This window comes from Phyllostomus discolor, chromosome 1 (assembly GCF_004126475.2).
Source record: "Phyllostomus discolor isolate MPI-MPIP mPhyDis1 chromosome 1, mPhyDis1.pri.v3, whole genome shotgun sequence".
In the NCBI taxonomy this organism is placed as follows: Eukaryota; Metazoa; Chordata; class Mammalia; order Chiroptera; family Phyllostomidae; genus Phyllostomus; species Phyllostomus discolor.
The window spans coordinates 81889335-82033513 of NC_040903.2; the positions used below are offsets into that span (position 1 = coordinate 81889335).

General features: G+C 37.7%; 1 protein-coding gene, 1 non-coding gene and 1 pseudogene across 9 annotated transcripts; 1 reads left to right on the top strand and 2 right to left on the bottom strand.

Moving 5' to 3' along the window:
- Positions 1–16456: 16456 nt before the first annotated feature.
- Positions 16457–107144, bottom strand: SEC24B (SEC24 homolog B, COPII coat complex component). 8 transcript variants are annotated; one of them, XM_036025427.1, is made up of 24 exons: positions 106794–107144; positions 86253–86996; positions 71884–72057; positions 59833–59937; positions 50038–50118; positions 47255–47478; positions 41308–41492; positions 38517–38619; positions 36486–36612; positions 35502–35611; positions 32966–33078; positions 29466–29584; positions 29065–29120; positions 28619–28825; positions 26274–26397; positions 25706–25864; positions 24899–25072; positions 24164–24274; positions 22668–22843; positions 21682–21819; positions 20816–20920; positions 19692–19784; positions 17576–17679; positions 16457–17328 (listed from the first exon to the last, which is right to left on the bottom strand). In XM_036025427.1, exons 1-24 carry the CDS (start codon positions 106918–106920, stop codon positions 17214–17216), a joined length of 3774 nt encoding a protein of 1257 aa, XP_035881320.1. In that variant the 5' UTR covers positions 106921–107144; the 3' UTR covers positions 16457–17213. The 8 variants fall into 8 exon arrangements, with proteins under 8 accessions (XP_035881320.1, XP_035881312.1, XP_028361815.2 ...); XM_036025419.1 differs by having other exon boundaries at positions 41308–41499; positions 47262–47478; positions 86247–86996; positions 106794–107143; XM_028506014.2 differs by having other exon boundaries at positions 41308–41489; positions 86247–86996; positions 106794–107143.
- LOC114493628 lies at positions 22413–22612 on the bottom strand. The gene has a single exon (XR_003684249.1). It is a non-coding gene; the product is annotated as a small nucleolar RNA SNORA73 family (small nucleolar RNA).
- Positions 107145–124851: 17707 nt separating the features above from the next.
- Positions 124852–139773, top strand: LOC114491966 (annotated as a pseudogene).
- Positions 139774–144179: the final 4406 nt, after the last annotated feature.

A 144179-nucleotide genomic window follows, 5' to 3' on the forward strand; every position in this document is an offset into this window, starting at 1 on the left:
TGTTCATTTCCATAGGTTAAGTGTAGGTTCTTTGGCTACTCCATTTCCTACATTGTACTTTACATCCCCATGACTATTCTGCAACTACCTATTTGTACGTCTTAGTCCCCTCACCTCTTCACCAGCCCCTCCCATCTGGCAACCATCAAAACGCTTTCCATATCCATGATTCTGTTTCTGTTCCTCTTGTTTCTTTAGACTGTTTTTTGATTCAATTGTTGATAGATGAGTATTTATTGCCATTTTATTCATAACTTTGATCTTCTTTTTCTTAAATTAGTCCCTTTAACATTACATATAGTAATGATTTGGTGATGATGAACTCCTTTAGTTTTTTCTTGTCTGGGAAGCACTTTATCTGCCCTTTGATTCTAAATGACAGCTTTGCTGCTTAGAGCAATCTTGGCTGTAGGCCCCTGCTTTTCATGACTTTGAGTACTTCTTGCCAGTCCCTTCCAGCCTGCAAAGTTTCTTTTGAGAAATCAGCTGACAGTCTTATGGGAATTCCCCTGTAGGTAACTAATTGCTTTTTTCTTGCTGACTTTAAGATTCTTTATCTTTAACCTTTGGCATTTTAATTATGAGGTGTCTTGGAGTAGGCTTCTTTGCATCCATTTGTTTGGGACTCTGTGGTTCCTGGACTTACATGTGTATTTTCTTCACCAAATTAGGGGAATTTTCTTTCATTATTTTTTCAAATAGTTTTCCAATTTCTTACTCTTTCTTCTCTCTTTCTGGTGCCCTACAGTGTGAATATTAGAAAGTTTGAAGTTGTCTCATAGGCTACTTACACTATCTTTGTTTTTTAGGATTCTTTTTTATTCTTGTTGTTCTGATTGGCTACTTTTTATTTCCTTATGTTCAAATCATTGATTTGATTCTAGGCTTCATCCACTATGTTGTTTCCCTGTAAATTGTTCTTTATTTCAGTTACTGTATCCTTCATTTCTGACTGGATCTTTTATATGCTGTTGAGGTCCTCACTAAGTTCCTTGAGCATCCTTATAACCAATGTTTTGAACTCTGCATCTGATAGATTGCTTATCTCCATTCTGTTTAGTTCTTTTTCTGAGTTTCTATCTATTCTTTCATTTCGGCCATGTTTCTTTGCTTGTTTTGGCAGCCTCCCTGTGTTTGTTTCTTTGTATTAGGTAGAGCTGTTATGACTCCCTGTCTTGGTATTGTGGCCTGATGTAGTAGGTGTCCTGTATGGTACAGTGGCATAGCCTCTCCTATCACCCAAGCTGGGCGCTTGAGGTATACCCTTCAGGTGGGCCAAGTACACACTCCTCTTATAGTTGAACCTTAGTTGCTGTTAGCAGGTCAATGGAAGGGATTTACCCAGGCTAGTCAGCTGCAAGGATTGGCCTCGACCACTGACCACCAAGTGCCACCTTCCATGGACGATCAGCAGTGTGGGGGCAGGGTGTTGGTACTCTGACATGGTGTGTAGCTGTCCACTGGGTGCGCAGACTCATGGGTTTCCTGGGTGGTGCAGGCTAAGGTCTGCTCCCACCTGTGTTTTGTCCAGGGCCACCCTGCCTGAGCTATAAAGCAATCTGAGATGGCTACTGCTGTGCTGGGCTTGGGGTTTCCCAGGCAAACCAAACTGTGAATCTAGGTTGGCTGCTGCTGGTGCCATGCCTGGGGCCACTTAGCAAGAGGTACAGGGGCTGGACACTCATTGAGGCCAGCTGTTGCTTGTTTGAGAAAATTTAGGTAGTTGTGAAAAATGAGCCAAGACCAGCCATCATATGGAAAAGCAGGTTGGGTGGGCCCATAAGTTGGGTAGGACAGAGTCTCTGGGGATCTCCAGCAAGGGGCAAAAAGTGTTAGCCAGGTTGATGGAGTCTCAGATATGGCACCAGCCTGCCAGCTCTGTAGTTCTGTCGGGGGAGGATTCAGAAAAGGGACAATGGCCTCTGCCTGCCTTTCTGACCCTCAGCTCTTGCCTTGATACTAGCCACTTCACTTCCTCCCTGTATGCCACTGGTGCCTTTCAAGTTGCTACCCTGGTGCTGGAGCTCAGAAGGAGTTAGTCTGAGTAAGTCTGTGAGTAGGTTCTTTAAGAGGAACTGCTTGGGACTCCAACAGTTTCTTCCACTGACTCAGCCCAGTTTTTTTTGCAGCTAGAAGTTATGCGGAGTTATCTTCCTGACACTGGAACTCTGGGTTGAGGGGCTTGGTGTGGGGCTGGGACTTTTTGCTCCTGAGACATCCGTCCTAAACTTTTATCTACCACATGTGAATGTGTGACCAGCCCATTCTACATCTCTGCCCCTCCTACCAGTATGGATGGATGTGGTTTCTTTGATTCCATAGTTGTCAGGCATCCATTTAACTCCATTTCCAATGGTTCTGAGTAATGGTTGTTCTATATTTTAGTTGTTCTATATTTTAATTTAATGTGGTTCTTTGAGGAGGCAAGTCATGTTTATCTATGCCTCCATTTTGACCTGAAGTCTCCCTACATAGAATTTTTAATATTGTTTTGGAAATCTTATAAGGTGTTTTTTTTTCAAATTAGGTACATTTTCACTACACTGAACATTTGTAGATATTAAAAGCAGTTCTACATCTCTTTAAAAACTCACTAATATTATATAATTAATAGCTTCATATGAAATAAACCAATTTCCAGTGGTGACCATATTCTCATAGAGCAAATAATCTAGCAAATAATATAGCTTATTAATTACTAACAACTAAGTTTAAAATTGTCATGATTAACACTATAATTTAATAAAATCACCAAGAAAAAAGATAATTATATCAACTGCCACTGAAAGCTAAGAAGACATTTTTAATAAAAACCATGCTCTTCAGTGGCTCTTTAACAGGGATAAGCCCATATATTGTTTCTGGTTTTAGTTGGTATAGTTTTTTGGATGGCGGGTGTGTGTGTTTTGCTTCTACACCAAGTACTAAGCTTTAAAAGGTAAAATACTGATGTGTTCTGAAGAGACACTTACACTAAAATTGTGCTTAAGACCTGGCTTTGAGCTTTTGAGATCTGCTTCCCTGCATATGTCATCAGTTTGGCTCAGATAAACTCCAAATTCTCAAAAGAAAAAAAAGAACTAGTTTACTTATAAAAGTTCTGCTGTGAGGCATTAGTAAGTAGGATATATGCAGCTCTGAACAGCACTGAAGTTCTCTGTGTGAGCAGCAAAAACTATCACCCCCTGAGCTCTGTGGCCAGCCCCTTGTTTGTTTGCCCGGATGACATTGTGCCCTTCAGTGGTGAAGTCTTCTAGTGACTGGCCCTTGTGGCCAGTGCCGCAAGAAAATGGGATGTGTTTTTCTACTTATTTTCTAAAAGTAAATATAATTATTGCATTAACTCTATGTTCCAAATGTTCATTAAAAGCCCATGCCAACCACTTTTCACTTTTAGTAAGGAGGAGTTTTTACATATTTTTGTAAGTGTGCATTATATGCACACTATCCTGAAAAGGAGATTCCTGTCCTAAACTAAATGAGAGAGTTGCACCAATCTTCTTTTCACTGGTCTCTGGATTTCCTTATATGATAGCATCATGGTCTTCCATGGTTCTATATCAAATGCCTCTTCCTGAATACATTTTTCATCCAATATTAAGAATATAGATAAAGCCCTGGCTGGTGTAGCTCAGTGGATTGAATGCTAGCCTTCCAACCAAAGGGTCACCAATTCAATTCCCAGCCAGGCACATGCTTGGGTTGCCCGCCAGGTCCCCAGTAGGGGGCATATGAGAGGCAACCTCACACTGATGTTTCTCTCCCTCTCTCTCCTTCTCCCTTACCCTCTCTAAAAAAAAAAAAAAAGAAAGAAAGAAAAGAAAAATATAGATAAAATTCCAAGTGTTAATGCAATACCACCAGTGAAACTGCCAATATCATATTTTCATCCTTTATTTTCTTTAAGATTTATAGTTGATGTGATTGTTACTGCTGAAGAAACAGATGTCACCATACTACTGTGGGTTGTGGTCATTGTGGATGTTGACATCTGGGCTGTGTTTTGTGAAATACTTGTTATTTTGGGTATAGACTTTAAGGTGGTGGAAATCATATTTGTTGAGACCCCTGGCGTTGTCATTTTAGATGTCGCTTTGGGTTTCACAGTGGTGACTGTCACATTTTGGGGCCGCGAGGAAGCTGGAGTTGTTGATGGTTTTGTTATGATGATTGTCATTAAGGAAACCAAATTGCATATGCTTCATGGTGCTTTGGAAAGATCCATTTGTATGGCTGAAAGGCACAGGTGGGGTATACTCAGTTGGTTTAACAGTGGTTCCAAGAAGCGAGGAAGGCTTTCTGTTTGAAGAATCAGAGGAGTCTTCGCAGGCCACAGGGCCTTCAGCAGCACTATTATCAGGAGCGTCCAGAGGGAGAGGGCTGCCCAGCCACCAGCTAAGTACCATTGCCTGAGGGCAGGACGCCACCTCTTAGGTTCCGGGCCCAGGGACGGGTGACGCTAGAGAGCAGCCCTTCTGTGCCCTCAAGGCCTTATTTAGGTCCCCTTCCACCTTCTGCCCAGCACACCTCCCCTGTTCTCCTCTCCCCGCCCCTCCTGCAACCTGCCTCCCGGCAACCAGGCGACCAAACAGGGCCCAGGAGCGAGGTCATGGAGCCCGGTGGCAGGACCTGGCGTAAGTCTTCTGTCGTCAGCTAACTACTTGCCCTTCCCATAGCCACAGCTAGGGTTTAGGGTAAAGGAGAAGTGAGGTGAGTCCTTGGTGTGCAGGGTAGGGTCAAGCTTTTTCTTTATTCAAAATTTTGATATTACATTTATTATAGATGTTTTGCACCAAAAAATTTGATTTTTAAAAGTATTCCATTAAAATATAGTATTTATCTTAATGACTGAGTTTTGGGAGCCCCTTTAAATTTTGTGCCAAGGGCACACTCGCCTCACGGTAGTTCTGGCCCTGTGTCACATCCTTAATTAGGATGCCAGCAGTCACATTTGAGCTTAGACTTCTAATAAAGGCTGTCTCCAGATTTCATCTATTGACTTCAAAGATGTTATTCACTTATGTCACATTGGTATTGCTGGCCTGCCACTGGCAAAGGGCTTTGCCTGGGCCAGGGCAGAACAACAGTTAATTTACAGAGTATAGTTATGTCACCTGGCATTACTCGTAAATTCATCTGAGCTGAGCAACCTCTCGTACACCCTCTGCAGAGGCCAGCAGCACTGGGGTCTAAGGGGCACAGGCAGACGCCTGAGGGCTCCCCTCAGGAATCTTATTTGGAGACCCCACTCCGAATTTTACTGGCAATCAGAGAAGGATATTCCTTTCCCCTGTTCTGCCTCCATGTCCTGGGCCTTCATTTTTAACAGAGTCATAAAGTAGTTTGTACCCAAATGAGAATACATATTATTTTCAAATACATATCTGTAAGATTCACAACATAATGGCCATATATATATTAGGCCTCTAAGGAAATCTCAATTTTTTTAAACTTACTAAGAACATATAAACTATATTCATAAAATTAGAAATTAACAAAAGGATAAAAGCCAACAGAATTTAAACCACACTTATAAATACTCATGGATTAAAGAGCAAATAAGTAGAAATGGAGGACTATCTTAACCTGAACAGCAATGAAAGCACTTACTACTAAAAACTTCATTACTCAAGAGAAAGCATTTATTAGAAAATAGGAAAGTTTGAAAACAAACTAAGTTTATAATCCAAGAAGCTAGAAAAACAGCAGCAAAAATCAACCCAAAGGCAACAGTGGGAAGGTAAAGGCAGAGAAAGAGCCGTGCTTCTTTGACACATCTTCTAGCAGGGGCGTCCACCCTTGGCATCGCTCTGGGCCACGCTGGGAGAGGGAGAGTTGTCTCGCACCACACAGTAAATATTTTGTGACAAGTAATCACAGAAACATCTCAAAAATTTTTTGAAACACCCTTGTACAGATTCACCCAAACAGAGTGAATCAATGAAACCAGAAGGTGTTTTTTTTTTTTTTTTTAAGCATAAAGACAGGCAAACCTGAAACAAGAATGATCAAGAAAAGGAATCCATAAGCATAACAGAAAGGATAGAAAAAGTTAGCCCTTGATAATAATTGCTTACATTAGTCTTTAAAATAGTAAAGGCCAAACTTGACCCAACAAAGGGAACCTGAATAGATCAGTAGTCAGAGACTGAAACAGTGGTTAGTGATGTACCTGGAAAAACATCTCAAGCCCTGAGGCTTAATGGGCCATTTCAACCAAAACTTCAAAATAGATAATACCTATTTTTTATACAAAAATTTTAGCTAGATTCTATCAATTGTTCCAAAGTATCAAAACAGATGGGAAGCTACCCAACTCATTTTATAGAACTAGCATAATGCTGATATCAAAATTAAGTAAACACTATAAAAGCAAATGACAGACCAGTCCTATAAAAGTTAGTAAAACAGATCCTAAATAAAATATTGACAAACGGAACTCAGCAGTATAGCAGAATGATCAAGTAGAATTATTCCACACTGCCAAGGTCAATTCCCAAATTTCCCATTCTCTTAATCCAAGCATGTCCTATTTGAACTATGCCCAGGGGCTGATTTCTTCATTAACTGTACACTGTCTCCACCCCACCTTTTTCAGCTGTCTACAGAAGGTTGGCCGGACTCCTGTTAGGGCAGATCACTTCCCTGCTCCTTTCAAAGCCCCTCAAAGGCTCTGTGCCACTTTCGTAGTGAAACCCGCAGGCCTCACCGTAGCCTGCAAAGGTCCTAAAAGCGGAGTTCAGCCACATTAACTCCTGCTCCCTGCCTGGAGTCCCCACGCTGTTTTATTTTTCTCTGCAAGCTGCAAGGAACCTTGTCTGGTTTATTCACTGCTCTGAAACCATCACCTAACAGTGCCAGTCACATAGTGGGACCTTGAATATTAGGTGAAATAATGAATTAAAGGATGAAAAATAAAACAGAACTTCTAATTTTAGAACTGTAACCACCTTTAAAAATAACACAAACACACGTGTGGAAGGGGGTGTGCCAGATATTGTTCAGGGCTCTAAGGACAGAGTGATGGTTTAAAAAGATGAGTTTCTTGACTGTCCAGAACACAGTGAAGAAGTTAGACAGAACAAGTAATTAAATCAGGTGGAATAAATGTTATAATAGGAAAGGTACCAGGGCTTATGGGTGATATAGCCGGGAGACCCCCCCAGGGTTGCAGATAGAAGGCAAGCTGCCATCAATACCCACTATTAACAGACTAAAGACAGGGAGCAAGCCAAGTGAACCGGTGAAGACGTGCTTGTAGCACAGAGAACAGCATGTTCAAAGGTCCAGAGGTATAAGAGTTCATAACTCTCTACTAATAGATTATCAGGTGGAAAGTTAAAACTTGGTATGAATAAAAAGTTAGCAAAACAATTGTAGCCCGCTGGTGGGCATCAAGTCTTGAAGTCTGATGGTGTGTGGATATCAAGGACTAAGACTGCTTGCTTCTGTATATCCAGCAGTGCCGGATGGTCTGATGCAAATGTAAGTGTGGTTAGCACTGGCCTGGTGGCTCAGCTGGCTGGAGCATCATCTGGTAAACTGAAAGGTCATGGATTCGGTTCCCAGTCAGGGCAAACATCTAGGTTGTGTGTTCAATCCCCGGTCAGGGTGCGCATGGGAGGCAACTAGTTGATGTTTCTCTCTCTCCCTTCTCTTTCTTTAAAAATCAATAAACATATTTTTAAAAATATAAGTGTGGTTAATAAATCAATCAGAGAAAAAGGGAGTTAAGATGGCAGTAGCCAGCATTAAAACCTTTAGTTCTTGCTCTCAAGCAGGGAAGAATTTCAGTGAAGGTAGAATCTGGCGGCTCAGAGGCAAACGAAAACTAGTGACTGCAGGGCAAAGGGCAGGGCACTATGGGAGGCTCACTGTGACTATTGCCGCTGTGCTGCATGACACCGTGACACTGCCTGCCGTTGCTGGGCACTTACCACATGCCAGAGGCTGCATTGAAACTTCACACTTTTGTTCCATTTAATTCTCACAAAACTCTCACCATGTAATCACTGTTGCAGGGGGGATGCTAAGGCTCGGAAGAGTTCAGGGCCCTGTCCCAGGCCACACAGCTAGCAGAGGAACCAGAACTCAAATTCTGTTCTGTTTGGCTCTGAAACTCATATTTTTTGTATTAGAGCTGGTCTAATAAAATGTGCCAGCCAGATCCAGGGCTAGAACTTTTTTTTTCTCCACGATTGAATTTCCTCACACTGTACCTCTCGGGTCATCTTCCAATTTCTGTTCAGCCCAGTACATGCTGGTTGTCTGTCATTCTTTACCTAGAGGGGGAGACAAAAATCTTAATTTTTAAAGAGTTTGAGACATCAGTGATCTCTTCTTTGACTGGGTTGCTATAATATTCCATTAACTTTTAGAATGGAATATAGAAGTATTAAGAGGCACTCCGGAAAATCCTGTAAGTCCCAGATATAGTCCGCCCTTCCTCCCTGCTGTTAACAATAGATAGCAGCAAATTAATGCCTTTTTACGATCAAAATCAATCCCCTTCTGGCTGTTGGTGTAAGGAGCCCCAAGGGGCCAGGAGGTAGTCACAACTTCCAAGTCAGCAGGAACATCACTGTGTCCCCTGGTGGAAGCGCCTCCCCTTTGGGAACCAAGACCCTGAAATTCGGTGAAGAGGTTGAGAAGGAACGCTCCCACTTCCACTCTGTTCTCAGGCCGGCGTGCTCTGGGGCAGACACATGCTGGGCACGGAGTCAAAGCGCAGACTTCACCCCAGAGGACACACGCCGACAGTCACCATGCCTGTCTCCACTAGAACTTCCCAACTCTCTGCCAGGCCAGCTGCTCTGTGTGGCAGTGTCCCCACCATGCCTTGCACATGGTAAGCACTCTCTAAACGTTTGTTGAATCAATTTTAAATTATTCTCAGTTGGAGATAAAATGAAGTTGTATAGATCTGTATGGTCCAGACAAATGTCTGGCTTGATGCATGAGGACTGCCTTGTGCCACCAGACCGTGTAAGCAGTCTAGGTGGTGCCAGCATTTTGTCTTAAAAGTAGGTACTGCTTTTCTTGCTTAGCTGACTGATCCCAGGGAAATGCCTCGTGAGGCCACAGACGTGGACTGAGGGAAAGGTGGCAACGCAGCAGGGGCAGGCGCCCTGAATCTGAGCTGTCCACTCATGCTACTCACCTGAGGATCAGCTGCGCCTGATACTTACTCTTTTCGTTTAATGATAGACGGCTACTGGGCACGCTCAACTTTACTGCCCGGTTCACACTGTCACTGGGGCACTGGAAAGCTTGTTGTGGGCACTTTGGAGCAATCTAGGAGCTGTTCTAAAAAATAAAGAGAGATTTTTGCAGAAGGGTAGGGCTATGCTCCAAAACCCTGGCTAGAGAGGTTTGTTTCAGCAATGAAAGAATAATCATTTTATTGCTACCCAAATATATTAAAAAATCTAATTATAAAAAATTAGACAATTTAAGTGTAAATATAAATATATTTATATCACTACCACTAATCAAGTTATCTACAATCTAAATGATTATTGAGCTAAAATAATAAGTACCTGAAAAGCAAACGCAGCAGCACAGCCCACGAACATCTCTGAGCGGTGATGATATACTCGTAAGAGCCTGGTTGAGCACTGATATTTGTCTAACAAATGTCTGTGAGACAGAACATACATTTGTATAGGCATTTTGGGGAGCTTTTGAAAAATTGTAAACCTTGCAGAGGAACCAGGTCTCTTAGGAGAATAGATGGACAACCCCAAATAAACTCTAATAAAGCAATGATTTTCATTTACGAATGCAAATATTTGTAATTCTTAAGAACTCATTTAGTGGGTTATTAGTAAGTAATACCTTTTAGTCTCCAAAATGATAATTGACAGAACTGTGCATTATTTACTAATGGTAACTGTAAGATAACAGAAAAAAAATATATATATAACGTCTCTGCTTCTGGTTCCCGCACAGAGCCCCTAAAACCTTGTAATTGCCAAAGTGATAAGAGCTCTAGCAGCATCTCTTGTTCCAATGAGACAACTCTGGGTGGGCTCCAGGGTGGGAGTGGTCCCCAGAAAGGCCAAGCCATGGTTACAAGCCTGGAATTTTCAGTCCTACCTGCCCCCATTCTCCAGAGAGGGCAAAGGGGAAGAAAACTGAGTTAATAATTGATTGTACCTATGTGAGGGGAAGCCTCTGTAAAAACAAAAAGCACAGGGTTCGGAGAGCTCCCAGGCTGGTGACCACATCCGCACCAGGAGGGTGACACAGTCCAGCTCCACAGGGGCAGAAGCTCCTGAGCTCAGGACTCTCCCAGACCTCACCCTGTGTGTCTCTTCACCTGGCTGTTCATATGTATCCTTTATCATGTCCTTTAATTAATATTCTAGTAAATTGATCCAGCCTGAGGTGGGGGGCCCTGAAACCTCTGATCTATAATGGTGGGCCAGAAGCATGGCTAACCAACAACCTGCTCTTGCAACTGGCACCTGAAGTGAGGGGCAGTCTTGTGAGATTGAGCCCTTGGCCTGTGGGACCTGATGTTGTTCAGGTGGTGTTGGAATTGAACTGTAAGACACCCACCTGGTGTCAAAGAGAATTGCTTAGTGTGGGGAAAACCCCCACATATGAGGGAGGATCCCCAAAACCTGCAATTATCTTCCTGGGGGTGGGTCCCTTGTAGTGCAGGCTTCTCCCACTAGGTAAGTGTGCTTGGAACGCATCTGTGTCAGTGTACCAGCTGGCATTGTTGTGAGAGGCTGGGTAAGACTCCAGTGAACTTTTTGAAGACTGCCCATTTCATGATGGGTGATTTATGAGTGCACCTACCCTACCATGCTGCGTGTTCAGCAGTTTTGACCCAAAATGTCATGACCCCTGTGCCCTACCCTCCCTATTCATCTGCTGTTACCCCAAGCAACCTTTTTTGTTTCCCCAGATAAAAAAGTCCTCAAAGGGAAACGTTTTGCTAAAGTGGAAGAGGTAAAACAAAAAATGGCAGAAGCACTAAAAGGCATCAAAATCGATGAGTCCAAAAACTGTTTTGAGCAGTGGAAAAACATCTCGATAGGTGTATTGCATCAAATGGAGGGTACTTTGAAGGTGACTGAAATTTAATCATGTAAGGATAAATACACAATTTTTAATAAATAAATTCCAGGTATTTGGGAGTCTCCCCTTTGAATCTGGTGTCTTAAGTGTTGTGTGGTACTAATGCGAGAATAAAGGAAAAAACAGGAGTAGACCAAACTGTTTTTCCCTTTTCTGTAATGAAAGAAAGGGCCTTCATTTTTTGATCAGCTTATGACACAGCAGAAGGCAATGCATTAAGGCCCTCTCGTGAGCCCTGGCCTTGACTGCCTTCCCTTCCAGCCAAAGAGACACACGCGTCCCACTCACTTGTTTCATGTGAAGTGCCAGTTCTCACAGGTATTGTAGGTAGGGAAGAGAGGAGGAAGATTCCCAATTTTCTGGCTGATATGGATTGTCTCTAAATTCAGAGACAAAAGATAAGTAAAGCATAAAATATCTACCACCATTTTTATTTTTCAGGTCTCTGTTTCATATGCCAAACCTTGTTTTTTTTTTTTTAAGTCTGTCTTCGTTCAGTTGTTAGTGCTTTCACCTAAACAATGCCTGCAGTATTTTTAGTGGGGTTTTTTTTGCCTTTAAAACTATTTTTAATGTCTTCAAAAGTTACTTTGAATAGGACTCATGGTTTTCTTAACACTTTGCTAATATATGTATTAGGAGGTTTTTGGATCACCAGGCATACTCTTTCAAAACACTTGTCTCTGGTCGGCCCCGTCCCCAGGTGGCGACTGTCAGATTTGAGGAGGAACAGCTGTGCCTCAGGAAGCTCTCCCAGGAAACGTCCGCCCATCCCCACAATGAACACTGAGACCCACTGACGAAGGATCTCTGGTCAAGATGGTGGCGTAGGTAAACCCGGTTCGCCTCCTGGAACAACCACATCAACATTACAACTAAACTATAGAACAACCATCATTCAGAACCATCAGAAATCGAGCTGAATGATGTCCACAACTACAGAATTAAAGAAACTACATCCAAATTGGTAAAGGGGCAGACACTGGAGTGATCTGGACCCACACCCAACTGGCAGACACAAAATCAAAGTGTACCTCAGGAGCGAAGGGATCCAGCCTCACACCAGGCGCCCCAGCCCAGGGCTCCAGTGCCAGGAAGGGAAGTCACCTATAACTTCTGGCTGTAAAAACCAGTGGGAATTGATGCTCTGGAAGACAGAGACTGCTGGACTCCCTGACAGTTCTTCTTAAAGGGCCCACACACAGATTTACTCAGACTCACTCCTCCTGTGCTCGTGTTGGGGCAGCAGCTTGAAAGGCACCAGAGACATGTAGGGAGAAACTGAATTTTCTGGCATCGGGGTGAGTGGAGACAGCTTTCTTCCAGACAGATGTGCTGGCAGAGGCCACTCTTCCTTTTCTGAGCCTTCCCCAGCAGAGCCACAGAGCTGGCAGGTGGGCACCATACCCGAGACCCCATCAACCTAGCTCACACTGTTTACCTCACCCTGGTGATTTCCTAAGACTCTGACTCACCCAACTTTCGGGCCCACTCAAGCTGTTTCCAGTGGCTTTTTCACATGAATGACTTGTCCTGGACCACGCTTCAGATTTTCCTAAATTCTCTCAAACAAGCAGCATCTGGCTTCAGTGAGCCCCATACTTTTCGAGAAATTGCCCCAGGACCGTCACTAGCAGCAGCCAGCTTTGGTTCACTGCTTGGCCTCACCTGGGCACCTCCAAGCCCAGCACAAGTAGCAGCCATCTGTAGGTCATTCTGTAATTAATGCTGTGTGACCCCAGAAAGAACACAGGTGGTGGCTGACCCTGGATGTGCCAACAGCAATCAAGACTCAACTACAAGAGAAGGGTGCACCTTGAGTACCCAGCTTGGTTGATAGGGGAGGCTATGCCACAACCCTACAGGATACCTACTATATTAGGCCACTTGATCAAGCCTGGGAGATGTAGCAGCTTGATCTAACACATAGAAACAAATGCAGGGAGCCTGCCAAAATGAGGAGACAAAGAAACATGATCCAAATGAAAGAATAGAACACTCCAGAAAAAGAGCTAAACAAAATAGAGACAAGCATTCTACTAGATGCAGAGTTCAAAACACTGCTTATAAGGATGCTCAAGAAACTTAGTGAGAACCTCAACAGTAAAGAAAAAAAAAAGATCCAGTCAGAAATGAAGGACACACTAATTAAAATAAAGAACAATTTACAGGGAATCAACAGTAGAGTAGATGAAGCCAAGAATCAAATCAGCAGTTTGGAATACAAGTAATCAAAAACCAACCAATCAGGACGAGAAGAAAAATAATCTAAAAAAACCAAAATAGTGTCAGGAGCCTCTGAGACAACTTCAAGCTCTCCAACATTTAAATCACGGGGGTGCTGGGAGGAGAAGAGAGAGAACAAGAAATTGGAAACCTATTTGAAAAAATAATTACAGAAAACTTCCCTAACTTGATGAAGGAAATAGACATACAAGTCCAGGAAGCACAGACAGTCCCAAATAAGATGGATGCGAAGAGGCCCACACCAAGACACATCATAATTAAAATGCCAAAGGTTAAAGATGAAGAGAGAATCTTAAAAGCAGCAAGAGAAAAGCAAAGAGTTACCTACAGGGAAGTTCCCATAAGACTGTTAGCAGATTTCTCAAAAGAAACTGCAGGCTAGAAGGGATTGGCAAGAAATATTCAAAGCGATTGAAAGCAAGGACTTACAACCAAGATTGCTCTATACAGCAAAGCTATCATTTAGAATCAAAGGGCAGATAAAAGCTTCCCTTTAGATAAGAAAAAACTGAAGGAGTTCATCATCACCAAACCATTACTATATGAAATGTTAAAGGGACTAGTTTAATAAAAAGATAAAAAATATGAATAAAATGGCAGTAAGTACATACCTATCAACAACTAACTCTAAAAAACAAACAAGCAGAACAGAAAAAGAATCATAGATACAGAGAACATTTTGATGGCTGCCAGATGGGAGGGGGGTTGAGGGGTAGGAGAAAAAAGGTGAAGGGATTAAGAAGTACAAACTGGAGAGTCATGGGGATGTATGGTACAGTACAGGAAGCAGAGTAGCCAAAGAACAAATACGCATGACCCGTGGACATGGACAATGGTGTGGGGATCGCCTGAGGGAGCGTGGGGGAAAAATTGGGACAACAGTATTAGCATGATAAAATATAATTAAAAAAAGAAAAAAGGAACCTGTGACTTTAATGACAATTTCAATTAGTTGAAAGCAGACTCATAGGACTCCTGGGAAGCATGCCCCTTCCTCGGGTCACTCTGTGCCACAAAGCAAATGACTGAAGTCTTGTCCCCAGAAGGAGGTAATGGGTGATTATCCATCACCCATCAGGGTTACTCTCATCATGCCCACGTTCCTGTTGATGTCAGTCTCCACATACTCTTCAACTTAGCTTTCTTCAACGAATGCTACCTCCCTTATAAACCTTTGAAGGGTGGCCGTTTTCGACCTTAGACCCGAGGCAGGAATCCCTCTGTTCCTCATTTGTAGACACCTAGACTATTTTATCCTTCCCTACCCCAGGTCCTCTGAATTCATACCATGGGATCACAGCATATCCCTAGCTTTTCCTTACATACAGTCCCCATTTCTCCATTACAACTCCAGTCATTTTTCTTGGCAATTTTAATGGTCAAAGAAATGATCCACCCTGGTTTTAATTTCTGACCTCCTCGCCTCCAATCATGTCTTAACACCACCTCAACTACCCACTCCCACAGACTCTAGACCCTAGATCTTGTCATCACCAGTATCTAAATTTCCCCCAAATCTCAATTTTGAGCATTCCATATCCTGACCTCCACTTCCTGAGCTCTTTGACCTCAACAGGACTACTACTATCTTTTCTCTATCCATCATTCATTCTGTGTTCCTTTCACTAAATGAGTCACTCCCTTGTATATGTCCTTAAGTCCCATGCTCCTCCATTCTTTGTACCAATGCTGTTTAAATCCAACTTTCCACCCAGCTGCCAGATGTGGCTGGAGGAAAGAGGCAGTTATGTTAACTGGTTTCACTTTTAAGTTCATGAGCCGCATCCTAAGATGGGCCCTCAGTGCTGCTTGACAATCCTAATATATGCCACCAGTTAGTTCAATGTCTCCCCCTCCTAGGGGACCACTTCACGAAACCTCTCGTGCTCTTCGCCCTTTCTCAGTGGATAGTTCGGCTTCTCTCACAGGGAAACGGGGGCAGTCAGAAGGTAACTACCACAAAGTTCCCCTACTCGGATGCCTCCTCGAGATGTCCACGTGGCTTTACTCTTTGCTCAACGGTCGCCTTCTCAGAAGGCCTTCTCTGGTTACCATCCCAACAGAGCGTTCTTAATTCCCTTACCCAGCTGCTTCTTCACAGCGTTCACCAGAGCTGACACACACAAAGGTACCGTCTTTCCCCCGGTCCTCCCACTCTCACTCTCAACTGCTAGCACTGTGGAAGCGGGGTTTGATCTGTTTATGCCTAGAACAATAGACAGGTGTTACGTGCTTATAAATATTTATTGAATGAAAAGTGAAATATAGAGAGACAAAGGACTTTTGTCTTTCTTAAAGTAGAAACATGATCCTTTTCATTATAAAGTCACAGTATGTAGTTGCCCTTAGAGTGCTGCAGTTCTTCCTAGTGTTCAGTAAGATTCCTCTTGCTAGAGGCAGCTCAGTGTAGGAACAAGTACAGTCCTGGGGGTGGGCGCCGCAGGCAGTGAGTGGGTAGAACATTTGGCTTTTACTCTTAGCTCTGCCACTAATTAGCAATGTCATTTGGGGTGAGTCATTTAACTTCTCGATTCTATCAGGGCATGTAAGAGAGTACTTCTATGTTTATCCAAAGAAAAGAGATGTACTACACAAAACCTGTAAAAGTCATACACACCAACAGCAATTTTCCTCCTGAAGTTCATCAATGGGACATTCACAGTGTATAAAATTCCATCCCACAATCTAATGGGTCCTTAACAGTTCTTAAAGTAAATCAACTATTAGTAAATTAGAGATTTTTTTTTCCATCAGAATAAAATCTCTCAAAATTCAAGATGGTAGTCTTAAAGTCAATTAACTTGGGTAGTCACATATGTTATGAAAAATTTTTTGATGTGAATATGCGGAAAATGCCTAATTGAGAAAGATGAATTAAGATTAGACTTAGTCGATAAATAATATGTATTTTGAGAGTAGCATTCCTTTTCGTAATATAAACGAGGTTTAAGTACTTGGTAAAGTCCACAACTAATAACTTATGGATTCAATATCATTGCATTTCACCCAAGTAGTGAATTCAGGACATTCTATGTGAAAATGGCAACAAACCAACCAACCCCCCCTAAAAACTCATCAATTCCCACCCCCCCTCCACACAAAAAAACACCAAACCATGCTGTCAAGCAAAATATTTTTAATTAGTAGGCTGATCATAAATAAATCCACATAAAAGATTTAACAGAATTACAAAGAGTTTTGTGTTTCTTCTGTGGACTCAATTCATAATACACATTAGTCAACCTTATTCTCTAACCGTGACAAAAAGAGTTGTCATCCAACAATGCAACACAGTTTAAGCAATTCATAGTCTGTAGTTACATTTTTACATTTTCTTTACAAATGTAACTTTTATGTACATTATATATATATTTTTCTATAGTTCATGTACTGAAATTCTATTGTTTTTACAGGGAAAATATTGAATTCATTTAATGAATACGAATCACTCCTTGTTAAAAAGTAATTCATATAAATAACACGGTACCCACTGCCTTTTGGCATCTCTTGTCAAAGCTCCAGCCCAGAAATGTCATGTCAACTATAAGAAAAAAGAATTTATCTAATTTTACATTACACATCATTCCACATTAGCTACATAAATTTGCTGGCTTGCACTGTACTGCTGCACTACTGGAAATGTGTCGAAACCAATTCAAAATATACTCGGTGAAACAGCATTGTCACCACCACCAATTTAGGCTGAAGAAAATCTGTCGGGTTCTTTCTCTTGTTTCCCTTCTGCCTCAGACAGGGGCGATGCTAGGCACCAATGTCTTGTGATGACAAATGCCTTCATTTCAAATGTCCAATGTGCTTCTCGGACAGATCATGCTTTACCTAGGTCTTTTTCTTAGATGCAACTTTATTCCACTTCACTTACAAATCTGTTGCTGAATGTGAAGCAAAAATTCATAGTAAGAGAATGCAGCTTCTGTCCGGTCTTCAATCAAATGTTGAAAAAATTCCGTTTTGGCAGGACTCTCATCTCTGAAAAAGAGAAAAAAGTATTTACCTAAAAATTCACATTATTAACAAGAATGATTTATACATTTTCAAAATGTATGATACATGGGGACTTTAGTAAAATGGCACATAGGGGATATTATTCAAATAGCAACATTCTACCACTAGAATATATTTTGATAATATTATTTTAAATTTGCCTTGAGGACAAACAATTTTACAGACTGCACAGGATGAGGAAATTTTCTAGTTAAGTTATAGAAGTACATACTTTACCACATGAAGAACTGGGCTCAACGGTCGGCTGTCTCTAAGCCAAGTTATAAAGGATCTGGTTCTTTCTGACGAAAGTGTATCTAGCTCTGGAAGATGTGTCTGGTAAAAGAAATATAATTAGGAAGTTATTTTCTTTCTCATAGACTTTAGTACTATTTTGAATCAAATCATAATTTCCACTATCACCAACTGCCAGTCCTCTATTCCCAGCCCCAATAGCAGCAACTAAACAAATAAAATGTAAATTCCTGAGAAGTCTGTTTATATTTTTCTGGGTAAGTCAACAAAACATATTTGATGGTAAGTACATCACTGACATTTTATGTGTATGCTAAGACTCCAAAAATCTATTTTTTTATATATACACACACACACATAATGAGTTTTTTTCCTGCCAGGGTCAATTTAATAGTCAACTAAGAAAATCAAAGTATATAGTTTGTAAAAAATTTAAATGAAAATGTTTGGGTTATATTTGTAATTTATGCCAACATTTAAAAAGTAAAAGATCAGAAAACATTTCTATGAACTGGTTGTTCAAATCCTTTGCCCATTTTTAAATTTTTCTTTTGCTTTTAGGAGATGGTTTTTTTCTTAAAGGACTGTAAGAGAACTTTATATACTAGAGAAATCACTCCTTTTTCAGTCATTTGAGGTACAGATAATTTTCCAATTTTGTTGTTTGTCTTTACTTATTTTGTCAGAGATGTTTTATTTTTATGCTTCAGATTTATTAATCTTTTCTCATCACTGACTTACAAAGGCCTTGCCCATTTTAATGTAATAAAGATTCTTTTTCTAATATTCCATTTTTGTCTATAGTGATTTGAAATGTAACCTTTACCACATTATTTTTCAGGAATTAGAACCATTTCTGAATTTTGTTCTGTTACACTGATATGTTTATTATGCAAGTATCAATACTGCCTAATAAACTACAGCTTTAAAATGAAGCTTACTATTTATTTAGGAGAATTTATTTTCCATATGCTTCTCCCTTCACTGTTACTATTTTTTAAAACTTTCCCTAATTATCTTCATTTGTGGAGTTAAACAACAACAGCAGAGCATGATAAAAATTACACTGACATTACATTAATTTCAGGAGAATGACATAATTATGATATCCAAAAATAAGGTAGACCTTTTACAATTAAATGTAGAGAACTGCTTTTGGAATATTTCTTTGCTACTGGTTAATACACATACAGTAAAGGCCAACTGAAAAAATTATATTTACTATCATCAAAATAATACTGAAAGTTCTTGTTTATTGATTGATTTTAGAGAGAAGAAAGGAGGGAGACAAAACCTCAATTTGTTTTTCTACTTATTCACGCATTCATCGGTTGCTTCTTGTATGTGCCCCGACTGGGGATTGAACCTGCAACCTTGGCGTATCAAGATGACACTCAAACCAACTGAACTACCTGGCCAGTGCATCAGCACAGTAATTTAAATTAGAAGGTAAAGTTCTTGGAAAACAGTGTGGCAGTTCCTCAAGAAGTTAAACATAGAGTGTACCATATGATCCAGCAATTCCAAGACCAGGTTATATACACCCAAGAGAACCAAAACATGTTCACACAAACACATGTACTATTCATGGTAGCACTACTTACAACAAGCCCCAAAGTGGAAACAACCCAATGTCCATGAACGAATGATTGGATACACAAAGTATGGTATATCCAAACAATAGCGTATTATTTAGTCATAAAAAGAATGAAATACTGATGCATGCTACAACATGGGTGAACCTTGAAACACTGCGAGAAGTGAAAGAAGTCAGACACAAAAGGCCACATACTGTGTGATTCTATTTATACGAAAGTCCGAAACTGGCAACCCCCCCCCCCCCTCCCCAGCTATGGAATGGAGGTCAGTGCTTGCTGGGGAAAGGAGGGGAAACCTGGGAGACACGGGTTTCTTTTTGGGGCTCTGAATTAGATGCTGGTGATGGTTGTACAACATTATGAATATCCTAAAAACTAATGAATCTTATGTGAATTTTGTGAAACTATGAATCTTATGTGTAGTTTATTTCAATGAACAAAAATTTAAAGCAAATAAGCACACAGAAAGTTAAAACTGTATAAAAACCCACTCACCATTTTCTGTGGAATTGATGCAAAATTAGGATACCCAAGCACTTCCTCTATGAAGCTGTTGTCACAGTTTTTCCCAACCCAAATATAAAAATCCTAAAAACAAAAATATATATATATATATTAAAATACCTCCTTAATTAGAAGCCACTATGGCTCATTTTCTCAAAATTATGAAGCATAAGAGAGGTAAAATATACTATTTCAAATAAAGTAGGAACATAAATGTAAAAAGGAAATGTAATTGGCACGTTTACAATCTACATCCATGAATCTACAATGCTTCTTATCTTCTTTGCTTAAATTTCAAGACTTCCCATAGAATGTGTTTTACCTTCTTCTTCCCCCCACAACAGGAATGTAATTGTTTTATTTTAACCAGGATAACTGACTCACAGTATCTCCTATCCACTATTTCAATGACTGTGTCCATTATTTTTCACTGATGTACTCCCCCTATGACTACTGGAATCCTTTTCCAGCTGATAAGGCATCACTTATGAAGCCACTGCGACCACTCTGACACCCCTCCCCACCACCTTGCCCAGTGACTTCCCCTGAACTTCTAATCATTAACAGCATCTCTGACAATGGATATAAGCTGAACTAGAAAAATTCGAGGTCCACTTGAATTTTATGATTCTAGATCAGGGGTGTCAAACTCATTTTTACTAGGGGCTATATCAGCCTCGTGGTTGCCTTCACAGGGCCAAATGCAGAACTCCTTGCCCCTAGTTAAGGGGCAGTTACATTTATACAGGCTTAAAATTACATTTGGCCCTGTGAAGGCAACCTCGAGGCTGATGTGGCCCCTACTGAAAATGAGTTTGACACCCCTGTCTAGATGATAAAATCCTTCAAGACAGGAACTTTTCTCTTTATCAAGTATACATAATCTAGGATAGTAAATAAACCATGTTAACAAAATTTATTAATCTGTGATAATAAAGTAATATCCAACTAGAAAAGTCTAAAATGAATTAACCCCTTGTGCCAGTTACCAATGTGCTGCCTCTCAGCTCCTAATCCACCTTTCACTGACTGATCTGTGAGAACAGAGCTGGACCCTGTAAGTGTTTCTCCTTTTGTTGGATCAGCATTAGGCTTTGTCAGTAGAGGGTGCTTACAGAGCCACAGTCCATAAGGAAAGCACCTTCTCTTGTCAGCTTCTCTGCAGACAGTTTTTGAAGAAGTGGCTGAGGCACGACCCTGTCATTAACATGTATTGCACCCTGAAACAGAAACAGAAGCAATGTGAATGCACGTACACTGCTATCATCATAGTTTGGAAGCTAATGGCCACTAGCTCTTTATAAAATAGTGAAAAATAACACCTGAGGATTTTGTAGGATGCAAATAATTACTGATAATACACTATGACTTTGCTGTTCAATCAAGACACTCAGATGTATTCAAATTGAAAAGATAAAAACACAAATATGTAAAACAATCTGTCCATTACTTCCTTTTGGAATCAGGGTATATTAAAAGTATGACTAATAAATCTGCTGTCAAGCAAGCTAATTTTTTATATTTCTCTATGAACATTACACTGAGCAGATTCCAAAAAAGTAAAGCTTCAATGTGAGGAGGAAAACGCACACTACATATGTGCATATTAAAAGCACTGACAAACACCAGATCCAGTTTACAATATCATCAAAACTGCACTGTGACCACATCAGAAGCCACCAGTATCTATAAAATAAAGATGGAAATGTCCACTCTACCACTTGGCTTTGTAATAAATATTATAAGCAAACCCACAAGGCAATTAATCCCCATATGAAACTTTTTTTTCAAACTCTGTAACCACAGATAGTTCGTAACCATGGATAGGACACTTGATAGTCCTAGTGTCCATATTTAATATATTAATAGGGAAAAGTGGGTTAAAAATTGTTAATTAATACACTACTACCTTACCTACAGAATCAAGACATTCAAGTACACTCAAATTTAAACATTTCAAATGCACTAAAAGAAACTGTACCTCATCTATCAATCTGTCTATCCTGTATAGGTTGGGGTGAACCATCTTCATCAGATGAACAAGTGGCTGACACTTTATCTGACACATGGCATATACACGGTCATCCAGGCGTGTGCTTGTGCCGGTTCTGAATGCTTTCTACATTAAAAAAAGACAAAAAAATTCACATAAAACATAAATACAGTGGACAATCATTAAAATAAATAGACAACATTATCATGGAAAAAGTACGGCCTTCAAATCAGACCTACCTAGATCTGACATTTAATAGATAAGTATGTGAGTGAGTGAGTGAGTTACCTTCTCAAAGCTATACTGTCACCATTAAAAAACAACCCCAACAAACAGGGAAAACAATACCCAACTCTCTAGCTGCTGTAAGAGTTAATTAAGGTGATGTGTATGTATGACACATATTATGGTGCCGGAGGCATGGAAAGATGTTCAGTGAATATTAATCCGTTCCTTAGTTTCTTCCCAGAAGCACATCCACAGTATGCTATAACTACCCCATCATGCAAGCAGCTCCCACATCTTAGAGAGTGAGGTCACAGGGTTTCACAACAGTCATCCTGTGTTTGTATACCTACATTTTCCACTCATCTTTGCCTGTTCTTCAAAACTTTTCCAATGCTAAATGGCATAATCCTCTAGTTAAATATATTATTTTTTAAATCTAGAAAAGCTAGATTTCATTTCTTCACCTATGTATCAAAATTTTACTATTTTTCAGATGTTCCCTTTATGGTTTGTCTCCTCAATCATTGTCCAGGACTCTGAGAAGCTACAGGAATATGCAGTCAGACTCAAGGCCTGGCGTTCTCTCCGACATTGTGGAAAGGGGCTGTGTATAACAGTCAGAGCCCCGTGCTCCCCTGTGGCGCCTGGACAGGGCCCAGGGAGAATGAGTGCTCAGGGATATCTACACTGGGTATGTATAGAGGACTTTAAAACTTTATTATATGTCACCGTGTACAGAGAGATACCTGTTTGAGAAGGGCCAGAACATAGAGAGGAAACAATTTGAGGGAACCGGGTGCAATCAGCCCAGAGTGCTGTAAATTTGAGACTGTGGAGCCATAAGCAGACAGTGAATCCACCACAGCATTCACTAAAGCATCTCTTGCATCTGACAGACTTGATGAAATGGATCGATCCACAGCTAGAGAGCAACCAAAAGAAAAAGGTACTTAACCATTAGATTCCAATGAATGTTGTCAGAAATAAGATTTACATCCATTATTTAAGAAACCATCAATTTCATTTCTAGGATAAAAAATACATTTCACCTGCATCCTCATTTTTAAAATATCTGCTTATTACATACTTTTTCTGTCCTAAATCTGACAGTAAGCACAAATTTAGGTTGTTTTGGACTTTTTGTTTTAATCTCTTTTATAAAAATACTTAACCAATAAGGGTATTAGAAAACATGTACCATCCATCAACTTTTAAGAAAGTTCTGGGGATATTTCCATTACTCAAATAAAGTCACATGTATATTTTGTTTTCCTGGCCAAACAATGTTAAACTTCAATTTAAAAAAAAAAACTGTAAAGAATAAACAATGTAAGTTCTGCAGTCTCAGTGACTTGCATCCTCTAACAGGCCTGTCAAAGCATCCCCAGTTCAACAAAGAAAGACCACTGGACATAAGTCCTCATGCAGATACTGAAAAGCCAGGTATTAGTGTGAAACTTCAAGTACATATTTTATTAAGATACAAATAACCTACACATAAGCCTAGGTATTAAAAATACTGTTCTATTCATGGGCAATAACCAGGTTCATTTCATGTCTAAATCCAGCTAAAAGATAAATTCATTAAAAACAAAACACTCAGTGTTATATTAATTCCCTAATGGACTTTTTTAAACTGACATACAATAAAACTTATATTCTCAAGTACAATTCCATGGTGGTGGTTTTATGTCGAGTGCAAAGCCATGTGATCACCACAAGGAAGACACACAACAGTGCCACCACCCCCACAGTGTCTCCTTGGGTTGCCCCTTTGTAGTAAAACGCTCTTTTACCCCAACCCTGATAATCACTGATCTACTCTTCATCCCTGTGATTATTTCTTTGCTAGGATGTCCTATAAATGGAATCCTATGTAGGTAGTGTTTTGCTTCTTCACTCAGCATAATGCCCATGAGAGTCATCCACATCTGTTCATGTACCAACAATCCTCTTTTTTTTGCAGAGTTGCAGTCCACTGCATGAATGTATCACAATTTGTGCATACATTCACCAGCTGAACGGAATCTGGGTTGTTACCAACTCTTAGTGATTATGAATCCCCCAGAAGATTTTTAACCCAAAGAAATAATGAGAAATATAAGAACAGTCCAGTTCACACTGATGTAAATGAAAATGTAAAACATACACTTTATAAATAAGGGATTTCTAGGGTTAAAAAAAATGCCCAAGCTTCAGTTTTTAGGATGGAAAAGTGCATCTCCCTTACTTTTTCACTCACCCATGTTTGCCAGAAGGCAGACGGCAGCCTGCACGTCCACTCCCGCATACACATCTGCCAGCGAACTCACCACAGGCAAACAGAGTGTGTGCACTCGAATTCTCCGCTCGCCTGAACAAAGTGATGGACATTGCAAAACATATTAGACCAGGAAACAAAGAAAACATGTCCAAATATTAACCAAGCTATTGTTCTGACTGGATTAAATCACCAACAGGATACTGTCATGTAAAAACAAAGTTCTGCAGTGAATATGTTTTAAAGAAAATTAAACATTCTCTAAATCTGAAGATATACTTGTACTATGGACACATACTATATTTGAATATAGTTGAGTATTAAATTTTAGTTTTTATTTTAATATACATATTCTAAATTATACCCAGCATAGTAAAATGTCAGAAAACTCATTAAGACCACCAATTAACAAATGTAGCCATAAGTGCTGGGATGAATTTTTTATTTTATGGAACAAGAAATACTGCTAAAAATGGCATGACTGAATTTAGCATGGACTGTTTACCAGACACACATGATCCTGGGAATACAAGTCTTCTACAAGTCATATAAGATATCATTTAAAGATTAAAAAAAGAACAGAACATATATCTGGTTAACTGATGGAAATCCCATTACTTCCCACTGTACGTTCATCCTTTCTCCCTACTCTCCCAAGCATGTGAAAGGGGGGAAGAATTACTGCTGCAAGTTCTATTTCATTTCTCTTAATATTACCTTTGCTTGATGTATATAACAGGGCTGTCTGAAAGCACACTAAGGAAGTATCTGTCAAACTTTCTTCAATTGACAGCTGTACTGCAAATCCAGCATCAGGATTGATGTTGGCAAGGGATAACAAATCAGTGGAACGAACAAAGAAGTTTCCATGAAAAGTGTGCATTGAAAGACCTAGAGAAGAAAAACTTGTTATAAAAGATGAAGTAATGGTAGTATCTTTATTTCAGGCTAAACCTACCTTGTAAAGTAAAAAAAAGTCTCTGATTTTGAATCAAAAGGATAACTAGGGGGTAGCATTGAAGTATTGGTAGAGTTCGAAAACACCAAAGAATCAATGTAGGTTATACAAAAGATTTAACGCACAAAATTTTAAAAGTGAGGGTCACTATAAAACTCATTTAGGAATTAAAATAAGGGATCAGAATCCCTCCTGCAAACATTCACAGAAAACCAAGGCAATGCAAGTTGAAGACTGTGTGAATGATCATGAAAGAAAGACCATGAATTTGACCACTTTCATTTAAGATCCTCCGTTTTTCTAGTTCTCCTTCTAAAATTACCCCAATACACGCTTTCTCTTAAGTTCTTCCTAATAAAGCAAAACATTACTTTTACCGACTTACTCAAATAATTTAAAAAATTGGGCAATGATTATTCAACAACTATATATAAAAAACATGGTACAACTAGCTGGATCAAACATGAAGTCTTTTATGATGAACAACCATTATAAGCAGTCATAACTAGTCAATATGTAAATGCTTATTAACTTAATAATAAAGCATAGTTTTTATAATTTCATACCTTTAGTACACCTTATTCTCATAACAGCTTCAAATCCAATTTTTCTTGTGAGATAACGTTTTAATTCTTTTTGTAACTTTTCTGCTTGTGAAGGATTGTGAGTACAATGGAAAGATGGATAATAATAGATGCACCCTGCTGAATACTTGGACATGCAAGCTTTAAAGAGAAATAGAAAAAGTGTTAACTACAGAAACAATAACATCTTAATTGTCCAATAGTAGTATAGATTCTATATTATCAAGGAATCTAAGTCATGATGAGAATATCAAAGCTGTCAAAATAAGGATAATGTACAAATCTGAGAAAACACAAACATTTGTAAAATGTAACATACATTTTATTTTTGAGCAGAATGATAAAGAAATCATATTTTAAGAACAAAATACTAACAGCATTTGATATTTGTATAGTGCTTTAAAGTTTACTGGTAATATTCATAGATATTGTCTATCTAATCCACATGTCTCTCTCTCCAAAATACTGAGAACTCTTACCGAAGACTTTGTATTAATTTATATGCTAAAACTGTTTATGTAAACAGATAAACATGATGATATCTCCTTACCTAGAGAAGACAGATCAGAATACTGTGAACTTAAAAGGAACAGATCCACCGCAGTCTGCTGCCCTGAGCAATCTAAAGCGAGTTTCTTATAAAAATCAGTTGCAGGGCCAAGATGCTGTACAACCTAAGTCAACATGTCATAAAGTAAGTGCTGGAAATCTTAAATTATGCACATATTTCTATGTCTTTCTTACAGTAAAGCAGAAAATATCCTTTCCCCAAATCCCCAGCAAACTAAAGAGTTTTTAACAAATGTCTATACAGTTAGCACAGATTTCCTGTGAGACTAATGATTGCTAACATTTATAAAGCATTTATATGCCAGCACCGCTCAAGATGGTTTATACAAATTATTTAACTCTTGTAATAACATATATTTCATGGGTTATCTACATTTTAGAGATGAAAAACTGAAACAAAAAAATTAAGTAACTTGACCAGTTACATAGTTATTGAGTAGCAGATGCTGGAATATAAACCCAAGAAGTCTGGGCTGCGGATTGAGTGCTGCTACTTTACACAGTGGTAAATCACAGTCAGACAGCCGTTAGATTAAGGAACGGTTTTCCTACTGGTAGGAGGATTCGAGCTGAGATGGCACTGGAGAAAGAGTTAAAAGTGCCAGAGCCAGGCTCCAAATTCTTAATTATTATGCTATACTGCTTGACCAAATGCTTCAATCCTCTCAGTCACATTATGTAGTATATGGTTATTACACTCAAATGTGAAGGAATATGTAAACCAGAACAGACATTTAAAGCTTTGCAGAGCTGGTGTGGTTTCAGTGTGGGAACTGAAAGGTCACCAGTTTGATTCCCAGACAGGACACAAGACTGGGCTGTGGGGTAGGTATCTGGCTGGGGGCCATGCGAGAGGTAACTGATTGATGTTTCTCTCCTTCTTTTGCTCTCCCTTCCCCTCTCTTTAAAAAAAATTATGAAGTTTTTGAGTCTTGAGAAAGTAGAGAATATTTCTGAAAGTTAAATGAGAAAAAACAAAACTATACCAAATAATTCAGTAAATACAAAACACCTTCCTCTGTTTAAAACACCTCAGTATTCTATAATAGGCTGCAATGGAACAATGAACTCAATGTTAGCTGCACCTGTTGGTGAGCTTAAACAATCTCTTTGCTTCAATTTATTTTAAAATTAGCTTCTTTCACAAAAGCAATTAAAAAACACAATTTCTTTAAAAAGTAAAATATGGGCCTTGGCCAGGCAGCTCATTTTGTTAGAGCATCATCTAGATATGCCAAGGTTGCAGGTTCGATTCCCAGTCAGGGCACATACAAGAAGCAACCAATCAATGCATAGATAAGTTGAACAACAAACTGATGTATATTTTTCTGTCTCTCTACCTCTAAAATCAATTTTAAAGAAGAGTAAAATATGTTGCTATTTTTCTCTAGCAAACTGGTGAAAACTAGAGAAGCAACAATAGTTAATAGTGGCTAGATGATAAGAGTCATGAAGAGTACAGGTTAATAAAAAGCCCAGTAAGTAGCCCCAACCAGTGTGGCTCAGTTGGTTGGGCATCATTTTGCAAAGTGAAAGGCTGACAATTTGATTCCCAGCCAGAGCAGCACATGTTTAGGCTGTGGATTTGGCCCTCTGGTCGGGGTGCACACAAGAGGCAAGGGTTTGATGTTCTCTCTTACATCAGTGTTTCTTTCCCTGTCTCCCTCCCTTCCTTTCTCTCTAAAAACAAACAAATAAACAAACAAACAAACAAAATCTTTGAACAACTAAATAAAAAACCCAATCACTAAAATACAATAATAATTTAAACAAAGTTATATGCTTTGACCAAACAATTTTACTTTTTAAAATTTATCCCAAGGAAAAACTGAACATAACACTAAATATTTATGACACTATTAAAAGTGTTTGGTTCATATCCAGAATTAGTTGTAATGGCATTTTCTCATATATAAGTTGAAGCCAGAAAAGACTTATGTACAGAACAAAAAGGACTATTACAGTCTCTGATTAAAAGGTCAGTTAAAAAATATAGTACATATATATGGTATTCACTTATGTTTATTTGTATGTGTTTGTATATCTTGATAATGAGATTATTGGCTTACATTTGTTTCTACTTTCCAAGTTTTATACCATGATTTGTGTTACCTTCATATTAAAAGTTTACTAGTATGAGCATGTTACATTATAACATATCAGATTTGGTAAGCATATCACTTGTGTAATAGAAAAGAGCACTGGAGTCAGAATATCAAGTCCCATTTCACCATTACTATTAATGAAGATAAATAAATAATTACACAGTCTCTAAAGGCAGAAAACAGCATCTTGAATACGACAGAGAAACAAAATATAAAATACCTTGGTGCTCGATCTCTGATTAGGATCTTCTCTGGACTGCAGAAGTCCTGCACCCAAGGAGGGTAACTGTGTCTGAAATACAGACACACGGCCACCTGTTGGAGACATTAATTTAAAGGCAGCCTGAAGCGCAGGACCAAGGGCACTGTGTGTTTCTCTTGTGTTGGTGAACATATTTGGCAATGCATTCAATAAGTCTTTTATAAGCTGGGAAAACAAAGATTAAAGTTAAATTACTGAGAGGGCAAGGCAATATTCTTCTTCAAAACATCGCAGAGTGTAGTATGTACCACTACATTCTGGGAGACTATAAGCTGAGGAGTGAATGGAAATGTTACCATGCTGTCTATTGAAATGTTAATATACCAAGTAAATGTGAAACATTTCAGTAAACAGTTGAAATAACAGAAATATTTTAATACTTTAAAGAGAAAAATCAATCTCACCTCTTTACTTTCATGTAGGTTCACAAGTAAGCTATCTGGAGTAGGCAGAAAAACATCTATAGGGAAAACATATTTTAATCAACAGATAAATCAAGTCTAAAGATTACAATATAAAAAATCTTAGTTTTCATCAGGCCATTCATGTAACGAGTACTATAATACTGCTTTATTAAATATATATTCTCTGTATATGTTATACACGTGTGTATACATGCAAAAATATACGTACATGGGTGTAAAAAACTTAGAATCAAGTATTTTATAGAAACAATTATTTTTAAACAAATATCTAAGTGCACCAAATTATCCTTACAGCATTATGATATAATGCATTGTCAAATAAAGTAGTATCAACTCCAAATTCTGTAGTTAAAAAGATTTTTATTTTATTCACTACTTACCATCGATATCAGACACAATCAACATCTGAGGCTGAGATAAACCTTCTTGCAAATTGTAGAAATGAATAGTGCTATCAAAAGTCACAAATCCTATTCTTGTTCTTGAATCTCCAGGAAGCCTAAAGATAAAAATGACAATTTTAAAGTTAAAGTGCTTGGTAACATATTTAAATGAATAATGAAATAATAAACTAAGTCTAAGAATAATTACTTAGGCTTTTTCATGGAGGATAGAAAAGCCATCCCTATCTAAATAATCAAAGAAGAGCAAAGATGAAACATTCCATCTTCAGATGAAACACTGACACATTTCGACACTTTGAATTCATAAGTCAGGAAACTGAACTATATTCAAATAATAAACCAAACCTAAGAATGACATGATTAAAAAAAAAAAAAGCCCTGGCTCATGTGACTCAGTGGATTGTGTACTGGCGTGAGAACTGAAGAGTTGCTGGTTCCATTCCCAATCCAGGGCACATGCCCAGGCTGCAAGCATGGTCCCCAGTAGGGGGTGTATGAGAGGCAACCACACACTGATGTTTCTATCCCTCTCTTTTTCCCTCCTTTCCTCCTCTCTAAAAGTAAATAAATAAAATAAAAAAAAAATAAAAAAAAGAATTTACGTTATTTAAAAAAAAACAAAGACTTCTTGCTAATTTTGCTTTGAAACACATTCTTTTCAAGTAAAAAATTACTCGTATTTTCCATTCCAATATTACAAAAAGTGTATCTTGTTTAAACATTTTAAGGGCAGAATGACAAGTACTTTCCTAGAAAAGACTGAATGTAATGCATATCAGATTTTAATGCATAAAGTTTTAAATAAAAACCACATTTAAGAAGATCGAGATATTTTATTTATCATCCATCTTTTAAAATTTTTCTGCCAGAACTCAGTATATTCAAGTCAATACCACAACTTAAAAGAATAAATTAACTCTCCATTACTCAAGCTTTTCTTATGAATAAAATAAATGCTGAATCGTACAGAAGTGTATTCCTAAGTACCACCAACTATGTTAACTATTGTTATGTAATTTGTTTTAGTAAAGCTTTTAAAATATTTTTGAATATTACAGAATGTCAAAACAGTATGCATGAAAGAAATAATTATCACCACTATGCATGATCCATCAGGTTACTAAGATATAGTCTGCAAACTATGTCTAAAAGTATTTCATAGAACAGAATGCAACAGGTTATGTGGGTGTTTGGATTACCAATACGGGTCAAGATTTATCATGTTTCTGCAGACCAATCTTCACCTCTCTGAGATTTCTAAAGTCATTAAACATATTAGGGTTGTTTGCTACCAATCAAAATGGAGACTTTACCTGCTCTGCCCCAAACTCAAAAAACACGGGGTTGATCTGGAACTGCTCCAGCATCAAATTCCCCTTTCTCAAAGTTACTTCCACAGCTCTTTCCAAAAACATATTACTATACTGTTGCTATTCTCTTACCTTTACTTTTTTAACTTTCCTAATGCTTCCATTTTTCCCTGTAATTATTTATGTATGTATAACTATTATATATAGTATATAAATAAAACTATTTATAAATAAACTAAATTTATTTTTATATAAATACAACTATTTTCCATTCCCAGTTTTATTCTTTTGGTTTTGCACGTTGCACTTGTTCCTATTCCTAGGGCTATATCCTCAATCTTTTCTAGTATGTTCACTCTTCAGTCTTAAAAACAATTTCTGTGTAGTGGGTCTTCCACTGCCACTCACAGCTAAAGCTGTATATGAAGTAAGCACTTGCAACTAAATATAGGGCAAATGCTTCAATCAAGGAGAAAAATACGAAAGCTCTAAGTTACTATGAAACTAAGCAAATAATTTAATATCTCTGGATTTTTTTTTGTCTTGCAGGTACCAATGTTATCAGTTTTATTCACAGGCCAAGATTAGTGATATGCAGACTATAATTACCAGAGTTAGCACTCATCAGAGCAAGGACTCTCAAATTCAATGGAAGACGGGGAAGAACCTTTTGGAATCACCAAGAGTACTTCTGACAAAGTATTTATACATAACCACCTACACTTTTGCACATATGAAAAACCAATGCAGTGTGAACCACCCTTACTAACAATCCTATGTCTTCTCTCTCATGTGTGTTGAAATGTACAAACAACTTTGTTTTCATGGGACTTGGAAGGTTCACTGTTAAAGCTAATTGAGGGTCTCCTTCATGACTACTATCTGCAGACACACAGAAAGGAATTAAAGCCAGGTAAAAGCAATCTATCCAATACTGGTTCTACTTTGACAATACGGTTTATTACTAATGTGCCAAAATGAAGAGCTCTGTTCCTGACTTCCTGCAAAATATGCAGCAGAAAATCAATTCCCTTTCCCCCTTTATTTGGCTCATCCTTTTATTAGCATATTTAAAACCATCTTATGAATCTCTGGCTGGGTAGCTCAGTTGGTTAGAGGGTTGTCCCAATACACCAAGGCTGTGGGTTTGATCCCCAGTCAGGGCACATGTAAGAAGCAACCAAGGAATGCATAAATAAGTGGAACAACAAATCAATGTTTCTCTCTCTCCCTCCTTCTCTAAAATCAATCAATAAAAACTACCTTATGAAAAACTCCATTTCTACAGCTACATTTGCCTCACCCAGATTCTTTACACCCTGACCAAGTTGAGTTCTCTGGTCAGATCTGCTAAGTCACAGAGATAGTTAGATGAGATCTAAATTCCTTTCTAAGTATTAAAATGTAGGAGACCACTCTGTGTGGCGTAGGCCCAGCTCCCAGTGGAAAGCAAGGTCCACTTGCTTTCAAGGTCCAATGCACAGGACCCACGCCCATGGACAGGTTCTCCTGTGGGGAAATGTCTCCTTTGTCCTAGACCTGCATTGTACCTAGGCCACTTTGAGACTTGCTTTTGCTAAAACCCCTTCACCCTGAATTGAGACAGCAAGTGCTTACTGTAACTTCCTAAAATCCATGCTAAACCTTCCAAGGATGAATGTAACCAGTTCAACCACTTTTCCCTTTTCATTTGCAAATATCCTTCTTCTGTGATGTGATTAGCAGCAGCATCTCCTTTGTTTTCTGTAAAAGGTAATCACCTAAAGCGAACCTGTGCATAGTAAATGAGGACCATCATGTAATGTGCCCAGAAAAGAAATAAAGGCCTGTCATGGTGGAGGCCACTGCTTTTGCTCCCCTTGAGAGAAAAGTCCACAGGACTCAGTAGTCTGTGTAAATTTGTCTTGTATCTCATCCATAATGTGGTAGACCCCATAAGCCGGGGTCTACATCATTACAACTTTTATGATTTTATGATTCAGACAACAATTCATAAGTTATAATAATCCAAGTAGTAGGATCCATATTCTAACGCGGACAGGAAGTACTCTTAGTGATAGATAAATAAAATCAAATTTATTAAAAACCAACACTATGAACTGCTAGTAAATCTTTCACATTTCTATATCTATATACACACATAATATGAATAAAAATAATTCTTACTTGTCTAGATTTTCTAACAGTGACTGGCACAAAACTGTCAAATACCCAGCTTCCACTGCATTATGAGACACATCTAAAACAAACAAGTAAACTGCAGGTTGAGGAGGACGAAGCTGAAAGAAATAAAAATGATGTAATTTATTTATTTAGTAGGTATGTAATCTTTTTATATCACCATAACTACTGGATACTTATGGAGTATATTATACAAAAAAATATACATAGAGGATGTTCTGTAAGATCTTATGAGCTCATGAAAATGACATTCCTCAGCCCAAACTGGTGTGGCTCAGTTGGTTGGAGTGTGGTTCTATAGACTGAAAGGTCGTGGGTCCGATACCCTGGTCAGGGTATATATCTAAGGTTGTGAGTTCGATCCCTACTCAGGGTGTGTATGAGAAGGCAACCCATCAATATTTCTCTATTTCTCTTTTCCTCTTTCTAAAAGCAATAACAAAAATGTACTGGGTAAGTTTAAAAAATAAAATGAAAAAAAAAAAATGACATTCCTTTAACTTTTTTCCTTATTTGAAAGTTCGTTGTGAATTAAGCTTAAGGCAGTAACCATCTATTTAACCATTACACAGTAATGGTTAAATAGATGGGCTAAATATTTTCCTGACAGAGTCTTGGATGAGATATCTTTCAAGTGAAAATTAAACTCATTTAATATCAACCTCTATATCCCTTTCTTACCCCTAAAAACACTTTTAAAATTTATTTTCTTTACCTCGATAACCATTATTAGTATTAGCTATTGGGTCACTTGGTGGTGGTCAAACCCCAAGGGTTAAGTGCGAAGTATAAAGTCCTTGTGACGGCATTCCAAGTACGTTTAATCATGCTCTGCTAGAGATATACCGCATACTGAAGTATTAATGGGTTAAATGTAGGTTTAGTGCCCTACCAGGTGGCTCAGTTGGTCGGAGCATTGTCCTGTACATCAAAAGGTTGTAGGTTTGATTCCAGGTCAGGGCACATACCTGGGCTATGAGTTTGGTCCCCAATAGGGGTATGTATGGGAAGCAACTGATCAACTGAAGTTTCTCTTTCACATCAATGTTTCTTTCTCTAAAATCAATAAAAAAACCCCAAAAAACCCCATGTCCTCAAGAAAGGATTAAATAGAATAAAATAAATGTAGGATTAGCATTTAATAAACTCCAGGGTGGGTGAGGGGAGAAGGGACTGGAGTAGACTGGGGATAGATGAAATATATACAGCACAATGTTAATAATTATTGAAGCTCTATGATGGGTAAATGATGGCTCATTATACTATTTTTTCTTCTTTAAAGTATGCTTGAAAACTACTGCTGTAGGAAGTTAAAATAAAAGGATATATAAAATCCTTTTTTTAAAAAAAAGGATCAAGCAGGGCCCTGACTAGTGTTGGCTCAGCTGGTTGGATGTCAGTTTGATTCCCAGGGCACATGTCTGGGTTATGGGTTTGGTTCCCGGTTGGGGCACTTACAAGAGGCAACTGACTGATGTTTCTCTCTCTCTCTCACACCAGTGTTTGTCTCCCTCTTTTTCTCCTTCCCTTCCCCTCTCTTTAAAAATAAATAAAAGCTTAAAAATAAAAAATAACAACAAAAAATCAACCAGGGATCATGTGGGCCATATGGCAAAAATTAAAGATTACTTTTTGCTGTACCACTCATTTAGACTGAAGTTCCTAAAGTGCCAGGGAAGAGTTGGGAACAAAATAAGTTGTAAAGGAGGTAAGAAGTTGAGAGTAATAGTGACCAGCTTTACTACAGTTACTATAAAAACAGACAAGAAAATAGTAGTTAAGTAGGCAGATGCTACATTGGACAAAAAGAATCATAAAAATTATAAAAACAAAGAAATGGGTCAAGCATTAGGAATAGAATACACATTAGCTGTTCCTCTTCACTTTATATTATTGTACTCAAAAAAGATAAAAATAAGGAAATAAGGGTATGGAAGAAACAAGTTATTATAAACATATTTAGAATGAATAGATATGATAATTAAGATGAGCACAATTTAGACAATTTAGGTCAAGAATTTGTTTTTGTAAGTAGAAAATTAGAATGAGAGATTAGAGTCAGTATAATTAAAGAGCAGGTAAAAGTTTAAGATGAACTGGTAACAAAGATTATAGTGAAGTCAGTATTCATTTATCTTGATATCTATAGTAGGTAAAGCAGCACGATTATATCTTCAAGAGCCTGAAAACTTCAGTTTTTGAGAAAAACATGAGTTTTTCTGTTGGAAGGTCTTACATATTAAATGATAAAAGAATATTTATATTCATTCCATGTAAGTAATATAATCAGAATGGCAACAAATTGTAGATGTTAGTGCTCATCATAAAACATTACTAACATGTCTTAATGATATAATTGTAACCCTTACAAAGAGTTTTCTATTTGTTAAGTATAAACTTTCTGCATTGTTTTTAAAAATGCATTTTTAAAATTTCAAAATTAGGTCAAGAATTCAATTAACAGCAAATTACAAATGACAAATACATATCTTGTGACTAGCTTTAACACTGAATAGTTTACCATGTAATCGGAAGAGGCAATGAACTCCACGGTTGAATTCAGAACTTCTGGTCGTTTATGAGGCTCTCCGTAAGATCGGGTAAGGGGGTTATACATAAATTCTTCAGGAACTGGATAAGAATTAGGAATCCAGTAAAAATTTAGTAACATAATTTGTAACTAAACACACATGTAAACTCCTAGGAAAGTGTTTATTTCTATCACTGGTATTTATATAAGGTTCACAAATAGTTCTGTGAGCATCTAATGATAAAAACTAATTCCTTAACTTTTCTTTAAAAATACATATATATATTAGAAAGATTAAAAAACTTTTTTTCTGAAATTAGGTTAGAAACCGGAACACGGGTGACTTTACTTTTTAGATTTGGGCTCTATTTATTACATCTCATGACATGAAAAAAAAAAAATCACACAGAAACACAAACTTGAAAGCTATCATACTAAGATGGCCTAAGAAATGACTAAAGGGGAAAACACACACACATGCACTGAGTTGAATGAACATAATGTATCAACAGAATACAATTTTAACTGGTCAGGGTCAAGCACAATTAGTTGGTGTGACCTTATCTGCACACCCTTCACTGCTTGTTTTATGAATACTTTTTAGTTTGACCTTGCTGTCAAACTAAATGAGGACTTCTCATTAGCAATGATCTCCTTAGCTAGCCAAAATGAAGTGTTGCTAGCCTATATTCTCTCCATTAAAAGTGGTACGAAAGTTTTGAAAACAGTGAGGAGACTAGATAATGACAAAAATGCCAAAATGTCAACAATAATATTAAACATACTTATTTTAAGTATCTTGCCCTGGCTGGGTAGGTCAGTTGGTTAGAACATTGTCCTGATACATTAAGGCTGATAAGATCCCCAGTAAGGCATATACAAAATCAATGAATGTATAAGTAGTGGAACAACAAATTGATGTTTTTCTTTCTGACTCTAAAACTCCATAAACTAAAAAAAAAATCTGAAACTCACCATCATTGACTCTATAGCACAAATTGCATTTCCATCGACGCTGATCGATGAAGGACACAAAAGGGTTGATATATGTCCGACAAGATCTGCACCTCACAATGGTATTTGATGTTATCACTGGTAATTGCTAGGAAGTAAAATTAAAGATGTTGCAGCAGAAAAACACCCCAGAAAAAATGGAACACATGCTGTTGTGCTCACATTCAGAACAAAACTGTAACTGTGTTTTCAAATAGAATCATTTTAATAAAATCCAGTGATGTGTTGATTAACACAAGCAACTATCAAGTTTTTTCCCTCTTGTGTCAAAAACTTCTGTAAAATAACACCAAAATAAAGTCAAACAAAATGCACTAAAAGTTACTGGGTGACAAAAAAGCCTGTTTGGTCAAAAAATAATATAACTCAAAGCTCATCAGCTAGATTCAAGAAATAACAGTGAGAATGAAACATATGCCATATAAAAACACCTTTGTCTTTGCATCTGGTGCTATCAGGCAATGCTCATTAATTAGACAGCCACAAAATTCCTGATGGGAACCAAGTCCGCAAGAAAACAAACACAATGTGCCTTTTAAAATATATATCTTTTCACGCTTAGTTTGAGAAAAGAATTTTATATTCAATTTAAGAAATTTAGAAAATATGAAAAGATTTTTAAAAAATCATATATTATTCTGTCTCCTTGAATTAATCCCAGATAACATCTTAGTATATTTCTTTGTTTTTATCTATATATAAATATTTGTATCTTTGTATTAATTTTTTCACATATACAAGTTTTATTATATAAACAACTATATGTCACTTGTGAATAAATTAGGAAATATAGTTAACAAAAATTAGAAAACTAAAAACTACTCAGAATTCTATATCCCAAAGGAAGCCACTATTGCCAATTTAGTGTATATAGTTCCAGAAAGTATTACATATAAACTCTGTATTTAGATAAAAATTCTCACCTGTGTATATGGGAAATTAACTATATTGGTTCAGAGATAAAAGCTGTAACAATATTACAGGTTATCAAATAGTATTTTCTGAACGAATTCAAGATCCTTTTTTACATAGCATAAGTATTTTATTTTCTATTCACTTTGCTCCTTTCTGTACATCTTAGTATAAAGTAAGCTCTGTGAAGAAGCTTACTGACCTTTGTATCCTCAGCACATAGCATGAATGGTAGGCAAATCCATATTGTATGGATGTGTAAGAGCAAAAGAAACTCAGTAGCAGTAAGAAAGCCACAGGAGTAAAAAAGTGTGAGGGAGAAATACAGCCTGTAAAGTATAAATAAAATGTATCTGGATAGATTTTAGTTCTGAAGTTTAGAAATTTTAGTTTAAATACAACATATTTCCATGAAATACCAGAAGTATGTGTAAAAATCCAGTAAGCTAGGTAGGTATTAAACCAGAAAGATTGTGGAAACTTAAACAAGCAGTGCTTTAAATTCAATAGACTAAAAGTGTTTGGACTTTATTTGTACGAAGGTTATTTATTTAATATAGTTAGAAACAATCACACAGTTTTCCTCCCTAACTGCACATTATTGCTGCTGCTTCCTTTATGTTTAGTAAAGGACTCATGAAGTTTATCCTCTATGGCCTTTCCTTTTCCAAAACTAATCTTTCAAAATCCAGCTCAGACCTTATCATTCATAGAAAACTTCTGCTACTGTATCCAGAGGAAGTTACTTCCCATACTGTACTCACTACCTAAATACCTTACACAATTTGCATTACTTATCTTGGATGTAATTATTTGCTCTTACATTTTTGTTCCCTGTTAGAGAAGAATTTCTTAGGGATGAGGCCAATGCCTTCATCACCTCTGTATTTCCCACTGCTTAGTTTAGGGCCTGTCACACAGCAGGTGCTCAGAGAATGTTTGCTGAATTGAATTTGACAGAAGATTACTTGTAACTTCAAATAAAAGATGAAAAAAGTATAAGAAAATATACAATCTAAATACTTCACACATAAAAACCCATGCCAGTAGCCACATATATTCTGAAACATGTTACTTTACCGTTAGGTCTCTGAAGGGATGTAACAACAATCCTAAAGGAAGCTTAGCTTTATTCAGTAAAACCTGTGTCTGTGGAATATTTGTCAAAGTGCACCGAAATGAACTGCAAAAAATATAAACAACAAGGATTACATTAGTTATCAGAAAAAAAAAACCCCATCGTGAAGTAGGTAGCTCCTTACTCCATTATGACTAGAATGTATGGCATGAATAGGAGGGAGCAGGAAACTTGAGTGAAAAGGCATACCTCTGCAACTTCAATAATGTTGTTCCTTTTTTACTCCCCATTTTTTACCTGTTGAATGCCTACTCTGAGACTCATCAAGTTATTGCTTCTTTTGAAACCACCCTCACCCTTGATCACCAGTTGGAAGGAATGACATCTCTCTCTGTGCTCTGGTATCTGGCAGGTGTCTAAGACTCTTTTTCACTGGGGGCCTTATCAACCTCATGGCTGCCTTCAAAGGGCCGGATGTAATTTTAGGACTGTATAAATGTAACTACTCCTTAACAGTCAATTAAGAGCTCAGTGCTGCCACTAGGTACAAACAAGGCACCAGGCCGGATAAAACAAGGTGGAGGGCCGGACTGGGCCCACTTGCCCTGTGTTTGCCACCTGTGTTCTATGGTATCAATTAGTCTGATCTGCCTAGCTGGTTGTGTACCTTGTCTGTCTTTTCTACCTGAGATCAGAGATCACTGTGTCTTGTGTCATCGTAGCACCATTTGTCTCATATAGTAAGTGCTTATAACTTATTAAGTTGTAAGTTAAGGTCAGCAGACACAGAACCAATAAGGTAAAAAGCAGACACACAGAAAACCAGGAAAGAAATTTTAATTCGAGTGGTTGATAGTATGTAGAGACAGCCAGATACATCCTGGTCCAGGCTTGTGGTGTTGCTTGAACACATCAAGCTGTTTCCCGCTCTGGGACATCTGTACTGCTGGTAAGGCAGCGTGGCACACCCTTTCAAGAGAGTGACACGGCTTGCTCTCTAACTTCATTCAGATCTCCACTCTACTGTCAAGTCTTTGAAAAAACCTGTCCCGACTCCTCAATTAAAAATCGTCACCCTCCACTTTTAGTATCCCCTTCTTCATAGTAATACTCTGACATTTTCACTACATACTTATTAGTTTGATGGTTCAAAGTGTGTCTTCCTTAATAGGATACAGGTTGCATGAGATTGGGAACTGTTCTGTTTACTGGTTCATTCCCAGCACCAGAAATAGTGCCTGGCACTTAACTTAGAAGGCATTCAGTATGTATTTACTGAATGAATGATTTATCTTAATATGTAGGCACAATTATTATTCTTGTTTTACAGTTCATAATACCAAGAATTTGAGAGGTTATATAACTGGCATAAAGTCTCACAGCTACTTATCTGTGGAGCCTGGTAAGAACCTAGGTATGTCCGATTACTCTGCTTTACTATTTTGATGAGAGGTATTTTCACAGAAAACATATAACTAAGTAGAAACATACATAGCATTCCTTACCTATGGACATTTTTATACATATACATGTATATATGCATGTACACACACATATATGTACACACATACATGTATACATACAGATACACATACTACATTCATCTACTTAGGGAATGCCTAACCATTCATAATACAAGGCCACAATCCACATATTTACAGACTCCATAGCAGCTTACACTCAGAAGGATGGGCAGCTATTTTCAACCTAGAATCAACGACTGAACATTTTTATAAAGATGGCCTTGGCACTGCCTTAGGCACTGATGGAGGGTTGGTAGTCGACTGTGACAGAAGAGGGGGAACCCTCAGAGCAGATCCATTTTCTGTTTTCTGTACTGGAAACTATGTAAGATTTTGGTTGAAAAAAGATAAGCTCATTATAGTTTTTTTTCTTTTAAGAGATAGAAACCTATTGCCTTAAAAAGGGAAAATATTGGCTCTAAGGAAGAATACTAGCTCTCTTAATACAAGAAGAAGGTAATGTTCTGTGAATCAAGAGTTTACTTTTTAAGGAGAGACTCTGGAAGCAGGAAGATGTCTTTTGGGTGTGGAGAAATAAATATCCTACAAAACACAAAAGTACTGAAAGCAGACAATACAAAAGTACTGAAAGTAGACAATAACAGAGAACTGTCTGTCTTGGAGGCACTGTGAGGTAAGTAACAGTTCACACACTCAGAGGCTACACCAGAGCTTGGCCACAAGAAGCAAAGCCAAACATCCCCACGAGGTGAGGAAATACTCCATAAAAGGAAATCCAAATCTAAACTCAGGCTGGATAAATAAGCCTGGGGGTACCAGTCTTCTGTTCTACACTAAGTGGGAAAAGAAAATTCAGAGATAAACCATTTATCTAAACCTGTTTTTAGGATTACATAACTTTTGTGTCCTTTTCAAGTAAAGATTAAAGGTCATAAAATTGTAAAGATTCCACCTTATTTAAAAGACATCAGAAATTATTACTGATGAAAAGTGAGGAAAAAAATTTAAGAAAACTAGAACATAGTTAGACTTGGGTTTCTGATACTCTTCACTCAAAAATAAAAAAAAAAATTCCCAGGCATTAGGTGATGGAAATGGAATTGGATGAAGACAGAGATGGAACAGGAACAGACAACCTAAACTCAATTTTACATCCAGAATGTCTATTCAAACTAAAAAAGAAGTGTTCACATTAACAAAACATCCAATCAAGGAATTAATATCACATTATTTTTGTTGTTTTTAAGAGACATGCAGTCTTTTTTGACAAAGTATATTACTTACTAAAGATTATGAAATAAATACTTACTCTGGGCTACAGTTTAATTTTTTGAGGTCTAAATTCAAGTTAGGTACAGGAGCCCATACAGGAGTCACGGGCAAAATATTCCTCTCTTGAGTGAGGTTCACAGGTCTTAGGCTCTCTGGTTGTACAGAACTCTGCAGACTCAGCCCTCCCAGACTGGCGGACAGCTGGTTCATACCAGGGTACTGTTGAGAGATCAGTTCAAAACAAAACACAGGAGCAATACAACAAACATGAGTAAAATGCATTATACTACAGAGAGGATTTTAATAGAAAGGGAAAAATTTAAACTTGTCTCAGTAATAGAATGACTTAATAGGGCAGTTCAATTTAAAGCATTCTTGAAAAAAAAAAGCCTCAAAGTACAAATACTAAATAAATTAAAATCTAATTAGTATGGTTAAACATCACAAAACAAAATTTTAGCAACAATGGTTTTCAACATCAAGAATTTGGTTTCTCTGAATACAGTTCCTACTGGGAAGGCAGCATAATGTGTATATTTTCAACTTTTTTCCATAACAGTTTTTCAGGATAATGAGGGTAATTGTCATAGAAATGTATAGTGATGTTCAATGAGATCTGCTTTGCTTATTTTTCTGTATTACTTTTGTCATATTTTTAAGTATATTTTATTGATTACACTATTACAGTTTTCCCAATTTTCTCCCTTTATCGCCCTTCTGCCCTGCACCCCCCAACCCTCCAAGATCCCCCCTTAGTTCATGTTCATGGGTTGTATATATAAGTTCTTTGACTTTTCTATTTCCTATACTATTCTTAACCTCTCCTCATCTTTTTTGTACCTACCAATTATGCTTCTTATTCCCTGTATCTATCCTCCCCCTACCTTCTTCCCCTCTCCCTCCCCATCGAAAACCCTCCATGTCCATTTCTCTGATTCTGTTCCTGTTCTAGTTGTTTGGTTAATATTTGTTTCCATTTTTTTTTTAGGTTCAGTTGTTGGTAGTTGTGAGTTTGTTGACATTTTACTCTTCATAGTTTTTGATCTTCAATTTCTTAGATAAGTCCGTTTAACATTTCATATAATAAGGGCTTGGTGTTGTATTTTTAGTACTATTATGAATTCATACCTTTTTATTAAGTCAAAGTGATTTAATGAATTTCAGCTATTCATTTTGATGCTCAAACTATCCAACTTTGGCAAGCGAGAGAGGGCCCCAGTGTCCTTTTGATATAGACCAATTAATCTTCCTTGCTTCCCTGCATAACAGTTTCTACTATTCCTCCTTCAGACTTCAAATTAATTGTTTATACAGAAAAGAGTCTTGGTTCTTTTTAAGTAGAGATGGCATCTGGAGAACGTAATCTAGGTAATAATGTTCAATGCTAGTATGCTGTTTATTCCTTCCAATTTTTAAAAATAGATTTTAGTGTTGACTTTATTTATTTATTTGTTTGTTTATTTAAAGCTTTGGTGAAGGAATCGAGAGATTCCATTTTTTTAAAGATTTTTAAAATTTGTTTTTATTTTTAGAGAGGGAAGGGAGGGAGAAAGAGAGAGAGAAACATCAATATGCGGTTGCTGGGGGCTGTGGCCTGCAACCCAGGCATGTGCCCTGACTGGGAATCGAACCTGCGATACTTTGGTTCGCAGCCCGCGCTCAATCCACTGAGCTATGCCAGCCAGGGCTATTCCTTCCAATTTTTACAATAGGTAGAGACACAAAACATACATTTTAAAATAGGGGTGAAAATAATAAGTTTACACTGAAATTTCCTATTCAAATTTAAGATGCTGACATTTTAATTTAAATTCTTTCAAAGAAAAAGAAAAAAATAAACTCATTCTATACCTTGTGTCTCTCTTCTTTTGCTGAAAATCTTTCTTAATGGTAAGAACATCATTACTTATTTGTTTTATCCTATAATATACTAAAATTGCCTCAAAATAACTATATTATTATAAATGTAAAGTTGTTAAATTAGATGAAGATTTCTTTGTAGTTCTTTCTTCCTTACATTATAGCTCACTGGGAACATATAACATACAGGGTTTTAAGATTAATTAAAACAAGCCCTGGCTGGCGTAGCTCAGTGGATTGAGCGCGGGCTGGGAACCAAAGCGTCCCAGGTTCGATTCCCAGCCAGGGTACATTCCTGGGTTGCAGGCCATAACCCCCAGCAACTGCACATTGATGTTTCCCTCTCTCTCTCTCCCTCCCTCTCTTTCTCTCTCTCCCTCCCTCTCCTCTCTAAAAATAAATAAATAAAATCTTTAAAAGAAAAAGATTAACTGAAAACAATGCTTTTATCAGTATCAGACTTTATCAACTTGATAAGCAAGGTCAGTTGTTTTTGTTTGCTTTTAATTATAAAGATTGCATTTTGTCTTTTTGACTTAAGGGTTTTTGAGTAAATATATCATTTCTGTAATTCTAATGTCAAAACTTTACAATAAGGTACATTCCAAAATATCTTGTTTCACCCGAATCCCTCCTCCTATAGTTAACTATTTTTATTATTTTTGGTTTCATCCTTCCATTGTTTCTATTTACAAATATAAACTAATACATACACTATTCTAAATATGACCCCATTTTTACCTTAAAAAAAAAAGTGGGGCAATAACTCTCTCTGTTTGTATACAGAGATCCTCCATATCCTTTTTTTTATGGTTACCAAGCACTCCATTATAGAATGTACCACAAAATTCCAGCCAAATGCAGAATAATAAATTCAGAAAAATCAGTATTTTAGAACTCATACTGAAATAAACAACTCAGGTAATGGTCATGAGGACTTGATGATAGACAGCAACAGATGGTAAAGCCACTAGGTAAAAGCTTAATGAGGAACTACATAATGAAGGGATCAGGCTGTCACAGTATGAATCCACTAATCAATCCTAGCACCACTGAAAGTGAGATAACCAGATATTACTATGAGGTAAGCAGAACCAAAATATATCATATTTTGGCTTAGGTAAATAGATAAATGAAGTAATAAACCCAAATGTAATCAAGCCAGTAGATCAAGTATCCAGTCTATAGAAAAAGGAACAGAGAAAGAGGTTAAATGACACCACTAAAGGTAATCAGCCGGATTCAGAACGTGGGGACATTCTATTCTAAAAAGCGGGAAAACAGACCCACATTTTTTAAAGGATCAAAGGCATAAAAAAATGAGGTAGAGGTTTAAAAATTTAAAAAAATTAAGAGACATAAACATATACAATTGGTAAATCTTGTTTGGATCTTAATTTGAACAAACCAACGAAAAAAATCAATTCTGAAACAAATCTCAAAGTGAACTGAATTTTAAATGACATGTAGAAACTATTGTTAATTTTGTTGAATATGATAGTGTGGTTATACAAGAAATGTTTTTTTCCCATCTCCCCCGCAACCCCTTCCCCAGAATTAGCTTTTAAATCCTCCACAAGAAAACGTGTGGGAGGAGGAGCTGGGGGTTTTGGGGTGGGGAGGGCTGGTGGTACTAAAAGAGGGGGGAAAAGTGTTTAATTCTGAATTGCAAGGGCTTTAGTATATTCAGGTTTAGTATACTAAACCTGGTCTTGGACAAATGATTTCACTTATCTGACTTTCCTTTTCTTCACGTAAATGATTGAAAGAAGGTAACTGTCTAATAAAAAACATCAAAATTCCAAGCGCTGCCAATGATGTGAAGTAACTGGAACTCACACACTGCTAATGAAGGCATAAATCGGAACCCCCACTTTGGAAAACCATTGGGTAGTAACCACTGAGTTTGAACATACAGACACCCCATTTCTAGATATACACATTTGCTGTAAAGATATGAAAAGAAATATTTACAATAGTATTACTAACAATAGCCTCCAACTGTAAATTTACCCTAATTCCCCTCAACTACAAAAAAGTTGTGGTATATTTATACAATGGAGTACTATACAATGATGAAATGAATGAACTTAAAGTGTGCAACAAGCATATTGTTGAGCAAAAAAGTGTAGCTAAGAGTATATACAGTATGATTCCACTTACACAAAATTTAAAAGCAAGTAAAACTAACCTGGTTATTAGAAGTCAAGACAGATGTCAATTCTTGTTTGGAGAGTCAGTGACTAGAAAAGGCACGAGGAACCTCTGGCTGTCAGTTACAGGAGTGTACAACTTGTAGAAATGTATCCAGCTGCATGCTGTCAACTTATGTACTTTTACATAATGGGGATTACATTTCAGTAAAAAGTTTAAAAAAATAAAAAACTGGGAGTAGGATGATCTCTAACTTTCTATTTCTAAAGCTTTGGCTTTTTAGCATGCTCATTTCAACTATGATTAATAACTCAAGTTATTTTTCAGCTTGTCTTTGTTCCCTTTATAAGCGTTTGTGATTACAGAGTAGAATGAGGCTATATTTTAAAATCTAGTATATTAAGTATTAATTTTTATTTTTAGTCTAAAGACAATCTCTTAACTTTTCCAAAATAACCGCCCAAAAACAATGGGACAAGAATGATATTTCCCATTCTCCTATGTCAAAGATTGGCAAACTTTTTCTGTTGAGGCTTAGATAATAGATATTTTAAAATTTAAGAGCCACATGGTCTCTTTGGCAACTACTCAACTCGAGCACTGCAGTACAAAAGCTGCCATAGGTAATACATAAAAAAAAATTATTTACCAAAGTAGGCAGCAGGCCAGATTTGGCTAAAGAACTTTTTCCTATGTCATTATGAAAGACCACTTTCTATTTCAGAACGGTATTTTTTCCCTTGTCCAACACTTCCTTCAAGAGCCAAATTCTTTTTTGTACTTAGTCTTCTTCTCATTACAATGTACAAATAAATGATATATTTTGACCCCAAATAGCAATTTGCCTAAGTGCACATGTCAGATGAGAATGGCTAAAAAAAATGCTTCATCTGGACCAATAAAGCCATAAAGAAAGCCATAAAGAAAATCTAAGAAAATGGTAGTCAGAGGAGTTCGTACTAATTATATTTCTCCAGTGCCTCTCCCAGTTTTCTTCTTCCTTCTGAGCCTTAATTCTATGGTTCAACTCCAGAAACAAATGATTTTACTATCTCTTTTTTATTTAAAGATCTTATTTATTTATTTTTAGAGAGAAAAGGAGGGAGAGAAGGAGAGAAACATCAATATGTGGTTGCCTCCCATGTGGCCCCCACTGGGGACCTGGCCTGCAACCCAGGCATATGCTCTGACTGGGAATCGAACTGGAGACCCTTTGGTTCCCAGGCCAGCACTCACTCCACCAAGCCATACCAGCCAGGGCTGATTTTAATATTTCTAATTTAGTCTTAGTTCACTTAAGATGGTATTTCTGTAAGGTTAATCTACTAAGAGCAGTTTGCAGTTTCTTAAAAATTGTAAGTAAAATACTTTTGCCATTTCAATCATTTCCTTATATTTTATTTTTTCTCAATAAATATAAATGTAAAATACTTACTGTTCTGTATTAAATTGAGATGGTACTTAAGAGATGAATCTAAACAAGGTGATGTCAGAATGGGTCACAGCAGTAGTTAACGAAGCACTTATGTATGGGGTGGCTTTCATCAGTTATATGTTAAACTAATAGGTGGAACCAAAATCCTAAACCATATTTACACCGTATCATTCTTTTTGAGGAGGGAACCAGCTTAGTGGTACAGATTTTCTAAAAAAAATTTAACGTTTAATTTCCTGATTATAAAATTAATATAATGCAACATTACTACAGACTCTGAAAAAAGTACAATGAAGAAAAATCACAGCTAATATCTTGATCCAAATTTAACCTCTTTAACAAGTTAATATTTATATTTCCTTTTATCTTTTTCTATTTATGCACACACATAAAAATTGGAGTCAAATTCTACCTGTTTGATCCAGGCATATCTGTATTATATCTATGATCCATTTGCATCGTCAGGGATTTGTTAGAATTGATAATAGCTTCACAGTTTTCATAAAGGCGGTGTCTTTCTATGACTAATACATACTTGAGCATACTGCTGGAACCCAGAATATGCTGGGCTACTGGGCTGTCCTCCAGAACTCAGTGGTGTGGCAGCATTCTGATAGCCAGGCTGAAGAATAGGATAGCCGTATCCAAATGGTTTAGCCATTTTTGAAGGCTGAGAGGCAGCGGGCACTTGAGCTGGAATAGGGTCAGGTTCCGGAGCAGGATCAGGAGCAGGACTGCTTGCTGATGAGGAAAGCATATCTAACAAAGGGAAAAACATGGTGTTAACACCTGAAAACATGACTACATAAGACCTGACTCCAAGGAGACCTGTTATCCTTAGCACTTCCCTTTAACTTTTTAGTATGAGAAATTTTGAACATATACAAAAGTAGAAAGAGTAGAATAATAAACCCCACATACTCATCACTCAGCCTTAGTAATCATCAATATTTTGCTAATCTTGTTTTATGTTCCCACCCCATCTTTTATTTCTTACAGAAGTTATTTATAAGTAAACCTCATTTTGTATCATTTTATCACAAATACTTCAGCTGTTATTTCTAATAAATAATGCCTTTATGTTTCATTATACATATAAAATACAATTGTTTTTCTTTTTATTTTCTCAGCAGGAATCGGGCTAAAAAACAGAAAACAAAGCAAAGCAATAAAAATGATGTCAACAACTTTTTACTAACTTGCCTATTTATTTGACCCTGCTATTTATAACAAAAAAAAAGTCCATGAAAAGAGTGGCGTATTTCTATAATCTCTAAAAATCTGCATTATTTGGAGAGGTAAAACTGAAAGTATGAAAGACAGGATCAGGAATAGTGTCCAGCTCCTAAACAATGGTGTGCAATAGATGGCCAGCAAAATTTAATGAATTAATTGAAATCGTGCCTTTATTTAAATTTAAAACAAAAATTTGGTTCTTGAATGTGCCCTGACTGCAGATGGAGCCTGCAACCTTGGTGTCTCAGGACAAAACACACTGATCAGCAGAGCTACGTGGCCAGGGCCTATTATTCTTTTTTCAAGTCAAATCTATAATACAGATATATTTAAATCTGTCTTTCATATACAAATTACATTCTTTACCAGTAATAAGACTCTGCCAATAATATGTTCTCAAAAACATCTGACTTAATAAAACTTATTTTTTAAAACTTTCTTGAGGAATCACATCTTTCTTCTGACTCTGTTGGCTCTAATTTTAAAGACCCATTCCTAGATGTTCTGCCATTTATCATCACGTGCAAATTGGCAAGGTTTGGCTCAGTGGCTTTGTAGTAACCTCCCGGATCACTTAAAAGGACATGAATGTCAATACAGTATCATCCTTAAATGTGCTGCTCATTTCTCCTCATGGTGATGGGAATGTAAGTAGCAAGGTCTCTTAACATGACATCAATATAAGAAATAAATAACTAGAGTCATAAACATGGAGGTCAAAAACTTTTCCTTCTTTTTAAGAACTGTACAATATTTTATACATTTCTACAGTTCTAAGATGTATCCTAGTACCTGACATATAGTAAACTTTCAATTCACTTAATCTTATTGCTACAATGCGCACATTTTCCTTAATTTTGGTGCAATTTAAATAGCTAGAAAACTTGTTGTAGGTCACTCATTGTCAAAGCACAGTTCATAATAAGATTAAGATCTGTTGATGAATGAGTACAAACAAACCAAGGTCTAACTCCAAGGCCATGCATGATCTTTTAACTACACCACACTGCACATTTCACTTAGGTTACTTTGAAGCTCATGAAATACTGTACAGTTAGAGTATTTATCTTTTAAGTGAATGAAGTAACTCTTTTAGAATATTTTGATGATAGCAACTGCTTTTGGAATGGTCCACTTCTTACAAACATATGCACAAACAGTGGTTCCTAGGGGAAAAAATCTGTTAACCATGAAAGACTAAGTTGCTTATTTAATTATTCTTGAACTATTAAAGGATGATTCTGTACTGAGATGAAAAGATTCAAGTTTTCTACTGAATCACAGGATAATGACAGGAAGACAGTGTGTTAAGTACAGCATACTCCAATTTTAATACTGAATTATTACCAGAGTGGTAAGAAATAAAAAGAAGGGCAAAATCACTTGTTCTGTTCATCCTGAAATTCAGACTCATGAGAAAGAGAGAGAGAAAAAGAGGGAGGGCAGTTGTGGTGGTCAGGTGACAGAAGACAGGCCAATCAGGAAAATAACAGTACAAAATATTACAGTAAAAATGACTTTAATTATAAAAGTTAAGTTTTTATTTTTTCTTTCAATACTATCCACCACTCTTATTTCTATATAATGACCAAAGTTATTTCCAGAGATGGTTAAAGTAATGCCTTCAAACACTATATCCAAGTTGGTTAATCCATTCACCTGCTAGATGTGGCCAGGAGCCATAGTGGGAGTAAAGAGTCAGACTACTATATTCAGCGGCTAGTGGGAAGGAATTCAAGGACCTAAGCGTAAGAACAGAAATATAAAATATATTTAAGGAATTATTAGCATTTAAAAAAAAGGGAAAAGAAGAGAAAAATTATTCGCCATGAATGACTTTCAGAAAGAGGAAAAAGATAAGGGCATGGTAACAAAAATAAAATAATAAATTTCCTTAGGCTTTCCAGAAACAACATTCATAGTTATATAATAATTAACTCTATTAAGGCTGAGAAATAACAGAAAAATGTCTCTTTGTCCTGTAAAAAATTACCTTGTAATTATGTATAATATATGTTCATGTTTGAAAGCAGTTGATGGTAACTTTCCAAATAAACATTAAATAAGCACACAGCCAGTTACCTGGGTAGCTCCCTCCTTCCAGAGCATCGTAACTGTTGGGCAGTGGAGAAGCACTGCTTGTAGTGGAAGAGCTGTCAACACCTAGAAGCAAAAGCAAATGTCATTAAGTTTCCAGTGACAGTGTCTCTTAGAGCAGCCTGTGGCACTTTTAAAGCAGCAGCTTTGCTGACTCTAGTGAAAATGTAAGATGACTGATGTTTAAAGACATTCTAAAACAGACATAAATTTCTGCTATAAGGATATGAAATGAGTAGGGAGAATACAGAGCTGATGAGTAGAATAAAATTGTATCAAACATGTGGTAACATGGTAGAGAACAGATATCAAACTACTCAGACGAATACAAATACTAGATTGATAGACATGTTAATACAGTTACATCTCAAAAACTGTATTTACTAAACTGCAAGCTATTAAATATATTTTATCTGTATTAGGATATTTTGAGATAATTACATTTTAATGACTTTTCTAATAGCACAGTGTATAAAACCTTCATAAAAGAGAAGTCTATGACTTGGGTTGCTACCTAGCCTGGTACTAAACTTTCATGCCTCAATTTATTCATCTGCGGAATGGAGATTACATAGTGCCTGCCATATATAAGATGATAATATATATGAAAGGCACTCTACTCAATGTATCAGACTGTAAGAATTATTATGTGTGTTCAGTCAATCTGTAATCTGCAAGATAAAGAGAAATGTTCAGTGGCAATTTATGATGAGATTTAGTTATGGGTCACACAGATAATAGAACATACAATATATTTCTTTCACTCACTCAACAAAGAATTTATTGACAGCCTACAGTTATTGTAGGTAAATATGCTAGTGTATATAGTGAAGAATAAAAGAAAAAATGCACATGGTTTGTCTCTTGTGTCAGAGATACTGGTCTTTTCACCATAAGACAAAATTCTGTGGTACTGAGATGATCCCTAGCTCTTCATTTTTATTTATTTTTTATTTATTTTAGAGAGTGGGGAAAGGAGGGAGAAAAAGATGGTAACATTAATGTGTGAGAGGTACATTGATTGGTGCCTCTCGCATCAATCAGCACCTGGCCTGCAACCCAGTACTCAATACACTGAGACACCAGCCAGAGCTGATTCCTACCTCTTAACAATATTATAAATGGGGTGTAAACTCCAGTTTAAGGTTATTTTCAACTGTGATATAAAAAGCATATGTATGCATAATTATCTTATTAAATAACGTGGGAAAACCATGTGAATTAAGTATGTTGACTCATGGCATAATAGCTAAAGCTTTTTGTGTAGGATTTTACTACCAGCAAAGAACAGCTTTGGAGCAAAAGACTGCAATTACATTAGATTCTGTCTTTTACTTGCTATATAACTTTGGGTAAGTGACAATCAACACTGTCTTCTGTAAAATGAGAACAATTAAAAAAATGCCCTCTGTTCCTTTTTAAATGTTCTTCTGAGGCTTAGATGAGACACTGGATATGAAGTAACCTAGTCAAATTATGAGGACTACAAAGTAGTAAGTGGGTGACACAAAGTGCTTTCTTTGTGATAACTAGAAAAATGGTGTACATATGTCATCACTCTTAAGAATGGGAAGTAATGGCTCTTCCTTTTTGTTCCTTATATTAATGAAATTATAACTAAAGAATAAGCCCCAAATCTGAAAGTAATAGCATTAAAAAACAACATACCTAAACCCAAATATTCATCTTCATTAACAGATGAATGGATGAACAAAATATGGTATATCTATACAAAGGGATGATACTTATCTATGAAAAAGAATGAAGTACAAATACATGCTATAATATGAATAACCCTTGAAACATGCTAAATGAAACAAGTTAAGACACGAAAGGTCACACATTACATGATTTCATTTATATGAAATATCCAGAATAGGTAAATTTAGAGACAGAAAGAAAACTGGTGGTTTCCAGAAGCTGAGAGGAGGGGAAATGGGAAGTTGCTACTCAATGGTTCCAGTTTTATGAAATATCCAGAATAGGTAAATTTAGAGATAGAAAGTAAACTGGTGGTTTCCAGTAGCTGAGAGGAGGGGAAATGGGAAGTTGCTACTCAATGGTTCCAGTTTTCTTGTGGGATAATGAAATATTTAGTTAGTACATTCATAAAGTTAGAACTACACAGAATTGCACAAAAACCAAAATGATACAATCAGCTAGAGCTGACTGGTGGCTGCACACACTGTGAATGTATGGAATAGCACAGAATTGTACACTTTAAAATAGTTAATTTTATTATTATGTGAATTTCACCTAAAAACAAAACAATACACCATGATATTTTAATGGGGAAAGAATATTCATTTCCACAAATGGTGCTGGAAAAACCAGATATCCACATGTACAAGAATAAAGAATAAAGAATAAAGAATAAAGGAAAGGTGCCCTTCCTTCCACTTTACACTAAAATTAACTTAAAGAGGATCACAGACCAAAATGTAAGTAACTAAAACTATAAAACTCTTAGAACAGAGGAGTACTAATCTTTGGAACAATTATGCCAAGCAAAATGCTGCTTTCTCCATACCAGCTGGGTCCAGTGGAACACAGGCTTTGGCACTTGTCCTCACTCTTAAACCTCACATTGGCCCAATTCACCTCAGTCACTTCACACTGCAACTACTGATGATAAATACTGTGAGAACAAATGGGGGTTTGAATGTAGTACTTGGGAAGAACTTTCCCTGTTTTTTTTTTTTTACTGGCTCCCTGTCCCACACTGAAAGAAGAAAAGGAGGAGGAGGAAGACAGGAAGAGCTGAAATCTGAGGAAGTAAGGAGGAGAACAGATCATAAAAATAGCTCAGAATGCTTGAAGGGGGTGGGGGGGGTAGTGTCAGGATGCATTCAAATCTTTTAAAAAACACTTAGGCCCTGGCCAGGGTGCTGAGTTCGTTTGATACGCCAAGGTTGCAGGTTCCATCCCCAGTCATGGATCATACAAGCAACCAATGACTGCATTAAGTAAGTGGAACAAAAAAAAAAAAAGGACATTGTTCTCTCTCTCTCAAATCAGTAAATTGAAAATAAAAAATAAAAAAGACTTAAGCTGTTTTCTCTGTAAAACACAAGACACACAGCTCAAAGGTGTCCAATGTACTGACTAGTGTTACTCAACTTTAACTTAGCCAGATAATTTGAAATTTTATTTCCTCACAACTTGCATAAAACATGGAAAAAGTCTAAGTCAAATGCTATCTCCCCCACTTATCATTTGAAAGGTAATGGACAAGACACCTAACACCTGAGACACTTACTTGTAACAACAGATTTTAAATTAGCACCCACTCCACAGGGCTACTATAAATATTAAACAGATGTTAGCCAGACTCAGGAAATGGTCTTCATTTTCTCTCTTCCCTCCACCTCCCCCCTCAAACAGCGCTACAAATGCAGGAAAAACAAAAAAACAAGACAGGAGCCTTCTGACTGATAAAGCCAATTGTTTTTTCTTAGGCTCCAACCAAACATCCCTTAACACTTATCACTGCTAACTGAATTACTTTGGATTTGTAAAAATGATTTCACTCTCCCTCTTCAACCTTCCTGCTACCTTAGCCTAAGAACTCATTTTTCTCACCAGATTAATCTAAGAGCCTCGAGTTTCAATATGACCCAATGAATTCTTTTGTAAAAGGTCTTTCTAAAACGAAAATTTGGCTGTCATTTTCCCAGTAAACGCCTTCAGTGACTCCTCATTACCTTCAAGATAAAATCCAAACACCTTAATCTGAGGACAGTAATAAGGACGGTTAATCCTAATTTAACATTATTTTCTGTGACTTTAAGTGAAACAATGTATAATGATATCAATTTGACCACAGGCTAATGGATATAAACAAGAGTTAAGCTCCTTTGGTATCTCATTAGCTTTATAATAAAATGATATTATGTAAGGATTTGCTGTACAAGGTTCTCAAAGATCTCCCCAGCCATCCCGCCTGGACTCATACAATTCTTCTGGTCACTGTCCTTTGCAGACCATAGGTCCCAAATTCACTAAAGTTCCCCAAATGGGCCATCTTCTCTCAATCTTCTTGCTTTAGGAAGTATCCCTGTCTCTCCCCAAATCCCTGATCTGCCTAGTTACAACTTCTCTTTTTAGATTCAGCTCAGATATCCCCTACTAACATCCCTAAGAAATCTTCCAAGTCATCCTATCCTACATCTGGTTCCAGATTCTCCTATGTATTTCTATAAAACACTATCATTAACATAGGACTCACTGTAATTTTGTTTTATATGTCTTCCATAAAGACATAATCCATATACTGATTAAATACTATACATCTGTAGCAGGCTGGCAACAATACAGCATTTGAAAATGTTTAGTATTGCAGTTAACTAGATTTACAAGCTAGCCTAGACATCCAATCACCATTTGAACACAATTTCTACTTGAAAATACCTTTTGAAATCTACTCTAGACAGAGGTACCGAATCCCCTGCCATTTTAGCCCTAATAGTCTGCCCGCTCTCACTGTACAGAAAGATGGAGCTTCCAGCTACCTACAGCAATCATATCCACAGGATGTTTGCAAAGTGGATGTTCATGGAACAGGCACTACCTGCAAATACATTGCCACATTTTCTGTTGAATGTAGATGAATACCAAAGCCCCTCAAACTAATACTTTTCTTGATAGCATGAATATCCTTTTATATCCTTTACAGACTCAGGAACTGGCTTAAATTTATACAATTTAAAAAAATAGCCCTGGCTGGAGTAGCTCAGTGGGTTGAGCTCGGGCTGTGAACCAAAGTGTCGCAGGTTCGATTCCCAGTAAGGGCACATACCTAGGTTGCAGGCCACGGCCCCCAGCAACCGCACATTGATGTTTCTCTCTCTCTCTCTTTCTCCCTCCCTTCCCTCTCTAAAAAATAAATAAATAAAATCTTAAAAAAAGAAATGGAATATTAAAAAATATATATATTAAATATGCATTGAATTCAATGCATCTTTGTTTGTTTAAATAATAAAATAGTACATCCATTAAAGGGAAAGATAGGATTGAACACTTTTAAAAATTCTCTTGGTGGGGAGGCAAGGGGGGATGATGGTCAAAAAGCACACTCTCCCAGTCATAAGATGAGTAAGCCCGGGACCTGGCCAAGCAGCTCAGTTGGTTAGAGTGTTGTCCAGATATGCCAAAGTTGTGGCTTGGATCCCTGGTCAGGGAACATACAAGAAAATCACCCAATGAACGCATAAATAAGTGGAACAACAAATTGATGTTTCTCTCTCTAAAAAAAAAAATCAATAAAAAAAGTTAAATGAAGTATTAAAAAAAGACGAGTAAGCATGGGAGAATCTAATTTACAGCATGGTGATTATAGTTAATAATACTGTATTACTTACTTTAAAAAAATTGTCTTTGGAATTTAGAGCTAAGTAGGCCAATATTGTCTGATTATCGATAGAATTCAAATTAACTTGTTCTGTATCAAACTACATTGCCTTTAACATAACTGAGCAAACCATAAACATTATCTCTGATGTAGTGCTTGGCACTGAATCATTACTCTTACCTTGTGTGAAAGTCAAAAACAAACTGACTAGCATCTTAAAAACTCATTATGGAAAATAAAAAATGTTTTTTTCCAACATTACTTACAACATGTAGCATTCCCAAAACCACAGGAGAGAGCTTCCTGTTGTTTGACCTCTTCCCAACCTGAATATTCCCCACAGGGCAGGCGACTGGGAGCACTGCGCAGCATGTAACAGAACACTAGCTGATCTAGGGACGAGAGCTGTCACAGGCTGGAGTCTGACTTAGACTTTGTTTATTCCCCTCTTTCCCTTTTACTTTATTTCACTTCTCAATTTTTCTTTCACTGTTTATTCCCTTTCATTCCCACTTTCAAGTCAGTATTCCTTACCATTACAAGTATGACAGTACTCGTCTGCATTACTGTACCTAAAACTAATGGAAGTTTTACGCTGGCAGTAACTGAAGGAGCAAATAGTTGTGGGCTGAATAAGTTCAAAAAGGAGAGAAGAATTTAAAATAAAAACCATTTTCTTTAATTTTAAATTTATTTTCCAACAATTCTGAATTTTTAGACATTTCTAATAAAATATGTCTGTCCCTAGTACAAAATCCTATTTTTAGCTTCCAAATATGAATTTGAGGAAAGTTTAAAAAGAAAGCCTAGTTATAGTATGTAATTTAAAAAATATAATTAGATGGTTTTAATATAAAATTAGATCTGAAAGTTTCCTTTTAAAATTGAAAATTAAAAATATTCCTGTACTTGGCTGCTGGACAGACCTGCTGTCAAGGAAATTACACGCCTGAACAAGTGAAAAGCTACAATAAGTACATAGTAACTTTAACTCTGAAGAGCAGTGCTACTGATTTCCAAACCTGCTAGTGGATATTTCATTATTGCTCAAATAAATGTTTTCAAAATTGGAGAAAAATTCCACATAACCTAAACACACAAAAATCTCATGAATACAGAAAATTAATCAACATGGAAATGTTTAAAAATTAGAGCACTCCAAATCTCTACTTTATAGAAATACTTACATGTAACCCATTTGGCATATATAAAAGTATGATCACTATGTTATACACCTGAAACTAATATTATATGTCAACTATAACTAAAAAATAAATTAAAAAACCTATAAAAATATAAAAAAAATACTTATATGTAATCCCCAAACCAATATAAGCCACTTTATTTTATCTCTTTTCATATAAAAAATTATTGTAACTGAGTAGGGTTTTAAAAAATAAAACCAAATTTCATTTTAAAGCTAGATTTTCTTTCCATTTTTCATTCTCCTCACTGACATCTGCTCATTTTTCAATCAACAGATGATTTTTTTAGAAATCATGAATAGAGAACACCAGGATTCTAGCAAAAATGTCCAAAGTACAGTCTTATTATTTTGCTGCAAAATAAAAAAGGCAGAGGAAGACGGTAACATGTGAAACACTATGTGACCACATACTGCCACATGTCCTTTAGTTCCTTCCTACTCCAGTGCTGTGTTCTCAGTAGGAGATGGAGAAGCCTTTCTTTTTATACCTTTCTGGAGACAGAGAACTCAGTGCGCATCACCACTGTGCTACTTAGTATTGTACCACCAGACAAATGTTACCTAACTTGTTCAGACCACAATCAACTCTTTATCTATAAAATGGAGCCAATTATCTCTGCCTTGTAAAATTATACAGAAGGATAAATTGAGATTAGAACATGATCTCATCTCAGGGCCAATAGTAGTAATGATCATACATTACAATCAAATCTTGGTTTCTAAAATACTGTTCTCCACTAAAGGAACCAGGACTGCTTAGACAAATGTCTCATTCTCCAGGGATGCAGCAGTGTAAGTACCAGACTATTTGGGAACACCTTACTGAGGCCTAAGGTATTTAAGTAAGTGCTTAAAGATTCATGGGAACATTTAAGAAGACAGTGTCAAGGAGCTGCCACTGGCCAAGTCTAGGATAAGTAGCTATCAAAATAACTAATGATAGTAATGAATTATAACCTACTGTGTAAAATAAGAATCCACAAGTCAATATGAACTCAAAGAAATCAAGGGAGAAGGAAAAGTTCTTCCATAATGAAACCTTCACTAATAAATAAAGAATACTGGAATTAGAAAATCATCAATGAATGCTAAAACGAATGACGGCCTAATAAAGAACAGAATATTTATATAGCATCAAATTACTTATTAATTTCAAGAGTGAAAAGTAGGACAAATTAAAGAACCTACACAGATACCATCTTAATCAACAGATCAAAATTAACATCATTAACGTGGGAACAAATTGATACCATGTGCCTCTGACAGAATGCACTCATAGGACATTACTTCAGTGAAAATCCTGCCAAAAACACATGATTTGAACCTAGTCACAAGGATCCATCCGATAAATCTGCACTGAGGGACACTGTACAGAATAACTTCCCTATATTCTTCAAAAATATTAAAGTGAGGAAAAGAGAAAGAAAGGTTGAGGACTATTCCTTTACAATCTAAACAGAAATGAATACTAAATTCAATGCATGACTTTGGATTGAATCCTTTGGCCATGAAATTAGATATAAAAGATCTTATTGAAACAACTGTTAAAATTTGACTATGTACTGTGTAGCAGACATTACCATATCAGTGTTCAATTTCCTGATAACTGTATTGTGTTTATGTTATATAAAACATTATCTCACCCTCTGAAGTAATTTACAGGGGACTCCCTATGGTCAACTGAAGGTCCAAATTATTGAATAATAAGAGTCCACTGGCCATTTGCTGATGGGATCCCTGTCTGCTCGGTGTACTGGAAGGGACCTTAGATTGACCTTTCTGCTTCCCACACTATGCCCAGCTTGTTGTCAACTATTGCAGGGAAGCCCTGGTTTCATCTTTTGATCAATGGATTGAGACATGCCCTGTCCAATCTTAACTATGCAAATTATATCCTCATTTGCATTTATACTGACCAATCAGAACTGCAGGATTTAAACAAGTCAGAACTGCACAATTTGGGAACCTCACTTACACGAAATGCATTAAAGTGGGAACCATGGGCAGGCAAATTCTCTATAAGAAGTGGCCTCTCCTTTGGAGTAGAATTTAGGTTGCTACCTGATCTCTCTCTCCTGGGCTGCAGTTCTTATTGCTCAAATAAATGTTTTATTTCATAAAAAAGTACAACAATTAAAAAAATTACAATTAGGAAATACATACTGAAGATTTTAGGGGCAAAGGTTCATGGTATCCCCAACTTACTTTCAATTGATGTAGAAAAAACTGTATAGATAAAATATTATAAAATAAATGGGTCAAAAAATATCTATCTAGGGAAAATGTATATGGGAGTTTCTTTTGCTCATTTTCCAACTTTTCTATAAGATTGAAGTTATATAAGATAAAAATTACATAAAATTCAGATAGATGGGCAGTTACACATTTAGAGTAGGAAAAATTACTCCTCATCTGGAACTCTCAATGCATGAGAAATTGAAACTTAGTTAATGGACTGCATACAGAGCAAATCCTTCCATTCAATAATAAAGGTAACAGAAGGAGAATCATGGTCATACACACAGTAACTTGAAAAGGTCATCATTTACTGGTTCAGTCTTAAACTATTAGAATTAATGGAGAGACTGAACTGCTTAACATTCAGCACTGTTCTGTTAAAGGCAGAAAAAAATTAAACAGGCTGCAACACATAATCATATATATAATTTCCTCAAGTAACAAGATGTGAACTATTACATGAAGTAGGAAAATAACTGTAAATTCGGGGCTTTCTAAATATATAATATGTGCCAAAAGGACCTCAAAAAAAAATACTGTCCTATTTCTCTATCACTGTTATAAAATCCCAATGGTTCATTTTGATTAGACTATAGTAGCATGCAAAGGAGAAAATAAAATGCTACTCCTAAAAGGGTGTTAGAGCAATCAACAGTCAAAAGCTTCAATCAATACTCATTCTTTCACATGATGTAAGAGGAAATGCATTTCTACAAGAAAGCACTCTATCACCATGAAAGATGCATTGTTATTTAACAAACATGGCAAAATGTCTAAAGGAGGAAAAACAAAACAAACAGCAAAGCACCTCATTTCAAGTGATCCCAACCTTCTATAACCTAAACCACGCATGTTCATTGAGCTAAATCTACAAAGATACTTTTTTAAGAGGCTAGTAAGACTGTGGACATAAAAAGAAAAAAAAAAGGAAAAAGAAAACCTTGAGTAGGAAAAGATTAAGAACTGGTGTAAAGCTAAAGCAGACCTGCTTCCTCATCCTCCTCCTCCTCTTCCTCATCATCGGAAGTTGATGACAAGGGAGTTGGTGCGGAGCTAGCTTGATTATTAACATATTCACCATACTGCATGCCTGTAAAGTGGAAAGCACAAACACAAGAGTCAAACCAACAGGAAAGATGAGAAATAAAATTTGACATTGCATTAAAAGTGAGAAAGAACTCTGACATTCCAAAGAGCACCCCAGCATGCATATTAATATTAGCAAATTTATTATCAAAACCAAAACTGTTAGAAAATCTCTGAAAGCAGTTTAGTAAAAGCAGCTTTAATATGAAATGGCTGACTTAAGTGTGAAAAAAGTACCATGTAATTACACTGATAATTAATAGGAAACTGCAATGATAATAATGTCTGAGAATCCTTCTGAGCTCTATAAATGTTTACCTTCTTTAACCTTAGGGCCATTGTGGTATACTTCCTTTGGGACTGTGCATTCTTGGTGAGCAGTGATCATTATACTGATATGAATGTATTCAGCATACAACACAGGTAGATAGATATTTGATACCTTCCTTCTGCTAATGCCACCTTGATGGTAACTCAGTTCTCATAACGGAAAAAGAATGACAGTTAAAGAAAAGAACTGTATACAGCATAGTTCTCTGTTCACAGCAGATGTTCAAAAAAAAGGAAGGGAGGTTATTAATTATGACCCTGCAAGTGTGGCAATTACAGGAAAGTGTATTTTCTGAGACGGCTAATCATCTCAGCTTCAGTCTACTGCCTGCTTGTGAGTCTGAAGTAGGTGGTGAAGAAGTGGTCCTCGGTGAGATATACCATGAGAAGGCAGATTCTGTAGAAAAGGCACAGCAGCTGGTAACTGTTTAATACTTCCCTGTATAAATCTGATTGGGACTTTTCATTATTTAATTAATGTGGTAAAATCAATACTTAAAAAATTAACATCCACAGAAATTTTAAGGGGGAAAATAAAATAATCTTAATGAAAACACTTTATAAATAAGAATAAACCACCTGTAAGGAAAATCTTATAGATCAGCTTTAAAAAAGAAAAACCCAGGAACACAGAGTGAATTTTCACAAATATTTCACAATATTCGAGGCACAATGAAGCCTGACCTCACACGGTAGTCCCTTGATGCACTTTTTAGGTGATCTTTTAAACTAGCACGGATAAACGTAATCATGTCTACAAGAAAAAAGCTATTAAAGAGTAAAATTTGAGCTTAGAAGGGAAGAAAGTTTAAACTGCACAGGAGTAAAGCTGCAATCTCCACACTCTGACTAAAAGAGTTATGAAAAAATCTGCTGGCTTCACTGAAACACCATCTAAATATAGATAAAGTGGCAGTTATTACAAATTCATTTGAGAAAATAAAAATCAATTTAAATAATTCCAGAAAATATAAGAAATAAACTTGATACCTTGAAAGACCAAATTCTGAGGGCCATGTTCCTCTAATGAAAGTCTAGTTAAATGTTTCAATTTAAGGACTTCCTTAAAAATGAAGTACTTTCTTAAAATGCAATTAGCATTGTACTTTAAAAAGTACAGAATGGGGCAAAAGCAGGTTTACAGTTGTTCATATGGAAAATAATACAATAACAATAAATAATAACTTCAGGTCAAGATGGAAGCCTAGGTGAATGCAGTATTCATAATCTCCTGCAACCACATCAAAACTACAACTGAACTACAGAACTAACATCATTCAGAACCACTGGCATCTGGCTGAATGAAGTCCTACAACTAGAGAATTAAAGAAGCCACATCAAGACTGGTAATAGGGGTGGAGAAACGGAACGGGCTGGTTCCACACCTATGAGTGTTGCATAAATATTGAGAGAAATATCTCAGCTGCGGAGGTCCCCCCTGAGGAATCGGAGGTCCCAGCCTCACACCAGGCCCCTAAACCCAGGATTCCGGTTCTAGGAAGGGAAGTCCCCATAACTTCTGGCTGTAAAAAACCAGCAGGAATTGAGGCTGAGTTAGACGGAGTACTTCTGGGGTCCTTTGCAGTTCCTTTTAAAGGGCCCATGCATAGACTTACTTGGACTCACTCACTCCTGAGCTCCAGTGCTGGGGCAGCTGCTTGAAGGCACCAAGGGCATATAGGGAAGAACAACTGTTGGGCATCAGTGAGAGGTGGGGTGATGGGCAGCTTTCTCCCACACAAAAAACACTGGCAGAAGCCACTGTTCCTTTGATGAGCTCTCCCCTCACAGAGATGGCAGGTGGGTACAATATCTGAATCAACCTGGCCAGCACTCTTTGCCCTGAGCTGGTGATTCTTCCTTACCAACCTTGTAGGCCCACACAAGTTGTTTCCAGTGGCTTTTCCATACAAATGGCCTGTCTTCCCTCATGCTTCAGACTTTTCCCAAATCTCTCAAACATATACCATATGGCCTCTGTGTAACCTGTACCTCTTGCTAAGTGGCCTCAAGCCTGAAACTAGTGGCAGCCAGTCTTGGTTAGCAGCTTGGCCCCAGGATTAATCCCACCCAGTGATGTCAACAGCAATCAAGGCTCAACTACAATAGGACAGTGCACATAGCCTACAGAGGGGTACACCTGGAGCACCCAACTCAGGTGACTGAGGAGGCTGCACCACTGGGCCCTACAGGACACCTACTACACAAGGCCTCTCTACCAAGTGCAGGAGACACAGCAGCGCTAATCTAATACACAGAAAGAAACATAGGGAAGCAGGCAAAATGTGAAGACAAAGAAACGGGTCCCAAATGAAGGAACAGGAGAAATCTCCAGAAAAAAAAAAAAATGAAATGGAGGCATGTAAATTACTGGATATGGAGTTCAAAACAATAGTTACAAAAATGCTCAAGGAACTTAGTGAGAACTTCAAAAGCATGAAAAGGACATAGAAAACGTAAAAAAAGAACCAGTAAGAAATGAAGGACAAACTAACTGAAATAAAGAATAATTTATAGGGAATCAACAGTACAGTAGATGAAACTAAGAATCATATTAGCAATTTGAACTATGTGAAAACAAAAAACCCCCAAGCAGAACAGCAAGAAGAAAAAAAAAAAAAAACCAAAAAATGCCCAACAGTTTAAGGAGCCTCTGGGACAAATTCAAGCATACCAACAGTCACATCATGGGGTACCAGAAAGAGAAGAGACAGAGCAAGAAGCTGAAAACCTATTTGAAAAAATGATGATAGAAAATGTCCCTAACCTGGTGAAGAAAACAGACATACAAGTCCAGGAAGCACAGAGTCCCAAACAAGATGAACCCAAAGAAGCCCACACCAAACATATCATAATTAAAATGCAAAAAGTTAAAGACAAAGAATCTTAAAAGAAGCAAGAGAAAAGCAGTTAGTTACCTACTAGAGTGCCCCCATAAGACTGTCAGCTGATTTCCAAAAAAGAAAAAACAAAAAACAACTTTGCAGGCTAGAAGGGACTGGCAAGAAATACTCAGAATGATGAAATCCAAAGACCTACATTCAAAATTACTCTACCCAGCAACTGGTATCATTTAGAATCAAAGGACAGATAAAGAGTTTCCCAGACAAGAAAAAGCTAACAGAGTTCATCACCACCAAACTAGTATTACATGAAATGTTAAAGGGTCTTCTTAAAGAAGATAAAAAATAAACAATAAAATGGAAATAAATACACATCTGTCAACAATTGAATCTAAAAAACAAAATCAATGAAAAAGCAGAACAAACAGACGCATAGATACAGACAACGTTTTTATGGTTGCCAAATGGGAGGGGATTTGAGGGGATGGGCAAAATAGGTGAAGGGAACAGAAGTACAAATTGGTTGTTACAGAATAGTTACAGTGGGTGTAAAACACAGAATAGAGAATATAGTCAATAATATTATAATAACTATCTGTGGTGATAGATTGGTACAGATTTATTGGGATGATCACTTAGTATATTATATAATGTCTAATCCCTAGGGTGTACACCTGAAACTAATATAATGTTGTATGTCAACTGTAATTGGAAAACAAGATGATAAAAATAAATACAAAAATAAACTCCATGTTTCATGTGGTCACAACTGTAAACCTACTTTTGCCCTCCCTACCCTGTATGTGTATGTATATATATGATACAAAGAAACAAGAGAAGGAAGAAACAGGAAGAAATTCCATTTACTGTGCTGAGCTTAGAGAGGCCAATAATGAGGGGAAAAATCAGAAGAGAGTTCATTCTTTCATGACTGAATGAATATGCAAGTTGCTGACTCTATAATCAAAGGGACACCGTATGTATTATAAGATAAATATTTTCCTTTTCTCCATATTTAATGAATCAAAATGGATTTATTTCACTTACTGGGAAAATATCCAGTGCTTAATTAGAAGCATATGAGATGCCTATACAATGATAAAAAGATTAATAGAACTACTCAATGCACTGGAAGAAATTTATGAATAAGAGCATAAAGTAATTAACTATTTATTATATTTCAGATTATACTATACTTGTCAATTTACTATATTACCAGAATGTCACCCAAACTCTAAACTTATTTTCCTGAAAAAAGATGCAATTCTTTTAAAGAAGTGCTGGATATGAAAGTATCAAGACTTAAGCCCTTCCTCAAATGCAACAATATGCTCAGATTTTAGCCTTCGTTTGTTCAAGTAAACTCAGTTAAAAGTTTGGTTAATACTAATGGCACAAGGATATGACATTTTTTAATAAATTCACAGAGGAATAGTAAGAGCTCCAGAATAACAATCAATCCATATTTAAGTGCCCTGTTCTAGACTGGGTCCAGTACCTACAAAAGGCAACAAATGCAGTTAGAAAGGGGCTTTCGGCCAAGTTACTGCTCTGCTACATGTGAATGGTTATGAGAGTTTCCCAAGTGCCTTTACTGAGATCCCCTTCCACAGCCAGAACCTATGTACAAGAAACACAGACTGCATTTGTAAGAACATGTCGTGTCTTCCAGAGCTCAATCCAAAACCCACTGCAAAATTGTACATGAGTACCTTCCACCCTAATCACGACCAACACCACCAAATGGGGAGGAAATGCTATATCCTAACTTATTCTTTCTTAATCCGAATTTCCAAGGTATGACTATATTAAACAAAGAGTCAAGAAACCATAATAGATAGAATTTGACATTATTAGGACTTTTACAACTAACAGGGCTCCAATAATTTTCAAAGGGCATTTGGTTTAAAGTACCTTCAGGCAAAACTCTCCAAGAGATTATATCCTTGGGGCTCCTTAATAAAAGGTTTCTTCACTGCTCCCTAAATACAGCTATGGTGGAAATAAATAAAACTAGCCTTAAGAGAACAAATTCTTTGTGGAGGTTCGCTTTTTAAAATTCAAGCGTTCAGATTTATGAGCAAATGTTATCTTGCCTAAGTTGGTCTTCAAACTAGATACTCAAACTGGAAAGATTTCTAAGGGCTCTCAAAAAAAAAAAAAAAAAAGGGTTTTAAGGGAATCAATTTCCATACTACTCTCTTTCCTAAAACTTATCTACTTAGGAAAGTGCCGGTGTTAACAACGGTGATTCTCTCACTTCACAAAAGAAATACGTATTTTTTTAAAAAAATATATTGTATTGATTATGCTATTACAGTTGTCCCATTTTCCCCCCTTCACTCCCCTCCACCCTATACACCCTCTCCCACCTATACCCCCCCTTTAGTTCATGTCCATGTGTCATACTTATGAGTTCTTTAGCTTCTACATTTCCCATACTATTCATACCCTCCCCCTATCTATTTTCAACCTACATTCTATGCTACTTATTCTCTATACCTTTCCCCCCTCTCTCCTCCTCCCACTCCCCTGTTGCTAACCCTCCATGTGATCTCCATTTCTGTGGTTCTGTTCCTGTTCTAGTTGTTTGCTTAGTTTCTTTTAGTTTTGCTTTAGGTGTGATTGTTAATAATTGTGAGTTTGCTGTCCTTTTACTATACATGTCTTTTCTTTATCTTCTTTTCTTAGATAAGTCCCTTTAACATTTCATAAAATAAGGGCCTGGTGATGATGAACTCCTTTAACTTGACCTTATCTGAGAAGCACTTTATCTGTCCTTCCATTCTAAATGAAAGCTTTGCTGGATAGAGTAATCTGGGATATAGGTCCTTGTCTTTCATGACTTGGAATGTTTGTTTCCAGCCCCTTCTTGCCTGCAAGGTCCCTTTTGAGAAATCAGCTAACAGTCTGATGGGAACTCCTTTGAAGGTTACTGTCCCCTTATCTCTTGCTGCTTCTAGGATTCTCTCCTTCATTTTTACCTTGGCTAATGTAATGATGATGTGCCTTGGTGTGTTTCTTCTTGGGTCCAACTTCTTTGGGGCTCTCTGAGCTTCCTGGATTTCCTGGAAGTCTATTTCCTTTGCCAGAATGGGGATGTTCTCCTTTATTATTTGTTCAAATACATGCTCAATCTGTTGCTTTTCCTCTTCCCCTTCTGGTACCCCTATAATTCGGATGTTGGAACATTTAAAGATGTCCTGGAGGTTCCTAAGCTTCTCGTTTTTTTGAATTCTTATTTCTCCATTCTTTCCTGTTTGGTTGTTTTTTTTTTTCTTCCTTCTGGTCCACTCTATTGTTTGGAGTCCCAGTTTCCTTTCCATCACTATTGGTTCTCTATGCATCTTCCTTCATCTCTTTTATGGTAACCTGAATTTTTTCATCTAATTTGCACCCAAAATCAACCAATTCTGTGAGCTTCCTGATCACCAGTGTTTTGAGCTGTGCATCTGATAGACTGGCTATCTCTCGGTCGTTTAAAAGGATGAGTCCTGGGGCATTGATCTGTTCTTCTGTTTGAGACATGTCTCTCTCTCTTTTTTTGGACTGGTCGCTCCTGTTATGGTGAGGGGCGGAGCCTTAGGTGTTCACTGGGGCTGGGCACCCCAGTCATGGGGGCGGGAGCGGGGGCTGGAGGGAACAATGGCGGTAGCTCCGTTCTCCTGGGACCTCAGTCCCTTCTCTGGGATCCTGGGTTGTTCACTCTGCCCTGGTCCACAATCGCTGCCTCACTGGGTCTGCCAGCTGCCGCTTGCATACTCAGGGTCCACCCGCTGTGATCTTGCGCACCCCAGATGCCTTACGTGTTCCTGGTTGCCTTATGCGCCCAGTTCTCCCTGTTCTCTGCGCACCCCGACCCTCGCCCAGCTGCTCCTCTCTGCCCCTCCTACCGGTCTGGATGAATGGGTCTACTTCAACTTCTTGGCTGTCCGACTTCCATTCAGATAAATTCTCTGTCAGTTCTGGATGTTATTTTGCCTCTGAATTGTTGTTGTTCTAATCTTGGTTGTGCGTGGAGGTACGGTGTGTCCACCTATGCCTCCATCTTGCCGGAATTAGGAGAAACATGTATTCTTAACTTAACCTAAATCTTACTATAACACATTGCTCTGAGATACAAAAATCTTAGGCTAAAGGGAAAATGTCCTCCTTCCTTAATTAATTAATTAATTAAGGCACTGTAAATCTACAGACTTTCTTTTACCCTGCCATACATGTTACAGTTAAAGATGACACATGTTAGAAATAGGGTTGGTTCTCACTAGAATATTAACTCAGAAATATTGAAAAGTAGGGTGAGACATTTACTTAATAATTCTGCATGTATGTGGTCTCCAATCACTACTGTCAAACAACTCACTGCTTTGGAAGAAGTCCCATTGAGACCAAAGCAAAAACACTAAGAAATACTGACTGACAAGCAGCATGACACTGGGGATAAAGATGGAGACTGTGGGTTCAACTCTAGGTGTACCCCTTATTGGTTGTGTGTCCCTGAGCAAGTTACTAATCTTTCTGTTCTTCAACACATCATCTGTGAGCGAGCTAATAACTACTTCAAATAGTGTTTTGAGGACTAAATGAATCAATATCCATAGTACAAAGCTTAGAATGGTGCCTGAAATACACTAAATAATATATAAATATTAACTATTATCTAAAAACATGTTTTGTGTATATTTAATTTAAAAGTTATCTTCATCTATTGTTAATACTTATTTCTCAGTCAAGTCATTAGTTAGAAAAAAGAAACTTCACCAACCTGAGTGGTATCCTTAGTAATGCTTATTCTTTTAAAAACAAGTAGAATGTTTTCTAGGACTACTGACTTTTTCAAGATACACTGGATAAAATTCATGGATATAAATTCTATGTGATTTCTTTCAAAGTCAATATGAGATGTTCAATAAAGTACTTTTCAATCTATTTTATCATAACATATTTATGATTATCACTTCCCACCTCATGTTATACAGTATTTCATTCTTTCTACCTTTTAACAAAAAAAATGTTTACTAGCAGATAAACTTATTACTACCTAGCAATGTACATCTTTCTTTTTATTATATACACAGGAACATCCTTTTTTTATCACAATAACTGATTAAAATTAAGTTACTTCTGATATTTATACTTGATTCCTAATGTAAATATTTGTAAAAAGTCAAATAACCAGAGTCTGATACACATAATACATACATTTACCACAGGAATACAATGCTTTTCAAGATAATCCTTTCTTCATAAATTGCTTAATATTAGGTACACATTGCATTGCTTTATTTCAAATTTGGTAATGAGAAAAAGTATATTTACTCATTGTGTAGGTTTTATAACCTACCATAAAAAAACTATATTAGAGCTTCCATATTTAAATTTGATTCTATACAGTAACATGGCTTAAAAGATATATGCTGCCATTTATTTCTCAGTGGAGTTTATGATACCCATTGCAGTTCTATGAAAACATTTCCTTGGAATAAAAAATTAAGTCAGACTTTCTCACAATGAATAAAATTTGTCTCACTGTTTTAAAAATAAGGATTGCCTTTACCAATTACATTATATAGGGATACCATCCATAAAATAAATGACCTATATCACAGCTTGAAGTTTTGATAAAAATACACTGAAAGGATAAGATACTGGCAATGGCATAATGAAATTCACAATATTTTGAATAATCACTGAATCAGTAAAATGAGCACTGGGTTTTGTGGCAGAAGATTGGCAGTAGGTCTTGCCCCCTCCTTGGTAGTCTGTGTATCTTTGTGTAAGAGATCTACCTCTCTAAACCAAAATTTCCTCATCTGTAAATGGAAAATGAAATATGATATGCCTGCTTCACATGATGATCCAGTGACAGACAGATGAAAGGTATTTTCAAACTGTAAACTGCTACATTAAAGTAATAATAATGTCAGTGACTCTCTGGAAAATAAGATCTAACAAACAACAATAAAAATTTCTGACATGTAACTCAGAAGGTTAAAAACCCAAAAAAATAAATATTGCTTTAATAAAGCCCTTCAAATATCATTCTTATCTATATTATATTAACAAAGTTTCTATTATATGTATAAAAATAACAAAGAATAAAGTCTAGCTAAAGTTTATCTTAGTCTAACAATGAATCATATACAACTCAGATACACAAAGTTAAGCAGGGGAGAAGGCAGAGGGATTCAGCTCATTGAAATATATATTTTCAATAAAAATGTACATTACATTAAAAAATACCAAAAGTCATGGTGTTTATGTTGTTCTGACCAACTATATACTAATAATATTGTATTGCTTATTTAATCCAGAAGAAAAATGTGAATGCTTAGAATTTTGGTCATAGACAATAAAACAAATTTTAAAATTTTAATTTATATAGATGGTATCATTGTGGCAGAGAAGTATAAGCGGGTAAAAGAGTTTCTAGCTTAAGAATATACTATGTCATTACATTCAGAGGAGAGGGTATGACATAAAGGAGAAAAAGGAAAAATGTAAACTTTCCAAATGTTAAAAAAGGGCTCATCTGGGTATTTTTTAAGGGAAAAAGGTAAGTACATTCCAGTGGATACAAAGAATAATGTCACATCTTTGTTTTAAAAGTCAACATATGCAATATTTGAAAATTACATAGCTGTAACTTTAAAAATTTGGTGAAAAATTTTAGATGGCAATCTGAAAAATGCTTAAGTAGTTACAGAGGTTTTTTTAAAAAAAATATTAGGAACAAAAATATGAAGCCTCTCCTCTAAAAACCAGTAAAAATTGCTGAGTCCTAGAAAGAATAACCAAGCAAGGGTATCTCTGAAGCTGGGAGGAAAAGGCTCACCTCCTTTAGGCAGTACTATTTTAGTAGCCATATCAGACCCACACCAGGTCCTATGCAGGCCGTACACTGCACAACTGCAGGAGGCACCATTCGCGCAAACTACAACTTGCGCAACATCAAGAGTAGCCCTAATGCACACCAACAATCAGCTGTGTACCCCAGACTGGCCAAAGGCAGAGGCCACTAAGAACCCAATCTCCTATTTAAGAAAAAGGAAGATGAAAAGCTACAATTCAAATGTCTCCAGTGTTATCTTTTCTGTTACTTATTCAAGTCAGGCACTTTTTTAGGAAAATCAAGAGTTTAACAGCCAACAACAAAAAAATTCAGCCTCATTTTATAGAAAGAGCATAATGATAGAAAGGTCTGAGTTAGAAATCTTTCACTATACTGCTTAAATTTATAACTTGGGCAGGTTACAAATTTTTATGAATCTCACTTTTCTCACCCATAAAACAAGTAATATCTACATCATAGGATATGGGGATTAAATGAATTAATAAATATAAAGTAACTGACACACTGTAAGTGCTCAATAAGTGGTTCTCTTTTCAAATCTACTTAGTAAGGAAAAAAGGAAACATGATTGTTTAGTAGGAAAGTGGTTTACAAAATGACAGTAAGATAACAACATGGCATTTAAAGTAAAATGACCAAAAAGAAAATGATAGGAAAAAAATTAGCAGAGGTAATTTAAATGGTCAAAACAAGCAAAATAGTTACGAAAAAAGAATGAGTCATCAATGCAAAGGACAAACACAAAAGACAGCATTCATTCAGTTAGGGCTTCAACCTACTCTTACTCATAACAAGCAAAACTTGCCTACCAGCCCTTTACTTTGAAGGCAAACGCTTAAAAAAAAAAAAAAACTAGATTCTGTTCCTAATATACCCACTGGATGGTTGAAAATCAATGGACACTCCCTGGTGCTGGAGTTGGTTTTCCTATAAAACCAGATAAAAAATTTGTAATGTATAATCTGATCAAATGATAGAAAGGCACTGCAGACTACACAAATACTCAGCATACATAGGCAGTAAAATCAGCCTAAGGATTTATGATGCTTTTTTTCTGAGTTTCAGATCATGAGAGCTCTTCCTATGCAAAGTCAGAAGTTTTCATTACACAGTACGTGCAGTCCCTAAAAACATTACTACTTGTTGCTCTGGAAATACAAATTGTAGATTTCTTAAAACAGTTTGGTCATCTCTCATCAAATGAAAACTACAATATATTAACCTGAAATACCAATAGATTTGGAATTTTAACCAGACAGAAAATAATCACGAATACTTTTAAAAGGAAAGAAAATGTGGGAAAACAGGATAACAACAACACATTTTAGTTGCCTGTCACTTATTACAAGCACACGAACAAACTATCATTTGTCAATGCTCCAAAGTAAGATACAATTTCATTTCTGCCCCTCTCATTCATCAAACTGGGTCAAAAGCTGCTTTTTCCACTAATAATAATGACAAAGCATAGAGATCATCAAATAGGATATGGAAATACATAAAGTAAGGAAATCTTGGGTATTTATTATAAAAGAAACTATAACAACTTTTGAAAATAGGCAATAAATAAATGTTCCATGATAGAGGGATGGACTAATAAATTATAATACATTGACTCAATGAATTATTAGCCGGAAAAATGACTACAAAGACTATGTAGATAGATGAAGAAGTATGAATAATTTAGTAAATGTAAAAGCAAAATACAAAATAGTATTTAAATTATGATTGCAATAATGTAAAATGTAGTCATAGAGACTGAAAGTTAACATATGGAAAACAAAATAGTTGTATTTGAACTGAGATTATATATTACTATTTTCATATGTCCTAAAAATTGTGGTTATACAGTTTGACTTTTAAAAATCACCTATTTGAGTCGTGTGTATATGTGTACTGCATACATAGTAAGTTTCTCCAATACCTTTCTGTTGTGGCATCTCTGACGGCCGTGTGACTGAGGCCACAGGTTCCGAGAAGTGGTCTGCAGCAGGAGGAGTTCTCACTGATGAGGCTCCTGACACAACAGTGGGTATCACCGGGCTGGACTTTGGAGGCTGAACATTTTGCATAACAGGACAGGATAAAGAATCTGCAACTGAAGATAAGGAGCTATTTTAGACTTCCAGTCAAGATGGTGGCATAGGCAAACATGGCTCACCTCCTCGCACAACTACATCCAAATTATAACTAAATTATAGAACGACCATAACTCAGAACAGTCAGAAATCAAGTTGAATGGAAGTCCTACAACTACAGAATTAAACAAACCATATCCATCCAGACTGGTAGGAGGGGCAGAGATACAGAATGGGCTGGTCCCACATTCACATGTGGTAGATAAAAATTCAGGAGGGATACCTCGGAAGTGAGGAGTGCCAGCCCCACACCAGGCCCCTGAGCCCAGGGTCCCATTGACAAGAAGGTAAATCGCCATAACTTCTGGCTACAAAAACCGGTGGGGACTCAGTGGAAGAACCTTTTAGAGTCCCAAGCAGTTCCTCTTAAAAAACGAGCACACGGATCACCTACTCAGACTCACTCCCTCTGAGCTCCAGCACTGGGGTTGCAGCTTGAAAGGCACCAGTGGCATACAGGGAGGAAGTGAAGTGTCTGGCATCAAGGCAAGAGCTGGGTAACAGCTTTCTCTTACACAGAAAGATGGGCGGAGAGCCACAGAGCCAGCAGGCTGGTGCCATATCTTAGGCTCTATCAACCTGGCTAATGCTGTTTGCCCTTTCCTGGATACCCCCTGAGTCTCTGTCCCATCCAACTTACAGGCCCAACCATGCTGTTAACAGAGACTTTTCCATAAGAATGGCTGGTGCTGGCTCATGCTTCACAACTTCCTAAATTCTCTCAAACAAGCAACAGCCGGCCTCAATGAGCCACCAGGCCTCATTCGTCTTGCTAAGTGGCACCAGGCATGGCACTAGCAGCAGCTAGCCTAGATTCAGATTCACAATTTGGCTTTTCCTGGGAATCTCAAAGCCCCGCACAAGTAGCAACTACCTCATATTGCTTTACAGACAAGTCAGAGAGGCCTGGGACAAACACAGGTGGGGGCTGACCTTGGCCTGCTTCACCCTGGAAACCCCAGAACCTGCACACCCAGTGGACAGCTACAGACCACATCAGAGCACCACCATCCTACCCTGCCCGTACACAGCTGATCCTCCCTGGAGGTTGAAGGTTGGTGGTCAGTGGTCAGAGCCAGTCCTTGCAGCTGACTGGCCTGGGTAAATCCCTCCCACTGACTTGCCAATAGTAATCAAGGCTCAACTACAAGGGGAGGGTGTACTCAGCACACACAAAGGGCGCACCTTGAGTACCCAGCTTGAGTGATAGGGGAGGTTGTGCCACTGGATCCTACAGGACACCCACTACATTAGGCCATACTACCAAGTCTGGGAGTCAGAGCAGCTCTACCTAACACAGAAACAAACACAGGGAGACTGCTAAAATGAGGTAAAAAGAAACATGACCCAAATAAGAGAAAAGAGCAAAACTCCAGAAAAAGAGCTAAGTAAAACAGGGATAAGCAATCTATTAAATGCAGAGTTCAAAACACTGGTTATAAGGATGCTACAGGAACTTAGTGAAGATCTCAAGAACATAAAAAAGGTCCAGTCAGAAATTAAGAACTCTCTAATAGAAATAAAGAACAATTTACAGGGAAACAACAGTAGAGCAGATGAGGCTGAGAATCAAATCAATGATTTGGAACATAACTAAAAAACAACCCATCAGAACAAGAAGAAAAAAGAATAATAATAAAAAAAAATGAGGATAGTGTAAGCAGCTTCTGGGACAACTTCAAGCATTCAAACATTCTCATCATAGGGGTGCCAGAAGGAGAAGAGAAAGAGCAAGAAATTGGAAATCTATATTTATGTTTGAAAATATAATGAAAGAAAACTTCCCTAATTTGGTGAAGGAAATAGACATACAAGTCCAGGAAGCACAGAATCCCATACAAGATGGTTGCAAAGATGATCACTCCAAGACATATCATAATTAAAATGCCAAAGGTTAAAGACAGAGAATCTTAAAAGCAGCAAGAGAAAAGCGGTTAGTTACCTACAGGTGAGCTCCCATAAGACTGTCCACTGATTTCTCAAAAGAAACTTTGCAGGCTAGAAGGGACTGGCAAGAAATACTCAAAGTCATGAAAAGCAGGGACTTACAGATAAGACTGCTCTCCCCAGCAAAGACATCATTTAGAATCAAAGGACAGGTAAAGTGCTCCCAGAGAAGAAAAAAACTAAAAGAGTTCATCATTACCAAACTATTGTTACATGAAATGTTAAAGGGATTTATTTAAGAAAAAGAAGATTAAAACTATAAATAATAAAATGGCAATAAATAATTATCTGTCAACAACTGAATCTAAAAAAAAATTAAGCAAATGAGAATAACAGCAACAGTCATGGATACAGAGAGCATTTTGATGGTTGCCAGATGGAAGGGGGAGTTTGGGGGAAATCTGTGAAGAGGTGAGTAGATTAAAAAGTACAAATAGGTAGTTACAGAATAGCCATGGGGATAAAGTACAGAATAGGAAATGGAGTAGCCAAAGAACTTACGCAGACAACCCATAAACAATGGTGTGGGGACTGCCCAAGTAACTGGCAGGTGCTAGGTGGAGGGGGGCAAAGGGGAATACTGGGATAACTGTAATAGCATAATCAATAAAATATAATTAAAAATAAAATAAAATAAAAAGTAGAGGGTAGAAAAAAGTCTGTTTCATCCACAGCAATATGCTTATATTAAATGTAAAAGTTTAATATAAATATACTTAATTTATAAAAATATATTAAAATAATAAAAGAATACAGTTCATTTGGAGTTCTTAAAACTTCAGTAGCATCATATTTATCTTGTATATCTATATGTAGAAAATAAGGTGGTCCAAAGAAATTTTCAAAAAAACTTAAGACTCATCAAATATTTTAATAATCTTTATGGAAAATTTCATAAAACATTTCACAAGCTTCCTTACCTTCTTCAACAAAGGAAAACCAAAACAGTGTTTCTTAACTAATTAATGATCATTATTATTAATTACTGTACTGCGCAATAGTACCTCAGACAGGAAGATGAATAGAAATACTGGTATTTGCTTCTGCAATAATGTGGTTCATGAACTCTACAATTGTTCCTAGTACCCAGCTCAGATCTCATTTTGTAGTACAAACTGCATCGGTGTAGTGTAAACATGTCTCATTTGCTATTTCTAATCAGATGCCTTATTTCACTTATAACTAAGTTAGAGTCTGATGGTAACACTAGATTGGATTTCTAAAAAAAAGTACATGTGATTCACAGTGGGCCTTTATGATAACTCAAAATGCCTGGCCCAGAAGACAATCTTCAGTTAACCAAGAGATAGCAATGTAAGTGTCTACCGATGGATGATTAAAGAAAACACAAGATAGACACACACACAGTGTGTATGCGTATACATGTAATAGATAAACAGATAAAAAAATGTGGTGCATGCATACACACAGAGAACATTATTCAGTCATGACAAAAGAAGGAAATCCTGCCACTTGGCAACGACATGGATGGATCTTGAGGGCATTATGCAAAGTAAGTCAAGTCAGACAAAGAAAGACCACAGTGTATGATCTAACTTATATGTAGAATTTTAAAAATCTGGACTCATAGAAACAGAGAGTAGAATGGTGGTTGCCAGGGACTGGGGAGTGGGGGAAATGGGGAGATTTCAGTCAAAGGATACAAACTTCCAGTTATAAGATGAATAAGTTCTCAGGATCTAATATATAGCATGGTTGACTATAGTTAACAATACTGCATTATACAGTTGAAAGGTGCTAAAAGAATAGATCTTAAATGTTCTCACTATACACACAGAAAGGATAATTGTATGAGGTGACAAATGTATCAATTCATTCTACTGTGGTATCATTTTATAATATATATGTGTATCAAATTACCATGTTGTATATCTCAAACTTGTATGTTAATTATATCTCAATAAATCTGAGTAAAAAACCTAGGGTGAAAGACTAGCAAACATTAATATATTCTGAACACTTACATATACAGGGTGAGGTAAAAGTAGGTTTATAGTTGTTCATATGTAAAATAATATAATAAATAAGAATAAACTCCATTTCACAAACTCACAACTGTAAACCTACTTTTGCCCAAACTTGTATGTGCATATACATTCATATACGAACACATGTATATATGTATGTATATACATGCATGATACATATTTATGTGAATAACTTAGGTCTAAGACTAAAACAAATGTAGGACTATGGTGGCAGAATAAAACGTGTCCCAATACTGTACAAATGGTATAAATATGGAGAATGGGGAAAGAAGGTTGAAGGTAGCCTACATACGCTGATTGCTTCACCATTTTTAGGTGGAACAAACACTGTGGGAGACTAAAAACACAGTCACATTATTTTGCTGTTCTTCTCATTAAGAAGTGGAGTCTATCCTGGCTGGTGTGGCTTAGTTGGTCCCATAGATGGAAAGGTCATAGGTTTGATTCCCTACCAAGGCACATACCCAGATTGAGGGTTTAATCCCCGTTGGGGTGCATACAAAAAGGCTGGCAATCAATGTTTCTCTCTTACACAGATGTTTCTATTTAAAAGCAATGAAAAAAAAATGTCCTGTAGTGAGGATTAAAAAAACAAGAAGAGTCTATTTCCCCACCCCCTAAATCAGGGCTGACCTTGACCGGCTTTAATCAACAGGATGTGGCAGAAATAATGGTGTGCAAGTTTTGAACCATAAGTCTCAATATTCTTGCAATCTTATGTCTTTCTACTCTTCTAATGTGGCCCCAAGACCATCACAGAAGGACGTTTAGTCAAGTGGAGAGTCAACTGAGATACCCAGTGAACAGTCTGCATCAACTGCTAGACATGTGGGTGAAGCCCTATGATCTTCCCACTCGGCCATCTTCCCAGCTAAATGAGTCACATTGAGTGTCCAGGAAAAAAGGACAGAGGTACTGCCCAACAAATTCACAGAACCATGAAAAAGAACACATTACTTTTGTTTTAAATCAGCATTAGCTAACTGATATAATCATTAAAACTGTTCAAGTAACAGAGTGATAATTATATTTAACAGTACAAAGTAAAAACTAAGAAAGATATAATCATTTAAAATTGGTTGGAAGAAAAGTGAGAGGGTGGAAAATAAATATATACCAATTTTACCCTTGTTTACAGCACAAATTAAAAGGTACTATGTGAAAACATAGAGAATATTTCTGCCTCTGGTAATAATGGCTAGTAAGTAGGACCAAACCTTCTACTAAAGAGAACTTTAAAAACTATGTTTAAAAATACCTTCTTAAAATCATCAAAAAACAAGCGTGATATGAACAAATATTGGGGCCAAAATCTATAAGAAATTAAAAACTCAGAGAAAAAGGTCCCACACTCAAAGCAGCTTTCGCCTTGTGGACGTCAGCTGCAAACCTGACCCACTGTTTGCCATGGCCTTGCAGGGCATGGCCAACAGAAGACACATTGTTAGAAACACCAAAGACAGGGTACCTGGCAAGATACCCTATCTGTCCACTTTTATGATAGTACTGTGAAGGGTTATTAATGTCAGAAGTATAAACTAGGAAACTAATCCTTACAAATGCCAGCAGCTTTGATTCAGAAAACCTACGCAGTCCAGTAAATGTAGAGTTTCGAACTTGGATTAACATGATCACATCTAGTAGTACCTGAAGGCAACCGACAGAGGAATCACAAAACCTTTCTGGAGAACAATTCCATCATCCCAGGCCTCAAATTATTCCCACAAATGATTTTTCCAAAAACAATTTCAAGCACAAAGTCAAAGATAAGATTAGCTCTGAAAAGGGCCTTTTCTCTGTTGTGGCACATTACAACCAGTCTCCAACCTGATACATGGCATTATCTATCTTATAATCCTGCAATATTCTGCCAGTGCTTGAAGATAAAGATAAAACTTCTAAACATGATTGACAAGGTCCTGCCTGAATCATCCTAAAACCCTAGCTTCATTCTGTTGTGATTCTCCTCTAGGTTCACAAGTCTTTTTTCAATCCCTTGAACTAGCCCATGCTCCTTCCTATTGAAGGAGAATGTAATTTTAAAAACTCTCCCTTTGCTATTACAAACTGTTTTCTTGAATAAAATAAACAATACAAATAAAAGGATATGTGATACATACATGTATGAACATATGTATATATACATATAATAAAAGCATAATAAATAAAATACCTCATGAACTCAGCACCCAATATTTCCAATACTGTTAAAGCTCCTGATGTTCCCCTGCCCCTCTCCTAAATAGTATTCCCTCACTTTTGTTTTTAAAATTTACCACATATATAGGTATCCTAAACATTATTTTTGCTTGTTTTTTTAAATTTTATAAAAATACACTGTATGTATTCTTCCATGACTTGTTATGTCACATTTCCAGAGTTTTCTCTCATTATTTTCACTGCTGTTCAGGAGTCCACTGGAAGGACATACTTTATCCATTCTACTATAAATGGAATTGTGGATTTCCAATTTTTTGTGTTCACCAACAGTACTGCTATGAATATTCACGAATATGACCCTAGTGCAAATGTGCAAGTTTCTCTTGGGAAGAGTTTCTTCAAGTTGTGGCACACATGGCTCAAATGGGTGTAGGTGTGAGCGAAGGCTTGAGCAATCCTGTAGCAGCCTGTGGGAAATGACTTGGCCTAGAGAGCAGACTAGTCCCTTTAGCTCCACGTCCCAAACAAATGTCATCATTTGCTGTAAGTGTTACGTATCTAAAACAAGAAGGGGTGCTCCTGGGCCTTTCTAGTCAAGTGTAGTCTACCAGCCAGCAACATCTAGGCAGAAACTTGATGAAAGTATCTTAAGCTAGGCTGTACTGGACCTGGTGAATCAGAACCTGCATTTTAACAAGATCCCAGGTGACTGATGCACAAAGTCAGAGCATACAGAAATGGAATAGCTGCATTTTAGGGTGTGGTTACTTCACTTCACATGCCGAATTCTCCTAAAACACCAAACCAATAAACCCTTCTCCAAACAGTGTCTAAGAGTTTCTGTTACAACACATCTTTGTCATCCCTTAGTATGGTTAGACTTTTAAATTTTTATCATTTTGATGTTAGATAAAGATATCCCTTTCTGGTTTTAATTTGCTTTTCTCTATTAATGAGATTGAATATATTTAATTTTCTGTGAAATACTTGTTCATGTATTTTTATTCTGGGGTTGTTGGTCATTTCCTTATTAATGTACATATGTTATTTGTGTATTCTCGATAAATACTGTATTTTTTTCCCTTCCAGCTAATGGTTTGCCTTTTTGTTTGCTTTATATTGTCTTTCAATGATGAGAAGTTCTTACTTAGGAATTACTCAAGCTTATCATGCTTATTCTTTATAGCTAGCATTGTGTTTTGTTTTGTTTTTAAGATTTTTATTTATTTATTTTTAGGGAGAGAAGGGAGGGGGAGAGAGACAGACAGACAGACAGACATCAATGTGCGGTTGCTGGGGGTTATGGCCTGCAACCCAGGAATGTACCCTGGCTGGGAATCGAACCTGAGACACTTTGGTTCCCAGCCCGTGCTCAATCCACTGAGCTACTCCAGCCAGGGCTGCATTGTGTTTGTTTTTTAAGTTCAGGCGGCAGCTTCCTATATTTTAAAGTGTTGCCTTTTTGCATTTCACATATTTCTTTTACATGCAGAGAATTCATCCTTCAGACTATAGCTCAAATGTCAAATATGAGGGAAAACTTTCCTAAGCTTCATAACTAATAGACCAGATGTAACAATGTATCCTTGCTAAGCACCATATATCTTTGCTTCACGGTATTTAAACAGTAACAGCAATTTTACATTCATTTCTGTTTATTTGGATGTTTGCTTCCTCACATAGATATGCAAAAATCATAAGGGTAAGAATCAAGCGTTTTTACTCACTGTTTTATCTCCCAGCCAGCATTAAAATAATACCTGTCAGATAGGTGGCTTTCAAATATTTGCCAAATGAATGGAGAAAAATTCTATAGACATTAAGGACCATAGAAGCATGCCAGCCAAAACAGAAAGTGTCCCTTGCACAACAAAATTTGGTAGGAAAATAACATATAACTGGCACTATGAAAAATGAACTGCGATACTACTGGTTAGTGTATGGGATGGTTAGAGACAACTCATGATTCAAGAATATATCTTTTTCTAGAGGGGGGCTATTAAGGTAGTTCCCTAGTTAGCTCCTCTATCCCTTTAGTAATTGTGGATAAAATTCTTTCAACACTAGGGAAATTAAATAATTCTCAGCTAACACACCACTGACCATTAAAGTTATTCAACCTAGAAAATTTAAAAGGCATCTTTTATTCTTCCATTTTCTTCATAAACTACATCAATAAGTCCTTAAAATCATCCTCTGCCATCTGTCTTATGTCTAAATGAATACCGGCACAAATCATCCTCCATCTAGATAATTTTAGTAATTCCTTCCTCACTTGTCTATCTCCAAGTTCTTCGTCTTCCAGTCTACCTACCACACTGTGCATAGAAGCTTCTGAAACACAAATATGATAGTGTCACCACCTTGCTTAAAACTGTTGATGGTTCCTAGACCATACAAAACCAAGCTTATGTTTTTCGACATCAACTCCTCTCACCTTTGTAATGGCACAGCCCACTAGAACCCAGGGAACTGACACAGAGGAAAAGAGAGAACCAAAAAACCCAAAGTCTGAAGAAAGTGTTTCTGAAGATAATCATTTCACCTTCTGAGCTTACAGAAGGAGTGAAAGTAGAAAAACTTTACAAGTGGTAGATACAAAGTTAAGAAAAGATGATAAGGTTTAAGGGTAGCTTTGGAAAAACTGAGGAGTGTTTTCCAAAGGAGCAAAACTGTTACCCGCATGTCACAACTCTGCAACCTCACAAGTGTTCAAAGCTGAAAATATTCTCTTTACTGTATATTAAACCTGCAAAGTAGTTTTCTAATTTATTTCTAACTTGGATTTCTTTGTCCAGAAATCATATCCCACGGGGTATTTATTCTGCTTTTCCTCAGGCACATCACCACCCTGAGAAAACGATATAAATATTAACTTATTAGTGATTATATGCTAGTTTCAAGTATAGATTTTATACAGTGATTACATAAATTTATTATTATTATTATTATATTATTATTATTGTATGAGTGGCTTTTTAACTGCTTATTGTTTTATAAAATTGTTAGCCCTGACTGGTATGATTCAATTGATTGGGCCTTGTCCTACATAGCAAATGGCTGCCGGTTGTGGTCTGGTTGGGGAATGTATGAGAGGCAACTGATTGATGTTTCTCTCTCACATCAATGTTTCTCTCTCTCTTTCTCCATCCTATCCCCTCTCTCTTAAAAAATAAATACATAAATTTAAAAAATTAAAAAATTAAATTGTACATTAATCACAGTACTATTTTGTGATATGCTATCAATGTGATCCTTATTAAGCAAGAATTAGTAAAAATAATTTTAGTACAAGTATTTCTTTCTGGAAAAATTCTAGTTCTCAGCAACAAGATTCATCTTCCTAATTTTTAAAATTATGTGCTTTTCATATAACACACTCAGGGACAGGAAGAGTTAACATCATTAAAATGTCCATTCTACTCAAAGCAATCTATAGATTTAATGCAATCCCTATCAAAATACAAACGTATTTTTCACAGAAATAAAACAAATAATTCTAAAATTTATATGCAACCACAAAAGATCTCCTAATAGCCACAGAAATCTTGAGAAAGAACAAAGTTGGAGGTATCATGCTACTGGATATCAAACTATACTATATAAGGCTACAGTAATCAATGGCAATGGAACAGAATAGAGAGCCTAGAAATGAATCCAAGGCTATATGGTCAATTAGCCTATGACAAAGGAGGCCAGAATATACAATGGGACAGTCTATTCAATAAATGGTGTTGAGAAAACTGGAAAGATATATGAAGAGAGAAAAAGAAAGAAAGAGAAAAAGAGAGACAGAGAAGGAAAGAAAGAAAAAGAACCTAGACTGCTTTCTTATACCTTATATAAGAATAAAGTAAAAAACCAATTAAAGACTCAAATGTAAGGCCTCAAACCATAGAACTCCCAGAAGAAAACACAGGCAGTAAGTTCTGTGACATTACTTAAAAATATATTTTTTCTGATATATCTCCTTCAACAGGTGAAACAAAAGAAAAAAATAAACAAATGGAACTACATCAAGCTCAAGAGTATTTGCACAGCAAAGGAAACCATCAACGAAGTAAATGCCTACCAGGTGAGAGAAGATATTCACCAATGAAACAACCAATACAGGGTTAATACCCAAAATTTAAAAGGAACTCATATAACTTACCACCAAAAAATGAAAATCCAATTTAAAAATGGGCAGAAGACCTGAAAAAACATTTCTCCAAAGAGGACATACAGATGGTCAATAGGCATATGAAAAAATGCTCAGTATCACTAACCATCAGAAATGCAAATTAAAAACCACCATCAGATATCACCTCACACCTTTCAGAATGGCTATGATAAATAAGTCAAAAAATAGTATGGCAAAGGTGTGGAACAAAGGGAACCCTTGTGCATTGTTGGTGGGACTGCAAATTGGTGCAGCCACTGTGGAAAACAGTATAGAGATTCCTCAAAAAAATTAAAACCAGAACCACCTTATGACACACCAATTACACTTTGGGGCATTTATCCAAAGAAATCCAAGACAATAATTTGAAAAGATATATGCACTCCTATGTTCACTGCAGCACTGTTTACCTAAGTAGCCAACCTAAGTGCCCATCAATAGATGATTAGATAATGTGGTACATAACAAACACAAATGGAATACTACATAGCCATTTTTTAAAAAATGAAATCTTATCATTTGCAACAATATGGATTGACTTAAAAGTATTATGTTAAGTGAAATAAGTCAGACAGAAAAAAAACAAATACCATATGAATACAAAGAACAAAATAAAAAATAGAAACAGACTCAGATACAGAGGACAAACTGATGGTTGTCAGATATGAGGGGGTTTTAAGGACTAGTAAAATTTAAAGGGATTAAGAAGTATAAATTGATAAACTACAAAACAGTCACGAGTATGTAAAGTACAGCACAAGGACTATAGACGATAATACTGTAATAAAAATGTATGGTGCCAGGTAAATACTAGACTTATTGGGGGAATCATTTAGTAAAATTTATAAATGTCTAACCACTAGGCGGTACAACTAAAAGTAATATAAAATAATATTGAAGGCCAACTGAAATTGAAAATAAAATTTAAAAAAAAAAGCAAAAAAAAAAAATAGGTGCTTTTTTGTTCTTTTGCCCTGGCTGGTGTGGCTCAGTGGAATGAGTGCTGACCTGCGAATCAAAGGGTCACTGGTTCAATTCCCAAACTAGGGCACATGCCTGGGTTGTGGGCCAGGTCCCCAGTGGGGAGCACATGAGAGGCAACCACACATTGATGTTTCTCTCCCTCTCTTCCTCCCTTCCTTCCCCTTTCTCTAAAAATAAGTACATAAATATAATCTTTAAAAAATAAAATACAGAGGAAAATAACATTTGAAGTTCTTTTTAAATGAGATAACATTTAAAGATCTTTTTATTCCATGTTTCTACACATGAATTCACCAACTGACTAAACAATAATGGCTTGTTTTTGATAATCACTTAACTCAGGTGTACGCTTTTGGATCTCAACCCTTTGCAAACTGCTTAAGAAATTTTTGTTTTTTTAATTTTTATTTATTGATTTAAAGAGAGAGAGAGAAGAGAGAGAAAAACATCAATTTGTTGTTCCACTTATGCATTCATTGGTTGATTCTTGTATGTGCCCTAAACAGGGATTGAACCTGCAACCTTAGTGTATCAGGACAATACTCTAATTGAACTACTTAGCCAGGGCTTAAGAACTCTTACTGTACTTGAAAATAAAATGAGTATAATCAAGTAATTAAAAAGTACAATCATTTTGTCAATTACTCAAAAGTTAAAATTCACACAAAACTATGTTTAATATCTAAAATTCTAATGTTAATGACATTATATGACAATATAATTTAAGAGTTCCAAAGCAACTTAGTTGCCTATCTTTCTAGAAAATAAAAATCAATACTCCTATGGTTCCCAAACTTTGAACTAGGGCACTGAAGTTGCACCTGCAACAAATTCAGAGTTTGAAGGGAATTTTTATTTTTTCAATAGAAACACAGTGCCATCTGTCAAATACCTTATGAACTATGACTACTAAGTTGCTTGGGGTACTATTAAAAAATATTGAGATACATCAGCAGACAAAATTTGGGAACTTCTATAATATTTAACTGTAAAGTAGATTTTAAGTAACTTCTTTATTTCTTTCAAAATGGTATAGTGCAAGTGTCACATTAACCTGAGCTGTATTTCTCAACCTCTCTATATAAAAGTAATTTAACAATCTAAAGGTAAAAAATAAAAACACTTAATATTATGGCTTTCACAGTACAGTACTGGGATTAAAAGAGTGAAAATGTATCTCATCTCTCTGCCTAAAGAACCAATTACTACAGTTATTCAAACAGGAGGTAACTTTGTAATTATTCCTACTCTTCAATATTTTTTCAATAAGCTCTTTCCAATTAGGTATTCTGTTCATTAGCCAAGTGGCCCCATATTTCTCTGATCCTACATGTTAGTATAAATTGGTTCCATCCAGGGTCCCATTTCCATCTCAGAAATAAGACAGAATTGTCTGTATTTCTTCATTTGTCACAAAACTTACAAAATCCTTAGGTCAGAGGGACCTTTGGATAAGCTGATCTGTAAAAGGACTGCTAAAAAAAGAGGCTGTCTAGGGGACAGACAGCCCTGGTTCTGAGAAGGGCAGACTGAAACCGAGCTCCAGGACAAGCTGTTTCTAATGTTAATAACCACAAGCAACCCAACTTGGATAGCTTTCCTCATTTGTAAAACAAAAGAAAAGGACTACTGTAGAGTTTGGATCTGGTACTAGGCATCCCTTGAGATCGAGTCAGAGATACAGATTTTCCAGACTACCCTGGAGATTCTGGTCTAGCTCAGTAGCAGGCTGGGGTTGAAGATCACAATCTGTGCAAATGATTCTGGTGTGCAGCCAGGTCCGGGAACTAGGATGATGCTTTACACTGACTTATGCAAGGCTCAGTCAATGCTTTTGACTGATTGATGTCCACAGGTACAGAAACAATCTTGTCCTTCTATGAACAAACATGCCAAGAATGTTGGAATGGAAAGACAGAAGAGCAACACTGAGGAGATCTGGATCTGTTGGATTCCCTAGACTGCTTGTTATGTGAGAAAAACACCACCTCCTCCTTCGTTTAAATCACTTCTAGTTGCTTGAAGCTGAAAAGCATTTCTAATGGTACAGCAATGAATGACCAGATGACCTCATACGTATAGTTCAGATCTAATATTCTAAAGCACTGACTTTAAATTAACTAATTGCCCAGGAAAGACTACTCTTCTACAACAACAGCCCTGCCATATGGCTATCCTGACTTTGAAGTACATCTGAAGACATCATTCAGAAGACTACCACAGCTTTACCAAGTCCCATTCTTTCCATACATTTTCACTCAGTTCAAGAGCACATTAGGTTAAAATTCACAAGCTGAATTAAAATGAGTATATCCTATGAAAACCCCAACTAAAAAGACTACATATTTACATTTATAATTTTTAAACTAATAAGTTTAACCAGATCTTGGTTTAGGAAGGACAGAAAGACTAACTACAAGGTTATTCTTTATGCATCTCTCCCCCATTAACTTTTCTACAGTAAATTAAACTCTGCCTGGGATAGTAACTGTCCCAAAGTTGAACCAGTGTTAAAAAATAAAAAATAAATAAGTAGTGGCTAACAAAGCATATCCCCAAATGGACCATTCCATTTGCCCTATACTTCATATTAAAGATAACTACTGCAGAGGCGTGAAAAAAATCAATAGATACTGATGAAATCCCAATCACGGCAAGGAATCAGGCTGTGTGACAGAGATGGTTGGGTGGCTAAATGTGACTAGGGGAAGGGCACAAGGAGATGCTATAAAATACCACAAGAAATAAAGCAAATTAATTACAGAGGTGAGCTAATTTCCAATTTTTCTATTAGGCTATATCATCTGTAATTTTTATACAAATAAAAACCTGAACAGAAATGCACTGATTTTCAGCCAGGCTTTGGCGAACTTTCCATTTAACTTACCAGTATCTGCTGGGTTGTTGTTGGCTGTAGCCAGGGAGCCGGTGTGGTTTCGGATGAGATTGCCTTGAGCTGATGGAAGGCCTGAAGCTGACCATGAGACAGTATTGTATCCTGAAAGACTCTGCTGCTGCTGGTACTGTTGTGATGGTGGAGGCGGAAGTGGTGATGGACGGCTGAGAGTGGTATTCTGACCAGAAAATGAATTATCTCTAACAGGTCTGACAGTTGAAGCATTCTGTGAGGTAAACATTTGTCGCCCATATGGATCATCAGCAGGCAGAGAGGGATATGAAACACTAGGATACGCAGCATTAGAAACAGTTGACACAGCATAGTGACCGCAAGTAGAGGGAAATCCCTGAGAAACAGCAGGAGAGTTGGCAGAGTACATGACTGGACTATTGTAGTGATTCACAAAAGAGGAGTATGGCTGGGAGGCACTCGTATGCAAATGAGATGCTGATGATGTGGCACCTTGGAAATATTCTGGAGTGGTCCCCACAATGTGAGGGGCAGGAGGACCCCTGCTATACATCTGCTGTGCTCCTGGTTGTTGGTTTGTTGTTTTAGAAGTCACCACATTTTGTGATGGTACTGTATAGAGACCAGAGTAGTAGTCGCCACACTGGCCATCCAATGGCAAAGGGGTCATTTTCTCAGGTCCTTGAGAGTAATGTCCTGAGGGAGCACTATAGTTTTGAGGATACAATCCATACCCAGATGGAACCTGCATTTGATTCTGTGCTGGACCTGAAAAAGAAAAGCAAATAAAGATTGTTAAGGAGATCATTTTAAAGCACAGTTCCCACCTAAATAGTGTCTAATTAATTTACTTCCCTATAATCACAAATTATTAGAAAAGATATATACTGTTTTGGACCCAGTGTGGTAGCTAGTCTCCAAGATAGCCTCCAATGATCCATATGTCCTGGTATTCACACCCTTCTACACTGTACCAGAATTGTTCTGTGTGATCAAGAGCATAGCAGAGGTCCCCAGCTCTCTTGGCACCATTGAAGCAGGGGTGTGGGGGGTTTGGGGAGATGACACAGGAGGAGGAGCTCAGGTGGTAAAGGGAAAAGAGCTTCGCTGGCTCCCCCCACAACTCACCACCTGCTATGTGGCCCATTTCCTAATGGCACAATAGGTACCGTTCCATGGATGACCTGGGGCCGCGGACCACAGGCATATAGCAAAGGTAGTAGTGCAACACTTCCAAGGTTTGCCCAGCCTTGGGTGTTGGCTTTCTCTTTCTTAGATCACTCAGCATGGTAGAACAAACCTGCCAAATTGTGACGAGCCCTATGGAGAAGTCCATGCAGTGAGGAACTAAACTCTGACCAACAGCCAAAGAGACACTGAGGCCTGCCAACAACCACATCAATGAGCTTGGCAGCAGATCCTTCCTACCTAGCAGTCTAGAGATAACTACAGTCCCAGGTGACAGCTTGACTACAGTCTCATGAGACCCTAAGCCAAAGCCACCCAGCTAGGCTGTTTCCAAGCTCACATCCCTCAGAAACTATGAGAGTAAATATTTGCAGTTTTAAGTTGCTAAGTTTTGGGTATATTGTTATGCAGCAATTGATAACTAACATAGTTAGCATGGAAAAAGTTCAAACCTTTCGTATTAGCTTTATAAAAACACTATAAAAGTAACAATATACCCAGTGTAAAAAAAACTTCAAACGATGACTACTATAAAGTGAAAAGTTCAAGGCCCCTTCTCTCCCTGGTATCTGATATGCTACTTCCCAGGAGCAGCTACAGCTAATGGTTTCTTGTGCATCCTTTGTAGGCCTACCTATGTATATATAATATGTAATGTATACATAAGCATACATGTTTTTAAACATATATGTTTCATACTATAATTCTGTAACCTGTTTTTAACTTATCCTAGATATCATTCTGTGTTAGCATAAATTTTCATTATTCTCCTAAAAAATCTATGTAGCATTTCATTGTAGATATATAACATTATTTACTAAATCCCCATTGATGGATACTTATTTCAGGGAGTGAACTAATAAATATATATCTATGAGGTCAATTGGAGGTTTAAAGTTTGTGCTTTTAAAATTGATCATTGACAAAATCTCTCTCCAAAATATCTATCAATATGTACCTCCCATCAATAGTGCTTAAGAATGTCTCATCTTCCCAAGATTAAGTGGCATTTTATTTTATTTTTTTAAAAGAGTTTTTAAAGATTTATTTTTTATTTTTAGAGAGGGGGAAGGGAGGGAGAAAGAGATGGAGAGAAACATCAATGTGTGGTTGCCTCTCATGCGCCCCCTACGTTGAACCTGTCTTGCAACCCAGGCATGTGCCTGACTGGGAACCAAACCAGCGACTTTGATCCATAGGCCAATGCTCAAGCCACTAAGCCATACCAGCCAGGGCTTGAGTGGCATTTTAATCTTTGCCATTCTGATAAGTGAAAAACATTTTAGTGTGCAGTACCTAAGTTTGAGTGATGCTTAAAATCTTTTCTTTTATTTCTGAGTCATTCTGTGTCTTTCTCTGTCATTTGCCCTTTTCTACAGGGTTGTGTTTTAATGAGCTTAACAATAAACCACAACCTTTGGACCAACTTATTGGGCTGTGTTTTATAAGTGTTCTTGTTTATTAAGAAATTTAACCTGTTATTTTTATTTGCTACATATATTTTCCCTTAGGTTATTGTTTGTCTTTTGACTTTATCCATGGTATCTTTTGCTACAGTATCTTGATTATGTAATAATATCTTTCATGCTTGATAAAATCATTCTTAGTAGAACCTTCACATTCCAGTATTATAAAACTATATACTCATGTTTTCCTCTGATGCTTTTAATATTTTCCCATTTATATTTTTATATCTTTGATCACCATAGAAGGTAGTTATTTTATCATTATTAAAATGAACATTAATAACCCTGGCTGGTGTAGCTCGGTGGGTTGAGTGTGGGCTGCGGAACCAAAGGGTCACCAGTTTGATTCCCCGTCAGGGCACATTCCTGGGTTAGGGCCAGGTCCCCAGTGGGGGCCATGTGAGAGGCAACCACACATTGATATTTCTCTCCTTCTCTTTCTTACTCTCTTCCCCTCACTCTAAAAATAAATAAATAAATCTTTTCAAAAATTAACATTAAACATTAATTTTAATAGTCTAATATTAAACATTTCATACTATGTGACACTCACTGTTCTAAATGCTACACATATATTAATTTCCTTAATTTTCCTCACAGCCTCTAGAAGTAAATAGTGCCATTACACCTACTTTATAAACTTGGTAAACGAGGTATAGAAATTAAGTTATTTAATAGTCACAATTATAGAAAGTAACTAGGCTGGGATTTGAATCGAGTAATGTAGCTCAAGTCCATACTTTTAAACAATCATCTGCAGCCCCTCACTACAAGAAAATTTGCTGGCATTCTTTAGCCCAGTAAATATCTGTCAATTGTCCCAAACAGTGAAATCTTGCTTCCAGCAAGGGCAAACTTTACCCTAAAATCAAATGTTCAAATCTTGTGAAAGAAAATAGGTATCTGTACCATATCTCAAATGAAAAGATAGCAAAAACAATTATACACAAGCCACTGTATTCCTTGCTACAATGTACAATATAAAAAATATCTGTTTATAAAAGATATACAAATAGAGCTCAACATTTCCTCATTCTGTTTTTAACATCTACTAAATAATGTAGTAGAACCTTGATCTTTGATTATATAAATACATATTTTATGGCAGACACAAAGGTAACTTACACAATCAAGTTGTAAGGAAAAATATCTATACTTCTATAATTCTAAGAAGTATATAGAAAACCAAAAATTAAGATAAAACTGTTGTAATAGGTGTCCAGTTGACTTTTCTTGCAATATATTTTACATGGCCATGGTTTACCTGAAAGAATTTATTTACTTAAAAGGAAAAAAGTGCAATAGGAATCTTTCATTAACATGTCAAAAAAAGTGAAATGTTTTCCCTCCCCCTTTACTTAAATATATTAAAAAATAGATTTGTTACTATTCACTACAATCTTAAAAAATTGTACCATTATAAGTTTATCAATCAAAAGAAGATCCAAGTCAGAGCTGGATAAATCTGTTCTGATATCTTCCCACTTAATCACTTAATAATTTAGTTGGCTCATCCATGCTACATGTCTGAAAACAGGAAAACAATCATCATGTCCAAGCTACTCAAATGTCATTCTTCTAAAAATAACAGAAATGTTGTATTTGTTGAAATTCGTCAGAAGTGAATTATCCATCAGAGGAGGCGTACTTTCAGTCCATCAAAGAAAAGTACCTTGCCTGGAGGATAAGGGGAGAAGGGGAAAGAGTTCATTGTATCTCAATGCTTACACATCTAAATGTTCCAATAGCATGAAGGGTACGGAAATAATTTCATCAAAAATGATAAATGAATCAAGACTATTTTGAAAGTGAAATGTTTCCTTTGAAATATTTTAAGTCAATTTTTAAAAGCCTGCACTAAAAATAAAAAATCAGTCTGAATGGAAAGAAAATAGTATCTATAATAAGTAAAATACAGTATCTTTAAAAGTTTTATCTTAATGTGACCCAATAAGAAATATGTTTTCTCTTCTTCTACTTTAAAATATATTAGATGCCTTGGCTGGCATAGCTCAGTCGATTTAGCGCTGGCCAGTGAACCAAATAGTTGCTGGTACAATTCCCAGTCAGGACACACGCCTGGGTTCCAGGCCAGGCCCCCAGAAGAGGGTGTGCAAGAGGCAACCACACACGATGTTTCTCGCCCTCTCTTTCTCCTTCCCTTCCCCTCTCTCTACAAGTAAAGAAATAAAATCTTTAAAAAAATAAAACTACATTTAAAAACAATAAAAAATAAAATAAAATTAGGTAACTCTCCTAATTTTCTCTCAGGGAATATATTCAAACTAATATTCAAGTTTTATTTCTTCTGCCTGTACTAAAAACTGTGCCTGACAAATATTACAATAGTTTATATAGACCTATATGCTTTTTAAAGAACAGTCTACAGGGGCCCTGGCCAGGTGGCTCAGTTAGTTGGAGCAATGTCTCCTATACCAAAATGTTGCGGGTTGGATTCCTGATCAGAGCACATACCCTAGGTTGTGGGTTCGATTCCAGTTATGGCACATATAAGAGGCAACTGATAGATGTTTCCATCTTCCTCTCTGTCCCTCTTCCTCTCTCTAAAATCAATAAACATATCCTCAAGTGAGGATTTTAAAAAATGCAGTCTGTAGAGGAAATTATGGAAATTTTTATAATATTAACATTTTCATTTGCCTATATTTCCTATAATTCCCTCAGCAACTGTGGCAGCTTTAAAACATAATTCCCCAGTTCTTTGATACTCTGCTGATTAAAGGTGGGGTCTATGTCTACTCATTTTGAATATCAGCAGACTATCACAGTTTCCACTGATAAAGAATGGCAGAGGCAAAGCTGAGGTTCTTCCCAGGCTCAGGCATAGGACACTCAGCTCCTACACTGTGTGATGGAACATCTGCATGTGGATCCCTCAGCAGCGATGTAAGACCATTTACTCCACAGCTGCCACAGTCGGAAGAAGCCAAACCACATGGAGAGGTCTTGGGTAGTGTTCTGGTCTGAAATCCAGAGTTTTTGATTCTAGCCCAGGTGCCTTCCAAATCATTCCAATCTCCAGCCACTGAATCATCTCTGACTCTTCCCACTTCAGGCTCTAGATGCCTTAAAGCAGAGAAGAGCCATCTCTGCTGTGCCCTGTCCAAATTCTTGATTAATAGAATTTGTGGGCATAATAAAACTGCTGTTTTAAAGCATCAAGTTTTGGAGTAATTTGTTATGTGGCAATAGTACCCGAAACAGCAATTACAATTTTTTTTTAAATATCTGAATTCAGATTCTAAAATTAAAATACAGTCATCTTTACCAAGCATAAAAATGCATTATATTCTTAAAAATCTACACATCACAGTTCCAATAATTATTGTAAAAAAATGGTATCTTCAAATAAGTTAGATATAATGTATGTGTGTACATACATACACACACAGAATGCACTAACTTGTTCTATTAGGAAAATACTGTATTTTGCCATGTATAATGCGCACTTTTTTGCCCAAGTTTTTGATGGAAAAATAAAAGCGTGCAATACACATGGGTGTAATGACTGCATACCATGATTACAATAATGGGTATAATAATCCCGTGCATAATGCAAACAAAAACATGGCTGCTCACTATACATGGCAAAATATGGTAGTTCTTTCCTAGAATATAATATTTGAGAGCAGAGAGCGTAAGTAAAATATGGGAAGAGATGAAGTACATACACTAAAAAAGAAATAAACAACTTAGGGCTCAAAACTAGGTCTATGATGACAGACAACAGCAAGTGCAATCACAGATGTGCTAGAGACCTACACTAGCCACCTGTGGCTGCTGAGCACTTGACTTGATAGTCAGGTTAATTGGAACTGAGAAGTGCTGTAAGTATAAAATACACAATGGATTTTGAAAAAATAGTATGTACAAGGGTAAAGGACCACAGTAATTTTAAATATTGAATGAATGTTAAGATGATAACACTTTCTGCACAGTGGGATAATTGGGTAAATTCAAACTGATTTTACTTATTTCTTTTAATGAAACTTTCAGACAATTTAAATTATACATGCAGCTTGCATTAAGTTCCTACAGAATGCTGCTAAAAGACAACAGAAAAATATCAAGTGAAAAAGGGAATTAATGCCAGTTTTCCACCTAGACCTAAATACTTAAATTAGACATTAGTAGAAACACTAATTAAAAAGTATTTTGAGATATTTCCAAATTTCATTAATGCTATTAATTTCTAAGGAAAAGGGGAAAATAACTGGTTTTCTGGGATAATTTAGATATTTCTTTGGATTCTAAATGATTTTGCAGCCTATATGGAAAGACAGCTGGTATTTTAATATCCTAAAATGGACAGCAACAAAGGTTGTATAGGAGAGAATAAATTAGTTACATAGGTGGATAGTTAAATTTTTGAAAAATAACTCAAGTATTTTCTTATTACAAAAGTGAGTCACTCAAAAACAAGTATAGAAAATGATCAAATAAAAATCAACTGTGATTACTATTTTGATGTTTTTATACCCAATATTTTATTTTTGTATAAAACTGTCCAATTTAGTTAAGTGGGCTTACACTGTACTTTTATATTATTTATTTAGCATTACCTAAATATGTTACCACCATCATTTTAAATGTCTGAGTAGTATTATTCTATTACATGGATTTATCCTTTGTATTGATACTTATCATATGTATTGATACTTTCCTTTTCTAAAAGTAATCTATCAGTTACAATTGTTGGGTCAGGTCCCTATAGTTGGCACTTTAACTGTGCAAACACAGGAGAGTCACCAGATGCTCAGCATAAAAACAGCCAGGGAGAGACAAGGATCAGAGGGAGCCCAGAAGTTGAATTTAACATTCAAAGGCTTCAAATTAGCAATTATAATATGTTCAAAGAAAGAAAAATACATGTTCAAAGAATTGAAAAAATACCATCAGTGAATGAATAGATAATATCAACAGAGAAATGAAAATTATTTTAAAAATGAAATATTTAAAGTGAAATTGAAATAAATATATTAGAGGGCCTCAACAGTACAGCAAGAATCAATGAGCTTGAAGACTGATCAATGAAATGATCCAATTCAAAAAAAGGGAGAGACCTGAATGGTTTGACTCAGTGCATGAGCACTGGCCTGCAAAGCAAGGGGTCGCTGGTTCGATTCCCAATCTAGGGCACATGCCTGGATCGCAGGGCAGGTCCCCAGTGGTGGGAGGGGCGGGGCACATATTGATATTTCTCTCCCTCTCTTTCTTCCTCCCTTCCCCTGTGTAAAAAATAAATAAATAAAATCTTTAAAAAAAATACTGCATAGCAAAACAATACTACATAGCAATAAAAGGGAGCAGACATTGATTCATGCATGGATAAATGTAGCTAAGTGAAAAAAAAAGATGCAAAAGACTACATATTGGCCCTGGTTGGGTAGCTCAGTTGGTTAGAGCATCATCCTGATAAACCAAGGTTGGGGGTTCAATCCCCGGTCAAAGCACATAAAAGAATCAACCAATGAATTCATGAATAAGTAGAACAACATATATTTATATTTATGTTTCTCTGTCTTTCACCCTTCATCTCTCTTTAAAAAAACCAATAAATAAAAATACAAATAAGTAAAATACAATTACATATTTTAAAAGACTATGTATTTTATGGTCCCATTTATATGACATTCTGGGAAAGGTGGAATGACAGGGATGGAAAAAAGAGCAACAGTTGCTGGGGCTGGTGGGGAAGAGTGGATGACTATAAGGCAGGGGTGTCAAACTCATTTTCACCGGGAGCCACATCAGCCTTGAGGTTGCCTTCAAAGGGCTGAATGTAATTTTAGGGCTGTATAAGTGTAACTACTCCTTAATTAGGGGCAAGGAGCTTGGTGCTGCCACCAAGTAGAAACAAGGTGTCAGGCTGGGTAAAAGAAGGTGGAGGGCTGGATTAGGCCCACGGGCCTTGTGTTTGCTACCTGTGCTATGAGAGGACCACATGAGGACTTTTTTATGATGATAAAACTGTAGTAATGGATACTTGACTGCATGCATTTGCCAAAACCCACAGGCCTGTATACTACAAAGAATAAATGCGAATTTATTATATTCAAATTTTTATTAAAAAATCAACCAGGATTTCAAGAAAATCTAGAATGGACTACAGACTCTGACAAATCAGTATGACAACCTATCTGAAAGATACTGAGGTAAAATGCATACAGATGGATGGCAGAAATATAAGTAAAGACATGTTTACATATGAGATACATGAGACATATGACTGAGTGTCTGCCTAGAGAGCCTAGAAGCAGCAACGAGCATATCCAGGGCACAGTTCTTGGTTTCTAAATATCACACCCCAGCAAAAGGAAGTAGGATCACTTGGACAAAGAGCTGATTCTAGTGCTAATGTAGGGCAATTAGAAGATGGAGAATTTTTGTGCCAGAAAATAAAAAAGTGCTCAAAAACCAAAAGGACAGGGGCAGACATACACAGCAGTCAACCTGAAAAAGCTCCCATGGTCAGAGCTGTAAATAATTTGAGCAACATATATAAATGATAGCACTGGATTATCCAAATAATAAAATAAACACCCATGAGTCCATAATAATATAAATGAATGACTGAATAAATTTTAAAATGGGAGAAAAGGAACAAATCTTCCTTACAGAAAAATTCCAAATAATAAATGTAGAAGGAGTGAGGGAAAAAGAGAAGTCACCATTAGAATTTCACACTAATAATTACTGCAGGCAAGAGTCACTGAAAATGGTAAAATTTTGAGTAAAAATTTAAGGAGAAACAGGAATAGTGACTCCAAAGCTTTTCTCCACGAATATTTATTAATACTATGGTGATTTTAACATATGCCCACAAATTATTTGATACACTCTACTCTAGGAGGGAGAGCTGAATTCCTCTTCTGTTAAATGTAGATTGGAGTTAAGTGAATTACTCCTAACAAACACAATAGGAAAAAGAAAAAAAATGGTAACTTTACAGTGGGGGAACCCAGCTGGCAGGTGGACTGAATGTGCCACCTCAATTTCTTTTGTCAAAACCTTATTACCCCCACCAAAGCCCCACCCCTTAATACAATATTAGCAAACTGGGAGTTAGGGTTTTAACTAGGTCATTAGTGTAGGATCCTCATGAGGGACTTAGTGTCCTTATAAAAGAGAAAGAGATCCCTTCCCCGCATGCATGAACTGAGGAAAAGCCATTTGAGCACAGAGAAAAGACAGTCATCTGCAAGCCAGGAAAGGGTCTTCACCAGAACCCAACCATGCTGGCATCCTGACCTTGGACTCCAGTTTCCACAAATGTCTTATGGCATAGGCCACCGAATCTATGGTATGCTGTCACGGCAGCCCAAGTTGACTAGGAATTCCCTCGGTCAAGTGCCCATGGTTAACATGACTAATAGTAAAACAAGCTGATGTCATGTAACCTCTTGATATCAGGTAATAAAAAGGGCACTTCACCTCTGTGGTATTCTTCCTAAAAATTCATAAACCCAATCTAATCATCACAAAGCATCAGCAAGCCCAAAGTGAGGGAATATCTACAAAATAACTAACCAGAACTGTCAGGTCCTAAAAACAAACAAACAAACAAACAAACAAAAAACACTAAGAACCTGTCACAGACCACAGCAAGCTAAGGAGAAAGACAGGAGAGGAAGATATAAGATTTTAGAGGAAGCTGAGTGAGGATATTGCATTTTCTGTACTATTTTTGCATCACTTCTACAAATCTAAAATTACTGCAACATAAGCTTTTAAAACATCAGAAAAGAGCTAAAAATTAACTACTAAATCGACTGAGAGTTTTTTAGAAAAATGGCTACACCAAACATAGCATAGTGTTTTTCCTAAAAATCAAACAGGATTTTTATTTCCTTGTTTAAAGTTTTCTAATGGCTGCTCTTGCCATCAAGAAAACATTCAAATTGTTCAGCATGGCCTGTAAGACAGTGGAAGACACAATAAGCTCTCCTCCATCCCATGCATCCTAATCCCTGGAACCTGTGAGTATGCTAGGTTAGATGGCACAGGGGAGTTAAGGTTGCAGACCATATTAGGGTTGTTAATCAGCTAATCTTAAAATAGGGAGAGTGTCTTCAATTATCCAGGTGAGCTCAACGTAATCACAAGAGCCCTTACAAGTGGAAGACCGAAGTGAGACAGAAGACAACTCAGAGATGCGATGTTGCTAGCTTTGAAGATGGAAAGAGTGGGATGAGTGGAGGAACATGGGCAGCCGCTAAAAGCTGGAAAAAGCAACCAAATGGGTCTGTCCTAGAGCTTCCAGAAGGGAACGCAGCCCTACCGATGCCTTGACTTTATTTAGCCCAGTCAGACTTCTAACCCACAGAGGATGAATTCATGTCGGTTTATGCCACCAATTTGTTGTAATTCGTTACAGATGAAAAGAGAAAACAACTGCAAAAAGGTCCTTCATGACCTGACCCCTTCTTTACCTCTCCTGCGCTATCCTCACCACTCCTTCCCACAAAGATTTTCAACAGGTATGCCTTAATATACTAGGTACTACAAATCCTTCACATGAGTCTACTAAAGTTTTATCAATAAATAAAATGTAATTTTGCTACAATTTAGGATGTCTATTGTTACAGTAAAGTGACAGAATGTTGACCTCATAAGAAGAGGTATAACTGCTACACACACACACACACACACACACACAGAAACCACAGCACGATGTTAGGTAAGAGTGTATGCTAGAGCTCTGCCTCAAGAGGCCATCTAAGAGGTTGGTTAGGGCAGAAGTCAGTTAAGTTGTCACGTAAATATGTGATACTTTTCTAAAACTTGCTTTTTTAAAACATAGGTGTTCAAAGTTTAATTCCTTCAAGAATGGCACCAAAAATGTTAGCACTACAGGAGCCATGAATATGAAAAGGCCACAATATCACTGGTGCACACATTCTTACCACATTAACCTTTTTCTCAAGGCATGCTTGTTCACCTCTGATCCTGCACACAGGCTCTTCCATGGAACCTTCAAAAATTCCCTCTTCTCCCTTCATCTGACCAACTTCTACCTGTTCTTCAGACATCAGCTCAGCTCTTCCTTTAAAAAGCCTTCTCTAACCCTGTAATGAATGCTTGCTTAATGTTGCATCTATAGCAGCAGTCCCGACCTTTTTGGGTCGACACCAGGGGCTGGTTTCATGGAAGACAATTTGTCCATGGACCAGGGTTGGTGGGGGTGGGGGGAAGACAGAAAGCAGAGCTCAGGTGGTAATGAGCGGACAGCCAGGAAGAGGGAGGTCGGGGACCCTGATCTGCAGTATCTTGAGCCACTACAGATAACTTTTCACATGAACTGTAATTGCCTAATTGTAAACTCTGGAAGTGAAAAACCTGGGTCTAGTTTGCTCTCCGCTCTATAATGCCCCTAACGCTTAGCATAGTGCTTGGCTCATGGAAACCATTAATACATTTTTTAAAAAGCCTAGTAAAAAATCATCAAATACTTATACACTAGGCATTTACCTTATCACAGTGTATCAACAAGAACTGTATGATCTAGAGGTGTCCAACCTTTGGCATCTCTGGGCCACAATGAAGAAGAGTTGTCTTGGGTCACACATTAAATACATTATGACATGTAATCACACAAACACAAAAAAAATCTCATAATGTTTTAAGTAAATTTATGATTTTGTGTTGGGCTGCAGGTTGGATACCCCTAAAACAGAAAGAACACAAAACTTAAACAATTTTCACTATGTAATTTATATTCTAGTATTTTTACTTGGTATTTTACACATTTTACTCTGTAGAACTCCAAGTATAAAAAAGTCTGAAACAAAAGGAAAGAAAAACCTATTTCATTACTCTAAGGTGTTTTGACACTGCCATTTTTTTCTTTTTCTAAATCTTACCAGGTGTATTACAATAGTTCCCTACTGCTACTGTGACAAATTACCACAAACTTAGTGGCTTAAAACAATGTAAATTTATTCTTTTATAGTTCTGGAGATCGGAAATTCAAAATCAGTTTCAATGGGCTAATGTCAAGGTGTCATGAGCAGAGCTGGCTCCTTTTAAGGCTCTAAGGAGAGAATCTATTCCCTTGCCCTTTTTTAGCTTTAGCGGACACCTGCATTCCTGAGCTCATAGTCCTATCTTCAGAGCAATTCACTCCAGCCTCGGCTCCTGTGGTCAAATTACTTCTCTGTTGGCTGGGAGATCCTCTGGTTTCCCTCTAATAAGGACTGCTGTGATTTTATCAGGCCCACTGAGATCCGGGATAATCTCCCAGCTCAAAATCACAGCTGCAAAGGTTTCAGAGATTAGAATGGGGCCAAATGAGGGAGGGGGCATTATTCAGCCTCCCACACCATGTGCCAATGGCAGGCTTTCACAAACCTGTATTATGACTTGCACTTCAGTGAAACCAACTTTATAAATACATCAATTCTAAGATGCACCACAATTTCAGAGGTAAAAACGTGAGGAAAAAAAGTCTCAGAATCACTGAAGTAATTTAATCGTTGCATCCAAAACAGCCTAACAGTGCCTCACAAAAAAACCAGAATATCATGTTATTCACGTTCTCTGAAAGAATTTTAATTCTTAGCTTTCCAGTGAGGTATGTCTGTATAAAAGAGGGAAATAGATTATTCTAATGCATCTCCTCACTGGTACCAATCTGACTTCAGAAGTAAACAAAATCTTTTTAAATAAATAGTCTATATACCTTTTCAATGGGGCTGCTTGGCGAGACTAAATTCACAAGATCTACTCCAAGTTATGTGTGCCTCAGTGGCATCATTTCCTTCCAGAGACTAGATTTGTATCAAAGGAAAACTGATTCTATTCCCACTTTAAGCCAAACTTGACATAAATATCAAAATTTACAAAGCAAGTATTTTATGGAACACTGAGGCACCGTACAAAAAATAAGTCATAAGCTTTCTTTAAATTAATGAGTTTCCTCACTACCACCACCACTTAACAGAGATGCAACATTTTAAATATCAAGAATATTTGTTTCGCCCTGGCTGGCGTAGCTCAGTGGATTGAGCGTGGGCTGCGAACCAAAGTGTCGCAGGTTCAATTCCCAGTCAGGGTACATGCCTGGGTTGCAGTCCATGACCCCCAGCAACCGCACATTGATGTTTCTCCCCTTTTCTCTCTCTCTCTCTCTCTCTCTCTCTCTCTCTCTCTCTCTCTCTCTCTCTCTCTCTCCCTCTCTCCCTTCCCTCCCTAAAAATAAATAAATAAAATATTAAAAAAAAAAAAAGAATATTTGTTTCATTACCTTTTCCCTGAATCAAATTTCAGTAATTTTTTTAAAGGTGAGATTAAGGGTTTTCATTATCTGTAAAAGAATATCAAAGTAAGCAAAGTACAAGCTCCTCTATCCTGTATTTGAAGAGGCAGAATCAGATCTAGGAATGTATTAGGTTGGCCAAAAAGTTCATAGACCTCATTTGTCTGTAACTTCATTTGAAACAATTTTGTTAGATTGCATTGTGACAGCTGCTATATCAGCGTGCATTAAAAAGCTTATCAAAATGTGAATTTTTGTGCAGCTATTTTAATATTGAAAATGGAGGAAAATACACTTTTCTTGGCATATTATGCTTTATTGTTTCAAGAAAGGTAAAAACACAACCAAAATGCAAAAAAAGATTTGTGCAGGATATAGAGAAGGTGCTGTGACTGTTGAACGTGTCAAAAGTGGTTTGTGAGGTATCCTGGTATTATCGACATTTTGACCAAATAGTTGTTTGCTGTGGGGCTGTCGTATGCACTGGAAGATGGTTAGCAGCAGCCCTGGCCTCTACCCACTAGAAGCCAACAGGAGGAGGTAGGTAGCTGATATACTCAAAATATCCAAATCAATAAAGTTATTGGTGGAAATGAAAAATGTGTCTTTTATTTTATGGAAACAACTAAGCAGACTTTTTGACCAAACCAATAATTCTTTCATCACTGAACTATCAAGAAGTAGGTCAATATTTACTCAGTATACATTTTAACAACCATTCCTGATAAAATATTAAAATACTTCTGAGCCAGTCAGTAGTCAGCCCTGACTGACCCTGCTTCTCTGTTAAGCCTTACCACGCTGGCGCCTTGCCCCAAGACCTCCTCATGATCCAGCAACCACAGGATGAATGAATGCCTGGCACATTACAGGCTTACAGAGTCCTGTCACTACATGTAGTACTGATTATTGAATTTTTTGAAGTATATTATCCCTGCTAATAAAGTAACAATAATATTGCTAAAGGACAGACTTTTTTATAAGCATAAGAAACATATATATGTACACACATGTATCTACACACCACTGAAAAAAATCTGCAATTAGAAATCTTAGTGATTTAAAAAATGGGGAGTCCCAATCACATCTGGATACCTCGGATCATTCTTTCTGAAGGAAGACAAATGGTTACGAAGGTAACTGTTGCAATCCCTGCTGGCAGACAGAGTCTACAGATGCAGCCTATGCAATTATTTGGATGAAATCTCACTGCATTAAGTATAGTTTTTCCTGCAATACTTACATGCCAGGGACAATACTATTTGCTCTTCTATATATCACTCCATATGATTCTCACAACAATCCTGTGAAGTATCACTACTGTCATTTTAGAGACAAATAAACAGGGGCAAGAAAGCTCACTAATTCATACAAATGCATAAAGCTGGTAAGTAGTGAAGAACCCAAGCACTGCAGGTTCCAAAGCTCATTTCACAATACCTGTTTCTCAGAAATACTAGAAAAAACAAGCAAGTTCAGACTTGGCCACTGGCTAGGCAAAGCATTTTACTACACCCTCTCCCCTCCTTACTTCATTCTTATTTTGCTTAGTTCTAATATGAACAGTATTTAGTGCACAACTTTAGAAAACTTCCAGCAAGCCAGCTAGCTGAGGTAGATGGCCTATTTACAGGAAACCTCCCCAAGAGTGGATTAGTAGGAGGGAGGGAGGGCTGGACAGTGTAAGAAAATAACAGAAAGACTAAAATAGTGATTGAGCCTTAAATACAAAAGAAAAGGGTAGGGAGAGGTAACCATACACACATCCTTTCAATGGCCAGTTTTCAAAAGCAGTAACAAATATGAAGCCAAGTTCACTTGCTCACTTGATTTCCTACTGCATGCTTCCATTGGGAATATGATGAGGAAAACTCACAAGGTCTCTGCCATTTGAAGAATTTATATCCTGGTGTTCTGAAGGAAACTGAATGAAGGGACTCTCATTTGCTAAACACCAGGTACTTTAAAAATAGTATTTCAATTATTGTAATCCCCTCAATCCAACAAGAAAGCTCAAAGATGTTATATAATTTTCTCCAGGCTGAATCAAACCCTACAACCTTTTCACCAGCCCACACACTCTGACAATTCTGAGTACACCCAGCCTATGGGAAACACTGGCTTCCCCAGAGCTGAATATAACATGATTTGTGCTAACATACAGTACTGACTGAAGATGGCTCTCATTTCCAGGGAAGTCCACTGAAGATTGGCTCAAAATCTGCTCTATTTTACTATCTTTAGAATCCAACACTTCAGGGTTTGTAGATAAAACTAGAAAGATGAAGCTAGCTGAAATACTGGGATCAGTGGCAATCAACGTGGTTACAAAAACTATTACAGATATAATCTCAGAAATCTACGGGAGAAGAGGTGAGGTGGGAATGAAAAGACTACAAATATGTATAGCAACAGACAAAAAGATTAAACTTAGACAAAAGACACTTGTTTATTTAGGGAGTGAACATTTTTTAAGTCCCTTGAGATATCTATTAATCAACCTAAAAGGAAATTGTGTATCTAAATAATTACATAATACCAAGGCAATATCTTCAAGAGGGGACCCAATGCTCTTGTTAGCTATAAAGGAAGGCTAGAAACCTAGACAAATGTCTCTCTGATCAAAAGGCACTTACCTCAGACACACTAGGGAGATTTATATCATTTTAAATTTTACATGTGCTCTCAAAGTTGAAGGGTTTCCTATTAACTGACCAGATAGTGTTGCTGAGTGAATGGGATATTTATTTATATCTTCCTTAATGAATTCAAATAATTCCCATTACTATCTTATCTTTCTTTCATTACTGACAATTAAAAGGTTAACTGCCACTGCCCTGGTTGGTGTAGCTCAGTGGACTGAGTGGCTGCCTGTGAACTGAAGGGTTGAAGGTTCGATTCCCGGTCAGGGCACATGTCTGGGTTGTGGGGCAGGTCCCCAGTTGGGGGTGTGTGAGAGGCAAAGGATCAATGTATGTCTCACACATTAATGTTTCTCTCCCTCTCACCTTCTAAAAGTAAATAAAGAGAAAATTTCAAAAAAGATAACTGCCAGTATCATTCTTAGAAAAGGTATATGGAAGGAAGAAATAAGCACCATTTACTTCCTAAAAGTAGAATTCAACAATAATGGTTTATTGTTAAATTTAGCTGGCCCACCTGCTACCACCCCACCAAATTTTAAAAGCCCCTTTCAATTCAAGTCAATTGGAAGAAATTTTGAGTTACATCATTACCAGTGTATTATTTCACCATCTTCCCTTGTTTGAGGATTTGGATTTGGAAGGATTCTCAAAAGTCAGAGTAAGAGTAAAGGTTGAAAAAAATAGCCACCTAATACTTCATATGGAAACACAAATAATTCTAAAAGCTTGTATTCTTCTAAATGAAAAACTAAAGTGTAGAAATACAACTCCAAGGAACAAAGTTTAAGAGAAATATTTCATAGATTCAAAGAAGTCAACTTTTATCTTCAAATAAGTGGGAAAAGCATGTTTAACAGTTAAACCTGGAAAACAAGTAAAAGTTATAATGAAGTCTCAGTTTTCTGCCTCTCTATTCCCTATATTTCCAATGTCAAAGCTCTAAAAAGAAACTGTAAGGAGTGAAAGAGATCTGGACTTGGAATTAGGGTGAAAATTAGACTTCATAAAATGAATGTTTAATGAACACCTATAATTTGTTCAAGGCCCTGAATATACAGCAGTGAACAAGAGATAAGACAAAAAAACTGCTACTCTCATGCAGCTTACACAGGAAAAACATCACTAATCTTTCTGGGTGATGATTTTTTAAAAAAAGATTTTATTTACTTTTAGAGTGAAGGGAAGGGAGAAAAAGAGGTAGAAAAACATCGATGTGAGAGATACATCCATTGGTTGGCACTCACATGTGTGCCACTGGGGACTTGGCCCGCAACCCAGGCATGTGCCCTGACCGGGAATCAAACCGGTGACCTTTTGGTTTGTAGGCTGGCACTCAATTCACTGAGCCACACCAGCCAGGGCTCAGGGTCTTGATTTTAATCTGTAAAATCAGGGAAGTAGACTAGATGTTTTTCAGATTACATTCCAAAACACCTGGACTTCCACTTCTATTTTAACCAAAATAGTTCTGCTTTTTATTGCTTTCGAAGTCAGGGTTCCACACCCAACTTCTTTTGGGAAAACAAATGTTTTAAAAGGTTTGATAACCAGTTAAGTGCTCTCTAGGTACTTTCCAGTTTTACAGTTCTGTTTTCTATGATGTTTCATGCTTATACTTCTGACCTATTTGGTTTTCACTGAGTCTGGAATTCCACAGGGATATACATGAAGAGCCAAACTAGTTTATGTAGGGCAAAGAAGAAATCACAACTGCTTAACCATTGTTACAGATGCCAATACCTGGTAGCAAAAACTATTTTTTTCTAAGACTAGCAAACAAAACAAAAACAGACTTGATCTTGTTATTTCTCTAGTTAAACGACTTTCTTCTACCAGAAAGAAAAAAGTTGACATTAGTTCTTTATTTTAATTTCAAATTCTGTAGAATAACATTTAAGGTCTTTCTTGAATCTGGTCCTTTTAAAGTATTCCTTTAAACTCAAATGCCTTGGGTTTTCCCCACCACCCAGCACCACACCATTTTTGCTTCTTGAATGCTAGGTTTCTATACAAGCCTTGCACTTTCATATTTCCAGACTTTTGTTCATGCTGTAACCTCTCTGTGGAGATAACACTTGCCTTCCTACCCCTAACCATCAAATCCCTCAAGATCGTAACCACCTCAACTGCCACCGAAATACAGGTCAACTTAGGAGAAAGGCAGAGATTCTGTCCTACCTACTAGGCTAATCTTGAGTTCCCAACTGGTAAACAGGCAAAAATGTTGAAATGGAATGATTATATCAACAGTAGAAATCAAGCATAATCTATATCAGACTTCCAAATATATGAACTGATTTGTTCTTACAGATTTAACATTCCAAAACCATTAATATCCTGGCATCCCTGAGCATTTGTAAAATTTGTAAGGCTAAGACAAATATTTGCCACTTAAAAATTGTTCATTAATTATTAGCCAATGTCACCTCAATAAATTCAATAAAATTTTTAAAAATTTTTCATTAAGACAATAATGCATATTCAGAAAATCAAGAAAAGACACAATCCTTAGATCACATGAGTTTACAATATTCTAAAAGACTTGGGATCTTGTCTTAAATTATCATGTTTCAGTTCCTTCATACACAAAGCTATTTTAAAAACAAAAACAAGAATTTACATCAAGTTTACAAGAAAAAAATCCTCACAAATATCTTTATGCATGTTGCAGGCAGCAGTACAAAACCTACAACACTGTTCACATTCAAACCCATTAAACAGCAACTGAGGAGGTAAAGCATGCAATATTGGTAAGTATGGCTGACCCAAAAGATACTAAGGTTAAGCCATCATTTTTGACTTATGGAAAAAAAAAAATTCAACCTCTAATTCCCTGGATAATCGATACACATCACGCTTGAAAAGCATCTGTTATAAAAAATTAGAATGTTGGTTGAACTTATTTACAAAGCCCAGCAAATTTTCACTAACAACTCAGATAAAATAGGTCGGTCCTACAATTCTTTGAAGAGTACCAGGGTATCTTTGTTCTCTTACAAACACAGGACAGATATCTTTCTAAAGTTTTCGGTCAATTCGGTCAATTTTGGAGGGTTCTCTTCTGAAATATTACAAAGTCTATAAAGAGAGTCCCGCCTTTTCCTGCCCCCATCCGTGAACATTCCACATCTCAAAACTAGGAAATAAATATCCTAGACATGACCATTCTTCACTTGAAACCACTGCACACTCACCGCCTATGACCTCAGTGTGAAAGCGGCTTTCACGTTGCTTTGGCTGCCGCCTGTAAGAAGGCCTGGCCTCAAAGCAGGGCCAACTCCGGCACGTTTTATGTATTTCCGAACGTGAAACTGGGGGTGGGGGTGCCCACCCAATCTAAACGCATTCGTTTAAACCCGTTTGACACCTGCTCGCTTTCAAACACGATGACGAGCGAACTCCAACCTCTGGAGCAGCAGCCGCAGCAGCAACGACTGATCTGGAGGCCAAAGTGGGTCAGGGTTACAGTTACACTTAGGTTGCATATTTACACACTTTTGTCCACAAACTTGACTGCAGCTCCTTTCAAGGCGGCGTGCTCGCCAGGCCGCAGAAATCAGAGTTTTCCTGAGTCGGGAAAGGGGACAGTCCTCCCAGCTCGGTGGCCACCCCAGAATTCCCCAGACCGCGCACTTGGCGGCCTCCGCTCCGGACACGGTCTCACCCTCACCGGGCGGGGGTCGCTGTGGGCAACTCGCTGTGCCCGGACGGGACTCAAGAAATGGTGGCCCGCACTAGGCAACTCCAGGCCCCCAGCGGTTTCGGGCCTAGGCTTACATTACGTAAACAGTCCCGGCCCGGCTTTCCAGGGAGACCCTTCCCCCATGCAGGGTGCCCCTCTAAACACTGGTCCCCGCCCCGTGCCACAGAGTGCCCCGACCGGGACGCCCCAGGACGCCCCGGCCCGCCCCGCCCCGGGCGAGGGATGTGGCCGCGCAGGCCGCTCTGCCGGCCTAGGCCCGGCTCTCCATAGGACCACCTGCCTCACCGTTCTGCTGGTGCGGCGCCGGGCCCGCACCGGGGCCCGCAGCGGCTCCTGAGGCGGCGGCTCCCCCAAGCTTGGGCTGGATGCGGGCGCTGGCGGCGGGATGAGGGGACCCGGCGGGGCCCGACATGACGGCGCTGCTGGCGGCTGCGGCGACGGTGGCTCCGCTGCGAGGAGGTGGGCGGAGAGAAGGGAAGGCGGGGCCGGAGAGGCAGAGGAAGAGGAAGGAACGTGCCGGCGTCACCGTGGGAGTCACCCAGGACCGCGGCTAGGGGTTCTACTCCGTCGCCAAGATCAGCTAGCTACCGCGGGCGCGGGGAAACTGGCCCACCTCTCCCGGCCCGAGCCCCAAGCCACGGGACTCCCACACCCAGCGACTCCCCGTGGGCTCTGCTAGAGCCCCGTCGCCACCACGCCCCCTACAGGCCGGAGCCGTGAGCCCGTGCCCGAAGGCGAGGCCGGGCCTTGGGTTCACAACCAGCCCGCGACTGCAGGGATGGAGCTGGGTAGGACCAGGGGACTTGGGGCTGGCCATATCCGGGGGCGGAGGCCGGCAGCGGGGTGACATCCGGAGCCCAGACCAGACTGACCCCACCCACCTTTACTCCATAGAGCTACCCTGGGTTTGATAAACACAAATCTCAATCAGAACAGAATTATTCAAAACTTTCCCCACTGACTTAACTCTATGGAAAGGAAAGGGGAAAATGGAGTAAGGGAAACTAGAAGACAAACTTATCTTCCTCATGATTTTTGTCAAGGGTTGGCCCATTGGTTTGGTGTTCAGAAGACGTAAAATTTAAAACCAGAACTCGGTTTGCTTTGTCTACACTTGCGAAATCTTTTAATCTCTGGCCAGTCCTGCATGCTAACTAGCAAGCAACCTCTGGACTACAATTACCCAAGTTCTTTTGCAGTCTTGGAATCTTGGAGAGTGCCATCATTACTCTGTATTAGAAATGAGATTGATCAGAAACATCGTATTCAGAATGGGATCTAGCAAAATGATACTTCTGGAACAGTAAGTCTAAATAACTGAATATGCAAAACAAAATGTGTTGATCATCTTAGAATAATGCAGAGCTTCCTTTTGGTTGAATTACAAAAGGATTTCAGTGGTTGGAAAACTTTTTGAGTTTTACGATTTCAACACTACATCATGCTCCATATGTACAAAAAGGGCAAGCCCTTTCCTACAGGCTTTCCAAATTCACAGAAACCTAAGCCCGAATGAACCAAAGATCATATTCTGTTTCATCAGGATGACACAATTACAAATTTCAACACTTTCCAGTAGTCCTTTGAAAAAATGGTTCAGAAAAAAAGCTCTGGATTAAAGGCTACCATTATGTGCATAAGGGAGTGCCTAGACAATTGCTTTTCTTCCCCTAGAATGTATCCTCCTGAGTGTAAGAAACCCATTTTAATTAGAGGTGTGTGGAGGGAAGGTGGACCTCCTATCTCTTTTGGAGAGACTCCTAAAGAGAGGGACTGAGACTGTATTAACAGATCTTCCCCACAATCTTCATCACCTTAACTGCTTCCAACTAGTCCACTAATTGGCCCTAGTATTTTTCTAGCATATTTATAAAAACCTTTTACATGACAGATCCCACAACTTTTATGAAAATGTTATTTCACTCTATTGCTTTATATTCCATGACTACCATCAGTGAAAAAAAAAGGAAACAGTTGAAGGATTGAATGCTTACCACATACCAGGCACTGTACTAGTCTCTTTAGGTAATTTTTTTTCCCCATTTAGTCCTCACAATAACTTTGGTTTTTTTTTTTTTTATCTCCATTTTACCAGTGAGGAAACTAAGGCTTATAGAGTTCAAATAATCTTAGTAAAAATCATGAACCTGTAATAGAACCGGAGATCAAACCAAGCTCTATTTATTTCCCAAACCGTTGCTCTATTCATTACAAACTATAGTGGGTTAATTTACATGATGTACTATTTTGCATCAAAGGATTTTCAGTTTTACATAGACTATGATCCAGTATTCTTTAGAATGGTGGATCTCAGAGTCTCTGAAATGCAAATTCTCAGGTGCCACCCCAGACCCACTGAACACTGGAGGTGGGACCCAGCAGCTCTCCAGAGGATTCTGATCCACAGAAAAATTTGAGAACCACTGCTTTTGAATAACAAAGTTAAGCTCAGTTGGATCTTTTTCCTTTTCTTTTTTTTTTTTTAAATATTGGAACATGATGGTCCTTTTCTTCAGGATATCTCTCCAATCTTTTGCCAGTCATTGAAAGTGATAGTTTGTGGATGTGTGATTAAAGTACCAGCAATGTCAAATGTGATCGTTCCTGTGTCAATTCTGATTGACAGGCAGTGTTGAGGCAAATGCCAAGGCCAAGTCTATGTTCAGTGGGAAAGAGTGCAATCTTTGAAATTAATTCCTGCCACAGGTGCAAAAGGGACATTTTTCTGTGTCACATTGTGACAGCATGCCACTATGTCACCACAACTTAGGACACATAGTCCCTATAACATAAGTTGTGGAAGACTTAGACAACTAAACACCCATTTCTATCTCGAAAAATGATAGTCCAGTTCTTATTTTGTTGTAACCTTGCTTCACATCTTTCTCAGCCAGTTTTTAAATTATCTAGTTTTTAAGTCACATTTGACCTTTTATTTTTCAAGTGTAACATAGTTATTAATTGGTGTAAACCCCAACATAATAATGAACATAATTTCCTATATTTGGAGGAGAAATATATCCTAGTAAAGTGGAAAATTGTGCAAATGGCTTCTGGAAGACGTAATTCCAAGTAGCTTGATGGTGAAACCATGGCATTTAAAGGTTTTGACTGTCTTTTTTTCAGTTTGTTATAATCTACATTCACTGAGTAGAACTTATATTGACATTGGGACCTGGTTTGTTCCAGGGTTCTGGTTTATTCTCTGTCCCAACAGACATCTGTATTGAACAATTCGAGGCATATGGATAGAGCACTACCCTAGTATCTCCAGCTCCAATAAATACAAAGAGGAGGATCATGCTTGGATACTTCTTGGCCTGACTGAAGATCTGGTAAAGGATGACTGCAGCAGAGGGCTCAGAAGCAGAGAAACACTAAACTGCAGGGCCCAGCGTAGGTAGCGGGTGCATGTGGGGTGAGTGGATGCCCAGTCACCAAGGACCTCCTACCTGAAAAGACCTATGTATGCCTCAGAGTGAACTCCGTGGTAGCCATGACAGTGCCTGCTTCACCCAGCGCCTTGCATGTCTGCTCTAACCCGAGCAGACCTTCAGCATTCCACTCCAAGGGAAACATTCTTGTTCCTGTGCAATGTGTACACCCAGTGGGTAATTTTTTGTGTCAACACTTGTATTGGCTAGATGAACACTTTCTAGGAGGCTACACATTGAGAGATAGTGGTGGGTGGTCCTCTTCAGGCATCTGCCAGCCAGGTAGCATGGAGATGCTCAGGGCATGTGTGTCCTGGGCAAGCCCACCCGTGCAGACTGCTGGTGAGGGAACAGAGCTGTGCCTCCACATTCAACCTTTGTTGCACCTCATACCTTTTAGTGGCATTCCCTACTAGCTGTCCCTTTCCCAATGAGTAGGAATAATTTTCTTCTTTCATCTCCCTTATCCGATCTATTTACACATTGCATTTTTAGTAGGCCAGGTATTAGGATTACAACAATAAATAAGGTATCCATCCCCAAAATCCTGTGAGGATACAGTTCTGCATCTTTCTTATATTTGTTTTTCTTGATTTTTATTTCTACAAACTTGCTGGTTTTTTTTTCTGCTTCTTGTGAATCTTTGATTTTTCAATGAGGCATTCTAAGTTGGGTTTCACCATTTGCATTATGATGGGCAGAAATGATTTGATCACTTATGTTGATGTCTGTTAACGGTTAAGTGTCAACTGTCTATGACACAAGTAGGATCCTAAAAGAAAAAAAGAAAGAATGGGATTATTAGGCAAATAGTTACCACATAGCCAACCTATGCACAATAATGCATGCACTTACAGGACATTATCTAAAGTTCTCACAATATTTGCTGGTATTTTAAATATACTGTAATTTTCTTAATCATCCACTTACACAAGTCAGTGGGTTAGAAGTAAATAAATCACAACACAGGAGAAGAAAATGCTGTTGATGTAAGCACTTTGAGAGCCATAGTCACTATTAGCAGAATAAGTACAAGAAAGAAGAGAAAATTGAAAAATGGAAGAACTGAAAATGCACAGTAGTCTGAAGCAATCAAGTTAAAGAACCCTATATGGGAATATGATAAACAGGCCAAAAGTCCCTGCCCTTTGAGAATTTCTAACCTGGTACTTGAAGGGAATTGAGTGGAGGGAATGCATATTACTGAGCACCAATTACAGGGTGGCAAAAACGGATGTGTAGTTGCAAGCAAAACAGAGTTTATTCTTGCTCTATTATTTATTAATTAATAGTATTCTTTTCCATACAAACAATATACAGGTGTGTATAGCTTTGGCGCTTAATTACAAAGAGAAACTAAATTATACTCTTCACTCTGTTTCCAGAAGATAGCAGAGTTGTACAACCTATTTTTTGAAACTTAGACACTTTTACATATGAATAGTTTAGGTTCAGAAAGCTCCGTTGTTTACAAGTCCCAACATTCACGAGTCTAGAGTAAGTCAAAGTTACCTTCCTAGGCCTCATCTGCATTTCCACCAAACAGAAAGGTGAACCAGTTCTCTGTAGTTTTAAAACCAAGCTTACTTTTTTTTTGCTGATATAAGTTATAAAGGGGTGCCTCTTAAACTTTAATGTGCACATGAATCACTTGAATATCTTATTAAAATACAGATTGTGATTTCTTAGGTTTGGAAAGGCCTGGGATTCTGCATTTCTAACAAGCTTCCAGGTAATGCTGCTGTTTCTGGTCCATGGACCAAACTCTGAGTAGCAAGGGTCCCAAAGGCATATTTTTATTTATGTGAAAGACATGACAGGTTGAGATATGTTTTAATGCACTTCATTAAAGAAGATATGAAAGTCTATTGAGAAAGAAATTCCCCTTCTTGATGATAGTAAGGGAGCCTCTTACCTGCTGCACTGTATTCCCAAAATATACCACTGCTTGTGTTGATGTGGTGCAGATTAAAAGGGGCCTAGCATTGCCCTGGCTTCCTACAGTAGTAGTAGTTTCTTAGGGCTTTAAGATACTCAACCACCTAATGGGTTAATGGGAGGTAGATATTGACACTGGACATCTTGACACATTCAGCAGTGTTTCTGTTTGTGAATTACTTCTACTGATTATTGTTTGCTGTAGGAAAATGGTGTATTAGCTTGGGTGGCCAAAACAAAATACCACAGACAGGATGTCTTAAACAACATTTATTTCTCAAAGTTCTGGATACTGGAAGTTCAAAATCAGGATGCTGGCAGTGGTCAGGTTCTGGAGAGAGCTGTCTCCCTGGCTTGCAGATGACTGCCTTCTCACTATGTCATCACATGGTAGGGAGTGATGTATTTCTCTCTGGTGTCTCTTCTTATAAGATCTGTCAGACCAAGGCTCCACTCGTATAACCTCATTTAACCTCAATTAGCTTCTTAAAGGCCTCATGTCCAATACAGTCAGATGGGGAATCAGGGCTTCATATGAAATTTGGGGGTAATACATCACAGTCCATTGTAAATGGCATTTTCTCAGTGGCATGATTTATTTTTTGCACTTTAAAATTGTTTCTACTTTCAAGTGGTTTTTCCCATTTCACTGTATATTTATGAGTTTCCATTTTAAATCACTGCTTTTATCATCATCTTCAAATCCTTCATACTCAAAATATCTTCAAAATTCTTACTGTTCTTGCACTAATATAAATATTCAGATTAATAATTATAAATACATTTTAAAGCCCTGACTTATGTGGCTCATTGGATTGAGCACTAGCCTGGGAACCGAATGGTCACCAGTTCAGTCCCCATTCAGAGCACATGCCTGGGTTTTGGGCCACGTCCCTGGGTGTGTGAGAGACAACCAATAGATGTTTCTCTCTTTCTTTCTCCTTCTGTTCCCCTCTCTGTATAAATAGCTAAATAAAATCTTTCAAAAAACTAATAAAAATACACTTTAAAAATGTAAACCTATTATAGGTTCCCAATTAATTTTAAAAATGACCTAGATCAAAATTTCCCAACTAAGATACCAGGGCACTCTGTGGGCTGAAGTGCATGGAAACATATATCAAAATATCAATCCCCCTCAGACCTGGGGACAGCCAGGGGTGCCCTTCGGGTGACCCCAGGCTAGTCTTCTTCAGCCACTGCAGCCTTGTTTACTCACCCCACAAAAATACTCTCACTTTCGAGCTGTGCCAGAAATGGCACAAAGAGCTGGAAAGCACTAATTTACACTAATGTTTCTGTGTACAATCTTCAGTGCCATCTGTTGGAATCAGGTGAAGTTTACACACTGCTGATCCAATGGCATTTATTTTTATTTATGAAACTGTGTAAGTTAAAATGTCCTAAGAATGGGTTGTTTCTGTACTATAGAGAATTTAGTTATATATATATATATATATATATATATATATTTTAACTAGTTAAAGATAACCTTTAAGTACATGGAAAAAATCAATAGTGTGAAACACAATTCTCTTTTCAAAAATGCCAAATCAAAAAAATATTGAACGTATGAATTCAGTTAGAGAAGATATGCTTTTAAAAACCATTGTCATGGCAAGATATTTAAATATCTTGTTTTCTAAAAAATGTCAAGGCGTTGTTGGGGGCAGCTGGACTGCAGAAGATAAGATCATGGGAAAATGACAAACTTCCTAAAATATTTGAACGATGGTCTCTGAAGAGTGGTAAGTATGTTGCCTCGGATTACAGAACAAGGACAAGTGATTGGACTTTGATACATGAGTTATGTTCAAACAGAAGGAGCTGGGAATCCTGGAAAAGGTATCTCCACATTGAGAAGGAATCTCAACTTCCTGCACTCTAAGCTTTCTCCCAAACCAAGATCCCAAACCTGTCATTCTGTTTGCCATTGGGATTTCATTTAGCTCAGCATTTTCAGTAATTACAAAACCTCTATTACTATCCTTAAAGTCCTCAAAGGTATACCCAGCTATAATCCTAATATAAATGTCTCTGTTATGGGCTGAATTGTGTCCTCTTATAATTCATATGTGAAAACCCTACCCCCTAATACTTCATAATGTGACTATGTTTGGAGATAAGGCCTTTGAAGAGGTAATTAAGGTAAATGAGGTCAGATGAGTGGACCCCTAATCCAATATGCCTGCTGTCCTCATAAGAAGAGAATATTAGGACACAGACGTGTACACACAGGGAAAGCCATGTGAGGACACAGTCAGGGGCAGTCATCTGCAAGCCAAGAGGGAGGCCCCAGAAGCAAGCAATCCTGATGAAACCTTGATCTTGGACTTCTAGCCTCCATAACTGAGAAAATAAATTTCTATTGTTTATGTCACCCAGTTTGTAGTATTTGGTTATGTAGCCCTAGCAAACTAATAAATTGCCCTTCCTGTGGGATCCTTACTTTCCTCTATATTTTATACAAGGATTGAAGTAGATTTTTTTTTGCTTTATAATCTATTTCAAAAATATTTTCTCTTGTAAAAACTTCTGCACTAGTGAAAAGTAGATATATCAAACAGATTCCTGCCCACAGTTGCTGTGTACTTGATTTGCTAATATTTTGTTGAGGATTTCTGATTCCATGTTCATCAGATATATTGGTCTGTAATTTTAATTTTTTTGTCTTGTCCATGCATGGTATCAGGATAATGTTGGCCTTGTGAAATGAGTTAGGAAGTATTTCCTCTTCTTCATTTTACAGTCAAGGCTTGGTTTTGGAATGTCTCCCATATCAAACAACTTGATTCTCAGCTAAGCTGTTCATGGAAAAAATGACCTGGTCCTCAAACAAAACTTCAGTTCTCATCCTGACCACCCTTTCATGCTGTTACCTGTACAATCAGTCCCACGTCTCTCAGGCATGATTTGGTTTTTGAACAAATTGCTTCTTGAACAGCCTTCAGAATGAATTAAATTCGAGCAAGTTTCTACTGATTTTGAAGAGTTTATGATATTGTCTTCTTTGAATGTTTGGTAGAATTCACCAGAAAGCCATCTGATCCTGGCCTTTTGGTTTTTGGAAGGTTTTTGATTGCTGTTTCAAGTTCCTACTATTGATTGGTCTACTTATGTTTTCCAGTTTCTTCACTATTCAGTCTAGAAAAATTGCATATTTTTAAGAGTTTGTCCATTGCTCCCAGATTATCCCATTTGATGTCATATAGCCTTTCGTGGGAGGCGGGGGGGCTCCACCCAAAGGGCCCCCCCCCCCCGCCCCGCCCCGCCCCGGCTGCCATGGATGAGAATAAGTCTACCAAAACATGATCTGCTTGGGGAGGAAAGGTGGCCGATCTCTCACAGGAGAAGGACCAAGAGCCTTTCCTCAACGGCTTTTATTGGGTTCGTTTACACAGGAATTCAGATAAAGCTCATTACTCATTGCCAAGAAGTAAGGATCAAATAACAAGGAACTCTGAGGGCCTATTTTGAGTCAGGGTCAGATAGCTAAAGAGCTGTAAAAAAACTTTAAGGAACAAACTTACTTCTTCCTTGGACCCTTATCATTCAATTAAGAGCATTCTAAACAAAGCAGGTTTCACAGGATTTTACATATTCTTTCTTAGGCCTGAATACCCGGGGGGAACCCACCCTTTCCAGCACAGGGCTGCACCACCCTTTGTCATTGTTTCAGGCTTAGGTGGAGCAAGGGAAGTAAGGCAGCCAAGAGATTAGGAGATTTTCTCACAGACAATGAGGACAGGTTTTGTCAAAGCTGAGGAGTGAGGGTCCATCACCCCCTTTTGCTGTAGCCCCCAAAGTCCTTCCTTGGGTGCCTCCCATGTGATCGTGCCTGTCTTAGGTCATTGCCCCCTTGGGGAATCTTACCCATCATTGGCTAACAGACCAAGCATTGGGGGCCAGTTATGGATGAAGTAGCAGAAGCAGTGCTCCTGCCAGGGAGATAAGCTTGTTTCCTTGGTGGTTTACAGTTCCAAGGTTGTTCCCTCAGCCTTAGCCTTGGCGGGGGTTACAGCTTCTGATACCAGGCAGGGTGGTTCTCAACAGCCTTTCATATTGTTCTCGTACAATCCTTTGTATTTCTGTGGTGTCCATTGTAACTCCTGCTCTTTCATTTCTGATTTTATTTGTAGTCTCATTATCTTTGAATGAGACTCCCACAGACACTGAATCACATGGTACCCAGTGGTTGTTTGTACAAACTTAATTCAGAAGGCATTTCTAGTCTTAGCTCTTCTCATTTCCTAGGTCTAGATTTATGATATATGAGTGAAGTAGGGATTTCTTGTCTACTTTCCAAGACAAAAAGAGATCTTAGTTTGTCTTCCATGGAACTCTACTGGAGTTATAAGATGTATAGCTAAAACCAGGTATATAATCCATGTATTTTCTCCACAACAAAAGGCAAAGAAAGCATGTCTGGTATCTTCGTTTGCCCCTCAACCAAAGTTTAGGAAAAAATGTGCATTCAGACACTCTGTGGGCTAAGTAACATTTGTTTTTTGTGTGAATATGTATTGTCTGTATGTATTATGTTGTTGTAACCAGCCAACAAGCTTAAACCAACAAAAATTGTAATGGCTGCAATTACATGAGTTTTTATTGACACATAATATAGAAATTTTAGCCCTGGCTGGTGTAGCTCAGTGGATTGAGCGCGGGCTGCGAACCAAAGTGTCGCAGGTTCGATTTCCAGTCAGGGTTCATGCCTGGGCTGCAGGCCATGACCCCCAGCAACCACACATTGATGTTTCTCTCTCTCTCTCTCTTTCTCCCTCCCTTCCCTCTCTAAAAATAAATAAATAAATCTTTAAAAAAAAGAAATTTTGATAGTTTCTGCATGTATATAAACAATAGTCATAGACATAATTTTGTTCCTTGATGATTCGGCACAAATGATGGGAACAGTACACAAATCACTACAATTCAATCACATACTCACTTTCAAAATAAAGTAAGAGCTGGAGGTAAAAACAACTGTTGACATTTTGAACACCTATTACATGGCAGGCATTGTTTTGAGTAAGTTAATACATTATTCCTATAAAATAATAGAATTTTTTTAAATGTATACATGAGAAATCAGAAACTCCAACAGATTAAGATCACCATTATCTCAATAATCCAGGGAGTGGGCTGAGAAGTGGAGGCAGTCATAGAGGAAGAGAGGGTTGCCTGTAGGAGTCCAGTATCCAGGTGCAAAGGTAGAAAGCCGGTCCAGTTGCCAGCAGCTGATCATGTCCACTGAGAGGACTTTCTTTTGTTCCCCTTCGCTGGGTATGAAACAGTATGGGTTTTCAAGCATATTGAGGGATTTCACTTTCTATTTCCTTCCCAGGCAAGAAACTTCACTAAACAGATTACTGAGAAGTTCTTTTACTTGATTTATTTTTTTAAAAAGATTGTATTTATTTATTTTTAGAGAGAGGGGGAAAGGAGGGACAAATAGAGGGAGAGAAACATCAGTGTGTGGTTGCCTCTTGCAGGCCCCCTGCTGGGGACCTGACTCACAACCCAGGCATGTGCCCTGACTGGGAACGCGGATCCAGCAACATTTTGGTTCACAGGAAGGCACTTAATCCACTGAGCCACACCAGCCAGGGGGCTGAGAACTTTAAAAAATATCTTAATAAGCTTTACCCAGGTAGTGGTGTTCAGAGCCATTTTGTTTCATTAAAAGAATCACCAGAGTGCACTCTCCCTGTCTGGAGCAGGCCCTGTGGCTTTGCCTTCCCCCTCCTCTTCCCCCAGGTGTATCTTAGCTTTGCCTTCCTCTGTCTCCTGAGCTCCAAGGGCCCTTCTTTTGCTTGTAACTTGTTTCCTGAGCATACACAGCCCAGCTGGCTCATATCTATTGTACTACTTCTGTTCTAAGTAAACTTTCTCTTATAATTTGGTGGGGGGTGAGGAGGGATCACCGGAAAATGTAATCTAGATAGATTACTAAAAGCATTTTGTCATTAACATATCTTTCAAAAAATTTTTTTAATTGGGCTTTTTAAAAAACCCAATTTCTGAGACTCTAAAATATAACAACCCTAGATTAGAGAAGTCCTACCTCCCTCATCTCTCTTGACTAATTTTTCTCCTCCACGCTGGTAGGAAGTGTCAGTGGGCCTTCACTGCCATCTCGTGGACACTGGCTATGCTCTGACTTGAGAAGACTACCGGGCTTGGAGAGGAGAGCATTTAGGAAGAGTTTAATAGTCATGCAATTAATCTGAGAGGAATGCATGGGAATTTAAAAACTAAGTGGATAAAGAATAGTTTATTTCTTGATAATTAGAAAGGAAAAAATTTAGGTCTTAAATATAGAACCAAAGTAATGAAAATATGTCTTAACTCATTCTGCTACAGTCCTTCAATGTTACATCCCTGTTGATGTAAGAATTGTTGAGACCCGTAAAGAATTTTTGTAAGAGTTTATTTGAACTAAACTGACTACATATGCTAGGAAGCAAGATCCCAAACACTCTAGAAAATAACAGTTGTGCAGCTGCTTTTATGCATTTGAGATTATGGAGGGAATGTAAGAAAGATTACCTGAAATTGGGAGGAAGCAACATGGGGATGGGATTGCAGGATAGTTAAGATTATGTGCTGTATTCAGGGGTTTGAATGGGTGCATTGTTAACCTAGATACCCAGAAACAGTGGGCAGAGTGAGCTTAAGGCAAAGATAAGACTTTTAGTAAAAAAAAAATGAAAAAACAAAAAACTTTTATGCCTGGGGTGTGCCTACCCACCAGGACCTGCCCAGTTAGAAATTCATGATCCCATCACCCGGTGCTGTTACTTTCCATAGAACCCCTTTCCTTACCCACATTCTGTAGTACCTAACACTTCAAAAACAATTCCGGCACAATGTGTCAGCTTAAATAAAGATGTTTATCTAGCATTCTCATTTGAAAGGACAGGAAGTTCTGTATCTACATCCATTTTTATTTCTATAATCCCACTTGTCCTACACCTAAAATTTCAGTATTAAGTGTTTACTTTTTCTGGTAAGATTATCCTATGTGCTTTAATGTCAGAATACCTTGTGGGTATAACACATCATTAGTGTTGAGGCAGAGATCTGGTTGGAGGGCAGGTGTGACAGAAGACAAGCAGTCCATAGTGCTGGTCACTAAGTAGCCCTAACAATGCCTTTCAGCACATGGTTCGATCGGCTGTGGGACCCCTCTTGGTCACTGAGTTGTGAGTTCAGATTATAAAAGTCCATGACTCTAGAAAGGTAGTTAACTATTGACAATAGGCAGCAGGGTAGATCAGAATATTTAGGGGTTTTTGTTGTTGTTGTTGATTTCCTTTGTCATTTTTCCATTAGTAAAGCAAATGAGACATTAAATATACAGCTTGCTCAATGTCATCTTCTCCTATAATAAATACATGACAAGTGGTATGAGATGTGATGGAATATACTGAAATTCATTTTTTTATACCAAAACACATTTAACTACATAAATAAGTGCTGCCTTTCAAAGCAGTCAGTTTGGGTGATGATATTCAGCTGGTACACAAAACGCACAAGAAATCATGAGCCTCCATTTGTTCCCAGCCCCAATACCTTCCCCTGCTGGCCAAATTTCACCCTTTGACAAGCTACCACTGAGCAAGATTGGAGCTGCCAAAGGAACCCAGACCCATAAATGGTCATATCTGATGCAATTAGGGATGAGTTCCAGGCCCTTCATGTCTGCCAAGTTGCATCAAACCTCACACTACCTTACCTACATTGTATTGCTGACTATTACATTTAGGGTCAGTCCTACCGTTGTATGGGATCCCCCCCCCCACCTAATTCCCCACCCCCTGCCACTGACCTGGTTTCCTCCTAGGTGGCTTGGTGTAGTAGATAATGTATTAGCCTCCTCTGTCTAGTTCAATTTAGTTTCCTTTCCTTCCTAACCTCTGGTCCCTACTGCCCACCCCATATTTATAGGGATGACTCTTAGTTATGCTTTTGCTGCATGACCTTCCAGTTGATTGAACAAGGACTAGGCAGTCAACACAAACTGGACAAATCAGAGTCCCTTCACTCTCAATTTGGGATTGAATAACACAATCCAGTCTCAGTGTGGAATCTCTCTTGAATGGAGGAGCTGCAAATTCTGGAGCTGTAGGAGGCCATCTTCAACCTTAGGGAATGCCTATCCACAGCATTTCCCTCCTATACCTTGTAATACCATCATTATGACTGAAGAAAAGAAGCAAAAGGATGAAAGAAAGAATGGAAGATCATGGTGAGTGGGAGGACTGAAGCACAGAGGAAGTGGAGAGGAGTGACACAGGCTGTTCCTGCAAGACACTGAGTGCCTGAGTCTAACCCATTCCAGAGTTTTAACAGCAGTCCTACTCCTTATAGTAAGAAACACTTCTTTTTTCTATTTAAGCTAATTTGTTTCTTGCAGCCAAATGAATTTTAACCAATATCCCCAAGGTTCCTGCATGCCTTCTGACAAAGTTATAAAAGGAAATGTCTTTAGAACCAGTTCATAAGCCAAATTAAGTTTTACTGTATTATCACCACGTTTTATGAGTTTGGTGGCCTTTAGTATAGCAAATATTCAGAATGTTCTTACTCTATGCAATGCACAGCACTTGTCAAGCATAGGAATGCAAAGATCAGTAAGAGCTAATAGTTTCTTTGGGAGAGGAAACAACATACAAAATGAGAATAAGTAATAAATTACATGGCAGAAGTATGAGTAAAGTGGGTTGGAATACAGAAAAGAGAGCAATGGACTTAGATTAAAGAAAAACTTTATCAAATGCTGAAATGCTAACAGCATTCTGAGAAATGTGTTATGATCCTGAGATACAGTGCAGAATAAAACATAATCTCTTTAAGGAGCTCAGGTTTGATCACAAGGGTAAGTGCAAGTACATTTAGCAGTCAAAGGAACCCCAACTATGTATTGGGGACAGGAGTGGAAGGTGGCAGATGTGGGAAGGCATCCAGAAGAGGAAATAGCTAAACTGATACTGAAAAGTGTAAAACTGTCATTGTTTGCAGATGAAATGATGTGTACAAGGAAAACCCCATAGGCTCCATCAGAAACCACTGGACCTAATAAATGAATTCAGCAAGAAAGTGGGATACAAAATCATTATTAGGAAATTGAAGCCATTTTTGTACACCAACAATGAAATATCAGAAACAGAAGCTAGGAAAAAATCCCATTTACTATAGCAGTACAAAAACTAAGGTACCTAGGAATACACTTAACCAAAGAGGTAAAAGATATGTACTCAGAAAACTACGCAACACTGAAGAAAGAAATTAAGGAAGATGCTAAGAAATGGGAGCATGTGCCATGTTCAAGGATTGGAAGAATTAATATTAAAATATTCATACTACCCAAAGCAGCCTATAGATTCAATGCAATCCTTATCAGTATACCAGTGATATATTTCACAGATACAGAACAAATATTTCAAAAACTTATATGGAACCATAAACAACTCTGAATAGTTGCAGCAATTTTGAGAAAGAAGAACAAAGTTGGAAGGATCACAATACCTGATATCAAACTGTATTACAAGGCCACTGTAATCAAAACAGCCTGGTACTGGCAAAAGAACAGACACATAGACAAATGGAACAGAACAGAGACCCATAAACCCATGTCTCTATGGTCAATTAATATTCAACAAAGGGGGCAGGAGCATAAAATGGAGTAAAAATAGCCTCTTCAATAAATGGTGCTGGGAGATCTGGACAGGTATATGCAAAAAAATGAAACCAGACCACCAACTCACACCATACACAAAAATAAAATAGCCCTGGCTGGCGTAGCTCAGTGGATTGGGCGCAGGCTGTGAACCAAAGCATTGCAGATTTGATTCCCAGTCAGGGTACATGCCTAGGTTGCAGGCCATGGCCCCTAGCAACCGCACATTGATGTTTCTCTCTCTCTCTCTCTCTCTCTCTCTTCTCTCATCTCTCCCTCCCTCCCTCCCTTCCCTCTCTATCAATAAAATAAATAATTTTTTTAAAAAATAAACTCAAGATAGATAAAAGACTTAAATATAAGTTGTGACACTGTAAAAGTCCTAGAGGAGAACATAGGCAGGAAAATATCAGATATCCCATGCAGCAATATATTTGCCAATATGTCTCCTAGGGCAAAGGCTATAAAGGAAAGAATAAGTAAATGGGACTACATCAAATTTAAAAGCTTCTGCACCACTAAAGAAAACATCAGCAAAGTGAAAAGAAAACCAACTATATGGGAAAATATATTTATCAATGACACCTCGGACAAAGGTCTGATCTTCAAAATATATAAAGAACTCACATGACTCCACTTCAGGAAGACAAACAATCCAATAAAAAAATGGGTAAAGGACCTGAATAGACACTTCTCCAAGGAGGACATACAGAGGGCCCAGAGACATATGAAAGGATGCTCAGCATCACTAGCCATCAGAGAGATGCAAGTTACAACCATGATGAGATGCCACTTCACACTGGTCAGAATGGCTATTATAACCAAATCAACAAACAAGTGCTGGCGAGGTTGTGGAGAACAGAAAACCCTACCTAGTACACTGTTGGTGGGAATGCAGACTGGTACAACACTGTGGAAAACAGTATGAAATTTCCTCGGAAAACTAGGAACTGCCTTTTGATCCAGCAACCCCACTGCTGGGATTATACCATAAGAATCCTGAAACACTAATTCAAAAGAACCTATGCACCCCAATATTCATAGCAGTGTTATTTACAATAGCCAAGTGCTGGAGACAGCCTAAGTGTGCATCAGTTAATGAGTGGATCAAAAAGCTTTGGTACATATACCCAATGGAATGCTATGCAGCAGAAGAAAGAAGGAGCTCCTACCCTTCACAATGGCATGGATGGAACTGCAGAATATTATGCTAAGTGAAATAAACCAGGCAGTGAAAGACAAATGCCATATGATCTCACCTATAAATGGAACCTAATCAACAAAACAAGCAAGTGAGCAAAACAGAACCAGAGACATGGAAATAAAGAAGAAACAGACAGTGACCAGAGGGCATGGGGACGGGGGATAATGGGAAAGAAGGGGAAAGGTCTAGTCAAGGAACATGTATAAAGGACCCATGGGAATGGACAACAGGATGGAGACTGACTGAGGGAGGGGGCAGGGGAGAGCAATGGGAGAAAATTAGGGCAACTGTAATTGAATAACAATAAAAAAGAAAAAAATACCCCCAAACTAAAATTAGTTAAAAAAAGAAGTATAAAGGTTAAATGGGATTAGTTGAAGATGGGCTAGAAGAAAAAAATCTCATAGAGGAAACTGCAAATTAATTGTAAAAATCTAGGACAAGGCTCTTAGTACCATTGCCATTAGCACTCAGATTCTGTTACTCTACTTTTCTGTTTTTCCTCCTACCTGTTTGGCTCTTTCTGTTTTGTCTTCTTGGTCCTGAATTCCTTTCCCTTTTCTTTCCTCATTCCCTTGCAAGGAGTGTTCTTCTTTCTATATTAAAAAAAGACTTTATGTATTTAATTTTAGAGAGAGGGGAATGGAGGGAAAAAGAGAGGGAGAGAAACATCTATGTTCCAGAGAAACATCTATCAGTTGCCTCTCACATGCTCCCAACTGGACCAAGCCTGCAACCCAGACATATGCCCTTGACAGAGAATCGGATGGGTGACCTTTTGGTTTGTGGGGTGATGCCAAACCCACTGAACTACACTAGTCAGGACATCCTTAGTTAAGAGTGTTTTAACTAACAAGCACATATCTTGAGGCTTGAGCTGAGGTCAGTGCCCTCTGCCACATGTCTCTGTACCCCAGCAGTGGGCTGCTGTAGCTGGTGTGCCCCAGCAGTCCCACTTTCACCAGCAGGCTGAAGATTCCTGTGGCAGCCACACCTCTCTCTTTGGAGGTCTGAAAAATCAGCCTTGGTGGGGAGATGCCTCCATTAAATTTTAGATTGTCCTTCCTTGTTCATTCCCTATTGGCTTTAGAGGTAGTAGTGGCTATGTATACCCCCTAGAATCCTCTTTTATCTCTTTTCCTGGTTCACCACATTTACTAGTTAAAATAGTTTCTATTACCCTTTTCTGTTTAAATAAACTGACGTGGCTTTTTCCTGGTTGGATCTTGGCTGATATAATGAGGCAGAGGGAGGCATTTGGATGATTACAAAAAAGCACAAGTAATAACATAGAAGAATTAAATGATTTGACTTTGTGAAAATTAAAGACTTCTGGTCTTTAATTTAAAAGTCACCATTAAGAAAATGAAAGGGCTCCTGACCAGTGTGGCTCAGTTGGTTGGGCATCGTCCTGTAAAGTGAAAGGTCACTGGTTTAATTCCTGGTCAGGGCACATGCCTGGGTTGTGGGTTCAGTCCCCTGTATGAGAGGCAACCAGTTGATGTCTCTCTCCCTCTCTTTCTCCCTCCCTTCCCCTTTCTCTAACAATAAATAAATAAAATCTTTTTAAAAAGGGTATTTAAATAAAAAAGAAAGGTAATGAAAAGACAAGTCAATTGAGTAGAAAATATTTGCAATATATATACCCAACAAAGGGCCTATATACAAAATATGTAAAGTACCTCAAAAACAAGATTTTCTGAGTCTGCTAGGGTTTCCATAACAAAATGCTACATAATTGAAGGTTTGAACAACAGAAATTAATTTTCTCACAGTTGTGAGGACTAGAAGTCCAAGGTCAAAACATTGGCAGATTTGGTTTCTTTTAAGGCCTCTTTCATTGACTTGCAGATGGCACCTCCCTTCTGTGTCTTCATGTGATCTTTCCACTGTGCACACCTGTCTGTGTCCAAAATCCTCTTTTCATAAAGACCACAGAGACACCTGTGCATTGTAGGGTCAAACCATTCTCTCTATTGCAATGGTCATTCTCCTCCTGTCGCAATATTCCTTTTAAGTAAAGTCCCTCCTTACCTACGTCCAGATTTGTTTTTAATTTCCTTCCCACCTACCATGTGTTCAGCAATGCGACAATCTAGTAGGAATTTAGCAGGTAAATAGCCAATTACAAACTATTAAGGAATGCATTATGTAGGGTCTGCTACATAATTTTGGGGACTCAGTGCAAAATAAAGATGCACGATGCCTGGTTGAAAAGTGCAAGGAAAAATTGTTATCAAAGGTACTAAAATGTTTCCCTTTTCTTCCATGGTCTCTTTTTAAGTTGCTGTGGTGTCTTTTTTTAAATTGAACATCATTCTAAATAAAGAAAAATTAAAAATTTTAATTATCATAAAATTTACCATTTATCTTTATATTGTACAATACTGGTTTAAATGAAATATAAAGAGCACTTAACTTGTAGGAACACCAAAATTACACAATTTGTACTTTTTAGCTCATACATATATTTTTTTTTCTTAATAGAAGAGTGAAAATACTCCACAAAACCAACTCAACTGTTTTTCAACTTTGTTTTTCACTTATTTATATATGCAATCCTATCAATACTCTGCTTTTAGTTTCCTGATGAATAAGGATGGACCAAAATGAAAAGGAACTCTGGGCCCCTTATATTTCCCCCTCCTTCTATGTCACTATGGTATTTTCAGCGTAAGTGACTGCCTAATACCAGGAAGCTGCATGAACAAGAAAGGACATGCTACGGCTCCTTGACTGTTCCTTAGAGTGCCATTGCCTTCTTTCTACATTCAGCATTCAAACCAAATTCTTGCTTGAATGAAAAGTGCAGCTTCTTGGACCTGTCAGCACCTCTCTCTACCCAATCATAACATAAAATGCTTACCTTGTACAGGTTTTGAGTCTAGCTGCAACTCCATCCCCACATCACCCCCACTCAAGGACAAGCCGCCATCTTCCATCACTTGGACTACTGGAATCATCTGCTGACCAGTCTGTTGGCAGCCATTCCTGTCCCTGTAATCCATCCCAGTCACTGCAGCCAGAGTGAACCTACACCAAATCTGATCATGTTTTCTCCAAATAAAAACACTTTAATGCTTTGAGAATAAATATAAACTCTTTCATATGACCTCTAGATTTTTGCAAATTTTGCTTGCATTTTTTTCTAGTTTCAGTGTGCAGCATGCTCTATGTGGGCACTCTCCAGTCCTGCACACCAGCCTTGCCGCTCTTTGATCACTCCCTTTCTTCTGACCTTTTCCTAGAGAACCCTTCCCCAACTCCCTCCCAGCTCCTCCTTCACCCAGTTAAACTCCATTCGTCCTTCTGATTAGAGTTAAAATACCTCTTCCTCAGGGAAGCCATCTCTTACCTCTGACGAGTTCAAATCTAATTATTCTTTCATAGAACCATTTACCTTTCTTTGTAGCACTAAAAAGAATAGTAATTTTTATTTATTTTTTTGTGATTATTTGATTTCTACTTATCTTTGCTAGTATACAAATAAAAAATAAGAAACCACTTCTCCACATATTTTTTTGTTTTCATAATACTTTTTGTAGGTGATGATTAATCATTTGTTCATGAGATTACCTGAATAATGTGTCCTCCACATAGACCATATCTAGTTGTTTATCATTATTCCTCCCACCAGATTTAAAAGCTTTCCTGGTACACCCTGGCTGATATGGCTCTGTGGATTGAGTGTTGGCCTGTGAAAAGAAAGGTTGCTGGTTCAATTCCTTGTCAGGGCACATGCCTGGGTGGCAGGCTATAACCCTGCTTGGCAAAGTGTGAAAGGCAACTGATCCATGTTTCTCTTGCACATTCTCTCCCTCTCTTTCTCCCTCCCTTCCCCTCTCTCTAAAAATAAAGGAATACAATCTTAAAATTAAAAAAAGAGAAAAAGCTTTCCCAATACATACTAAGGAGCTCAACAAGTAATCATTGAATGAATGATGGCAAACTTGATCAGACTTTTCCTTTTAAATGCCACAGAAGTGCTGATTTCAATGAGTGCCCAAGTAGCATTGCAAATAACATGCCATCCTGGTGCCTGAACACTCCTTTTTCCCCCCTTTGTTTGCAAGTTTACCTTAGTCTCTTTCAAAATATGTGTTGCAGGATGGATATAATCCTCCAGTTCTTTAAAGTGAGAAGTTTGAAGGCTTCATATTATCTTGCTTTAGTGCGTTTATCAGCTTATCTGTCTTCACATTACTCATCTCTGGGTCCCTTTTCTGTCTGTCACTAATACAGTCCTTGTTGATACCCTCTCCTTCTTTTCTCTTTAGACTGGTCTCGGAGGGTTTCCAACATCTGTTATAGTTTAGAAGGACTCTTGCCTGGAAATAGGAGTTCTTTCCAGGTAGTGATATAAATTTCTAGTAAAAGCAATTGAATGCATATATAGCAAGGAACAACATTTCACAAGGAAGTTGCCCTGGAAGTGAGCTATTATTGTAAAAAGATGCACTTGCCTGTTATTTAGTCCCAGCGGTCTGATCACTCCTGCCCAATCAGGGCTTTCCCCCATGTTGTCCGCTTTGCCCGTACCTACTCTGCTGACAGTGTGGATTATAGTATGTACATTGGCACTTGGTCCTCAGCAAGTGCAAACAGCTGGCTTTCTTGCTGTTCATCCAGCGCCAAGATATCATTCCTCATAAAACCTTTTAACTGCTTTTGCAGTTAGTAGCATCAGTGACTGGGAAATCAAACATTTTATCTAGTGGTTTGTTAACTTAAGGCTATTTTCCAGATGTTTTCTAGAGCTGTTCCTCCAATGCTGATTTGTGGTGGCGCTGATATTTTCTTTCTATAGCATTTTATTATGTTTGAGCAGTGAAATTTAATTTAGTTAGGGGAAATGTCTTTTCCAAACTGTTTCTGATGACACACAGTTATTTTGTGCCTCGTGTTAATACCACAAACTACAAGACTTGGCCTGATTATAGACATGACTAGACAGAGAAACTTTAGAAGAACCACTGCACCCGACTTCCACAACTATTGCTGCTACCAGATACGCTGATAGATTATAGGCCCAGGGAATGTTAAGGCCAGGGGGAATTTCTTCCTCAGATCACCTCTTTATTCATAAAACATAACTGGAACTCATAGATGCTAAGTGATTTTATCCTGGGCCACACATCTAGTTGCTAGTTAAGAGCAAAGCTAGAGCCCAGGTCTCCAACATACAGGGAAAAGGGAACCTATTTTCGGTGCCTCTTACCTGAAGTCATACACGTGGATTCATTTCTTCAGTGGCTCAAGGATGCCTTCACTGGCAAATAAGTCTCCCGACAGCATACTGAAGAGGCAGGGTGCAGTCCTGCACCAGTCCTGGGGAACCATCACTGTTTCCCAGTGTCCAGCCCTGTGGTGGGGCACGCTGCCAGCCCTCTCTCCCTACAGGCCTGCACGGAATTACCACACAGTGGAGTGACTCCTGTGCTCAGCCGTTTTGCCAGGAACTGTTTTTATTTCTCAACTCTCCAGTTTCTCCTTTCTTCCCACAAGCTCTCTCCCACCACACAAACATACCAAGGGCCTCTCGAAGCTTTGTGATTATCTGTTTCTCCACCCACCGTGAAACTGAAAGAGAGGAGAAAGAATCAACTTCAGTATGCTGTTAAGTCCAAAAGTTTTGAGAGTTTGGCTGCAGCTTGTAAATAACTTGGGATGGATGTTGCTGATGATGGGGAGTATATATAGGAAACACCATTCCCCCCAGAATGTATTCTTTGGAAATGAAATATGACAGCATTCTGGCCAAAGCCCCCAAAACTTAACAGAAATTCTCATAAAACTGTAGGTAGGCTTACATTATATTACACAAGGTTTAAACTCTGGATCTGAGCCGAAAACATCACCTGCTTTAGGTCCTCAAATAGACACTGAAGAGCTACGGTATGATGCAGTTGACCAAGATTTAGTTGTAATCTATAGACTGTCAACCTGGTGGTAACTGGTAAAGTAATTTGTGGTCTCTTTTGTCCATTTTAATTAGTGAGAGTTCTCTGCAGCTCGCCTTACAGGAGAAACTGAAACACAGCTGCTGCATTGTAAATCACAAAGTGAAATAAGCAGTGCCCAGTGAATAACAAGAAGGCCCAGAATAGCTCCTCTAACAATCCTGCTTGCTTCCTCTACTCAAGTCTTTCCTCATGGTGATTCACGCACTGAGGGCAGTGGGACTTGGGATCCAAAGGCACAATAGAGCAGAAAGGGGCCCAAGCTTGCTGTTGGCGATTGGGCCATCTGAGCCCACAATAGCAAAGGAGGTCTGGCATATGAGCTTCAACATATGCGTCAAGACTCGAGTTTTGACTTCCAAATCAGGTAGTGTGAGCTGTTGATCTGTTACAGATGTCACTGCCCTTCAGAGGACCATCCCTGTGGGTTGCAGACTTGGTAAATCAAACTGCACGGGCGTTACTCTCTGCACCTTCCCACCTAACCCCAGACCACTGACATTTTTACTCAGGTAAAGTTCCATGAAAACAAAAATCAAGTAATGACTTTATCAAAAGAACCAACACCGGAACCTTTAGTTAGTACAATTGATGTGTATGTGCATGTGTTGACACAAGGCTGGAGAATTAGAATGATAATGCCATGAAAAAGTACTAGTTAGCTTGAAAGGGGGTCATTGCCAGGCCATTCATAGGCCATTCACACTTCCCTTTTGTGTGCATTAAGTATTGATTTTGGACAAAATGTAGGTAGAGACCTTAACAACACTCCTTCCATCTCTCTCTTACATTATGTTATTTCCCTACTAGTCTTGGATCTGGATTACTGTTCATAGTCTCCTAATTTACTTTTCTACCTCTGTTTCTCCTTCCTCTAATTCACCTAACACATTCCTGTCAGAGTAATCTCCCTGGAACATCACACTGATTGTGCCATTTGTTTAGTTGCAAACATTCAGTCTCATTTATTAAAATTCCCTCTTTTCCCTTCAGCATTTAGCACTACCTAGGATCTCCCCCTAATCTAAGTTTCCCTCTGACATCCCTTCCTGCACACTCTCTTCCTGTCAAATGGGAATCCTTGCTCCCCAACACCTGTCAAATGCTTCTGCCTCCATCCTGTCCCATAGCTGTTGTCCTACACAACCAGGTCACACGTCTACATCGTGCCCATCTTTCAAGGCCCACTTGAAAAGCTGCCTTGTCCATGGACTCTTCCCAGAACATCCCTCTGGAAGTGTTATCTGCTGCCTCTGTGCTTTCTACGGCATGTGGTGTTTTTGTGTTCCCCAAGACACCTACCACTTTCTATCTTTTGTCTTTCTCACTTGTATACCCGAAATGAATGCTTTAATGCTCTGGGTCAACCAGCGTGGATTTTAATCTCAGGTCTGATCATTAATGTGGTCTTGGTGATTAATCTTTTCAAGTCTTGGAATCTTCCTTGGTAAGTTGACAATAACTGTAATTTCCTCATAGGTTTTTCTGAGGAAGATTAAATGAGACAATAAATGTAATACACTTAATTCTGTGCTTATTACACAGGAAATGGTAAAAGGATGGTATTGTGCTTATTATTTTTATTGTTTTAATTTCCTTTCTAGACTCTAACTTATTTGAGGGTTAATTCTTTATATAGCAAGCACCAGCAAACCTTTTCTGTAAAAGGCCAGACAGTCAGTATTTTAGGTTTTGCAGGCAACATATATCTCAGTCACATATTGTGAAATAACAGGACAAAAATATATATTGGTCTCGGCCTCCTTTCTTCTCCCTGGTTCCTGGCACAGGGCTACAAATACTGCTGTAGTTTCTCAATAGGTAAGAGCTCTAGGAGCTCTTACCTATTTGTAAGAGCTCCTTACAAATATTTGTTTTTTGACTCCAACTCCTGACACAAAGCTACCAAAACCCTTGTAAATTCCTGGGGGATATAATTGTCTCTTGTTCTAATGAGGCAACTCTGGGTGGGCTTCTGAATGGGGGCTGGTCACCAGATTAGAAGTTTAGAATTTGCTCTGCCCCCGCACCCTCCAGAGATGGGAGAGGGAATGGAAATTGAGTTAATAACTGATTATATCTACATGAAGAAGTTGTCATAAAATCCCAAGACCACAGGCTTCAGAGAGCTTCTGGACTGGCGACCACATCCACACCAGAAGGGTGACACAGCCCAGCTCCACAGGGAGAGATGCTCCTGTGCTCAGGACCCTCCCAGACTCCCCTGTGTTTCTCTTCAGCAGGCTGTTCATCTGTATCCTTTATCAGATACTTTATTAAACTAGTAATGTAAGTAAGCGTTTTCCTGAGTTCTGTGAGTTGCTCTAACAAATTAATCAAACACAAGGAGGGATTGTGGACATTTTCGATTTGTAGCCAAACCAGATAAATATTGTGGGTAACCCAGGTGGGTATTGCTTGTGATTGGCATCCAATATGGAAAACAGTCTCACTAACTGAGCCCTTAACCTGTGGGATCCGACAGTACCTCTGGGTCAAGAGGGCCAGAATTGAGTTAAACTGTAGGATGCCCATCCAGTTCTCTGCAGGGAATTGTTTGGCGTGGAGAAATCCCCACACACTCTGTGTCAGAAGTGTTGTGAGTGTGGTAACAGTGTGAACGTAAAGGCGACTCAGAAGGAAAGAACAGAGTTTTTTCAAATACTGATATTTTTTCTATTTCTTTTGTTTTGCTTTTCTTTTCTCTTTTTTATAACCTCTGAAAATGTTCAGATTCATCCCTAGCTTGCAGGCCATGCAAAAACAGACCACAGACTGACTGCAGTTTGCAGATCCCTGCTCTGCAGTTCACAGTGCCCAAATCAGTACTCCATGGGTCATAGAAGTTAACTGAGAAGTTGTGTGATTAATTAATGAGCAATTACATAATTAATTTCTCTTGAGTGCCTCTCCTCTTGTTTACCTTTTACAAATGACTCCAGTTTGCACCCTTTCCTCCTGCACCACTCAAAGTCCAGGTTACTTCCAGGGTGTCTGATCCTACAACCAGCTGGATGAAGCCCTGAAGCAGGGAGCCAGCGGTGAGTTGCCCCTTCACACAGCTGTGCCTGTCTGGGCTGGCAGATCGTCCCTAATCCAGTCCAGCAAGGGAGCTGTGCACAGTCAGTGAGGTTAGATCATTCCAGGGAAGAGAGTGGTGAGAGTGTTAGAGCAGTATTAAACACTATTGCATTTAGAAGGGAGCTATTTCTATTTTTCCATGAATGTGTAAGATTCTCTCTCCCACACTGGTTTTAATGACATGTCTGACAGATCCGACCTTATTGTAGCAAAAGAAAGTGAAAATAGTGGTATTAGCATAGCTTTTTCCCTTGCTCACTGCTTTTACATATCAACTCCTGGGACAGCATCACAAGAGCATCAGTGACCTCTGTTAGGTAGCTTTCCATAGGTACACAACAATGAAAGCGAGAATGAGTGGTTTAACTCTGAGCAAGTTTATTATCGACAATTCAGGCATTGGTTCTGCTTCCCTTAAAATGTCTATTTTACAAAATAATTAATATGGCATACTGAATTGGAAGCACAGGCTATATAGTTACACTTATTTTAAATACTCTCTGCTTTAGATACTCAATAATTGAGGCTGATTATTATTATTTATGTTAGGAGGACTCTGTAAATGCACACTTTTACTCACCAGAGTAATATTAAGATATATAATCACCAGCAATATCCATACAACTTCCATTCCTATACATAAGACAACTTCATATTTTGAAAGGCAGTGAAATGATTCTTCCCTGAGAAGAGCAAAACGTCCACTAGGTGTTGCTGCTGTACACTGAATTAGCCAAAAGAGCCTAGAAAGTAACACTAAATTCCACCCACAAATTGGTGATCATAATTGCTTGAGCAATTTTTATTGGAAAAGCAAATAAGGAAATAAGCAGTGCATAACTTATTGTTATATAGTTTTGAAGACAACATCATTTGCAACTTTTGTTTCACATATGGAAAGAAAATGTTTTAGGAGAAAAGCTAAAAAATCAATACTAATTTTTATTTTTAAATAAAACCAAAAGGAATATATAAAAATAGAATATTTAAGGAATGGAAAAATATCAGAGATGAAGTACTCACATATACATTTGACAATGCTATGCTTTTAACAATATTAAAAAACTTCTGCTTTATATAATAATTATTAATCTGGAAATTTGGTAAAATTCTGTAACAATCAAGCTAAGTCTTGGAAGAAAGTAAAAAACTTAATTTTGATTCTGGTTCAAAATTTAAGCCTTGTTCATTTTTATTTGCAAGCTTAGAGAAAGGTGCTATTTGCAAAAATACCAAGTGGAAGCTGAAAGTTTTATGAACCATGCTTTCATTTACCTTTCAGGGTCGACATGTCGAAAGTTCAGTAGTGGTGTTGGCTCTGACAACCCCTGGGACTAGTCCAAGAAGGCTTGGAGACAGTAAGATCTTGCCTTATATTAATATAGTCACCACAGTGGTTATAGAAAGGTTAAGATGAAACAATGTGGAATATTTCTCTTTTAACGTTAGTTTCCAGCCCTGGTAGGGTAGCTCAGTTGCTCAGAGCGCTGTCCCAATACACCAAGGTTGTGGGTTTGATGATTAGGGCACATACAAGAATCAACCAGTGAATGCATAAATAAGTGGAATGTCAATGTCTGTCTGTCTGTCTGTCTGTCTTTCTCTTGCACATCAATAAAGGAAAAAATTTAACATCGGTGTTTGATTTTTGCAATTTATGGGGAAAGAGAGTTCCGCAAACTGCAGGCTGTGTACCTTTCCTTCCTGGGCAGCGAAGCTCACAATGAGACTATTACTGCTGCTCTGGTACTTCCCTCTCATGGAACAAATTTGCAAGGTCTGTGGCAGTGATTCATAGTTCAGGAAAGACACACCTTCCAGAAGCAAGGATGAAGAAAGAAGGATATTATATGTTTAGTCTTTGCTATTTTTATCCTTCTGGTTTTTAGTTAAATTGTAACTTACAATTATTTGGTTATGGTGATGTATGTGACAAACAGAAGCTCCATTTGAGTTAAAGACTCCTTTTTTTTCAAACTTAAAAGAAATAAATCTCTATGTCGTTATGCTTTCCCTATAATATGTTCTGTCAGTTTATTAATTCTCAAAGTCTATCCAATAGGTCTGGACTCATCTTGAGTAAAAATTGAGAATTTCTCATGAGTATGTAAATAGTGTTTAGTATTTTCATTAGAAATTAACAAGCATAAAATCCAAATCAAATTGTTTCCTGGACCTTGTTTATAATATGCACTGAAAGTTACTATTATGCTTTGAAAGTATTTGTAAGGTTGAAGCTAACCTTATTGGTATGAAAATATTTGGTCCTTCTGGTGTGTCATATGACAGAGACCTTATACATATAAAAATAACCATTTATATTTTGAATTGTACATAATTTCTTTTAAAAATGGTTTTATTTATTTATTTATTTTTAGAGAGAGGGGAAGGGACATAGAAAAAGAGGAAGAGAAACATCTATTCGTTGCCTCTCATGTGTGCCCTGACCGGGGACTGAACTCACAATCCAGACATGTGCCCTGACTGGGAATTGAACTGGACCCTTCGCTGTGCAGGACAACACCCAACCAACTGAGCCACACTGGTCAGGGCTTGTGCATATATCTTTAACACCCGTCTCTCCTACTCATCTACAAATATCCTTAGAACTGTTTCATATGAGCAGCATTTAGTATTTATTTGTATCTATTTGTCTAATAGATACTTAGAACTTTTTTGTAGTATGAGCTAGCAAATGAATAAATAAAGATAAACTTTGTTGAATTAAACAAATGAAATACCAGGCAAGGATAAATTCAATCTTAGTTCAAAAATAATTTGTAAACCGTGAATCAACCAGAATATTCCTAAGACTAAGTGCCATAGTCCATCAATAGGAGAAGTATTTAAGATGCTAAGGAACTCACCACCTTGGTTGTTTCCTAAATTTTACAGATGCTTAATACCTCTTCCAGAATAGTTTTCGGTACCTTGTTTCTTGACTCTGCTGTTTCATAGCGATTGACCTAACTCTTGGATGACAGACAGCTGCACAGTACTTTTGGGTTTCATCTTTGTTCTCCAGTCACAATGGATATGTCAAGTCCTTGAAAATACTGGTGATTTAATTAAGGCCAGTAAGTCCTGAATGCTTTCTTGTGCTTGGTTCTGTGATATGTTCTATATATTATAGTGTTTTATTTTTTTGTGCCTTTGTTAATGGCAGTTTTTCTATCTTGAAAATTTCCCCCTTTCTTCATTATTGGTGTAACCATTACTTGTTCTTTAAGACTCACGTCAGGCCTCACCTGCCCCACAGAACCTTTCCTGAGCCACAAGCCTGGGGTCCCCTAAGATATCATGCATAACTCTGTTACAGAACTTATTTTATATTATTACATATAAACATTATCTTCTTACTATCCCTATCCCCCCTAGACTCAGAGCTTCTCAAAGGAAAGCAGTCAGAGGCAAACTGAAGAGAACTGGCTCTTATTTGCATTATCAAATGTACCAGCCTACCGTTATCTACACCCAAATTCTCTGACTTAATTCCTCATACAATGGATAGACTGTCTTTGATTCATCCAAGGCCATTCTGTTTACTGGGACACTTCCCTTGTACTTGATCTATAGTTCAAGGATAGAATTCTAGTTTGGAAACAATTTTTATTTAGAATTTTGAGGGCATTACTCCATTGCCTTTTTGTTTTCAGTGTTGCTGAGAGATCCAAACCATTCTTATTCATTTAAAGAATTTCTGCATTTTAGAAAAAATTAAATATCTATCTGTGAAGGGAGAATAATATGATAAATCCCCTATAACTCTCCCTCTGCTTCCACAGTGGTCAGTTCACAGCCAATCACACTGCGTCTGTAGCCCTACCCCCACTTCCTACCCAATTTCCAATTATTTTGAATCAAAATCCAGACATAGTACTGTTTCATTTGTGAATATTCAGTATTCGTCTCTAAAAGAGGTAAAGGTTCATACATCTCATCCTTTATATGTAATTTATTTGATTCTCTCTGAAAGTTTGTAGGAAATTACTTTTCTTCCTAGAGTCTTGAAATTTGATGATGAAATGCTCACTGGGCCTGGTCCTGTGGGCCCTTTCTATCTGCAGTCACATGTTTTCCAATTCCAAGAACTATTCTTGAATTGTTTCATTGGTGACTTCTTGCCTCATAACTCAGTTACTGGACCTCCTCGAATGGTGCTCTAACTTTTCTTTGTGTTTTTCATCTCTGACTTTTTGTTCTACTTTCTGAGAGGCTTTTTCAACTTTACCTTCCTATCTACCCATCAAAGTTTTAATTTCTGCTATTGTGTATGTAATGTCTTTGAGCTCTTTCCTATGTTCTCTGTTTTTTTCAGTGTCTTGTTTTTCTTTCACAGATGCAATACTTGTATATTCTTTCTTTTTTTAAAAAAATAACAGAATGATACATTTTTGAAGTTTCTCTGTCCTCCCAAGTTTTTTTTTTCCTTTTCTTTTTTCTGTTTGCTTATTTTGGTTTCATCTTCTGTGGTAGATGTTTTCTTCATTGGGCTTTTAATCCTTGGCTCTCTGCTCATGATCAAGAAAGACACTAAAAACGGAATCACACTAAGCCTGTGGGAAGGACTTTTCAACCTTGAGCTTCATGAAAGTGGAATCTGGGGGAATGTTTTATAGGGGAACGTCTCAAGTAGGTGTCTTCAGGTTTCACTTTTAGGCAGGTCAGATTTTGTGGGAAAGTTTTCCTGTTTATTTTCTGGAGGGTAAATACCTGGCCAGCACATTGGGCGTCGTGTTGGGGAAGAAGGGTGTCTGCATCAGTGATTAGGGAGCCGTGAGGTCTCACGCACCTCTCCTCTTTGATCTGGGCTGGAGTAAGGACCTGGGGTTGCACTGTTACTCAAACAAAGTTTACCTCCTTATTTGGGAACTCTCTTTCACAACCTGTTTCAGATTTTTCTGATGTTGCAATTTCTGATCCTTTTGAAGCTGTGGTACAAATGATGTTGATTTTGAACTTTCCTTTGCTGCCAGCTTGAGAATTGGGTGTTTTGGGTTCAAGTTTCCAAATTTTTGTTGCTGTTGTGTCCTCTACTGTTTTGCCCACACATGTGGATTTACATATTCCACAAAACTTATTTATTATACTTTTGTGGGGTTTTGGGAGGGAGAAAAATAGATGTGTGTGTTCATATCATCTTAAACTGGAAGAATCCTCCACCCCCCATTATTAACCTTAAAATCCCATAGTCATTGCATAATATAAAGGTAAACCTTGTTCCTTAGCGGTGGGCTTATCAGCAGCCCAGCACACACCGGGACCTCCAAACTTCTTGGATTTGCAGTGACAGGGGTCAGCCACCAGCAGGGTGTAGCCATACTGGATGCAAATGTCTTTTATCTCTTTCTTGAATCTTCATCCACATATTTCTGGTGACAGGACACCAGACCTTTGAGGATGAACTGGAGGGTTGCATATGTCTGGGCCACGGGACCCCCTTCTTCCCACCGGCGCCAGCCTGTGTGGGAGAACCAGTGTTTGCGCAGAAGCAGAAACGGTTCCAGGAGGTCTGTCGCTGCGCTCAGCTGAGTGGACTCTCTCTGTGAAGGTACATACATATATACACAGTATGTATATGTTTGCATATACCTTTCCTGAATCCATTTGAAAATCATTTGAGATAATTGTGGAGTACTACTCAACAATAAAAAAACTATGAATACACACAACATTAGATGAATCTCATAATAATTATGCAGAGTGAAAGAAGCCAGACAAAAAAAGTAAATACTGAATGTTTCCGTTTACATAAAACTATGGAAAAGGCAAACCGATCAGTAGTGACAGAAAGCAGATCCATTGCCTGGGGGATGGGATGGGAGCCTGAGAGGAGCACAGAACTTTTTTAGGGGGTAAATGTGTTCACTATTTTGATTGTGGTGATTATTTCATGAGGGTAAACACCAGTAAAAATTTACCAAACTGATATTTTAAATATAATACAGTCTATTGCATGTCAATTGTACTCCAATAAAGCTGTTTAAAACTTTTACAAGTTGTACACTTTATAAGTAGTTTCTTATAAATCAATAACATCTGAAGCTGTTAAAACATCAGAGATGAAAGAAAACTGAAAAAATACTTTTAAACCATAAGCAAGGCGCTTTTTAAATATGAAATCTTCAAAAACACCAGTTAAGCAAAAAACAAAAATATAACTGAAAAGTGAATAAAGGATATGAGCAATTCATGAAAAGGGAACTATGATCTCCTCTTAAATCTAAAGAAAAATACTCAGTGCCACTCATTAAAACACCCATTCAAATTAAAGCATCACTGATACTATTTTTCCACTCTTTAATGGGCAAATGTCCACATGTTTCATAAAACACGTATTGACCTGAGTTTGGGGAAGCAGGCAGTTTCCCCATAGATGGTCAGCGGATGGACTGATGAATAGGTGGGAAGGATCCCTTGACCACATGTATCTGAAGCTGTATCCTGCTACATAGCTATTCCAACTCTTAGAATTTTTTTCTACAGACATACTTGTGTAAGTGGAAAAATGACCTATGTTCAATATTATTCATTAGAGTTTTATTTGTAATAGTTTAAGATCAGTCACAGTCTAAATGCTTGGCCATAGGAGATTGGTGAAATTGGTAAAACAGAATGAGAAAGTCCATCATACAAGGGGAGACCCTCCCAAAAATTTATGTATAAAGTATTGTGTATATTTATTCTTGTATGTTAAACTCCAGTCACCTTCAAAGCACTTTCCATTTGATACAGTACAGCTTTTGAGACTTTTTTCCCACTGCTCAAAACAGTTTTTGAACTCATCGATTTTGATGCCTTTTAGTTTTTTGTTTCACTTCTTGCACATCAGCAAAACATTTCCCTTTGAGGATTTTCTTCATCTAAAGAAACAAACAAACAAACAAACAAAGTGTTGCTGAGGGTGAGATGGGGTGAATAGGGAGGGTGGGGCACAGGAGTCATGCTATTTTGGTCAAAAACCGCTGAACACTCAGCACGGTGTGGGCAGGTTTGTTCTATATCACCCATCGTGAAATAGGTTTTAAGAGTCTTCAAAAAAAATTCTCTGAAGCTGAACACAGCCTCTTACTACACGCCAGCTGGGGCACTGATAGAGATGGGCTCCTGGAACACTCATCTAGTGTGGGGAAGACTGTACTACAAGGGGCCTGCCCTCGAGAAGATAATTCAAAAAAAGCTCTTGATGCTCTGGCTGGGCAGCTCAGTTGGTGAGAGTGTGGTCCCAATCCACCAAGGCTGAGTGTTCCCCAATCAGGGCACATACAAGAAGCAGACATTGATTCTTGTATTCTTCGGGGGTAAAAAAGCCTTTTGAAAAGTGTGTTCGCTATTCAGAAGAGAAGAACCTAGACCTGAGTGAGGCAGAGGAGAAGTGCTCTAGGTGGTCTCCAAGTCCTTGGTTAGGGAATGTTTGGCTTGTCCTGATGCATTCAACTCGGCTGCCAGACAAGAGTAGTTTGTAGCACATGCCTGGGCTGGGGCCTCTGTGTCTGCTTTGGGACGATCCCCAAGACTCAGTGAGTGAGGCAGACACGGAGACCAGAAGTAAAGCAAGTTAGGAGAAAGTGGGGCATACACACTAATTCTTGTGGTTCTAAATGACTTTAAAGGTGGGAAACGGGAAATTGGCTGCCCAGCCTCCTCATGCTCCTGTTTCTGGCTACAAGCAAACTGAAAGGAGAAACCCTGACTTGCTCAAACAGTGGGACTACTGTGGCCAGCCCAGAGTGGTGGTCCCAGCCGCTAATGAAGAAACTCTGACTGAGGTACTGACCCATGAGAAAATGCTGGGAATGGCTATAAATTCAATCCCGGATGCTCAACATACTCAGATTGCACCAAACTCTCAAACTGTCCTGGGAATCAGGACCAGCAGACCTAATTGACAAAGTCATTGGTCACCTAAAACTTTGCTAGGTGGCATTTTGTATGATGATGGTCCCACCACCACAAATATTTGAAACTGTCAAATTCGAACAACAAAGGCTGAACTCCCCCCTCCCCAGGAAAACCCCTGATTACTGATACCAGTGAACCCCTCTGGGGCTGCCGAAATCTTAGCTCACAAGTAAATTTGTTTTGTTTCACAGTTCCCCACGCCCACCCCCCCCACCTTCCCTCTCCTCATCTGTTCCCCCAGAATTTAAAAAGGAAGTTTATTTTAAATTCAACATATGGTGTTTTGCAACAGAAAAATATTTCATATTTTCAGGTTACATAGATCATAATGTTTTTAGATAGTGAAATTCTCAGTATTTCTTAACATCTCTCTGGAGGGTGCAGTTTGGTGAAAAGGTCAAAGTGTTTTTTAACACTTTGGAAACAGATCGCCAAACTGCTCCTTGAAAGATTAACTAATTTACATTTTCACCTGCAGCTTATGGAAGTGCCCCTCATCTTGAACTCTCATTGGCACTTGTGGTGTCATTTTTTAAATTCCAATTTGATAGACCTCATTATTTTATTTGTACATTCTAAATTGTAATGTTTTTGAACACTTTCTGGAAGTTACCTTGGTCATTTGAGCTCCTTTTTAATTTTTTTTTGTTTTTTTCAATTATATAAATAATACAGTGATTGCATTTTTATGATACATGATCCAAAACATATTGAAATATATAAATATATGCTAATATAAAGTGTTAGGATTCTAACTGGATTTTTCCAACATTAACAAAATTTTAAAGGACCCATTTATTAAAAATCATCTCTTTTTGTATTGATTCTAAAAGTGCTTCACTAATTCCAAATTCTTAAGTATTCATGGATGTAGCAAAGATTTTACAATCTGTTTTATTGACTTATCTGTTCAGCATTATGCCAGAATTACATTTAGTTATTTTGCTTAAGAGTTTTAATTCCACCCTAACGTGTGTGACTCGGTTGGGTGTTGTCCTGCAAAATGAAAGGTCACCAGCTCGATATCCTCTCAGGGCACTAGCCTGGGTTGCAGGTTCAGTCCCTGGTAGGGGTGCAAGACAACTGATCAATGTTTTTCACATCGATGTTTCTCTCCTTTTCTCTCTCCCTCCCTTGCTTTCTCTCTAAAGATAAATAAATAAAATCTTTAAAAAAAGAGTTTTAATTCCATCTTTATGTTTTTGTTGTATAATTTGGAATTGAAACTTTAAATGGAGTTATATTAAATTTATAGTGAAATGTAGGAGATTTGAAATTTTATATTAATTCTTCTCATCTGAGAACAAGATATTTTATTCCATTTATTTAGGAGCACTTTTATGTTCCTCAGTAAAATTTTGTATTTTTCTTCACATCGGTTGGTACTTCAGATTTCTTGTTAAGTGTACACCACGGTATTTGGAATTTATGGCCCTCTCCCCAATGATTAGATTAGTTTATTGTGCTCTTTCAACTTTGTGTCGTATTCTATCACAGCCTCCCTCAGCTCCCTGCAGTCAGTTCCCCTGCTGTCAGGGTGGTTGATGGGAGCTCTGAATGCCGTAGGTCTGATGGATATTATTTATTCTTCTTGTGCTCGAGTTGGCCACCTCTCAATCTCTTTTTATGGCCTGTAGAGAGTTTCAGTGACCCACTGCTGGACCAAGGATGAGAATCTGTAATAGCTCTTCTTCATTCACACCCACAGCTAACTGGTTGGCTGCCAGCTTTTTAGTGTCACCCCAGGGAGAGCTCGGCACTTGTGCTTCTGATCCTTGCTCGGATATCTGATCCCAGGCACTTCCTCCCTCACAGGGGTTGTCCCCACCCAGGGCCCCCTGAACAACTCCAGAGAAAACTGATTGCGTGTTTCCATTTGAACCCAGAGAATTGTTCCTATATTAATTAAATACCTATGTGAGGCCACAGAACATGAGAAAAATCAAAGACAATAGCCTCTTTCTATGAAAGCTCTCTATGCCATGCACTTTCTAAGCGGGGGTTTTTTTAAGGTAAAAATACAATCTTTTATTTTTTAAAATTTTTTTCCATTTGTTCATTTTTTTAAAAAACTGTAGTAAAATACATGTAAAATTTCCCACCTGAAACATTTTGTGTACAGTTCAGTAGTGTGAAGCACATGCACATTGTTGTACGATTGATCCCCAGGACATTTTCGTTATGTGAAACTGAAACTCCACAGCCACTGAACAGCAACTACCCACTGCCCCTCCTCCCAGACCCTGGCCACCACCATTCAACTTTGTTTCTATGAGTGTGACTTCTCTTGATACCTCATGTAAGTGAAACCAGATAGTATTTGTCTTTTTATGACTGGCTTATGTCATTTAGCAGAATGTCCTCGAGGTTCATCTGTGCTTTAGCATGTATCAGAATTTCCTCTTTTTTTTAAGACTGAAAGATGCACCACTGTGTGTATCAACCAGATGTTGTCTACCTGCTCCTCCATCGTTGGGCATGAGAGCTGCTTCTGCCTTTCAGCGGCTGTGAACGGTGCTGCCATGAACTATGCAGTTACCTCTTTAAGACACAGGCTTTCCATTACTCTCTAAGCATTCTACTGGATTTATCTCATTTGATGTTTACTACAACTTTATAAATCAGGTACTCTAATATCCCACTTTTACAGATGTGGAAACTGAGGTACATAGAGCTTAAGTAACTAATTAATTATAATTCTAGAACTCTCATGTTTGATAGCTTACTATACTGTTTTCCCAAGGAGACTTCTAGGTAATGGAAAATAAGAGAAATGAAAATCATGTTCACATTGATTGTCTAGAAAGCAAGAGGTAGGCATTAATTTTTATCATTCACCATTCAAGAAGCAATACGATAAAAATTATATTCAGGTAATTTCTATTCCAACACGATGAATTATAAAGTTGAGAGCTATCTATATAATTCAGGAAAACATTTTGCTTTTGAGTTGCCTTTCAAAAAAATAGTCAGAGAATTGCTTTGATATCTAGTAAGGTTGTTACCTATTTCCAAAATCAAGAAAATTCTCAATTTTGTGTTTATATAAACACAAGGACAATGAGATAGATAAGATGAAAATTACAAAGGAAAAAGGATGGCTGGTCTATGAAAAGTTATGAAATAGAGCTCCTTGTTTAAACTGCTAATATCTGCAAGTATTACTTTGAAGGTATATCTATATACTGAAATATTTTATATAATGATTTAAAATATTACTCTAGGATGGAAAAATGAGCCTGGAGAATAGATTCTTCACAGCTGGTGTGCAGTGTGAGAGCACTAACGCCGGCCATCATCCTGTGATCTGCATTGCCGTGCTTTGATTTGACTATGTCTTAGCTTGCTTATATCCCATATGTGCTTTTTCAGTGTAAACTGCAAAAGAAAAACAACATGAGAAATGCAAAATGTGCTCTGGGGAATGTTTTTAATGGGTTGTCTATAAAGTGTGTGTATCTATGTGTGTTGCATATATATTGATATTTTTTGTTTCTTTTTTTTTAAACTTAACTGCACATTAAAATCATCTTCCATAGGTCTCAAACCACTGCTGGATTCTCAGAATCAGGAAATAAATATGCATATGCTTTTGTTTCTTGCCCCCCACAATATTTTAAGCTGACTTGTATTTCACTTCCTTTTAGATTTTTTTGCCACCAATATTTTTTAAGTTACTGTAAAATTTATACCTAGCAAATACAGTTGGAAAAATGTAAAGACTTTTCTAGAGATAGAAGTCATTGAATACTATTTTTTCACAAAATAATCTTCAAGATAGGTGGAGACTATTTTACTAAGTCTAATATATATTTGGTTGTACAAATATGTATATAATAGCAGTGGATAAATGAAGAAAATATTTGAGAAAATTTAAAAAATGGCCTCAATTTAAAGATAAGTAAAGCACTACTCTACTATGGAGATCAGTGTTAAAGTTTTCACAATTGTCACTCTACTTTGAACACATTTATACAATGGGATTTTAGGGTGAAATCATTGATATCTCGTTATAGGAATGTAGGTGATAATATCATATAGTGTGTTTAATTGTCAGGTTTTTTTGGCTACAAGATAGAAATCCAACTCAAATTTGTTGAGATACAAAGGTGAATTTAATTGCTCACTGAATCTTCAACAAGGTTGAACAGACAACGCTGGGGCCTGAGCCTTAAAAACAGCCGAAACCAGGGCTTCCAGCTGCCACTGTATTGTCTCTTTAACTGCAAGTAGGCTTCCTTCTCTTAAGCTGTAGACCAGACTCCTCCACGTGGCAGGAAGCACAGTCCATGGACAATTCCCTAAAATTTCTGTCATTTGCCTCTGTACCAGATGCTGTTGCTGCCCTGGCCCATTTGATATGGATCTCCTTGGCCCATGCATGATGTCTCCTACAGTTGGGGAATTGTTCTATCTGTCCCAGGCTTCCTACCTCAAGGACCTGTATCTTTCTGCCTGAGGACAGTGGCT

What these genes read in the sequence shown, in the direction of transcription:
- SEC24B (XM_036025419.1), bottom strand. Translation starts at nt 106,920, where the DNA reads ATGTCGGGCCCCGCCGGGTCCCCTCATCCCGCCGCCAGCGCCCGCATC. An exon ending in CAACAACCCAGCAGATACTG is followed by an intron (nt 72,058 to 86,246) that starts GTAAGTTAAATG and finishes CCTTATCTTCAG; the next exon opens with TTGCAGATTCTTTATCCTGT. An exon ending in ATCAGAGATCGAGCACCAAG is followed by an intron (nt 26,398 to 28,618) that starts GTATTTTATATT and finishes ATGTTGACTTAG; the next exon opens with GTTGTACAGCATCTTGGCCC.